This window comes from Artemia sp. Qi Xiang Cuo, chromosome 3 (genome assembly GCF_049724085.1).
Source record: "Artemia sp. Qi Xiang Cuo chromosome 3, ASM4972408v1, whole genome shotgun sequence".
In the NCBI taxonomy this organism is placed as follows: Eukaryota; Metazoa; Arthropoda; class Branchiopoda; order Anostraca; family Artemiidae; genus Artemia; species Artemia sp. Qi Xiang Cuo.
In genome coordinates, this window is record NC_142796.1 from 47,566,045 (window position 1) to 47,680,532 (window position 114,488).

Consider the following 114,488-nt stretch of genomic DNA (forward strand, 5'->3'; position numbering starts at 1 on the left):
TTGAATTGAATTGAATTGACCTTTAGGCATAGCACAAACGATAGACAAACAAAATACTTGAGCAAATATTCATAAAAATATTATAATAAAATATTCTTATATCAATAAATATTCTTTTAACTAATATACTAATAAATACTAGTATACTAATATTGTTATAATATGCTAATAACATAACAATATACTAAAAAAATTATACTGATGTACTAAAAATATTCTTAGTTTGAGAGATGATTAATAATTTGAAACAAGTTTTTTTTTATTTTTATGGCGGTACGTGGTGACACGAGGAGGGTTGTGGAAACTTTGGGCAATTGGACTTATTTTGTTTCTGGTGACTCCACTATCAGCTTTGGGAGGAAAATATACATACTGACTTACTTTATCAGTATTAGCTGTATAGTTAATTCATGCGAACAACCAGCTTTTATTACTATTCTACTTTCAATTTCACTGCCTTTTTTTTTTAACTATATGAAGTAGGCTACCAAACAACTGTTCCCAAATTTGGCCAAGGTATCCCCCCCCCCCATAAAAACCGGCCTTTGGGCTTAAAGTAGTTCCTATGTACCAACTGAATTAAAAAATAAGAATGTAAAAAAAAATTAAAGATCCTCCAGTAGTTTTAAATATGAAAAAATGCGAAAAATATGGGAAACAAAGGTGACAATCTTGAGATCTCAGGGGGGGGGGAGCTAAGCTTCCTGCATATATGCGTGGATAGCAGGGCCATACAACTTTTTTTGATCAAAAAAAGGTTTATATTAAGAAAGAGAATCCTCGAAACTAAAACAAAGAAACGAAACTAAAAAAAAACAAAAAAAAACACCAAAATACTAAGTTAACTTTAATGACAAAACAAACAAGGGATATCTCTTGCTCAGAATGGGATCTCCAAAAAATCGAATTTCCACTTTACATCCTTTTTTCTTTTAATTCAGTTAGTTTATGTTTTATAAAAATAGTTTATTTTACGTACAATAGCTTACATCCAGAACTAACAAGTTGAGCAGCGAGCTCAACAGTCTGGTCACCTGGAGACTTCCATGTTAGGTTTTATATTATAAACAAAATAGAAGAGCTTGCTACTAGAACTAGCAAACTGAACAGTGAGCTCACAGCCTGGTCATGTGTAGTCTTCCAGGAAAGGTTTAAAATTATAGACAAAATACAAGAACTTGGTACTAGAACTAGCAAACTGAGCTCAACAGACTGGTCATCAGGAACCTGTCTCATAAGATTTGTTTGGTAAAGAAATATATAGAAATATACAATTTAAGCAACGATCGTAAGATAGACATTTGTATGACAGTCGCTAATATGACAGAGGTAATGGACAACCCCAACACCCCAACACTACCCTAAAGCCTAGATCTGACTTATGCGGTCTGCTAGTTCTCATGAAAGCCTGAAACGATATCATTTCAGAAGGATTGAATTACTTCCAGTGGCTTTGACGGGCTACTTTCGCAGCCTTAACGTCACCAAAATTTAGGGTACGCACGAAAACTGAAAGATGAAGAAGAAGAACTTGTTTTGATGGAGAAAGGTTATATTCTCCAAATTTCATTTACAGTTCATCTGTATCAAATTTCTTACAAAAAACAAATCAATTTTTATGGCTTCATTCCAGATACTTTGCTGGACCCACAATCCACTAAAATATATTTTAATGTACTATAAATTCGTTAATAAATTTACAATTGCACAAAAAATTAACTACAATTAAATATATCATAAGTAATAAAAGATTGACTTCTATCAAAGAAAGAAAGATCTTACTGGCTCTCCAATTAGTTCAAAAGCATGTGCCAAAATCTTGAACGCTTCTTCAGCGCCAGCTTGTCTGTTTTTATCTGGATGAACTAATATCGCTTGCTTCCTATAATATCGCTTGATCTCCTCATCAGAACAATCTCGTGAAACTCCCAAAATACTAAAAAAGATAAAGGTCATAAAAAGAACCTTGACATACTAACATCTATTATTATATGTAATTATAATTTTTCCTTTTCTGTAATTTTTATTTTCAATGCTGTATGTACAAAAGACTAGATTTGTAAAATAATTCGTCTTCAGTAAAGCGCAAATGACGCAGTAGGCTTTAGACTTTAATAGTTAGTGAAGGGGCAGCACCGAAACTCTTGTTTATAGTAATTTTTGATCGTTTGAAGCTGGATTTGCATATCTAAGTTTTACTCGTTTTGAAATTTATCTATTCATTTATATTAGTACCTGTTGCATGTTAGTTTGCTATGATTGTTTTTTTTTTATTACTGTTCATTTTGGGTTTCATTTAATTCTTTAATAATAACTCCTGATCGTTTTGAGTTTGAATTATCATAGGAATTTATTTTTGCTGATCCTAAGTTTAATATGGCCCATACTTTTCTTTAAAAATCATCTTTTTCGGTTAGTTCTTTGAAATTTATAATCGAAAAAATACAAGCAATCAAAAATTCTTGACAATACTACTTGATCTCCTCATCAGAACAATCTCATGAAACTCCCAAGATGAAAATATAGGGAACATAGAAAAAACCTTGTTGCATTGATATTGCTTGCTTTCTATAATATGGTTTAAACTACTCGACATCAGAACAATCTCGAGAAACTCTCAAGATGCCCGAAAAAATACAAACCATAAAGATTCTTGACGTGTTAACATCACTGACATTCTATAATACCACTTAGTCTCCAGATCAGAGCGATCTCGTGAAATTACCAAGATAATAGAGGAGATAGAAACAATAAAAAAGTCTAACTGGATGCACTAACATGGTTTGCTTTCTATCATATCACTTAATTTCTTCATCAGAACGATCTCGATAAGTCCCAAGACGCTAGAAAAGATAGGGGACATACAATAAAGCCTTGTTGGACTAATATCGATTGCTTCCTATAATATGGCTTAAATTATACATCAGGACGATCTCAATGCATCCTCTAGATACTAGAGAACGATAAAAACAGCCTTTGAAACAAAACGCCAACCTTTCAGGAAGGTAGACAGTGGAATAACTCTCGGCCCGTCTCCTCTATCACAAGAAAGAAACCAACGACGACAAAAATACACACTTCTCAAAACGAGAAAGAAGAAGAAAGAGAGGGAAAGAAGTGATTGGAGATAGGGAGGGAATCGCCAAAAAAATTATAATATTCAAATGACAGCTACTGTAATCTGAAACAACCATCTTCTTGAAAATCTTTATATACATGAATAACGACAGTGAGTCACTTATTAAATCAGACAACTTGCAAGATTGAGGAAGTCGAAGAAGATGAAGCTGACGAATGAGAGGAAGTTAATGCTTTACAATTAATTTCAGTCTCTAATTCTTAAAAAAGGAAAAGATAAACATGTTCCTAGCTCTTGATATACGACAATGGTGATTTTAATCAAGAGTTTCAGTCCATTCAAAAATAATCTTTTGTTGGATTTTTTCCCAACATCTTTCATCCTGGAAAAAACCACATCCCTATACTAAAATAAAAAATCCATCTCAAATCCAGACTATCAAGAAATAAAAAAAGTGTTTTAGTTTAGTTAATATGTTGATAATATATTTAAAAAAAAACATTGGGGAGCCATAAACTCCAAAGGTACTAGCAAAGATACAGGCCATATAAAAGCCCAAACAGGCCAAAAAATTAGGAAATGAGCCTGCACGTTTACGCCTGTATCTCTTTGACCCACAACACAGCTACTCATACAGTAATGCCTACTCGTTTCGAGAATGTCAGTTTATATAATTAGTAACGTCAACAACTCCCAGCCAATTAGTATTGAAAACGTTGCAGGGTATTATACAACGAACGTTTATGGCACCTCCGAACATAATATCTAACACGATAGTATGTTTCTGATAATTACTAGAGAGTGCGAGTGTTTTTTCTCTTTTATGTCCGATGACAATTGAGGATGTCGAGGCTTACAAGATTAAAAAGGATTTAAAAGCACATCAACGCGATTTATGAACAGTAAAAAAATATAAAAAATAAAAGAGGTTAAAACCAAGAAAAAACTCAATCACTTATCCTTTCAATTGAAGCAAAACACAATTTGAGAAACCTTTCGGACCGAAGAAACTCGAAAAAGCAACTGAATCAAACAGAAAATAAAACTATGATATCGTTTTTCTTATGACTCTACAAGCAATATTTCGATTTTACCTTATTTTCTTGGACTTGATTCAAAATTAATCAGAATAAGAGGGGATGAGGGCTGTCAACCGAAAAAAGGTCATGTACAATACAGTTATGAATCAGTTATGAATCAGCTATCAGCCGAGTAACATCGTTTGGCTAGTGCTTTTAACCTAGGTTGATGTGAGATAAAATGAATTGAAATAGCAAAGTAGGTGGATTCTTGTTCTGTGAATGCAAACAAGTTCTTTTTATGTAAGGAGACTGCTAATTAATGATTACGTATAAATGAAAGCCAATTTATTAGCTGAGGGTTCTAATGCGAAGATTTGAGGAGTTCCTGTTGGGCAATTTATGTGTTAGCCGTGCATTAACGGCTTAGCGAACTGCACGACGGTACTTACGTGGATAAATAAGAAGTACTTTTTCCGGTAAGAATATTCTAATTTTTTATTTACTGGTTTGTGATGATGAGGAATAAGCGTAAATGTAAAACAGAGGACCAATTTGGATCGGTTTCGCATGACGAATCTGGGGATTCATCTTCAACGCAAAAGTCAATAAATCGTGCTTCGATCCAGTCATTAGCGGACGATTTCTCGAAAATTCTTGAACGGAGTCTCAAAGTACATTAAAATCAATTGACACGAGATTGGCTAATCTAGAAAATCGAGTAATTTCTGTGGAAAATGCTCAAGCTATCTTACAATCCAATGTTGCTCAAGTTGGTAAAAATTGCGATGCAGTAAATGAAGAAGTAATTTCACTAAAAACGCAAATGAATATTGTATCCACCGAAGCAAAATATTACCGTGAAATGACGTCTTCGTTGTCAGCAAAATTAATGTAAGTGGAATATTTATCTACAGAAAATAACATTATTGTGTGGAATACGGTTTGTGATGATGTAGCCACTGCTAAAAGTTTATTTCAAGAAATATGTACCAGTGGTTTAGAATTAACAAGGGTTCCAGAATTTACAATTGTTACGAATAAAAAAGAGCAAAAGTTTTTCAAAGTGAATGTTAAATCACGCGAGGCGAAGTTAATGATTTTACGTAATGGGAAAAAACTTAAGAATAAGACTATCAGTTCAAATACAGCTATGAATAATGTTTACGTCAGCGATGATGCTCCATTGTGTGTTCGTGAAGCGCGGAAGAGACTTTACGAGACTAAATCTAAATTGAGAAGAAAGAGTATTCCAGCTTGGGTGTCTAATACTGTTCCTCCCTTCATTCAGATTGAGAGAGAAGGTGTTGAAAAAGAGAAATATATGTATAATGAGCCAATTACCAGAGCTACTTGATTGTTGATTCTAGCATTTCATTTTGTTTTGTTTTGATGTTTAGAGTCATTTTTTGCTATTATAAGATGAATTTTGTATTCGTGGTTAGCGGCACTAGCACAAGTGTGTGCCTGATGAAGAAAACCAATTATATTTTTCCTCGATTGCATTATCCTGTATTTTTTAATTTGAGTGAGATTTTTCCCTTTTTATTTTCCATGAGTTTTATTTTTTTGTTATATTGTATGGGCAGTGGGTGCAGCGGCGGGGAGTTTCTTTTGTACGAGACGGTGGAACGTGTTCTACTGTCTTGTATGTAGGGTTCCATGTTGTTGTACTTATTGTTTATGATGAAATGGCAGGGTGGTTTTCGTCGTTATTTATGTTATGTTGTATCTTTTTATTTTGTATTTTATTTATGATAAATTTTATTTTTAATTTATTTTCTCTTTTTTTCAGTTTTTTTTCTTTTGTTATTGATTGCGGCCCTCCTGGATACTGGAGATCACTTGTGGTTGTTGTAAGTAGAGTTAATTTTTCTATGAGTTTCCTTGTTTGCCTCCTAAGCTTCTGTCTTGAAAAAATGAGTTGGATTATGACAATAATAGATTGAAAAAACTTGAGAGAAATTCGTTGAGTTGGGATGTTCTGGGGAGTGGGGTCTTAAATCCGGATTATGATGAAGGAACGATGGAGGATTTTCCAGTGGTTAAATATAAATTTCCAGTTGATATTGAAAATAAATCTACTATGGGTCAGCAAAGTTTGAGCATTTTCCATTTGAATTGTCAAGGTCTTTCTAGTTCATTTAATTTTTTAACCGAACTATGTAAGTTTTCTGAGTTGGATGTGCTTGCATTGAATGAAACTTGGCTTCGTAATCATACAATTAGTCTACTTGAAATTGATAGTTATGACTGTGTGATGCAGAATAGGGAATCACGATTGCATGGTGGATTGGCTTTATATTGCAGGAAGAATATTACAATGAAAATACGGAATGATCTACGTGTAAATAAAGAGATGGTTTTTGAATCAATGGTGGTTGAACTTTGTAAGTCAGGAAAAGTTTTCTTTGTGGTGGTTGTTTATCGACCTCCATCTGGAAATGTGCGGGAATTTAATGATTTGCTGGAGCGGCAAATGGATAAGTTGTCAGGTTTAAATCGCCCATGCTTTGTTTGTGGAGACTTTAATCTTGATCTATTTTCAGTAAATGTAAACCCGAGAGTTCGTGATTTTTTAAATGTTATGTTGGGTTACGGTTTAAGACCGACAGTTAATATATGTAGTCGAGTGACTTTGCGCTCAGAATCACTTTTGGATAATATATTTGTTAATGTGAAGTATGATTTTGCTGATGTTATTTTGAATGATGTTTCTGATTATTTTGGTGTTCTTGTTGTTATTAGAGAGTTTGGTGTCACTACAGCTATGAATATACCACTACAAATTTCTGCATTGAAAATGGATGCTGAGGCTCTTAACATATTCAGAAGAAAATTAAAGAACACTCAATTTGACTTTTTAGAAAGTAGTGATCTGCAAGTGAATGAAAAGTTTTCATTGTAGTATTCAGAAATAACTAAATTACTAAAAGAAAGTTGTACAGTTATTAAAAAGCCAGCGTTTAATGTTACCCCTAGTAAACCCTGGGTTACTAGAGGACTGATGAAGGCCATATCAAATCGAAGACTGCTATATAAATATTCTGTAGTGTATCCTGAGGCGAAAGTGAGATACAATAAATATAATTGTGAACTCAATAACCTATTACGAGAAGCGAGAATTAATTATTATCGAAATGAGTTTAAAAAAGTGCAGGTAATCCCAGGCAAACGTGGAGAGTAATTCACTCTGTTCTCATCCCTTCCAAAAGTTCAAATTTACATGAAAATTTCAACACTGATGCTTAGATTGTACATAATATGTGTGATCATTTTTCTATTGTTGGTAAAAGGATAGCGGACTCTACGAGAAAATTTTTGGAGGTTGGAATATACTACCAGTTTTTACATAAGGAAAGTGATGCATCTGCATATCTGAAAGCAGTAACTGCTAGTGAATTACGTACCACATTGTGGAAAATGAGAAATAATGCTTCGGGTGCTGACTTCCTTTCATTGCGTGTACTTAAGTATGTTTTCTCAGAAATATGCGACCAGGTTTTTGTTCTATTTAATATGTGCCTAAAAGTTGGTGTTTTCCCCGATCTCATTAAAATTGCTAGAGTGGTTCCACTTTTTAAGGGCAGAGAAAAAAATTCGCCGAATGATTATAGGCTTATGTAATTGCTGCCATTTTTACAGAGAGTTTTTGAAAAATTGATTAGTAGCAAGATGGTTGATTTTCTTGAGAATAAAAAGTGTTTCAGTAAAACTCAGTTTGGAGTCCGTAAAACAATGTCGACAGATCCAGCTCTTCTTTTTCTCACGACTTTTGTAAACGATGCTCTGGACCAAGGGTAGAAAGTTGTATCTGTTTTTTTTGGACATTGTGAAAGCCTTTGATGCAGTGGACCATGGAATTTTTCTGGTGAAGCTGAGGAATCGTGGTTTTCGAGGTATTTTTTATCGTCTATTGGAATCTTTTCTCCAGGATAGAAAGCAGTTTGTTCGTGCTAGTGAAATTAAATCGCAAGTTAAAAGTGTTGAATTCGGTGTCCCTCAAGGGTTTGTTCTGGGGCCACTACTGTTTCTTATATATATTGATGACCTGTGAAATGCTATCAATGGACTGTCTTTTGATTTAAAATGTCGTGATACTGGAGCATCAAAATCTATTTTGCCTTATTTTGCTGATGGCACGCATCTAACTGTTGCTGCAAAAACCAGGGAAATGCTTATACAGAATCTTCAGACTGGCATGTTAAACATTGAGAAATGGATGAGGGTTAACAGACTTCAGCCAAACCATGCAAAATCCCATTTTGTAATGTATGGGAGAAGTAGCAATTACTACCCTTGGATTGAAAAAATATAGTTAGGTGAAAATATTCTGCCTCGGGAAGTTTCGACAAAGTATCTAGGGGTGATTGTTGATGAGTGCCTGAACTTCAAAGAACACATTTCATGTGTTAGTGGCAAAGTCGCCAGAAATGTCGGGATGATGAGGAAACTGAAGCACTTTTTTCCGAAAGACATTATGAGATTGCTTTATTTTTCTTTTGGTCACCCATACCTTCTATATGGTTGTCTTGTGTGGTCAAGCACGTTTTTAATTCACCTTCGTCCCCTTAGAAGTTTACAAAATAATGCCCTACGTGTTTTAACTGGAGATAATCATAATATGTCTGTTAGACATAGATATAATCAAGTAAATATATTGCCGATGGCTGGATTATTCCGTTTTTATAATACTCTTTTCATGTTTAAATATACACACGCGTTATTACCTGAGTGTTTTAGGGAAATGTTTACAAGTGGTGTTAATTTTCATAATTACTCGACTAGAACATCAACACTAGTTCGGCGACCTCAGGTTATTACAAAGCAATCCGTTTTTTCCATAAGACATGTTGGCCCTCGGGTATGGGAACCATTAACGCAGGCAATTTCAACAATTGATGAGCTAAATGAATTTCGCAGTAAATTAAAAGGACAGTGTTTGTCTACATGTGAGTTTTAATCCTTGCTGGGCGAATTTTCTCTCAAGGGATTGTGACACTTTTTTTTGGGAGGGCGACGAGGAGGTAGAATAGAATGAATGATTTTTAGTTTTGTGTCTTCGGTATCCAATTAGGTCGTGAAAATATTAGAAATTAATTTATTTCGTTTATTTTTATTTATTTATTTTCTTATTATTATTTTTTGTCCTTTTTTTTTGGGGGGGGGGGTCTAAGGCTGGCTGGTAGTAATTGTGTATGTAGGGTTTTGTAAAGGGTGATGTGTACCCATACAAGTTTAATAAACTTCGGGTTTTGTTGTTAATGTGTTATAATTTTTTTTAATAAAACCTTTTTCTCTCTCTAAAAATACTTACTTAATTATATATTTTTTCTCTAATAATTTTTCCCAGCGGTTTTATTCAGTTCATAATTAATTTTCCAACTGATAGGTCAGTTCCAGTTCAAAAAAATAGGAAACAACATGCTAGTCAACCCACAGGATGAGGATTACCTCAGTCCACTACTATTTCGAGTCCACTACTACTAGTTCGATCCTCAGTCCACTACTATTCCTCCTGTTTGTTTCTCAATTGAGTGTCCTTAACACGTCTTTTGGTCTATATGCAGATGATTTTTACAGAATACTAGAATACGCAACTTTACTACTCACTGTAAAGAAGCAAAGTGTATAGTGGAACCTCGATATAACGAATAGATATGTCTAATTCCCAGATATATCGAAGTTTTCAATCCCCCTTGAAATTCCCCATCTCTACAATGTTAATTTTACCTAGATATTGAAGAAATTATGATAAAAACCTCAATATAACAAAATTTGATGGCCTTTAAACCGGTCAAATCACCTCTATATATCGAAGTTTCGCATGAACACCTCTGTATGGTAAAAAAGGTAAAGAATAGGGCATTCGATTTTACAGTCCCTACCAGCAGTGCTTGATCTCCGTTTCATGGCCCTTCAGCCGGGAAGCACAATCGCGGGTTGAGGGGCCGCCATCCTGAGCTTTCGCATATCCTTCTTGTTAACCTTCCCCCGATTTCTCCAGGTACTCATTAGGAGCTGCATCGACTCTGGCTGAGCTTTGGTTTGAACCAAATAACCTGCAATACCGGGATTTGAACCACTGTCCTCACGGACAAAGCATTTCAGGTCTAGCGTGAAGACCAACCTCTGCATACTGAAGAATATTTTTCTGTGAAGAATATTCATCTGTGAAAAGGTAACTCCATCGACCTTTGTACTGAACGATGACTGGAAGTCCCATTAAGAGGTAGATGAACCACTTTCGAATCTTTTAAACCAGTAGTGTTTAGTTTTTTGTATTTTGGTTAGTGGACTAGTATAACTTAACTAAGTAAAATAAAAAGTATTTACCGTAGGCATACATAGTCTATAAATTTGTCTTAGATCTTACGATAAGACTTTGAAACATAAAACTACAGTAATATTACAACAGTAATATTTTATTTGGGGTAATCCTTATGTTCACAAAGAAAGTTTTTGTTTGTTTTCTATAAAAGGGACTTTTGGTTTTTGCTTGACTCATTGAACTATTGAGTTTGAAGTAATTCACTTGTTCAGAAAGAGGATTTTGTGTTTAATTATAAGTCGTTGAAATTATTTTACTCTAAATGATTATTTTAATTAAAAAATAAATACTGTCTGCTTGTTATGTGTTTGTTTAAGTTCGTGATACCTATAGCAGGTCGTGGAAACTAACAAATTTTGGTTTTCGTCATTTATTGATGCTGTTGTGCACCTCTTGTATTGATGTCAGTCAATAATCACCTTGATATTTTGAAATTTATCGAAATCCTCGATACAACGAATGCCCCCCATCAGATTCGATGCATCGTGGTTCCACTGCATTTATTTTGCAAAAAAAAAAAAAAAAAAAAACAACAAAAAAAAAACAACAAACAAATAAAAATAATAATTAGTAAAAATACCCAGCCATTTTTAGTATTTTGAATATAAAAAAAAAACAAACAAATAAAACAACAAACATTTTTTGAATATGAAAAACAAAAAACAAATAAAACGAATAATTAGCAAAAATAGCAAGGTTTTTTTTAGTATTTTGAATATAATCTGTCAACACTAAGGCTTATGGGAGAGGAAGCTTAAATACTCTATCGAGCAATATAAGTATCTTGTCCTTTCTATGCAAATTACACATACAGGCCTGTCGCAGAACTGAAGGTTTTAAAATAAGCTTATCATTTAGTAACGTTTATTAAATTATAAAATGATAATAGACTATGTAAATAAATTCATTAATAACTTTGTAAAATTATACATTAATAATCAAATTATAATATAAAGGGGAACATAAGTAGGAAATCAGTCACAGCCACGGGAACCAACGAAAAATCACAGTTTTCCCCCAAGGGGCAGGCTTAGGAGCAATCTAGTAAAGAATAAGCTCTAGCCCACAGTAACCAAAAATTTATAAAACGTGCTTTGAAAAAAAAAGAAGAAAAAGTAAGGAAGAATCGTCATTTGAAGCTGGTTCAAGAATTTTAACTATTATTTCGATTAATCTTAATGACAAAAGTTTATTACAAAACCAAATTTATAGAAATTTTGAAAAGAGCCTGAAACACGACAAAACTTTGTCAGATCGAAAGGAAAACTGCACCATTGCAATCTCCATAGCGAAAAAGCCATATAGGACAATTACAATCCCCATCTTGAGCAACGAAGAATGCCATTTTTTAGCGTGTCTCCTTTTTTTATTTTCCACCTTCTTTTTTATTAGTTGCCGCTAGTGGGGCACTGAAACATCCTAGAGAGATATTTCAGGGCTCATTTGAAAAAATAGCTATATCTAGCACCTTTTGTAAGTAATATTACCTATAAGGATCCTTTCCTCTACATGCAAGCAATCTACGCATGGCCTCCTCACCAGTAGATGGCAGTGATATACTGGACGAAATAGCATTCTTCTTGGTCGCGTTATTTCGTCGTGGGAACAGATTTAGGATGCGTATAACATACAAGTCATATACACGCTGGAACCCTTTCTTCAATGCCGCTATTATGACAGTAGTTACAGATCTTCCAATATTGCTAAACCAGCCGGTAAAATTTGACACCCTGAAAAAGCAGCGTCATAAAATTACAGAAGAAAAAGAAGCGCTTTGCTTTTTGTTGTAAATTTTTGTCTTTCAACTGGGGAACAGAAATGTTTCTCACCTCCCTTGTGAGAGCTCTTAGAAAGGCAAGTTTGTAATATTTATATTGGATTGTCACTGTTAATTCTCATTTATCTAGGATCCGTCACCTTAAATAATAGAAAAGAAAGAAAAATAAGTGGGATTTTGGTTTGGGGGGGGGGGCAGCATAAAAAAAAATATCAAAATTGGAGAAATATATGAGAAATGAAAATCATAATAGGAAAAACTTTGATTTCCAATTATATAGGTCTGAAGCCATTCCCCCCTCCCACGCGTAATGACCTGCTTAGGAATAAAGGATTCAACGGGGATTTCAATGAAGAACGGCCTGTTTCTTTTCGGCGGATGGAAGTATTACTAGGGGACTGGGGGAAATAAAATCCTATGTAGTCATGATATAAAAGTGTTTAGTTCCAGGGAGTACCGGCCTAATACCGAATCGAATTGTGGCTTGAAAGTCGAAATTTAAACAGCTTTTACCACAACCGCAATATCTTCCACCTTTGGCAGGAAAGACGGAGTGATATACTCAGCTCCAATGAAATGAATCCCAATTTTGCCCCATCTTTGGTCAGCCACACAAGAGGCCGCATCCATTCAACCCTGTATTTCCAATAACAAGGGCCTGAAGCCGCCCTCCCCGAAGATTCTAGGCGGTTTCATTGAAGTTTTGGCCTGCTTCTTTTGGGACGATTGAGTACTAGTAGCAGTAATCGAATCCTATATCGTCGTGATATGAAAGTAGTTAATTTCAGGGAGTACCAGCCTAATACCGTATCGAATTGTGGCGTGAAAGGTCGAAGTTTAAACAACTTTTGAACCCAACCCCAATTATCTTCCACATTTGCCAGAAAGAACGAAGTGAAATACTCAACTCCAATGAAATGAATCCTACTTTTTCCCCATCTGTGGCCAGCCAAACAAGAAGCCACATCCAGAAGCCGTCTTCCCCGGTGTCAGCAGAGGAAGCAAAAAACTTATTTGCTATCCATGTTGCCTCCTCTGGACCTGACTTTTTTAGGCAACATCCATTCAGAAACCTTCAAGGCAGATATTATGAAGGAATGGTAAGAAGCAAAGTGCAGGCTGGACTGAATGTCATTCAAAAGCGCTGCCGCACCACCAGCAAAATGGCTACAGGATATTTCTACCACCATATTTGCTGACAAGTATGAACTAAGATAATGAATTAATCGAAAGAAAATCGTCTTCAATGCTGCAAAACAGGAAATGCAATATAACTAGGACTTGCAATAACGTACTAGTACAGATATACGGAATGGATATAGTGAAGATGTCTTCATATTTATATATATATATATATATATATATATATATATATATATATATATATATATATATATATATATATATATATATATATATATATATATATATATATATATATATATATATATATATATATATATATATTCAAAGATAATTGATTATTGAAGCAAGTGCGATTCCTAACAACGATATCTACTAAGCTTCAAACGTTTGGTTTTCTTTTTTAAGGTTTTTGAATTGTTATAATCCCTTGTTAAAATATATAAAAATATTGTTGCAACTGCCAGTTTTTGCTCTTTACGCATTTTAATGTCTCTTCATACTGATCTTTTCAAAGATATTTGATTATAAAAGAAAGTCCAATTTTTAACAACGATTTCTACTAAGTTTCAAACTTTTAGTTGTCCTTTTTAAGGTTTTTCAAATTGTTGTAATCCCTTGTTAAAATATATACAAATATTTTGCAATTACCGGTTTTTTGCTCTTTGCGCAGATTAATGTCTTTTCATACTCCAGTCAGTTCAAAGATGTTTGATTATTGAAGCTAGTCCGATTTCTAACAACGATATGTACTAAGCTTCAAACTTTTGGTTTCTTTTTATAAGGTTTCTGAATTGTTGTAATCCCCTGTCAAAATAGAGAATCATCATTTGTAATAATTGCAAATTTTCGTTTTTGGGGCGTTTCTACCGACATTATATAACTGGTTGCGTTCAAAAAGGTTTTGTTTTTTGAGGTTTTTGAGTTGCTGCAATCTATTATTAAAATATATACAAATATTTTTGCACTTACCATTTTTTGCTCTTTACACAATTTAATGTATTTTCATACAGAAGTCTTTTCAAAAATATTTGATTATTGAATCTTCCCGATTTCTAACGGTGATTTCTACTAAGCTTCAAACTTTTAGTTTCCTTTTTAAAATTTTTCAATTGTTGTAATCCCTTGTTAAAATGTATTCGCTTATTTCTCCAGCTACCTGTTTTTTTCTCTTTACGCAATTTAATGTCTTTTCATACTGGGGCTATTCAAAGATATTTGATTATTCCCGAAATCCGATTTCTAACAACGATTTCTACTAAGCTTCAAACTTTTTTTTCTTTTGTATGGTTTTTGAATTGTTGTAATCCCTTGTCAAAATATATGCAAATATTTTTGCAATTAACAGTTTTTTGCTCTTTAAGCAATTTAATACGAACTTCTCCATACATGAAAACCTTCAATTTTTCCACATAAGTGTGACAAGTGTCATGACGTTATTGCATTTTTTACAACATAGCGTCATTTGCAAAACCAAAATTGAGGCTCTTAACGAATTTTCTCCAACTTCTGACCTAGCTAAATCGTTTTTTGGGCCAGAATATACCAGGATGCCAGTTTTCCCGAAAAAATATGGAATCGTTTTCGAGAAAAAATATATACATACATACATACACAATTATTGCTCATTTATAAAGGTAAATACGGTTGAAGGTGACTCAAGTGTTTTTTATCTATACGCGTCCCCTTTGAAATTAAGCTGTATTTTCTGCTCTAAAACGTCGAAATAATTGTCTTGTTGAAACGAAAAAAAAATCCTCAAACTGTGTAATTATTGCAACATTGACAAAATTGAGTTAATGGTCCAATATTATTTATTAATGCATTGGATTTATTTGATATTTTGAGTGTTGACTTTGTAGTGCCAAATTCCCATTTGTATTATTTTGAAACTGACGTAGTTTCATTCAAAGCCCAAAATTTTATAGAGTATCACATGTATATGTGCGGTGGATTAACTAAACTTTAACTAAACAACAACGACTAAATAGCCATAGGCGCGTATAGGTTTGCCCGAAGACATAATATCTCCGGCTTGCATTTTTAGGGAAGCACTCTTCTTTTCTTTTCTTCTTTTAGAATTCAAATAAGAAAAATTCAAAAGCAATGAAAATGGGGTTTTATTGTTATATTTTAATGTAGTTGTAGAACCAAATAGAGCATTTACTGATAAAAATTGAGTTTGTGTTGCCTGAGTCCGAAGTACTGAAAATTCTGTTTGTTGTGTTATGGTATGTTTACCAACCGTTTCTGAAGAAATGAATGAAATGACGCTTAAAATAAAGTAGACTTTAAATTTTGTGAAAAATCTGCTTTCCTTTATTCGTCGTTTAAGTTTTTCGGGTTTTGCTTAGCCTAACGTTTTTAATTTAGCTGAGTAAAAATTTGCATTCAATAAATAACATAAAGTTACGAAAAAATCGCTTAATAATGGATCTACGTTTATACGGACACCATGGGTGGTTTCATATAGTTTTTATAAGATTCAGATCAGATTCATTATATTGGCTTGTGCAATTTCATTGCTTATTTTTTAACAATTTTTTTAAAGCGTGAATAGAAATGTGACGAAGCGTTGTGGTTTCTTAGAATAAGGAAAAATACGTTTACGTACTTTTGTCTTTGGATGGCATTGTAAATCCCCAACCGTCGATCTTTTTCCTTTTTTTTTTAATTCCCGGTAAATAATCTGAACGTTTTAAATGTGTCTTGTGCAAAGGGCTTCAATGCTAGTTTCCAGTATGTACGTTCGACGTAAAGCCTAAACAGAAAGCGATGAAGAATCTTATCAAAAAAAATGTATTTTTACCCAAGACTGTATTATTTTTTTGGCGGAAACCTGACAACACGGATACGATGGTAGTTTTTTTATGTACTCGTGGAAGGTCCCCTCTCAAGAAATTTAAGATTACTAGACATAAAATTTATGTAATGAAAAATTGATTTTGTTTGCTCTTTATTTCTTTCTTCTTCATTTAGACATTTCCCTGGAATACTCTATAATTTTGTAATGAGCTCTTTGGAGAACGAGTTCTAGAGAAATAAGATGTGCTAAAAGCAATAAAATGTTGAGAAAAAAAATAGTAAAAAATCTGTAAGGAACCCATAAATTACTATATACTTCCCTCTTTATTTGGATACGAATAATTTTATCCACAGCAACATTGTTAGTACTCGACAAGCTTTAATATAATTAACAAGATTTAATATAAAAAACTATCAGAAATTAAATAAAAAAAAAGTTTATTTCAGCTGAAAGTACTTAAGTACTTAACTTAAGTATACTTAAGTTATTAAGAAAGTACATAATGACCGTTACTTAAGTTATTCCTCCAATCATTCTCCTGCTGTGAAAAGAGGAGTTGTCACTTCTCTAGTTGATAGAGCATTGAAAGTTTGTTCAACACGTTTCTTGGATTTAGAACTCAACCACCTTAGAGATATTTTATTTGGGAATGGTTATCCAATTAGTTTAATAAATTCTGTAATTGCAAAACGCATTAAAAGATTATCAGATAGTTCCACAGAAAGCACAAATCAAAGGGAAAATTCAGTTTATCTTGGTCTCCCATACATTAAAGGGATTTCAGACCACATTTCAAAAAATCTAAGGAAAAATAACATTTACACTTATTATAGACCCATAAAAACTATCAGGTCCCAAATTTATCAAGGAAAAGACCCTATCCCGATAGGTGAAAACTCCGGTGTCTACAGAATTCCTTGTTCGTGTGGTCTTTGGTATATTGGAAGAACTAATCAGCGACTTACAGATAGATTAACTCAGCACTCTAGTTCAATTAATAATACACTTAAAAAGCGGAAAAAAACAGAAAATTTTGACTCTGCCCTTGCAGAGCACATTTTTGAAAAACCAGACTATACTATTTTGTTTAATCAAGCTAGTCTTATTTCGAATGATAAAGGTATTGTCCAGCACTACAGAGAAGCTGTTGAAATTTATAAATACCAACATTTAGGTCTAGCTTTAAACAGAGATTCTGGTGATTTAAGAATAAACGAGTCATATTTCGGTTTTCTCAAAAGAGAAGCCGATACTTTAGTGATCCCTGAAATAAACCTTGAACCACTTTCCCAATCATCTAATCAAACACGTGAACAACCCCTTAGGTCTCAAAGGGTGTCTGCAAGAAATGCCTTAATTAAAATCCGAAATCAAATGACATAGTTTTCCAACTTATTTAATAGCTGGTTCGTTTTGTTTTTCGAGTGAATGAATTGAGTCCTTTCCTTGTTCAGTTGTTCGCTAGTATCCGTCGATGGCAGGGCATATTTTTTGTATTTTGTGCAAATTGCGGATATTGGCAAATAACTCGATTTTATGGTTGTTAGGTAGTTGGTTTTAATTCTTTTAATTTTTTGGCTTTTATTGATACATCGTTTCGTTTCGCACTGAAGAAGAGAGGCGTTTGTCCTCTCGAAATATTCGCTTCGTTTTTTCAGTATCTTCATTTGGCCTATAAAAACCCCATTTTTGCTCGTTTTTCTTTCTTTATGAGAAAACAAAAAGTTTCAAAGTCAGTACATATTGTTGTTAGAAATCGTACTAGTTTCAATAATCAAATATTTTTTGTAAAAACAGCACTGTGAAAAGACATTAAATTGCGTAATGAGCAAAAAACTGATAATTGCAAATACATTTACATATATTTTAACAAGGGATAACAACAATTCAAAAACCTTAAAAGAGAAAACCTTTTTGAACGCAGTAGGTCAGTAGGAAGGCCCAAAAAACGAAAATTTGCAATTGCTACAAATGATGATTCTCTATTTTAACAAGGGATTACAACAATTCAAAAAGCTTAAAAAGAAAACTAAACGTCTGAAGCCAAGTACATATCTGTGAAAAGACGTTAAATTGTGTAAAGACTAAAAAACTAGGAATTACAAAAATGTTTTGTATATATTTTGACAAGGTATTACAACAATTCAAAAACCTAAAAAAAAGAAAACCAAAAGTTTGAAGCTTAGAAGATATCGTTGATAAAATTTTGACTTGATTTAAAAATCAAATATCTTTGAAAAGACACAGTATGAAAAGACATTCAATTGCGGAAAGAGCAAAAAACCAGTAGTTGCAAAAATATTTGTATATATTCTATCAAGGGATTACATCAATTCAAAAACCTAAAAAAGAAAACCAAAAGCTTGAAGCTTAGTAGGTATCGTTGATAGAAATCGGCTTTAATAATCAAATATCATTGAAAATTTCTTTATGAAAGGACAGAAATTGTCTGCGGTTAGAAGACAAGCGACAATGAGAACCCATGTATAAAAGCCAGCCGCGTGCCAAGTGTCGGGGCCCGGCGGCTGGTAATTGCGAAAATATTCGTATATTTTTAACAAGGGATTACAGCAATTCAAAACCACAAAAAAAAGAAAACCAACAATTTGAAGCTTAGTAGATATAGTTGTTAGAAATCGGACTTTCTTTAATAATAAAATATCTTTGAAAAGACCGCAATATATATAGTACCGGGAGCTCGGAAGCTTCACCGCCGGGCCCCGACACTCGACACGCGGCAGGCTTCTATATATAGATTTTCAAAATGATAGAAGGCATTGACGACCACCAGTGTATCCTGCGATGGTTCAGGGTGTGGGGATATAACTTCTTCTTTTGTATTTGCTTGTATTTTGTTGATATGAAAGACACGTTATCAAGACAAATTTTCGTTTATTCATGCAATCGAAGAGATGAAAATTTCTTCTTCTTCTAACGATTTATCTAGTCCATTTTTTTATTTTCAAAGGTATGATAGGCATTGACGACCTTATCCATGTCAAAATCCAAAACCCAATCATCATCGCTATACCATTTTTTTGTTCTTTAGGCAATTTAATGTCTTTTCATACTGAATCTATTCAAAGATATTTGACTATTACTGCAAGTTTATTTATTAACAACAATGGTCACTAAGCTTCAAACTTTTGGTTTTCTTTTTTAAGGTTTTAAAATAGTTGTAATTCATTTTAAAAATATATACAAGTATTTTTGCAATTACCAAATCTTTGCTCTTTAATGCAATTTAATGTACTTCTCTATACCTGAAAATCTTCCATTTTTCCTCATAAGTGTGACAAGTGTGACACCGTCAATGCAATACTGATTTATATAAAAATGATATGACTCACATAAATAGTTTTTTTTTTCCAAAATTAAGGCTCTTAACGAATTTTCTCAAACTTCTGACCTATCTAAACTGTCTTTTTAGGCCAGAATATACCAGGATGCCGATTTATAGTTTTTTTTAGTTCCAATAGGTTTTTTAACCACATCAACTTCATTTAAAATGAGCCATTAAACAGCTCTCTACGATGTTCCAGTGCCAAGCTATCTGAGGAGAAGGAGAAAGAAAAATAAAATGTCGTATACGCAGAATATCGTGGTTGCAACCACTATTTTTTATTTTCAAGCCAATATATCTTTCTCTTTGTTCAAGCCAAGAGACGGTAAGTTTCCTATATAGGGGTAAGTTTCCTAGGTTGCTATCTACCGCTGCAACCCAGATATAAATGACATCATATGATGTCATGAAGTATTTTTATTACATGACGTCCTTTGCAATACATGACGTCATAATATGATGTCATGAAGTGCATTAGGTGCGTAACGTCATGGTATTTTGTACTACATGACGTAATTTTCTAAACCAAGATCAACGCTCTTAACGAATTTTCCCAGACTTCTGACCTATCCAGATCGTTTTTTGTGCGAGAATATCGTAAGATACCAACTTTCCAAAAAAAAATATGGAGCCGTTTTCGAGAACTGAAACACACAATTATTACTCACAGCACCAAGCTATCTGAGGAGAAAAAAAAAAAAAAAAAGATGTCTTATGCGAAGAATATCGTGGTTGTAGCCACTTTTTTATTGTCAAGCCAATATACTTTTCTCTTTGTTCAAGCCAAGAGACGGTATGTTCCCTATATAGGGGTAAGTTGTCTAGGTTGCCAGCTACCGCTGCAACATATACATAAACATACCAGAGAAGCTCAACGTGAGGATGAGGAGAAGAAATAAATGATAAGATTCCTTTAGCTTGAACTAGAATTTTTTTAAGCCGGATTCTTTAAACCTTAAGCTGACGTTTGAAAAAAAGAACTTTAATGAGGATAAAAGCCAACTGCGAGATTCTTTGAGCTGGGACAACTAACTCCTTAAACTTGATCCTTTCACCTTTAGTCTGGCACGTTGAGAAACCTAATGCCAGAGAACTTCAAAGCGGGAACGAGGAGAAAAAAAAATTAGGAAGATCCTTTAAGATGGAACTAGGACTTCCTCAAACTGAATTCTTTCAACTTTAATCGGGCATTTGAAATAACCAAATGCCGGAAACCTTTGAAGCGAGGATCAGGATAAAACGCCGGGATTTACTAAGTAGGAACTAGAACGTTTTGAAAGCTTTAGGAGCTAGGATGTCTTTCAATTTGAAGCTAGCATTTGGATTACCAGAGAAGTTCAACGTGAGGAAGAGGAGATAAGCCAATAACAAGATTCTTTAAGCTGAAACTAGGACTACTTTAAGCTGGTATTGGGAACAACTATATGCCAGGGAAATTTAAAGTGGGGATTAGGGAAAGAGTGAAAGCAGAGATTATTTAAGCTAGAACTACCTTAGACTTCCATAAACTGGATCCTTTCACATTTAATCTGGCATTTGGAACGAAGATAGTGTTGTTAGTGAAGACGGTGGGTGCAGTAAATACGTTAAAAGTAGAATAGCCAAGGTCCAATGTGTTTTATCAGAGTTGAAAAAAGTTTGGAAGAATAGGAAGATAATTCTGAAAACCAAGAGTAGAATATTGGAAGCTACAGTTATGGCAGCGGTCAAATATGGTTCTGAAGCATTGGCACTGCGAAAAACGGAAGGAAATTTCATAGAAGTTTCCCAGAGAAACTGCCAACGGATTGTTTTGGGTACCCGACTGAAGACCGTATTTCAAACAGAAGGCTGTACGAAAAGAGTGGTTCAATCCTGCTTTATAGGGCTATAATGAGAGAAAGGTTGACATAACTAGGGCAGTTTCTGCGGATTAAGGGTGACAGATTGCAGAAGATTGACCTTTCCGGCCAAACGTCTAGGGCTAAACGGAAAGCAGGTCGTTCTCGGTTGGGGCGGGAAGACGTCGTAAGGAAAGATTTTTGTGATATGGGAACTTCCCAGGAGGGTGTAAAGAGGGAGGCTTTGAATAGATTGGGATAGAGGAGCGTCCGTAGCCGTCGGCCTCAGGCGGCTTGGTGCTGCGGTGAGTTGTTAGGTAGTAGTATTTGGAAGAACCAAGCGCCGGAATTTTTGAAGTGGGGATGAGGAGAAAAAACTAATAGGAATATTATTTAATCTAACTAGTCTGACTAATCTTAATCTGGCATTTGGAACGATCAAACGCCGGAGAACTTTATCGCTGAGAAGAGGAGAAAAAAGCTAACGGTAATATTCTTTAAGCTGGAACTATGACTTCGTTAAATCGGATTCTTTCAACTTGAATCAGGTATATGGAACAGCTAAATGCCAGATAACTCTGAAGTGGGGATGAGGATAAAAAGCCAATGGCAAGATTTGCTAAGCAGGAACTAGGACGTCTTAAAAGCTTTAGGAGCTCAGATATCGTTTAAAGTGAAGCTGGAGTTTGGAACAACCAAATGTCAAGAAAGTTCAAAGTGAGGAGGAAGAGATAAGGTAATGAAAAGATTCTTTAAGCTAAAACTAGGCCTCCTTTAAGCTGGCGTTTGGAACAGCCATAATCCAGAGAACTTTAAAGTGAGGATAAGGAAAAAAAGCGAAAGGTGAAATTCTTTAAACTGGAAAGAAACTGGATTTTTTCAACTTTAATCTGTCGTTTGGAACAGTCAAACGACAAAGAACTTTAGAGTGGGGACGAGGAGAAAAAAAAACTAATAAGAAGATTCTTTGATCTAACCAGAACTTTCTTAAACTGGATTCTTTCACCTTTAATCTGGCAATTGGAATAACCAAACGCCGGAGAGCTTTAACGCGGGGATGAGGAGATAAAGCTAACGGTGAGATTTTTTAAACTAGGACTTCCTTAAACTGGATTTTTTCAGCTTTAATCAGGTATTTAGAACAACCAAATACTGAACACTTTAACATAGGATGAGGATAAAATGTCAATGGCGAGATTTAAGCTTGAAGGTTCTTTAAGCTTTGATATAATTTCGATATTTTTTATCCAGACATTTATAGTGACGAATGCCTTTTCTTGATGTTTGGTGAACATTACTATAACTTTTCATCATTGTTTTACTTGCAAGAGACATTCTTGTTCCCAAGACGAAAGCACGTATCCCACGCCCTTTTTTCAAAGAGCTGCAAACTGACAGACTTTCGTCTATTGGAACTTTAGCAATGTTTAGTAATTTCTTGTATGCTCTGCTATATTTGAAAATTTTTATTGATGATTTCCTCAACTTGAGCATCGGTAAACCTCGTTACAGCAGTTTTTCAACTCTAATTGTTCATTCACAAGAAGAAAGGACGTATCGGACGTCATTTTTTTCGACGAGCTGCATATCTAGAAACACTCGTCTAGTTAAACTTTATTCATTTTTTCTTATTGAATATAAGGACATTTAATATCAAACACAAAAATTAGAAAAATTAAGAAACTAGCAGTATATTTTCATAGAAAAAATAAGTTTTAGATGTTCCAGAGCAACATAAAATGATGTTACCGTGAATGCTCGAAATTGGTGAATGTCGACATTTATCGGTAAACCTCCGAAATACATTTTTTTTTCTCCTTGTATTTAGTCAGCGTTGCCAGTCAACTTTTTGTTTTAATGCAAGGTTTGATGATAACAGGTTATGTTAGGTTAGATTACGTTTGGTTAGGTTAGGTAAGCTTATGTTTTTAACCAATTTTTGGTCTTTATAACCAAACTTAACATAACATAATCTAACTTAACTTTAACTTTTACCATCATAGCTTGCATAAGACTGAAAAAGCCGAGTCCCTAAGCTAATTGAATCGAAGCAGAGAAAAAGGAATTTCGGACATTCACCGGTGAATGTCGACGTTCAACAGATTTAGGATATTCACGGTAACATATACATCGTGAAAGCTACTACAGTCTGATAACGTGACATCCAAAATCCTTGATTTTGGATGATTTTGGACACCCTATAGTTGTTGATTTTACAATCCAAATAAGAATCTGATTGCTAGATCTGTTACCCAAGTTCAAAATCGACGGTCAGGTTGCTGACTAAAATGAAACTTGACAATAAGATCCTCAATTTGAGAATCCAGATCAATCGAAAATGCCTTAAAACACTATAATCACAGTATAAAAAAGGTATGAGAAATAATTTTCCGTTTTGTGCATGATGATATGGCTTATTTTTGACTGGCCTACTGGATAACTGCCTTATTTTAGATAAACTTTCATTACTATTGTACCACCAAATCCCAGATTCAGAGTTATATTTTTTCTCAGAGGGGAGGGGGCAAACATAGACTTTCACGCCCCCTGCTAAACCATCGATACTGTAAATATTACAAATTTTGCCCATAAATATTACAATTTTAGCTTGTTTTGCCGCCCTCCGGGCCTGCCACCCGGGGCGACTGCCCCCTCCCCTATATCTGGCTCTGCCAAATCCAGTAGTCCTAGCTAGTCCTAGGAAAGTCCTAGCTAGATTACACTGAATCTTGTAACCAAAAACCAAGTCCTTTGCTATTGTACCATTCAATTAACCAAGATTCGCATACAGTTAGGATGTGCCAGTCAAATTTTCTTTTAAAGGTAGAAACAGATGGCTTTGACAGATCGGTTTCCATAAGGAAACATTTCAAAAAATATGCAGGAACTTCATAATCTACATTTTTCTGGCATATAATTGGACTGAATATGCTAAAATGTTGGCATCCTCAGCTCAATTAACAACAGAAAGAGAGGAGAGGTCACTCCTCAGGAAGGGAACTCAAAATTTTAATTTCGAAGTTTTAATTTTAGAATTTGTTAGTTCATACTTGCGAGTTCACATTATTTGCCTTTAAAAAGCTGCTGATTAAAATAGAAGAATAAATAGATACGCCTTGCTTTTTTTAGACCCGTGTCAACGTGTTAAGAACGGTTGTAAGAGGGTGAAAAACTGAATAACACTTGTTTAGGGTGTTTACACCATCCCCTCACAAATTTTACTCTGTTGTGAAATTTGTATCTTTCCACTACTCAATGGAAAATGTCAAGTATTATCTTTGCCTCTCTCAACCCTATTTCTTATTAAAATAGCTTAAAAAATTATAAAGACGAATAAATAGATATGCCTTACCCCTCTTTAGACACCACGATTCCCAATGAAGCCACGTCAATCACAAGACGAACGAGCCATAATGCCAACACAACCAGAGTGGAGAGCCATTTCAGTGAGAGTTCCTTCGCCAACTTGGCCAACTGGTTCTCTATAATTTAAAAATATTAACAACTAACAAAATTGGAAAATAGGAGTTGGAACAAAAAATAACTGCATAGCAGCAACTCCGCTGATGCAATAAAGTTCACAGCAAAAGAATTATTTTTTTGGGTTATTTAGCTGTTAATGATGATTAGTAATATGAGCAAAGAAGGCCTTCAAGAACATGGCAAATGATTTTGGTCAAATCCAGAACATAGAGAAGAGAGTTTCTTGTAGAGAAGAAACACAAATCTTTTAATATCTTCAGAATTAAATAATATACAAGAAAACCAAGTCGATCAGCTTGGCCCGACCCTGTAGCCTCAGTTTATAAGAAAGCAGTACACCAATCTGATTGCCAAAAAAGTGTCATACGTTCTATAGTTTCAGCATAACAGTAGTTTCACATTGGCTAAGTAGGTCCATCATACTGGTTTACTTGATTGCCACTAATCACAACTCACTATAGCACCAAGCCACTTGAGGCGAACATAAATACGCACGCTCCTCCTCCATTCCAATCAATTTAAAACCACCCTCTTTACATCCTCTCAAGAAGTTGAAATTTCTATTAAATCTGTCCTTATGACCTCCTCCCATCTCCGTCGGAGACGACCGTCAGTTCTTTTATTTTTAAAAAGGACAATATTTGGCAAACTATCATACTTCATCTACAGAATGTGTCCTAGCCATCCCAATCTTTCTCTCATTGCAGCCCTAGAAAGCTGAATAGAGCTTAAGCCCTGTAAAAATGTAAACTTGTTTCTGATTGGTGGATTACTTTTAGCTAACCAATCAAAGATCGGTTTTCAATCTTACATTAAAACGCTTATGTTAGGAAATGGCAATGCAAAACCGCTATAACGACTCTTTCACACTACGTCATAGAACCTTTCACACTAGCACAACTAAGACTTTGCGTTACCTTATTTAATCTTACGAAACAAATTTCGTCCGTAACCTATGCAGTGCTAAGTAGATTTAAACTCTGCATAGAAAATTATGTTACGTAGGTTACGGAAGTCGATATAGAAGCAACAGAACGACATTTTGAGATAAGCTATTCACAAATTTGGAAAATTAATTGGTAAAATTTTGCTGGAAAAGTCGGTCATGCTTGACAAGAGCTTGAATCTCCATATCCATTCCATATTTAAAATTTCTGAATAATTATCTAATTATCAATTTTTATATAAGCTTCGTGTGAAAGGGCTTGTTTACGAATGAAAGGCCATACTTAACATAACGTAACTTACGCCCTTAGCAAAAACGATTATTAAAAAGACGTGACATTTTTTACAAACTAGGACTCATATATAACGCTACTAAACTGATCATGATAACCTTATTTGATCAAGTCGCGTTATCAACATTTTATCTGGCTCTTAAGGTAAGTGGAATATTTTTTTAGTTGGACGGGTTGATTTCGGTTTCCTATTTTCAGAGAATGAATCTCTCAGCATATAAATGTTAAAAAATAATATACTGTAGGACAGCCACGTAAGCAGGACTCTTCGAATAAGAATTGCCTACAAATTAGGGGAAATTTAGGATTTCTAGTGAGGGCGGGGGGGGCAACCCCCGAGGCATCCTACCCTCAATAGTCCATGTCATTGGACAGAAATTCTTAATTGTCAATGAAACATTCCATAGAAGCTAATTGGGCCAAGTAATCTTACCTAGATCAATGCCATTTAAAAATACTCAGTCCATCAACTAAAACCTGTACACATAAGAACCCTTCCCCTCAGAAAATTTGAAAATAGTTGGCAATTATTCTTTTTTCCAATTCCCCTCCTCCATAAGGAAGTGGTCTACGAAGTTTTAAGATGGTAAAGGTTTAAAAAAAAGTTGTGTAACAGTTTATGCTTTTTTTTAATCAAAATACTGGTCACAGCAATGCCTAACATCTACAAAAATGACTTCTTTTCGCAACTGAATGTGGCCAAAAAGGAGTACATTACCCCTGATTATGTACTTACCACAGAATATAATTCTGGTGATCCCAAAGAGCATAAATTGCGGCGATAAGGGAGCGTATTTCAGAGAAGAGAAGCCAAATAAAAAAAATAATATTAAAATACGGGCGAAGTAAAAAATAAATATCTCAAATTGTGAGAAAATCAAAAGAATAACCAAATGTTTGGAGGGGACACGGAATCAAAGACTTCATTAGGCCGCGTTTGTGCATCGGTTAACCTATATTCTTTCTTTCGAATATTATACATTTAGAAATTTAAATATCCAATTTTTGACACAATTCATAACCCAGTACAAAAACCTGTTTTGGACAATAAAGCATTCCCAAAGAGGGGGGATCAGATTTGCAAATGACCATACCTGAAAATAGTGGGGAGGTGGGGACAAGTTAAGCCTCGTCCCTAAGAAAAATTTAATAATAAAAGCTTACTTTTCCGTGCTTTTAACAAAACCCCTTCCTTCACAGAGGCCGGACCTCTATACATCTATTACCAAATTACAAATTCGGTCACATGAACAATTTCCACAGTTATGTTGTGAGTCACTGCACCTATTTATTAGATACCATATAATGAAACGGCTACATACCAGAAAAACAGTAGCGTTTTAAGAAAGCGTCGGAGAGAGTATGAAAGTGTGAGCAGGTACAATTTTGGTAAGGTATTGTTCAGGAAGACATTAAATTGGCAACAAAGGAGAGAGGCCAAAAGGTCAATGATAACGATGGAGATGCCAACTCAGTACTTAATGACGCAATGCTAACGATGATAACAACCATGGCGTGATTATTGATTTCAGTATTTGCCAATAAACATCGTCTTTATGGTCAAAAATTTAACTTATGGTTAACACGAGCATGCTCTCAAAACACCCGAATACAATATTAGGTGTATTCAATCCTTAAACCCCTATTCTACAAAAGCGGTTTGCAGTATGGAGAAGGGTAGCCTTTAAGAAACATGGCTATGCTGCTGTCTTGAACACTTGAGAAGTACCCTAGGTTTAGATAGAGGAATTACTGCAATTACTGCTTTGCCAGAAGTTGTGTTTTACAAAATTTCAATATTTGCCCATAGTCATTACTGTGAAAAAGCCAGCTTATCGTTAACACGAATACGCCCTCAAAATAGCGGAAGACAATATATATAGATTGTGTATTTCCAAAGCCCAAGAGCCATTTACACACACAAATTTATGAAAAATAAAGAAATCACAACAGAACAAATTACGAAACACAAATTAACATGATACATAGCAAAAAATACCTTATGGTAATTTATCGAGAAAATAAATGTAAATCCAAATAATTAATAATAATTAATTGTAAAAACTTTTAATTGTAAGTATTACGTCTGTCCAGTCTCTAAACCACTATTTAAAAAAAGTGGCATGCAGGACGGAGAGATATGACCTTCATGAAACAGGGCTATATCACCCTCAGACGCTTAAGAAGTACCGTTACCCTAAGCTCAGATAGAAAAAAATTTTATGACCGAAAAAATTCGTAAATTTGTAGCAAAGAGTTTTATTCAAGCAAATTTGTTTGAAGTAGAATCACAGAAAAACACAGTTTACTTACAAAAAATATTGCGACTATAAAACTTTTGGTTATTTTACTGGCTTTTAAATTTCATACAAAAGAGCCAATCAAGTTTCGGATAGTATACGGTCACAGAGGTAAATCAAATTCAGGGGATGCATGGTTCCAGTTTGACATGGTTTTAAACCAATCAAGTTTTAACAAGAAGGGCTATTTAAGAAGACCACTCTCCAGAAAGAAGGATTAATGTGATTTGCTTACGAAAACACGTCACAAAAATAAGTCAATGGAATTCTAGCATATTCTCTGACACCAAAATGTAGGAAATATTCTCTTTTTTTCTTTGGTTGAATTTTCCCAACTCAATAAAAGGCTTGACAAAACAACTTAAATTGCACAAATTGGCATTTCAGTTGACATAACAAGCAAATATTAATTTTCTGCGTATATCTATATGAACATGAAGCTACCAACTTCTTGCACGCAGCTGATAAGTCTGGCCTAAAGCCAACAAGTAGGCATACTTGACCTAGAATAAAAGAAAATGATAAAACTAACCGCTACTATCCACTTCCCGTCGTCTCTTGGAGCCGAATTTTGATGATAATTTTATGGAATTTTTTTCATTTTCATCCCTTTTTCGGCTAAAATCCTTTTGCCTTTGCTTCTTCGGCAAATTGACTACTTCACTTTTTGACGAGCTTCCATCTATAACCGAGATATTTTAAATAATTAAAACCAGAAATAAAACCAAACCATTCCCAGGAATAACTGGTTTTGTAAATATACGGAAACAATACATATTAGTACTGTAGCTAAAACAAAAGGTAATAACTTGCATTTTCACAATATAACAGGAGAGCAAAAGTAGAATGATGAAGTTTTTTGCGAGAGCACTTTTTTCTTTGAAGATTTAAACAAGTCAAATGTATAAAAATACTCACGCCACAACTAATTTTTTGCACTTGTCTCAGGACACAAATTCTAAAGCTGTTCCTGGCAATCGCTCCGGTTTTGATTCATTTATAGAAAGAGCTACAAATGCCCTTTCCTTTTATGCATGGCGCAAGAAAAAGAAAACATAATATTAATATTGTTAATGATTATTGTATAGAATAATCATATAATAAAATGTATACTATTTTCTAAAAATATAATTACTGATATCATAAATTATTAAGATCGTTTTACGCATGGTGGTATTGGGTACAGAAGCTTTATTTTTCAAAAATGGCACGAATTTATTATCAAACTTCACTATTGATATTATTATTTCATTATTAATATTAAAACCAATTTAACAATTTAAAAGACACTTTGCCATAGGTTCGGAAGTGCTATCATCTCCCTTTAAAGTTATTTCTATGATACCGGTTGAATTTGTTATTTCATTACCTGAATTTATACCAAGCAGAGGAAGGGCATCACATGCAGCGCCGAAAAGTTTTTGTTTTCTAAATTCTAAAGAAATTGAAGCTTTAGCTTAATATTTTTAATTACTGGCTTCAAAACCAATACATACCAACTTTAGTGAGATTTGAAAATTATTCAACCTGTATTCACGTACATATTTTGTTGACGGAATTTTGAATCGAGATTTTAGTTTATTATTAAACTCAGCAAGTCAGAATGGCAGGAATGATTTAAGTATAAGAGATATTTTACCTATGATTTTCATTCAATCTGCCCATGTTTTGAGTTTAAGACTTTGGAATATCCCCCCCCCACCCCCAACAAAAGAACCATGTAAAGTTGTAAATACGAAATTTCCTACTTAACTTTGGCAGTTTTCCACTCATAAGGTATCATGAATTGCCCCTCCCCCTCCCCAGGAAAATGAATAAAGACACACTATGCAAAACCCAGAAAGGAAAAGAGCGTTCATTTGGACCATCTAGCCTTGATGATCCATATAAATGCATTTAAAAACGATACCTGAAAATTCTTCTACCACAGATTTAGGTTCTTTCTGTTTCCTATTTGCATTTGCAGCTTTCTTATCAGTAATCACTTCTTGGTTTGCCAAAGTTCCGTTGCACTGTTTCCTGTCTTTTGAATGAGTTTTAGTACGTAATCCTGTTGCTAAATCTGTAAAACACAAAATTGCAATATTCTGCATAATATTAAAACGTAGGCATAAAGAAAAACCCAAAATTCTCATTTGTTTTGAAATACGCTTCCGTTTTTTAATGGTAAGCTCTAGGGGGGGAGAGAGGAATCAAAATTTATTTAAGCAATACAAGTTACCTTTTGGAGCAACGATTTGAACTTCTTTGAACAGTTTTTTTTTACCGTATGTGTAAACAGTTGAAGCCTGTAAGTGAATATTCTTCCAGGCGAGGAGGTGGGAGTGAGTATTTATGGAAAGTGCAAATCCATGCCAAAACTTGCATATTGTCATTTATCTCTACACCATTTTCAAATGCTTTAACGGGGGGGGGGAGGGTGTCTTTGAAACAAATTTGAGTGTGATTGTATCACCCCAGTCCATGAACAAAATTTCAATTTCTTAATACGTTATATCAGTCTTTTACCCTTCTGTAGCTCTTCAAAAAAATATGTACCTCAAGGAGTTCCTGTGCAATATAGCCTACACGAACAGTAGGTTATCTCACTTAGATTCTCAAGGTAAGAAGAACTTCTAAAAATAAATTCCGCCGTAAATACAAAATTAAACCACAACACTGTTCATATCACTACAACCGGAGTGGGAAGACATCACCGCAAGTTCAATCTTAAGAGATGACTAGAAACTCTTTCTGGATGCCCTTTGTTAGCTTTGCAGCCACGGGAGAATTTAAGGTATAATGTAAAAGTGCAGTAAACATAAATCGTGAACAAATGTTAACGTGTGCAAAACTTTCATGACCTAAAGGGGGGGGGTATTTATGACTGTTAACCTCTTCAAACACTTTAAAGCTGAATTCTTTGCTGCGAAAATATTTAATTCCGCAACCTTGAAATATCAGCAAGAATGTTTTTCTAAAGGCCAGTTCCTACATGTGCTTAGCTAGACATCAATTTTTTGACACTACTTGGGACAATCGGGACTTCTTATAAAAGAAGAAGCAAATTATGATCGGTCAATAATGATTAAGCCTAAACATTAAAGTCTAGATAGACTTGCGTGTGAACCCGACTTAAGGCAATTCTGACAAGATTAACTACCATGCTTTACATTGTTTTCTTTCATTGAAGTTATTTTCTTCACTTCTTCCGTAAAAGAAAAAGAATATTTCATTATTCCAATTATTGATTTCATTTTTTTTTCCTTCGTTTTGCTCTAGAGCTTAACTATCTATTCACAAAGAAAAGCTAAGTTTATTAGCCATCAGAAGACAGAGGCTGTTTCCTCTCCGAGTGGCTAGACTTTGTTTGGAAAGAAAAGAGCTTTGATAGAGAGCCATTCCGGGACAGAGAAGCAAATATATATATATATATATATATATATATATATATATATATATATATATATATATATATATATATATATATATATATATATATATATATATATATATATATATATATATATATATATATATATATATATATATATATATATATATCTTTATAAGTGAGCAATAATTGTGTATTTATTTATTTGTGTATTTTTTCTTCAAAATGGCTACACATTTTTCTCGGGAAAACTGGTATCTTGGGATATTTTCGCATAAAAAAAACGATCTATATAGGTCAGAAGTCAGAAAAATTCGTTAAGAGCCTTAATTTTGGTCTTTGCAAATGACGTCATGTACTATGTTAGTAGATCATATAATCATTTCTTATGACATCATAAAAGCATTTTCTTATATGATGTCATGCATAGCATATATAAGATTTTTGAGTTTCCAACGCATAAATTATTTATATAACACAATGTACGTTGAAAGGCCCAAAAAACGAAAATTTTTAGTTGCAGTTACTATAAATGATTATTCTTCGGAACCAACCCCTGCACTATCAAACATGATAAGATTTGAAAATTGACTCCTGGACAATCGATTGCGACAACACCAATACGGGCATCTAAAGCAAAAGTCAATGCTAAATTGTCTAAAGTAATCAAAATCCAAAAACGTGTAAAAAATGAAAATGAAGAGATAAGATACGGGCGGTCGGAAGATATGCGAAAACGACAATCAGAGCGTGTCCAAAATGAAATAAAGAGGAATGACACACGCGGTTAGAAGAACAGCGGTGGCATATTAAAATTGAGAATAAAGAACCAGGACACACGTAGTTAGATAAATTGCGACGCCAAAATTGGGAGCATGTCGAAAATGAAAATGAAGAGAAAAGAAACGCTTAGTTAGAACACTGATCACACCAAACATGTCAGCGAATAAATGAGACAACCTGAACAATAATAATCAAAACATTTTAAAATTTAAAATCATAGAGATGGTGATTGGGTTTGGGATTTTGAAATGCATAAGCTCATCAATGCCTACCATGCCTTTGTTAAAAAAAAACAAAGGTTCGACGATATGCATTTCATAATGACGAAAGACAAGCCGAGGTAAAACGAAAATACAAATTTATTTCAAAAATCGTTTGACACATTTTGTTAAAAATTTTAAAACATTGACCAAAACTGAGACATTCTGTCCAAAAACATAAGATTCTTATATCTTATTTCCTAATTAGGGCCTACCAGTATTCTATAACACAAATCAAATTTTTATAAATCAGAAACACAAAACACACCGCTTTAAACGCCAATATATTCAGACATATAGCCAGGAAAAATAAATACGTGGTCAGACGGTCAATCCTTTCCATTCTAAACAAACTACAACCCCTTCCTAAGGATCAGACCTGTGCGTCCCTGTGTTTGCTTGAAAAGATATTTAGGTGGTTTTGATAGAACAAAATCTACCTCATGTATATGGTTGCAAATAGTTGTACAATACCAAACAGAGCAGCTTCTCAATACTTCAATCCTGGATGGTTCGTTCTGCAAGTAATAGCACTGAGCTGTGTGCTTATGTGTATATCTTGTTAACTAAATAAACAGTGACACCTTTCGGGGTCGACACTTAAGTCTTCAGTTGGTATCTAGACTTTTTTGTATTCTCATCAATCTTGTGGTATCATTACACCTGAACAGAATGCAGACGTGATGGTGGACAGTGCACAAATTGCAAGGGTAGTGTTAACCCTCTCCCCTCCTCCACCCCCCCCCCCCAAGATTAAGGTGGAGGCATAACCTAAAATATTGAAAAAGCGACCTAACATACACTTTTCCCATGTTAGCCACCAATGCCCCAGCTAAATGCCAGGTCTGTATGTATCAACTATTATCTAATTTCTTTGCAGACTGAAATATTTTTTTTGTTTTTTTTTATCAAAAAAAAAATCGCCAAAAAAAAACAGAAAAAATCTGATAATCTAGTTTATTAGTGATGGATCTTTCCAAAACAACAACAAAATATTGCTAGAACAGAATGGGAAAAAAACCGAATATACAAAATATAAACATGTTAAAGTCAAGCCTGCAGGTGTCACTGTTTTCAAAACTGTTAAACTAATTTGCAGCTAGACCCCGGCGCCGCACCGATAAGGGAAGACCGGCGGCGGCGGGGCGAAAAATAGCAGCAGCGGCGCGCCACAGATGAATTTTTCGCGCCACCGCCGGTGAGTTGTCGGCGGCGCACCAACGGTACGATCAATGTTGACCGCAAACATTAATGTTTTCTTTCTCAAATCCCAGCCTGTGTTTACAAAAGATTCGGCCCTATTCATGAATAAAAACCTTCGCAAGTCGCTGACTGAACGCTGGTCTTCTTCGTTATTCATCAAGAGAAGTAGAAATCTGGAAGAAACGAAATGGTTGTGGCGTTTCAGAGCCCTTGCATAATAGGTGAAATAATACATAGATTCACCGTGGCATTCAATAAGATCCAAAGAATCTAGTTAAAAGGAGCACACAAATCGGATCGGATTTTTATGCTGATTTCAAATATATAAATTTCATCAAGTTTAGTCTTACCCATCAAAAGTTACGAGCCTGAGAATATTAGCCTTATTTTCAAAACAGAGGGAAAGCACCCCCGAAAGTCATAGAATCTTAATGAAAATCACACCATCAGATTCAGCGTATCAGTTAACCCTATTATAGAGATTCAAAGCTCCTATATACAGAAGTGTGGAATTTTGTAAAAAAAAAAAAATTCTGCCATAAGAAAGATCACGGATGCGTTTTTTTTTAACCAGGGGTGATCGTATCGACTCAGTGGTCCTAAAATATCGCAAGAGGGCTCATTCGAACGGAAATCAAAAGTTCTAGTGCCGTTTTTAAGTGACCAAACAAAATTGGAGGGCAACTAGGCCCCCTCCCACGCTCTTTTTTTACCAAAGTCACCGGATCGAAATTTTGAGATATTCATTTTGTCCAGCATAGTCGAAAAATCTAATAACTATGTCTTTAAGTGCAAATGACACGCCACAGTCCCCGGGGGAAGCGCTGCAAGTTGTGAACTTTGTCCATTGTTTACATATAGTATTTGTTATTGGGAAGCATACAGCCTTTTTTTTTGGGGGGGGGGGGTTGTGCTTAGGGGAGACTCTTCCTTTGGGATGGAAATCCCTGATGAGTAAATATTCTAGGGGAAATGTTACACTGAGGGGTTTTGACAGAATTACTATACGAAATTCTTTTTAATTGTCTCACATTCTCTTTGCCAAATTTTTTATATGGAGATGTTCCGGGGGGGAAATCTCAGGGCTTTTTTCCGTGCGTTTTGTTTTCTGGGAAAAAAATTCCACGGAAGGGGCCATTTCTGGAGTGACCGAGAAACCGATTTAACTGGATAACAAAATATTTTTTTTTTAATCGTCCAGGGTTTTCCAGCTGAATTAGACTAATTTTGATGCTATGAGTCTGAAAATGACCTTGGTTTCGCTCAATCAGGTCAGGATTTTTTGCTACAGAAATTTTTAACTAAAATCTATTTTGCGAAAAAAAAAATTTCTGCAGATCATCAGCTGAGAAACCCCTGGAGATTTTTTTCCGTTTTCTTCAAGAAATAACAGTCAATGTATCCAAACTCATAATTTTAGAGTTCACGGCAAAGTCGGCGTTTCTTTGATTCCCGTGTGTGAGTAGCTGCCGGGTTGTCTTTTCAGCAACCAGCAGTATTCCGAGATCATGACTGCGTCCCACCTTCCCTGGTACCTCTCCTTCATTTGGCACATGCTCTGATGGAACCTTTTTCCCTGCTCGTCACTCATCGCCCTAAGGTTTTCAGGAAACTTATCCATGTATGAGAACAGGAAGTACATCTTTATACTCATCAAACACCCGAGTCTTTGGAATGCCTCTATCCTGTTGCTGAAAAGTATGGCGTGGTTTGCTGCCTTCGTGTTCCCCAGGAAGTTGTCCACCACCAGCACAACCGATTTCCACGTGGAGTACTCTACCGTATTCATTGACTTTTCGAACTCTGTATCCATTATGAGCTGTCGTATGTGTGGGTCTTCGAAAATGCCGACCTTCAACTTCTCAATGGTCTGTCGAGGAAAGGCTCGGCACAGGTAGTTGAAGCACTTCCCATCCTTGTCCAGAGCGTGCGTGAACTACTTCATTAATCCAAGCTTCATGTGTAGGGGTGGGATCAATATTTTCTCTCAGTCAACAAGAGGTTCGTTTATAATGTTCTCGCCCCAAGTACTAACTGCTCTGGCACCACCCACTCTTTCTTTACATAGTGCTGTGATCTTTCTTGACTGTCCCACATACATATAAAGCATGGGTTCTTCGTGAAACCGGACTGCTGACCAAGTAGAAAGTTTGCCGTTTTGAAGTCGACACAGATGATCCACTGATGCTGCTCATATTGGATTTTGTCGAGCACGTACTTCACTGCTTTAAATTTTTCTCTAAGAGTCGTGGAGTGCACAAGAGGGATTGAAGCGAACTGGTTCCCGTTATGGAGGAGCACACTCTTTAAAAGGCACTTGTTGCTGTTAATGGAGAGCTGCCAATCTCTCGGATCGTATTGAGAAGCTTCAAGTTTACCAAGAAGATCGGCGACATCTCGGCAGTACACGTGGTCTTCCTCCTGCCAGAAGTAGCCCATATAGTCCTCATGCCTTCTACGAAAGAAAGTGATACGCATGTCCTCACCAAGTAGATCTTTCTCTTCGAGTCTGGAGGCTAACAGCTGGGAGGAAGTCTTCGACAAGCTGACATCTCAAACCAGATCATCAAGCTCAAATTGTGAAACGGGATGCAGACCATTTTGTGCTTTATACTCCTCTTCTGTATGTCCTGCCTCGTCTGCACTGGTGGCCTTGTCGTCACTGTCGGGAAGCTCTGTGAACGCTGATACAGGAATTTCTTCACAGTGAGAAACTGGACGGCTGGCATATGGAAGGTTGGGGTACTGAAGTTTGTTTTGATTCTTCCAGTTGATGCCAGTAATATTGATGGCGCAGAAGTAACAATCCGATGTTTGGTCTAACGACTCCCTCCAAACCATCGGAATCCCAACCATCCGTGAGATTTCCGCACCCTCTGTCCACCGCCGGAGGTATTCCATGTTCGTCTTGCACACCGTATGCGGTGCCCAAGACTTATCTTGGTCACCCAGTTTGAACTTCAAAGAAAGGCTTGTAGGTTCGCTTTGCAAATCCTGCGATGTTCCTCATGTCCACTGACAGCGTGTAAGCTCCGCAGATGTTGCAAAAAACGTCGGGATCATTCCTGCATGACCGTCGCACCGAAGCAATATCAATAAAGTGAAAGAAATAGAAAAATGCACAAAAATGTCAGGCAATGAAATTTAGAATCAATTTGATTGGCTAAGGGTCAATTAAATAACTTTACAATCATGCATATACGTATGCAGCTACTTTAGAGAAATGACATAATGTTGTAATCGATATATTCTTCAAGAAAAATTGGATTGAACTAAAAATCCCCTGATATTAGCATATGTATAGCTCGTCAGGTAGGCCTAGGGCTGTATCTCAAAAAGTTGATCTGATAGAGCAAAATGAATTCGATATTCGGACTCAGAACACCAAAATTAGTCTAAATCAAATGAGAAACCTCTAGTGATTTTTTGGCTGTTACCCAATGTTATAGATTAAGGTCTTACTCCAATGAAAAAAATGCTAAGGAGAATTTTTCAGGGTGAATCGTCCACAAGCAATCTTACAGAGAGGTGGGGGGGGGATTCTCAGCGAGGAAGGAACTGTCTGGAGGGAACTTGACGGGGGGGGGTTGCACTTTACGTTGGATGAAATTTCCACGGAGGAGTTCCGTGAGGAGGAGGGGTATATTTCATAAAGGGTGAGCCAGATTTGCCCCCTCCTCAATACCTTATTCTTTACGCTAAAGTTTGACTGTTTACTAAAATTGAAACACAGGGGCTCTTTAATTAGAATAGGAGGCTTTTTTAAAAGTGCTAACAGCTTTAGCGTAAAGAGCAAGGTATTGAGGAGGGCCCTTCATATCCGGAATAAATGTGCCAAAACTTATATGCAAATTGTGTTTTAATTTTTCATGCACGGTGAGCCAAAGTCGAACCTGCATTAATTGAAAAACGTTCAAAAATTAAATAAAAACAAGTTTTTTTAACTGAAAGTAACGATCGACATTAAAACTTAAAACTAACAGCAATTATTCAGTATATAAAAGGGGCTGTCCCCTCCTCAGCGCCTCGCTCTTTGCGCTAAAGTATGACTCTTTTTCACCACTCTACTTTTTAAAACAATAAAACACTTTAGCGTAAACTGCGAGGCGTTGAGGAGGGGACAGTCCCTTTCATATACGGAATAATTGCTGTTCGTTTTAAGTCTTAACGTCGCTCCCTACTTTCAGTAAAAAAAAACTCGTTTTTATTATTTAATTTCATAAACACGATACTTTTGTCAACATATGACGAACCGTGTATATTGCATTGTATGAGTCTGGTTTATATGCAAAGTAGAACAAGAGACGAAAATTACTAAACATAAGATTATTAAATAATTATTATGATTTACAAAGTAACATTCGGAAGGGATAGTCACTAGTGATAAATCACTAGGGGTGGCACCGTGATTGGGTGATTTTTCGGGATTTGGGGAACCAAATTTTTTTCGGGGTGGCACATAAGATTTTTGGGAAAATCCCCAAAAATTCGGGGATAGTGCAAGCCCTGCTTGATTTCTAATCAGAAAAATCAAAATACTTAACCACACAAGAAAAGAAAAGCTCCGACTTTGCGGTTGATGCAATAAAGAATTGCCGCAAAGTTAATTCAAAGTCAACCGAACGCCGCCGACGCCTCTGCCGGTTGCAGCGCGCGTGCGGCACGCTGGTAGCGTTGTGACACTTCGGCGGTGGTCAACCAGGCCTCTCGTTGGTGGCGTTCAGTCAATGCGCCGGCGTGGCGCCGGGGTCTATTTGCAGCTTTTGCAGACTATACAAAGGAGAATTATTTTTTTTAGTTTTGAAAAGACTCCAAGTAATAAATCTTTGAGTGTCAAAGCATAAATGTACCGTAAAGAATATAAACTCAAGAAGATAACGTTTTAAAGAGCATAAACCTAACATCAGCAAACGGAAATAGGTAATAAGGGAAACATATAAATAAGAAAAAAATAATAAACGTATTATGGTGGCAAACTTGATTGGGGATCTGTGCAAGAATTGCATTTCAGGGGGGAGGGGAATAATCACAACCAAATGTTATTCCATAATTTGAAGATGGAACACCCAAAAATTTGGAAATTTTTGAAGTTCGGAAGGAGCCCAACACCAAACACCCCGATACCAAAGACGTCCCAACCCCAGGTAATAGTAGTTGAATGTCCAAAAACTACAGGTAAGGATCCTTACCTCCTGAAGTCACATCAAAATGTTTAAATTTTTTCTTTCCAGAGTCAACATTTGCAGATAGTCCATTTGAAGTAACAAAATTGTCCTTCAGGATTACAAATTCATCGTCAACATCTTGTAAGCTTCTTTTCTCAGTTGAGCGACTGAGACTATGAGTTGGTGTTGAAGGAAGAGAATTCCTTTGAGATACTCTATGCTTACTCTGCTCAGGAACTTTAGGAATAGGAGTGCTCCCAGGTTTGATAGTTTCATACTGAACTATGAATGGTGCTGGTGAAATATGTCCAATTTTATTTAATGATGCTGATTTGCTAAGAATATCTTTATAAGATGGTTTACATCCAACAGTCTTTTCTGGTGAAGGTGGATAGGGAGTAGGCTCCTCATTTTCTTTTTCTATTGACGATGATTTAACTGCAGGATGAGGAGGCAGAGAAAAAGAGTTCTCTGTATGTACACCTAAATTGTGAAGATCCCATCTTCCTCCATTAAATAGATCGTATGTTTTGTCACATCCAGCAGAAGAGGCAGCAGCTCCTTGTTGAAATAACCCTACAGGCGACTGGGAAGGATTACTAGAGAATACAGATGCTCCTCCTCTGTATGAATAGTCATTATTTACTGATTTTTGATCTTTCCATGAGCCCGATGTTAAAGGACTGCTGTAAAACTGAGGATAAATTGAATTTGAAAGGGACCCCCTTTGCTGAGATGATGTTATTATGTCAGTGGGGAATACGCAGGGAGATTGGAAGAGAAACTGAGCTGGGCTTAGTCGAATTCCATCTTGGTCTCCCCAATAGTTGTTGCTCCCATATTCTTCTGACTTATCTTTACTCCCTTCTGATGCCATTGATCCAACCTGTAAGAAAAAAAATTGTATAGTTTTTCTTGAACTCGAGATAAATATTGAAAACTGACAGACTCTTCCTGCTCGATAAGGAAAACAGATACCAAGAGGAAATCTTCACTTGAATCGCTGCCATCACCCTTAATGGTTGTATTTGACATTTTAAAATTTCTTAAACAATTGCCAAAAATAGTTTCCTATGTGGTGCTTAAAGAGAATATCAGCAGGATACTGCAGATAAGAAACACCTACGTGAACTGGACATATATATTCCTGAAACATTTTCCAAAAATAGCTTCCAAAGTTGTTCTCAAAAAGAAGATCAATAGGATACCATAGATCAGGAATACAAAAGTGCAACTGAGCATACATATTTCCGAAACAATTGCCAAAAACAGTTTCCTAAGTTGTCCTTAAAGAGAAGATCAGCAGGATACTGCAGATCAGGAATACCAAAGTGCAACTGAACATACCTTGGTAATTCTCATTTCGAGAATAATTCAGAAAATGAGTTATGTTAATCATCTCATTGCAACAGAGATCAATTTAAATGAACTGACTCCCTCGACTCCCACGGGGGCATTGATTTAAATGAACTGAACAAAAACAATGAAATAAGAGTCAGACAGGCTCGTTTTGGTAATTCAATCATATGCTCCCTTTCAAAAGAAAACTTGTTCTTTTTTATTTAAATTTCATAAAACGTTTAATTTATCCATGCTCCAAAGAATCTGAAGCAAACAAATTTAACTCTATAAATCACACCCCCTGCCCCGCAAAGAAACACTAACATCAACACACAATTCATGAACAACAATAAAAACTTCCATATTGTTCAAATCTGTTTCTACTTGTTACTAAATAATAAAAAAAAAGGTTTTTCCAACTCAAATTAAGGACCAACATTAAAACAAACATAAATTTTTCTTATATGAGAGGGTCTATCCCCTTCATCTGCCCTCGCTCTTTACGCTAAAGTCTTAATGTTATTTAAAAATACTTCTCTTCAAAACAAACAGGTCCTTGTGTTTGAGCCGTCTTTGCTAAAGAATTGTGACACAAAGTTAAACTGCAGCTTAAAGAGTGATGGTTGAGCAAGGGACAGCTCCCTAATCTGTCCATAATTACTTACCATTATACATTATACATTTTTACACATACAATTACGTACATATATATTACACAGTTATATATCACAAATTACAGTTATGCATAATTACAGTTATGCATCAATACCTAGCCTACAACTCGTTGCCATAAACTCTTGGATTTTTCAGTTAGGTAAAATATGGGCTCTTCATTGAAGACTATTTAACCCTCTCCCTCTGCAGGTCTTGAAGCTCCACTTACACACTTGGTTAACCTTTCACTAGCAACCGGAGTTTATCCTAATGTGTTCAAAACTGCCCAAGTCCTTCCCCTTCTACAAAAAAGGAGACAAGAGTCTTGTCTCTAATTATCGACCCATATCAATTCTACCGGTTATATCAAAAGTCCTTGAGTAAGTGGTTTATAAAAGAGTATACAGAGTCCTCAATGTTAAGTAGCTAGTCTCTCCCTGTCAACGTGGGTTTCAGGATAATCATTCCAATTTGCGTGCCAGAGTGATTCAGTTGAATACATATTAAATAGCCAGGATGCTGGAGAAAAGGTACTAGGGATTTTTCTGGATTTCACTAAAGCTTTCGACACGGTATGCCATTCAATCCTCCTCACAAAATTACATTCATTTGGAATATATGGTGTTGCTCACGAGTGGTTTTCACCGTACCTGACTGATCATAAGCAGTGTGTAATTGTGGAGGGTAGTGTGTCGCCAGAATTACCGGTAAAATCTGGTGTACCTCAGGGGTTGGTACTTAGACCACTCTTGTTTATTTTGTATATCAATGACCTGAAAACATGTCTTTCTACAAATACACACCCAGTGCTATTTGCTGATGACTCAAATTTCTTCATTGCTACTGAATCATCCGAGTCTGCTGCAAAAAAGGCCCAGAAAACTCTTGACAAAATATCTGGCTGGTGTTTTCGTAACAAAATGCAGGTAAATGCTACAAAAAGCTGCATCGTAGTGTTCACTTCTGCTCCTTAAACTCCTCATTGTCTCACAATGTCGAACTGTCAATCAATGGAAATCCCATTCCTCAGACCACAGTCAAAAAGTTCCTTGGCGTATTTGTAGATTCCTTTTTTTCGTTCAAATATCACATATCCCAGCTGTCTTCAACAGTCTCACGGCAAACATCAATGTTGCATAGAGCTAGCCTGCTTAAGTGCTGACATGATGAAAATGCTTTATAATGCTTTTATCTTCCCCTACTTGAACTACTGCTGTTCTGTCTGGGGCAATACATTCAAATCTCATCTAAAATCATTAAAGAGATCACAAAACCGTGCAGTTAAGGTCACATATTGCCTCCCCAGACTATACCCCTCAACAGACCTATACAGAGACACTGGATTAATAGATATAACAGAGATAATCAACGTTAGTAATCTGCGTTTAGCATACTCGGCAATATCGAATAGAATTCCTCAACGTTTATAGACGTTTTTTTTGGGTAAGCGGACTATTCTTCGGCACCCCCCCCCTGGTAGACCAAAATATAATTATATGCCCTTAAAGTAAGGTGTGCAGGGTTTTCTAGTAAAAACTGTAACAATAAAAATAAATAAACTTTTATTGTGTAGTGTAATTCTAATTTAAATATTAGAATGGAATATGTCAATAAACAACACGGTGATTTATTAAAAATGAGAAGTTAAAATATGATTCACAATTTATTGATTGAACATACTACTTATAAAAACATTCAACATACGACTTTTTATAATGAAAAATAAGTTTTACTAGCTATTTGAAATATCACCGTAAATAAATGAAAATCCATTTGCGTTCCATTTACCTTACGCACTCCATTTCATTCCCTCAAACTAAAATGCTTCTTTTCAAAGGCAAAAACTGTTCCAAACCGCAAGAACTGTGATCAAACTGTTTGATCAGCCCATCTTAAAAGAAGCAGCTAATTATATGTCCTGCAGTATAGTTCAGTAAAAGTACGGTTTGACCAGGAAAAATTGCAACAAAAGGGTTTTTTTACACCAAAATGTTCAGAAAAAATCGCTGAACAACATATCCAAAATCCGCTAAAATCACCAACCGGGAAAACCTTCTGGGGCTGCTTAAAGGGGGTGGAAGGGGGCGAAAAAATAGGTTTTCATTTTTGACATTTAGGAAGCTTTTTTTACACTAAAATATTCAGAAAAAGTAGCTGAACAACATATCGCCCGTCGGAAAAATCTTCTACGGCTGCTTAAAGGGAGTGGAAGGGATAAAAAAATCGGTTTTTTTCTTTTTTGACAATTAGGAAGCTTTTTTACACTAAATGTTCATAAAAAATCACTGAACAACATATCCAAAATCCGCGAAAATCGCCCGCCGGGAAAACCTTCTGGGGCTGCTTAAAGGGGGTGAAAGGGGTGAATTTTTTTTCGATTTTTGTTATTTCTGTACGTTCGGGGACTCGATTTAAATAAACTCGCTGAAACCGAAAATGATGTTAAATTTATTGTAACACGTCTGTAACTTATACTAAACTATAAATAAGATTTTAATAACTCCATAGCAAAAGTAAAGGAAATAGCTTTTCTTCCGAAGTGTCAGAAAGATCAGATCAATGGAAGCCTGAAATACTTCAAACAGCAACACAGGGAAATCTCGAACGGTAATTTAAAGGAGCAGAGAAGTATCCCACTCTTTGTTGCTTCGCTAATCGTTGGAAACCTGGTTACCCGATGAGAATCAACCGTGTGAAGACCAGACTGCAGGAAAAGGAAAACTATAGGCATAGACGCATAGAAACTTGAAAAATCATTCTTATTATCGGCTTCTTTTACAGTTGGAACACAAAAACATTAACACGTCTATATATAAATCACAGTTTTGCTAATCATCATTTTTAGATCACATAATATTGAAAATCATCAGTTCATTAATGAGCACTACAAAAGAGCACAACCACCGTTATTGCAAAACACTAAAATTCTTCTTCTTCAAGAGATGTTGATTCAGAGTTATTACAGCTTGTTCCCATGCACTCTCCGCAAGCAAGTGTGCAGGGCATGCCATTCTTACGGCAAGTGCATCTGGCCGTAGCGCAACCTGATTTTCATTTGCAGCGGATAATTTGAAGAAGACTTTTGGGAGCTGGTTTCTTCTCCGTCATTACTGGGATGTAACTATCAGTAGAGTGTCGCCATCCCCAGTTCTCCGGTTTCATCGTAACAGCCTCACTTTTCGATTCCATTACCTGCAAATACACGCGAAAAGAATGAAACTTCGCAGCTGAGGGTGTGGGAGGCATCCAATTAGGGCAGACAAATGCGGAAGAGGAAGCGAGCTTGGCCAAGAACAGATTATGTCTCAGGGACACGAGAGCTTGTTCACCAGCTACAATGAGTGCGTCTTTCGTAGCCTTCGAGTCCATAGAGACCTTAGCGGCCTCACGGAAAGACGGATCGGACCGGTACAATGACAGTCCGACAGATTTACCAATTCTTTGTAATTTCGAAGTGGTGTCACAGCCAGTGATGCCAAACGTGGTACAATTGTATCATTTTGGTACATTTCACCTCTGCTGGTACAATGTAGTACAATCCCACAAAATATGGTACATTTTACAAAATTATGGTACAATTCAGTATTTTTGTACCTATGTTTGTATTCTTTCATCTACAAATATTTTATTTCACCCTGATTTGTTCAGCATAGTCGAGATAAGAGACAGATAAGCAATCACCTATTTCCCTTTTTTTGTAAACAGACACTTCACTTCCGGCGTCCAAAGGTCGCAAAAACATATTTCTGTGTATCAAGCAAGGCTTCCACTCTCGAATCTTAAAATTCGGGGACATGCCTTAAAAACTCGGGGAGTTTTCGGTGACAAGTCTTCAAGATTCGGGGAATTTTGAGGGAAAAAAACAAGATGGAATTTCGTTGCAAAAATTCAGGAGTCAAAATTTGTTTTAGCTTCGGTTTCAGGCTCAAATAGGGCTTGGATCCGCGTAGTAAATCAAACCTTTTACAGAGTAGGTTTTAGAGCCAGAGCACGGGATTGGAAACCATAGCTGAAAACACTTATTGCTGATATTGCGGCAAAAACTTCAAAATTGTAAAAAAAAAATAGTGAACACATGTGAACTGTAAATACCAGTAGCATTTTTTCATAAAGTCATTAATCTCAGCAATTCATTAATAATATTTAAAAACAAATATTGTTTGCGGTTTCTAGATATGTAAATTAAATAGAAAAAATTCAACCTATAAATATGGGGCAGCATTAAAACTTAAAACAAACAAGAACTAAATTAAACAAGCAAATTTAAACTTAAATTAAAAAGGAATTTCGACTACAATTGACACATTATTGGTTTTTCATGCTGATTCTAAGGTTTACCACCCGGAAAATTCCCCCGCGGAAAAAACCGGAAAGTACTCTACCGCTGAAAATACTTACGCGAAAAATACCCCCGCGGAAAATACCCTCTGCAGAAAGTACCCCCGCTGAAAATACCATCGGAAAATACCCCCTCCCCCCCCGGCGGAAAATAACCCCTCAACACATACATTTTTCTTCATTGTTTGCTTCTACTATAGGCCCGTTTTTTAGCACTAATATCTTACATCTTTCTGCAAAGATTATCGTTTTTTAACTCATCTTTGTTCTAAGATCTTACAGCTCACTGATGTTAGCAAAAAGTCTGAAGACCGCCACTGTTCTGCCATATAGAACAATGATGAGCAAAGTATAATCACCTACGGAACAAGTACTGACAAAACCTATCCTCTCCACACAAAAAAAGTGACCCTTTGTATACCTATGCGAACCTGGCAACTAAAAACCGTAGTTACACAATTCATCCCGGTCACTCGTCACCTGAATCACGCTTTATTGGCTCGGAGCAAAGTATTTTGGCTCGGAGCGATTAAGTAGTGCAGCACTTTGCGTCTAGAGGCGCTGAGGTACGCGGGGTCACTTTTGGAGAGTTTTGTCAGTACTTGTTCCGTAGGTGATTATACTTTGATGATGAGAGAACTTTGATGCTATACTCATCATTGTTCTCAGACTACTTATTAGAGCAGAATGATGAAAGATATTTGCATAAAACAACAAAAGATGTAAGATCTTTGTTCAGAGATTTCACTTTAAAACGTTTACTGACAAAAGATGTAAGATCTTAGTACATTCATGCATGAAAAAACGGCCCTAATACTTTCCTTTCTTTTGGTTACCTCATAATTACTATATAGTCACCGATTAACCCCCCACCCCTCCCACCATCCCTGCATCCATCCATGTTTCAAATATAGTACTTATTGCTGTCTCACTTTTATAACCATTGTACTAGACCAGGGCACTTTGTATCGAAAGAATTGTCGTAGAAACTTGAAAAATGGCTCATTTGATAGGATATTGGAATGGTTAATGCCCTTTTTAACAGTGGAAAGTGATGGGAGGGCAACTAGTCCTCCTCCTAACCCCACCCACCCAATTGCCCAATGTTTTTAAAAAATAAAATTTTCCCTAAGATTAAAACAAGATGAACTGTGTTAATGCTAATTCACAATAAGGCATCTCAGCAGTATCCCAAGAACGACTGAGGGTATTATGTTATAACTTACGTGGCTACTTCTGCTCTTAAAATTTAACCAAATCAAAATAGTGTAAATGTACCCAAGCTATCAAAGAAAGTAAACAGATTTTTTTGCGAATGGTATCAAGTTTTCTATTTCAGGTCAACTAGAGGAGGTATGAAACTAAATTAAAAACTAATATTTTTATCAAGATTTTTAAAAGGGTGTATGTTGTTAAAAATTGCTGAAAATTTATCTCCAGCATACAAAGAGCAAGCCAAACCATAAAGTCTTTAAAAAAACTAAAAGATTTAAATTATTATTTTTTTTTCCTGAAAAGACTATGTCAATATAAAACGAACATAAATTAATTAAAAAAAAATTTCCACAAAATAAATAGTTCAAAGAAAAGTAAAGAACTCCATTAAACCAAAAATGAGCAAAAATAAAATAATCTACCAAGCGTGAAACTACCACAAATCAGCATCGATAAATAAATGAAACCCAAAAAGAACAAAACTTACAATAAATAAGCGAGTCAAACTCAAAGCGAGCAGAAATTAACATGAGCAGGGCTCAAAGCCCTTATGCTTTCCCAAGGCCAGAACATAATTTACACTTACTTAAAAAAATACAAATGAATGTGCATTGTCAGTTTAATATACATATACTGATGTTTAGTAATCAAAATGTTAATATTATTTGATTTATTAAAGCTATTAAAGCAAAAACGTTTATACTTTTTCAGTAGAGTGCAAGTTATGTTCTGGCCTTGGGAAGGCATAGGGGCTTTGAGCCCTACTCATGTTAATTTCTGCTCGTTTTGAGTTTGAAAAAGTTTGCTAAAGTTTGCCAAGTTTATAAATGGTCGAAAAACAGCGACTTTTGTTGGCCTATAGTAAAATGTTTCTGTTGTAATTTATGTTACTCCGAACAATTTCTTCAAGTACTGTCAGGAATAATGTACTGTATTAGAAGAGAAAGAAAAAATAAAGGAATGGAGAAAGAAAGTGAACGAAAATGTCTTATGCAAAATTTTCATAGATAGTACTTTACGTCACCGACGATCCGCGTGTTACGCGAAGCGTAAGATGCGGAAAAAAATTCAGGATATGGTACATTTTTTCTTGTCTTTGGTACATTTTTCATGCAATTTGTGGTACATTTTGTTTTGAGCTGTTGGTAACACTGGTCACAGCCTAGGAACGCGTGCAGAAATAGAATTACACCACGATAAATAAAAGTTCAAATAGGGATAAAATCCTTTTAATAGACAGTGATGATAGAAATTCACAAAAATACCAGATAGTTCGGTCACATATACAGTGACCGTCATCAGTAGTAAAACTTATGTTTTACTACTGATGTCGGTCACTGTATATGTGACCGAAATATCTGGTATTTTTGTGAATTTCTATCATCACTGTCTATTAAAAGGATTTTATCCCTATTTGAACTTTTATTTATCGTCATGGAAAGGCAGTGTGGTCTCCGAAATTATCTAAGAATTACACCACACATGTCCTACCTGTCGACGACGGCTAGTAGTCATATCACATCTAATGACTGATCTGCGCCGGGGACGTTTTTCAAGGAACCGACAGATGGCTCTGATCTCAAAAATAAATTGAGGAGGTTCAACCCCTCCTCCCTCAAACAATAACTTCTGTTTCAATATTGATTGACTATGCCTCATCCGTAGCTAGCTATGGCTTAGCTTGCTACGGATGAGGCAACATATCAAGTCTATCAAGTCTACTTACTCATAATAATGTGTCTGCCAAACTAGCTGATACAACAGTCAGGTACTTTTGAAGATAGATGGCGATCCTGTTGTGTGCGCTCTGCAGTCTTTGTTTTCGAAACCTAACTGTACCTAGTCTTTGATGGGCCGTATAGACTAGAATATTCAATCAATCAATCAATCAATCAACCTTTTATTTTTAAATAAATGAACAAACGAAACAATTAACATGAACAATTCGACTCAAAGCAATGCTTGTACGAGTCCCACCCGATATTGGTAAACAAATTTATATCACACTATGAAATGAAAAGAGAAGAGCTGATAACATAAGAGAATGGTATAGAACTAGAAAGGAAAGAATTGGGAAGAGGTGGAGTAAAAGAAGGAGAGTGAGAGGATAAGATACAAGAGAAAAATTGAGACATTCACTCATGCTGTATCCAATACTGTGTAAGAGAGGTATCGTTTTTGGAATGTGGCAAAGGATTTATGGATTTAATTGATTAATTATCCGAATTTCATACCGAAATATTTCTTTGAACTGGAAAGTGTTGGGACCTTGTAAGCCTGTTTTTTGGTATCATAAAATTGCAGTGTATGCTGCAGATAGCTCTTCCTCGATGAATTGTGCTTTAAAGTTCGAAGTACCTGGAAAGACCTTGAGGAATTCTATTCGATATTGCCGAGTATACTAAACGCAGATTACTAACGTTGATTATCTCTGTTATATCTATTGTTCCAGTGTCTCTGCATAGGTCTGTTGAGGGTTAAAGCCTGAAGAGGCAATATGTGACCTTGGCTGCACGGTTTTGTGATCTCTTTAATGATTTTAGATGAGATTTGAATGTATTGCCCCAGACAGAACAGCAGTAGTTCAAGTAGGGGAAGAAAAAAGCATTATAAAGCATTTTCATCATGTCAGCACTTAGAAGCAGGCTATCTCTATGTAACATTGATGTTTGCCGTGAGACTGTTGAAGACAGCTGGGATATGTGATATTTGAACGAAAGAGAGGAATCTACAAATACGCCGAGGAACTTTGTGACTGTGGTCTGAGGAATGGGATTTCCATTGATTGACAGTGCGAGACAATGAGGAGTTTGAAGGAGCGGAAGTGAAGACTACAATGCACCTTTTTGTAGCATTTACCTGCATTTTGTTACGAAAACACCAGTCAGATATTTCGTCAAGTGTTTTCTGGGCCTTTTTTGCAGCAGACTCGGATGATTCAGCAGCAATGAAGAAATTTGAGTCATCAGCGAATAGTACTGGGTGTGCATTTGTAGTAAGACATGTTATCAAGTCATTGATATACAAAATAAACAAGAGCGGTCCAAGTACCGACCTCGGAGGTATACCAGATTTTACCGGTAATTCTGGAGACACACTACCCTCCACAATTACACACTGCTTACGATCAGTCAGGTACGATGAAAACCACTCGTGAGCAACACCATATATTCCAAATGAATGTAATTTTGTGAGGAGGATTGAATGGCATAGCGTGTCGAAAGCTTTAGTGAAATCCAGAAAAATCCCTAGTACCTTTTCTCCAGCATCCTGGCTATTTAATATGTATTCAACTGAATCAACTCTGGCACGCAAATTGGAGTGATTATCATGAAACCCACGTTGACAGGGAGAGACTAGCTACTTAACATTGAGGAATCTGTAAGCTCTTTTATAAACCACTCGCTCAAGAACTTTTATTGTAACTATTAGAATTGATATGGACCGATATTTAGAGGTAGGACTCTTGTCTCCTTTTTTGTGGAGGGAAAGGGCTTGGGAAGTTTTGAACACATTAGGATAAACTTCGGTTTCTAGTGAAAGGTTGACCAAGTGTGTAAGTGGAGCTACAAGACCTGCAGAGGGCTTCTTCAAGATATAGTTGCACAGCCCAAAGGTGTCTTGGGTTTTGCCATTAGGCAGCTTACTGATAATCACTAGTAATTCCTCTTTCGTACATGGTGCTGGAAAAAGACATGATATTGTTCTACTGTGGATTTGTTCAGGAGATGGGGCAGAAGCATATAGAGATGTCTGATTAACGAAAAATTGATTAAAAGCATCAGCACGAGATTCGCTTGCTACTGCCTCACCACGCATATTTTTTATTTCTCTAGGCATAGCCACCTTCTTCCTTTTTTGAAATACTATTTCATGAACCTCCCATAATTTTTTCAAGTTACTCTTACATTAATTTATTTTCTCTGCATAATACTGCATATTTGCATTACGTACAAACCCGTTTAATGTCTTTGTGTACTTTCTGTATGTCTCTCTCGCTTCAGGAGTTGTAGATTTACAAGCTTTCAGGTACATTCTATTTCTGTGTTCGGTAGACTGAACGAGACCTTTCGTCATCCAAGGAGTCTTGGGAACACTTTTGATCTGACTTGTTCGTAGAGGAAAACACCGTTCTGTTAACTGTTTAAGCTGGCTCGTGAGTGCATTTGCAGCCATATCTGCCGAAGACGCATTGGTTACTGCAGACTAGTCACTTTATTTCAGAGTTTCAGTGAAGTAATCAATGATTTTTTGGGAAAAACATCGACACGTGAAAACACGAGTAGACGCTGGCTTAGTGGACCGGCCTGCCCTTTTTGGCACCATTTTGATGATAGGGTGGTGATCAGAAACATCAGATGTTATAATATGCGAGGTAAAAGATGTGTGAGGGTTAACGGAAAGGAATATATTGTCAATCAGTGTTGCAGTATTTCTAGCTGAACCATACCGCGTGGGAAAGAATACAGTGGGGAGAAGACCAGATGATACAGTTGTATCAAGGAACGAGCGCAAATTGGCGCCACTGTCAATCGTCAGCAAGTTGGTGTTAAAGTCGCCCATAAGACGTATCTTTTTACCTCGACCACATTCATTAATCTGCGACATAAGCTGCTCAACTTGCGAACAGAAAATGTCACTTAGAAATGGCGGTGGCTTATAAAAAAGGCACACGAAATCTACTGGAGATGACTTTCCAAAAATTTCAATGACTATTGAGTAGACAGATCGACGAAGTTCGTCCACACCATTAAAAATTGATTCCAAGTCATTGCAGCGCTTGTAAGAGATAGAATCATTTACAAATAATGTAATGCCACCGGAGCATTTTTTAACGTGCCGTGAAAGATGTATGGCTTCAAAACCGGGCAAACAGTATGGCAACATGTCCTCTTGAGAAGACAGCCAAGTTTCAGTTAAACCAACTAAACTAAAAGAAGTTTTCTTTTCAGCAGTGAATGTAAGAATATCATCCCATTTGTGTTTAATTCCTTGAACATTATGGCAGAAAAGATTAAATTTATCATTAGTAGAAATTGCAGGAAGTATTTCATTAAGACATTCTTGGGGTGTTGAATATGAGCAGGACGAGACATTCACCCTGTCTATCACGGGATTAGTAGCTGAATCGTCATCGCATCCTGGCAGATTGAAAAATGCGGTTTTTAGCAGGGACTGTTCAGTTAAGAATGATAAATCATTCATCATCGAGATCAACGATGTTTTTTATTTTCATCAATTAGACTAAATAATGATAGTAGAGGAAAAAAGTAATAACAGGAGTGTTCCGGTGTTTGAAGTATTTCGTGATGATGTGTGCTGATGATGACTTAGCCAAAAATTGGCAACCCTTATGTGAAAAAAATCTCTGTTCCTTCTCCCCCCCTCCTTTTTTTTGAGTCTGAGAAATCCGACCGTCTATCACAACAAGAAGAGAGGCATAATCAGGAAATAGAGCAGGAAAAGCATAAGCATGATAAGAAGTAGAAATAGAAATGAGAAAGAGAAGTAGAAAAAGAAAAGAAATGGTCGCACTAAGGTAGAAAAGCAATAGTGTTACAAATTAATTACATCCATGAACATTATTATCAATACGCTTTCTTAGTTTTAAATGCCCCCGATCGAAGTATCAAGATACCTTTTCAAAATGAGAATCTCAACCTTATTTGACACTTTATGGGCACTTGTGGGTCCGGTTTTAACCATAACATTTCCATCAGTGGTCCAGACATTTTTCAGTCCAAATTCAGTTTTTGCGTATGCAAATAACTCACGTTTAGTTTTTGTTAGGCATTCAGTGACAGACATTCTAGACCCCTTGAGTTACTTCCAGTTTTTTAAAATCTGCGCCCGAACTCTAAGGTTTGAAAGTGTCACTACAGTCGGTCTTGGCAGGTTTGACAACTTGCGCCCTTTTCTTCGGGCAAAGACAATATCAGAGGCATCTAAAGGTATGCCCGGAAATTTCTGCGCACATAGTTCCATAAGTTTGTTTTCTACGTTCTCCTTGATAACAGTGTTCGTTGTGACGTCTTCTTCGAGGCCGAAAAATATCAGTTGGTTAACTAGCGGCGCTTGTGCAAGGGTCTCATTGTGATTGTCTATTGTCCCGTTAATTTCACTGACTGACGCTTTCACAGCCTTAGTAGCTAGATCGATATCGGAAACGGACTTCTCAAGGGATTTTAAATTATTTGACACTTTAAGGGCACTTGTGGGTCCGGTTTTAACCATAAAATTTCCGTCAGTGGTCCAGACATTTTACAGTCCAAATTCAGTTTTCGTGTGTAACTCACGTTTAGCTTTTGTTAGGTATTCAGAGACAGACATTCTAGACCCCTTGAGTTGCTTCCAGTTTTTTAAAATCTGCGACCGAACTCTAAGGTTTGAAAGTGTCACTACAGTCGGTCTTGGCAGATTTGACACTTTGCGCCCTATTCTTCGGGCAAAGACAATATCAGAGGCATCTAAAGGTATGCCCGGAAATTTCTGCGCACATAGTTCCATAAATTAGTTTTCTACGTTCTCCTTGATAACAGTGTTCGTTGTGACGTCTTCTTCGAGGCCGAAAAATATCAGTTGGCTACCTAGCGAGGCTTGTGCAAGGGTCTCATTGTGATTGTCTATTGTCCCTTTAATTTCACTCACTGACGCTTTCACAGCCTTAGTAGCTAGATCGATATCGAAAACGGACTTTTCAAGGGAGTTTAAACGCCGGTCAAGTTCACAGAGCTTGTCTTTCACCATTTTCTCAAGATCGAGCGACAGACTATTGTAAATCTCCGTTTTGATATTTTCGATGGTGGACTCACTCGGTTCTAGTCTCTGATTTACAGCACCCAGTTTGCTGACAGCTGTATCAACTTCTTGGCTGATTTTTAAGTCCAACTCCTTTTCGATTTTGTCAGTCCACTGTTTTGCTTTAACCTTCAGTCGGTTTATTTGGTTTGTCAGTATGATTAATTGTTCTTCCGTACTTTCGTTGCCTGAGAACTTCACTTCTGAATCAGAGCGCATTGTTCCATCCCCTGCCGTTAAGAATCTGCAACTTCAAGTTTCTATGCGTCTATGCTTAGTCTCTCTTTTTCTAAAGTCTAGTTTTCTCAAGTTTGATTCTCATCAGATAACCAGGTTCCCGACGACTAGCAAAGCAAAAACGAGTGAGGTACTTCTCTGCTCCTTTAAGTTCGAGATTTTTCTGTATTGCTTTTCGCAGGCTGTTCGAAGTATTTCAGGCGTCCATTGATCTGATCTTTCTGTAAAACTTTGGAAGAAAAGCTACTTCCTTTATTTTGGCAATGGAGTTATTAAAATCTTATTTTTTGTAGTTTAATATAAGTTAGAGAAGTGTTACAATAAATGTGATATCATTTTCGGTTTCAGCGAGTTGATTTGTACCAGAATCGAGTCTCTGAACATACCGAAATAACAAAATCGAAAAAAGAATTTTTCACCCCTTTCACCCCCTTTAAGCAGCCCCAGAAGGTTTTCCCGGCAGGCAATTTTAGCAGATTTTGAATATGTTGTTCAGCAATTTTTCTGAACATTTTAGTGTATAAAAAACTTCCTAAATGTCAAAACTGAAAAAAAACAATTTTTTTGCCCCCTTCCACCCCCTTTAAGCAGCCCCAGAAGGTTTTCCCGGCGGCAATTTTGGCGGATTTTGGATATGTTGTCCAGTGATTTTAGTGTAAAAAAAGCTTCCTAAATGTCAAAAATGAAAAAACCTATTTTTTCGTCCCCTTCCACCCCCTTTAGGCAGCCCCAGAAGGTTTTCCCGGCGAGAGATTTTGGCGAATTTTGGATAAGTTGTCCATAGATTTTTTCTGAACATTTTAGTGTAAGAAAAGCTTCCTAAATGTCAAAAATGAAAAAAACTATTTTTTTGCCCCCTTGCACCCCCTTTCAGCAGCCCCAGTAGGTTTTCCCAGCGGGCGATTTTAGCGGATTTTGGATATGGTGTTCAGCAATTTTTTCTGAACATTTTTGTGTAAAAAAACCTATAGTTGCAATTTTGTCCCGGTCGACCCCCTTTTCTCCGTACTTTTACTGGAATAGTAGCTCTTTGGATTCCAGGAACTGAATCTAGGTGTACATTTCGAGTGTATCACCCTTTGTGCAGGTTAGGTCAGCCAGACTTTTAACTGATGGATGTAATTTTAGGCTTTTGAAGCTCTTTAACAGTTTACTTTGAAGGGTATCTTATACAGGCGTTAGCACATTACATTTGAAGACATATAGTCAATAGTTCAATGTTACATTTCTTATATTGCAGGATCTGCAAAATGAAGATGAACGAGCTCCTTATTTATGAACAGTTCCATATGTGCGAGGTACACAGTAGTATTATTGTAATTGTAGATGGTCATGCTGTAAGTTCAACTCATTCTCTGAAGTACCTTGGTGTAACATATGGAACTAATATAAAAAATAATCAAACTGATAGTTAATAGCGTTGTAACGAATTCGAGGATAAGTTATGTAAGAGTGGCCTCAATGAAATTCAGCCTAAATAAAAATTTTTTCCCATCTTTATTCAGCAGTTGCTTAACCAGTTATTCAATCATTATTTTTTGCATATGTGGAGTAGGGTGTCTCTTTCTACCTGAAATACATACCTGGAGACTGAGTATAAGCTATTCAATATTTTATTTCAGTTGCCCAAGCTCAAAGATCATGATCCCGTAAAAGCTCTAAATGGTATTTCTGATTGTGTATGTATATACTTGACCTACAATGCCATTTACTGAATGATCGATTTTTGTGCTTTATATATATGTGAATGTGAAGCTTTCTTACAAGTTGATTTTTTGTTGTTGTTAATCCGCCATTTCTTTTATTCTATGGTGTGTTATAAATAAAATTGATTCATAAATTCATATGAGAAAGCCTACAGGTTAAACCTATTTGACTCTGCACAGGTTCTATGGTACATTTTGGGATAATGCTTATTGGGAAATGGAGATAAACTTAGGTTATAATTTGCCAAAGGGGCATCTGAGAATGTTCATATAAATATATCTCTGAGGAGGATGGGGTTTCTAGCTCAGGTCAATATTTAGGAATTTGCTTAAGCAATTTTCATCTGTATAATGATTACCCATAACGCCTGAGTGGCTTGGAATATATTGGAAATGAGTCATTATACCCCTAAAGCAAATGCATTTATGACAGCAAGACAATGAAAAGCATCTATATCCAACTCTCATGGCTTGACATGGAATCTGACTATATTGAATGCTTTTTTATGTTAGAACTAGATGGGTAATTATTTGAAACATATTCCGGGGTCATAATAGTGACATTTAAGTAAACTGACATAACAGATAAACTATCAAATATTTCTCATTCATTGTAATATCAAGAAAGGGAAGATATTTAATTTGGTTTAATTATTAAATTAAAACAAAAAAGGGCGCATATTCCCTAAATTACAGAGTACAACGTAAAGGGAAAAAAGAGAAAAGAAAAGAAAATTTATACACTGAACAAAAATGAAGTGTTTTTACAATCATAATAACATAATCATAAGACCCATAATGTAACACAATCATAATAGAAAAAACACAAGACATAAATCATAAGACATAAAAATCACAACCCAATCATAAAAATAAATAAGACCAATCATGATTAGGTTTTATAGCGGAAGATTTAAAATCCATCACTCTTTTATCAATAATTGTAGATGGAAAGATGAGTTTAAATTTTTGGGACAAAAAAGAGCTACTAGTCCAAGGGGGCATATGCAGAAGTAATTTAGCAAATTTAAAATAAATCTGGTGAACAAGTTTCTTTTGAAGCAGGAAATAGGAGACAAAGCAAGAAGATGAGGCACAGTTAGACTATTGTAAAGTTTAAAAAGATTTAAATGAATAAGTTGTGCAACATTAGAGACAAGTGACGCATAAGCTATCTTTGTCTTTTTTTCAAGATGTTTGATGGCAAGCTTAATAGTTTCCTTAATTGAATTTCCAATGGGCAATCCCAGGTAAATAAGGCTTTTAGAGAGGGAGGTATACGTTTCAGTAGGTTGGAGGGATTTATCAGAGTATCCTTTGAGGTTGAGACCAACAGCTACAGTGACCAACCAATCTGTTAATATTCTAGTTTTAACTTCGAGAAAGTTGTCTCACAACCAGAGAAAGTGCAACTCAAATTCAGGATATCATCAGCGTAAATAATAGTAAACACAGGTCTAAACACCGTAAATACAGGTGGACTCAATAGAACTTTGGGCTGGAATGACTGAATTATTAAAAACCGCAGGGGAGTGAGACCTCCTTGTCTAACACCCTTTAGCACATTAAAAAACTCTAAACTTCACTTCATTTTGGCACGAAGATGTTTAATACATGTATCAAAGACGCTTTAAAACTGAGGAGTCAACCCCACTCTTTAGAGCTTCTACCAAAATCTGGGCAAAGATACACGATTCAAATACTCTTTTATTTTCTGTAGGGGGAAGGAATTTTGGTACTTGTGTATAATACGCCACTCATTCAAGTTTACGTTCAGTAAAACTCGAGAACAAACTGGTTTCTTTGTTAGTTTCCTTCAGCTTAGTGGGAGATGAGACAAAGACAAGTGACAGAATAGATGGAAAATATATAATTTAGGCTATATATTTGCACATAGGGGAGGGTAAAGTATTTGGACTGTTTGAAGTCAGAAAACAATTCTTAGTTCGCAATATGCAGATTACCTAACACATTTAGCATGCAGACCCACTATACTTAACCCCGCATTGGTCCTCCCAAGGGAAAATATATAATTTGAGCTATATATTTGCACATAGGGGAGGGTAAAGTATTTGGACTGTTTGAAGTCAGAAAACAATTCTTACTTCATAATATGCAGAATAATTGTACCTTAATCTGCACCTTACCAATGGTCCTGACCATTGGTAAGCATGGGAAAAGCTGTTTTCCCATTATCATTGTAAGGTGGCAACTGCACTTACTTTCTGCTAGTCTTTGTAGTATGTAATGTCTCTAAGCAATACCAGGCATCAAAGATCTGATCTGTTCAACCATAGTAATTTGGAAAGAATCCTTTTGCCAGAGCCTGGGATCTTACTCAAGAATATTGCCATGGATAATATGCATAATTGCTATGGAGAGACCTTTTCTACAATTAGTATTGTAGAGCAAGAGAGTTGATGGATGTCAGATACCATTTTAGTAAAATGTTTGCATGTCTTGCAGAATCTTAATGCATTTCTTAAAATATGGGGAGACTAATGATATTCAACCTCCCATCTGCAAAACGCGAAATTTTGAATTTCCTTTTTTTCAGATGATCACACAATCCAGTTTTTTTTTCCAGGGTGATTGTATTACCTTAATTTTCCACTTTAGAACCAATTATTATTTGGAACCTACTAGAATATTGAACCAATTGTTCTAGAAGAATGGGACAGGCTCAAATGAAAGGAAATTAGAAGATCTAGTGTGCTTTATAAATGACCAAAGAGATCAAGATTTGAGGATAACTAGCCCCCCTCCCACTCTCTTTTTTCTCCAAATTCATCCAATCAAAATTTGAGTTAACCATTTTGTTCAGCTCTTTGAAGGTCAAATAAACATGCCTCTGAGATGACATGTACCCCACAGCCCCTTGGAAAGGGGATGTAAGTAATGAAAAATTCCTACTGTTTACATATAGTATTTGTTATTGAGAAGTAAACAGACAGTTTGGCAATGGGGAATCTTCTGCAGGGAAAACGAGGTGGAGATTTAAGGACACAAATTGGTATTATCATGGATTAAAAAGGTTATTTATTGTAATTTCTGTTTGTTTTGGGTTTCATTTATTTATTGATGCTGATTTGTGGTAGTTTCATGCTTATTAGATTATTTGATTTTATTTTTGCTCATTTTTGGTCTAATGGAGTTTTTTACTTTTCTTTGAAAAACTTATTTTGTGGAACAAGTTTTTTTTAATTAATCTTCTAAACATGGACAGCAGGTTCCTAATATTAGGAATGATGTAGCCTAGTAGTTGGGATTGGCTGACTAAAATCTTGGAAAACTCTGTTTTTAATTATTTAAAATCAGAAGAAAGTTACTCCAAGAGCCTAGCCTATTTAAATACAAGTATTTTACTTTACAGTACTTCTCCTGGATTAAATCTCTTCCAAATTCAGTCTGGCAGTGATTTAGAAACCTCTCCAAACTGTGCAGGCTTTCTTCGTAAATGGAATGTCACAACAGCTGCAAGATCCCCCCTGCCATGATTGTAGGCCTAGAAACAGCTTTATTGAATCCTTGTTGCCCATCTAAGATTACAATACCCTCTGACTCCATTTCTGCATTGCAGCTATTAAAACAACTTGAAACCAATAGAGGACAATGACACATACAAGGAATGGTACATTGCTTCTTAAGTAGACCAATAAAACAGCTCTACAGTAAAATTTTAATTCTTTTCCACTGTCTTAGAATCAAAGAAAATGGTAGAGTTGATGAGGCACCCAAGAATGTATCCTCCCTTGCCTACTTATGTTACAGACCAATTTCCTACAGCGGCATTCTTCAACTCCGACTTAAAAGCATTCCTGGTATCTAGTAGCAAATTTCTATGTCTTGCTTTAAGACAAGGAACAAAACCATCCAGTCCTATTGAACAAAAAGAAGTGCAATAGGCCCTAACTGCCATGCTTTAACCTGCAAGATCAGAGGCAACACTATAGCGTTGCCTATAGTAGAGGCCATACGGCTCCAATGTTTTATTTTATTTTCCCAGGCACTTCATATGGAAGGGGTTGTTGTATAAACTTCAAAGGGGGTTCATTCGATTGAAATCGAGAGTTCTAGTACCCTTTTTAAGAGTCAAAAGTGATTGGAAGGCAACTAACACCCCTTCCACAACCACCATTTCCCCAAACACATCCCATCAAAATTTTGAGATAGCCATTTTGTTCAAATTAGTGGAAAATTCTGGAAATTATATCTTTGAGCAGGAGACTCCCCCCACAGTCTTCAGGGCAAGGGTTAAAAGTTATGCCCTGGTGGCATACATGGTTCTTATGGAAGGAATACTCGTATAAACTTCAGAGAGGGCTCATTTAATTGGAATTTGAAAGATCTAGTTCACTTTTTAAGTGTCAAAAAATATCGGAGGGTAACCAGCCCCCCCCACACCCTTTTTCCCCAAATACATCTGATAAAAATTTTGAGATGGCATTTTTGTTAATAATAATTCTAAGATCATATAACAAAACTCCAGTGTCAACACAACACTCCAGGGGCAGGCGTTGTGAGTTATGCCCTGGGGGCATATATAGTTCTTATGGAAGGGATGATCGTATAAACTTCAAAGAGGGCTCATTTTACTGGAAATTGAAAGTTCTAGTTCACTTTTTAAGGGTAAAAAGAGGTCGGAGGGCATCTAGCCCCCCCCCTCTACACCCTTTTTCCTCAAACCCATCTGATATAAACTTTGAGATAGTCATTTTTAAAAAAAATAGTTCAAAGACTATATAACAAAAACTCTGGGGTCAGCATAGCCCCCCAGGGCCCAAGGGCAGGCGTTGTAAGTTATGCCCTGGGGGAATATATAGTTCTTATGGAAAAGATGCACGTAAAAACTTCCGAGAGGGCTCATTTGATTGGAAATTGAAAGTTCTAGTTCAGTTTCTGAGATTCAAAAGAGATCAGAGGGGAAATATCCCCCACCCCTATGCCTTATTTTTCTAAAGTCATCTGCCGAAAATTTTTAGATAGCCATTTTGTTAAAAATAGATCGGAGATCGGGCAATGAAAACTCCGGTGTTGACACAACTCCCATGGGCCCAGCAGCATGTGGTCTAGGTTATGCACTGAAGGAATATATGGTTCTTCTGAAAGGGGTGCTCGTATAAACTTCATATAGGGCTCATTTGATTGGAAATTGAAAGCTCTAGTTCACTTTTTAATAGTCAAGAGATTTAAGGGCAACAAGCCCCCCCCACACCCTTTTTCCCCCAAACCCATCCTCTACAATTTTGAGAAAGCCAGTTTTTTGAAAATTGTTCAAAAATTAGATAACAAAACCTCTGGTGTCAACAAAACCGCCAGGGCCTGGGGGGTAGGCGTTGTAAGTGTTGTCCTGGGAGTATATATGGTTCTTATGAAAGGGATGCTTGTATAAAATTCAGAGAGGGCTCATTTGACTGGAAATTGAAAGTCCTAGTTCACTTTTTAAGAGTCAAAATATAACCAAGGGCAACTAGCCCCCCCCCAAACACCCTTTTTCCCCCAAGCCAATCCAATAGATTTTTAAAAATAGCCACTTCATTAAAAATAGTTCAAAGGTGAGATAAGAAAAACTCCTGTGTCTAAGTAACCCCCCAGGGTCCAGAGGCAGGCGTTGTAAGTAATGTTCTATATGGGTCATATATAGTTCTTATGGAAGGGATGCTCGTATAAACTTCGGAGAGGGCTCATATGATTGGAAATTGAAAGTTCTTGTTTACTTTTTAAGATTCAAAAGAGACCGGAGGGCAACTAGCCCGCCCCCATCCACGCCCTAAATGCATCAGAGAAAAATTTTGAGATAGACATTCTGTTAATAATAGTTCAAAGTTCAGATAACAAAAACTCTGGTGTCAACACAGCATCCCAGGGCCGAGGGGTAAAAATTGTAAGTTATGCCCTGGGGGCATATATGGTTGTTATGGAAGGGATGATCGTATAAACTTCATAGAGGGCTCATTTTATTGGAAATTGAAAGTTGTAATTCACTTTTTAAGAGTCAAAAGTAATTGGAGGGCAGCTAGCCTCCCCCACACTCGATTTATTTTTTTTCCCAGAGGCACTTCATATAGAAGGGGTTGTCGTATTAACTTCAAAGGGGGCTCATTCAATTGGAAATCAAGAGTTCTAGTGCCCTTTTTAAGAGTCAAAAGTAATCGGAGGGCAACTAGCCCTCCCCCCCCCCATGCCCCTCTTCCTCAAATAAATCTGATAAAATTTGAGGTAGCCATTTTGTTAAAAATAGTTCAAAGATCTTATAACAAAAACTCCTTTACGTATGGCCATTTCGTTAAAAATAGTTCAAAGGTCAGATAAGAAAAACTCCAGTGTCAACGCAACCCCCCAGGGCCCAGGGCAGGCATTGTAAGTATTGCTCTGGGAGCATATATGGTTCTTATGGAAGGTATGCTCGTATAAACTTCAGAGAAGGCTCATTTGATTGGAAATTGAAAGTTCTAGTTTGCTTTGATTGGAAATAGAAAGTTCATATAGAAGGGGTTGTTGTATAAACTTCAAAGGGGGCTCATTCAATTGGATATCGAGAGTTCTAGAGCTCTTTTTAAGAGTCAAAAGACATCGGAGGGCAAGTACCCCCCCCCCCCCTCCATGCCCTTTTTTCCTCAAACGCATCTGATAAGAACTTTGAGATAGCCATTTTTTCAAAAAAAATAGTGCAAAGGTCATATAATGAAAACTCTGGGGTCAACACAACCCCCCAGGACCCAGAAGCAGGCATTGTAAGTAATGCTCTGGGGGCATATATAGTTCTTATGGAAGGGATGCTTGTATAAATTTTGGAGAGGGCTCATATGATTGGAGGGCAACTAGCCCCCCCCTCTCCATTTCCTATTTTCCTCAAACCCATCGAATAAGAACTTTGAAGTCATTTTTTCAAAATGGTTCAAAGATCATACAACAAAAACTCCAAGGTAGACATAATCCTTCAGGGCCTGGGGTAAGCATTGTAAGTTATGCCTGGAGGGCATATACAGCTGTTGTGGAAGGGACATTCTTCAACTCAGACTCAATAGCATTCCTGGTATCTAGCAGCAAATTTCTATGTCTTGCTTTAAGACAAGGAGCAAAACCGTAGAGTCCCATTGAACAAAAAGCAGTGCAATAGGCCTTAACTACCATGCTTTAACCTGCAAGATACACAAAATATCTGGATGCCCCCCTAAATACCTGTTCTGCAAATTTATCTGAAAATATGATGAGACTCTGGACAACTGTAGGAACTAGCACCAGCATTAATACTAAGAGATAAAATCCAAAATAACTATCTACAACTGCTGGGTACATTTTCAGGTCTAATAATTACATCAGCAGCATAATCCATAATGTAAATAGAATTGAACCAGCAAACCTAAGGGTGATCTACTTGCCTTCTTTGAGTTTCTGTATCTTATAAACTGCTAGACATATTGTATAAACAATGTCACTGCTTGGACCTCCATGAAGTCACCATCTGTTAACCCGTTATGGCCCACTGTCCTATTTATAGGACAGCTGGTTTAAAAATTTTGTGGCTAAATTTACACTGAGAACAATTTACTTTTAGTGATAAAGGCTTCCAACTGGTGACAAAGCTACATATGTTAATTTTTCCAGGTCAATTGATCATTCATTATCAGATCAGCAATGTTATTTAGGTCACAATTAGCATAATTGCACAATGGTTGTTTTCAAAATTCAGTAAAAATAGTGAGGGTTCACCTAGACAGTAGTGGCTTTAAAAGCAGTTGGACAACTGTATATTTAACCTTATTCCTGAATAAAAACAGACCTGACAAGTAAGTTCAAAGTTTTACAGCTTTTTATGTTGATGTCATATTTATAGGACAGTGGGCTGTAAGGGTTGCTTTTTGTACGTTAAATTTCAAGGATTACGTTTTTATTGCTAATTTCACTTGAGATTTTTCAATTTTTTTTTTTTTAATGAAATTCTTAGTTGTGACAAATTGGGGAAAACTTTATCTATGCTTTTTCTTGTTTTGGTCATAATTCTCTCTGCAATTTTCTTCCAAGTGTTCACCTATTCATTTAGTTTACTTGTAGTATACATGTGTGTTTTTTTTTGTTTTCTCTTATTTTTAATCCATTTTTTTCCCTATTTTTGTTAAGGTATATGTAAAATAACAATAATAATCTGGGTTCTTTATCATCCTTCAGCTTTAGCCTATCAGTCACCATGGAAAAAATATCTTTAAATTTTTCTATACATTTTTCTTTGTCTTCCAGATTTCTCAAAATGAAGACAAGAAACCCCTGCATTTCACTTAGCAAAGCTCTAGACATCCTAGAAGATAAATAATTCGCATGTGAAGATATTCAGGTTGTTGTCCTGCCTCCTGATCCCAATCAAGCATCTGATGAAGACGAAGGAAATGACGACAACATGGCAGCACCGATTGTAAATGATGTCCTGGGAACTGTTGAAGTAGATTTCAGACCAGGTCCTCTTGAAGAAGAACAATTTGAAGACATCGACATATCATCACAGAAGAAGAGGGTGCATCATCTTCAAGAGGTGGGCCACAGAGGAGGCAGTTCAAAACTGCAAACCGGAAATGGAGGAAGCAAAAAGGAACCTTTCCTTGGCGGAACTTGGGCTAGGGAGCAGCTCAGGTGCTTGAGAAAGCCCAAGAAGCAATAGAAGGAAAAACACCAGTAGAGGTATTGGCTTTGTTTTTACACAATAAATTCTTTGACCTCATTTCTTGTGAAATGGTTAGATATGCAACGTCTAAGGGAAACTTTGACTTCACTACATCAGCTAACAAAATCCGTGTGTTTGTGAGAATATCGATTTTTTGGGGCTATAATAGATTGTACTCCCAAAGAGCTTACTGGTCAGTTGATGAAGATCTTGGAAGTGACATGGTCAAGCAAGCAATGTCCAGAAATCAATTCATTAAGATAAAAGAGAATATCCACTTTGTGGACAACAATACAGTTCAAAGCTTCAAAGACCAGTGGGATTTCAAAGTGAAGCCCCTCTTTGACATAATCAATGCAAACTTTAAGCAGTTTGGAATTTTCTCTCAGCATCTATCCATTGACAAAATAATTGTGAAGTATTACAGGAAAAATAGCCTGAAGCAGTTCATCCAAGGCAAGCCCATTTGATTTGGATATAAACTTTGGGCTATATGTACTTTGGATGGCTATTGCCTTCAGTTTCATCTGTACTTGGGGAAGGAGCCTAGTGCCCCATGTCAGACTGCTAAAGAAGGCCTAGGGTCTTGAGTTGTGAAAAGACTTCCGGAAATTGTTGAAGATGGCAACAGCCACAAGGTATATTTTGACAATTTCTTTACAAGTCATCAGCTTTTTTGTGATCTGAAAGGAGCTGGATTTTGAGCAACTGGAACGGTTAGAGAAAACCAATTGGCAAGGTGCCCTCTCCCTTCCAACAAGGATTTTAAGAAGGAGCAACGTGGAGCATTTGATTATCAGTTTGATGCAGCCAACAATATATTGGTTGTAAAATGGCAGGACAATAATGTTGTCTCTTGCATCCAACCATCTCAGCCTAGATCCACTAAGGCCAGTTGAACAAACAGTTAAGGGACAGATGGGAAAGATGGCAGTGTAGCAGCCACATCCACTCAGGCAATACAACCAGTACATGGGTGGAGTTGATTTACACGACTAGCTTGTCAGCAAGTATGCTGTGTCTATTATAGGAAAGAAATGGTATTGGGCTCTATTTGTGTGCCTGTTGTCAATGCTTGCACACTATTCAATATGATGGTTGACAAAGAAAAGGAAATGACTCTTGTAGATTTTAGATGGGAGGTCACACAAGCCCTTTTGAAAACAAATTATGGAAGAGCGGAACCAAGGCCTTCAATGTTAGAAGGAAGACCAGTTTCTGTGCCAGAAGTCAGCGCCCAATATGATAGAATAGGAAACTTCCTAGTGAAGCGCAAAAAGCATCAAAAATACCAAGGCATAAACTGCAAGAAAAAAACACTGAGCTACTGTGAGAAATGTGATGTCACCCTGTGCACTGGCTGTTTTGCGTCTTACCACACTAAGTTTTGATTTGTTTTGGTTTTGTGTTGCATTTAATTCAGTCTTTTGCATTAAAAATATACTTGATGAAATCGTGTATACTTTGATACCACTAGAGCCCACTGTCCTATAAATAGGACAGCTTGTATCTCAGAAACTGGAAACAGGAAAAATTTATAAATGCATTTTTGGCTTACTTATGTGATAAAAAGAAACTGGTGAAAAGGAAAACTAGAATCTCTGACATTTTTTTCTCTGGCCTTAATAGGTTAATGCTACAAAATATTTGTGTTAATAGGATTTAATAACCCAGGCTAGACACAAAATAAGGCAACACATAAGCAAGGCACAAGCATGAAGTAAACACAAGCATTATACAAGCATAAGCATGGTACAGAAGTACAAGCATAGAGCAGAAGTACTGCATCTTCTTTCTTTTATCCTTTGAAAAACACCCACACTAACTTTGAGGCAATCACTAGAACCAAGCTCAGCTGGCTTACACACTATTATTCACTACCTTCAAAAAGGTATACATAAGAAGGCACAAGCCTTGCTACTTTTATGCACTACTACTCACATAACTACTACTTCTATACATCTTCTTGTAAATTAACTACATACATAAGGTATATATACAAAGGCGCTATGCTTGCTTCTTGTATGCACTACTACTCACTAACTATTTTCACTAATAATTCATGTCTCTCTTGTGCCAACTCTGCTTATTGATTGGACCTTTTATGTTGCCTGATAGCTCTTTTGTGTTTTGCTGGTTCAGGAAAACCATTATCCATAGTACAAGTCCTGCCACTAGGTCCCCTCTCTGAGTCCACCACCCTGAGATATTTGCTGGGTGTTATATTTGTTGCTATTGGCACTAATGACGTTTGGGATAAGGGGAGCTGCACCATTCATGATGTAATTCTGCTGGAGACATGGAGCCTGTTCCAGCAGGCTTAGTGGAAGATTTGTTTTGTGGCAAAGCTGTCCTGGGTGTGCATTAGTGATCATCAGGACTATATTATGAATGACCAGAAATGTGTTTTCCATTCCTTCAAATCACTGACCCCTCTTCTGTTTTCACTGCACATGATCTTAGCTGTGCTGGATGAACAACAATCATTGCTGTATTCCTAACACCTTGTGGGGAAGTTTGAACACAGACACCAGCTTTACCTTAAATTACCTTAAATCGCATTATCCAGCAAAATAAGGAAAGATCCTGTAGAGTCGCTGGTCAGTGATGATGGGGAGTCACTGGTTCGGCGGCGTCCCACTCTGTTTTCCATGGTTTGGTGGACCAATTTTTATCAATGGCGATCTTGAATGCATTGACAGAGGGAGCGGTGACAGCTGCATTGGAAAGACTATTCCAGGGGCCCACCACTCTATTGGAGAAGTAGTGGTTGCAGAGTCTGTTGTGAGCTCTCTTCCTGAGTAGCTTCTTACTATGCCCTCTTATCCTGGATGATTCGTCAAGTTGTAAAGGACTCTGAGATAAAGTTTCAGCAGGTTCATTTAGGGAGCAAACTATAGCAAAGTGGTCAGTACATATACTCTCTATTTTATTTATGAAAATTTTATTCAAAAAATTTAATGACACAATTTGTAGGTCAAGTGTGGAGAATCTGCCACTTTTGGGGTTGAAATAAGTATTCAGGTTTGGAGGGGTAACAACAGCTAATTCATTATTATTTGAAGTCATATGCTCAATGAATTTACCAGCTTTATTTGCTGGTTTATTCCCCCACAAAAGGCTGTGGGCATTGAAATCTCCACAAATAATTATATTTTATAACATATTAGAATTATTTATATAATTAAAGAAGTCCTTGGCATCTGTGGTTTGGCCATTAGGGTTATAAAAGCTTATTATGTAGGTTTTTAAATTATTCAGCCAAACACTGATACCAATTGCATCAACATCATTTGCATAATCTGGAAAATTGATGCCACAGAATTTTATATTATTTTTAACTAATAAAGCTACCCCACCTCCTTTTCTCTCTGCAGATCTATCCTTTCTGAGGATAGTATATCCCAGAGACCTAATCTGTTGATTTTGGGTTAAATGAGTTTCCTGGAAGCAAGCAATATTAATGGAATTATTATTCATAAAAGATATTAGTTCATTTAACTTATTTTCTGTGAGTGATCTTACATTCCAATGGAGTATTGATATATGTTGTGTTGTTGATTTATTCTTCATATGACTGTGTATCAATGTTCAGCTTTGTTAAAAGTAAAGCAAGATCTTTTTTTGTTTGAATGAGCATATCATCTGGGATGTAGATTTTCACAAATTCTGCAATGAGTTTTGTTTTTTGTAGTTGCTATATGTTCATGGCCTGAACTGCATTACAGTTTAGAATGAATAAGCATATATTTGGGGATTTCATTTTTGGTTGTACATCCTGTTTTTTTGGTTAAGGGATTAATTCCTGGTAGCGTTTCTTCTTGGGAGGGGGGGGCTAGGCTGACCTCATCTCACCGGACAAGGAGGCTTGTTGACTTGGTGATTCCTTCTGATAGGGATGTGAGCTAGGGGGCTTAGAAGACGGTGTTTTATATGGGGTACATGATGCATGGGTGGCATTAGACTTGGGGGTTTTGGTTGGTTTCATTACAGGCTTTATTTGGTATTGTTGGGCAGCATTTGCTTCCATTGCTGCAAAGGGGTATGGGATGGCCTTCTCCGTTGCTATTTGGAGGGTTAGAGCTCTTTTCTTGTATGCAGGGCATAATGATTTATTTGTAGATTCATGTGGGCCTTTGCAATTGATGCATGTAGGCTGAGTGTTGCTGCAAGTTGTCAACTCTTTAGGATGGAAAGCTTTACAATTACTACACTCTTGTAGAATTTCATTGCATTTGTTTGTTGTGTGTCCCAGTTTGAGACACTTCTGACATTGGATAGGCTTAGGTTTGTATTCCTTGTGTGGTTTGATTTGCCCAAATAGGAATAATTTTTCTGGGATATTAATTTTTTCCTTCAGTGTGAATAAGAAGGATCTACTAGTTTTTAGGCCATTAGAGTTAGGTTTGCCAAGTTGGGTAACATCCTCAACTGGGATTGTGTTTCCAGCCCTTCTTTTAACTCCTGAGTGGATATCTCTGGGGGAACAATATAAACTACTATTTTTGTTGGTGATTGTTTTGGGTTCCAATTAGATGCAATAATTGGGGTATTCAGAAGGGATTTTAAATTAATTATTGTATCTGCTGATTTCTGATCTTCTACAGCTATTAGCAGAGATCCATCACAGTTAATATTAAGAGAGAACATTGATTTTAGCAATTTAAAAATTGCAACTCTTATTGCAGTGATCATTTTTATTTCAAAGGGGGTGGTAGGAGTAATTTTAAGGTAAATTCTTTGGAGGGAGGATCTTGGGCAGGGAGAGGGGAAATGCTTTTGATTGGGGAGATTTTAGATTTTAGGAGGGTGGGGGTAAATTTTGGTAAATATATACCAAATCATATTATTGAGTTAGGAATAAAGTGAATACACCATTTGATGCCTTTTTTACTCTGATTACAAATACAATAATCATTTCTATTGGAAATGAATTTTAGCCCCCCTATATATGCCAATTCAGGGTATACATTTCTACATTAGGGTGGGGGGGGGGGGGGGTAAAGTTTAAACTTACCTCCCATTTACATCAGAAACAAAATTTGCCCCCACCCCCCTAATGTAGAAATATATACCCTGAATTGGCATATATAGGGGGGGCTGAAATTCATTTCCGATAGAAATGATTATTATATTTGCAATCAGCATAAAAAAAGGCGGTAAAATTCTACTTTAGTTACTTTTTCCTATCTTGGAAAGAGGTGAGGCTAGGAAAATGAAACTTTCAGGGATGGGTCTACAGGCTGAAGTATGTGATGAATAGGCATTTTTCATTGAACGCAAATAACTCTTCTCTAACTCCATAGTCCTAAGTAGTTACTACAGGATAAGTCTATATCTAGTTAAGATTAGACAAAACAGCATTTTAAATATATATCTAAGTGCCATATGCCTTCCCCTACGCCGCATTACTGCAATTACACTTTCTGTGTATGAAATTAAATTATTAGTCATGGTACTGTTAATTTTCAAAATTTAGGAAATGTATTTGCATATCTTTAAAACTCTATAAATCAGGATTGAGCAAAGTTGTGAAGCTGAAAACAATTTTCTTGGACTTCATTTTAAGCAGAAGATCTATATTACAAGGTTTCACTTTTATAACACACAGATTTTTAAAGGTCATCAAAGGTCAGGACCCTCTAGAGGGAGAGGGAGTAGAGGTAGGTACTTCAAAATACCTTCCCAGGACATACTTTAGGCTGTAGACCCATCCCTGAAAGTTTCATTTTCCTAGCCCAACCCCTTTCCAAGATAGCCAAAAGTAGCTAAAGTAGAATTTTACCAAAAAGGCATTGAATGGTGTATTCACTTTATTCCTAACTCAATAATATGATTTGGTATATATTTACCTAAATTTTATTTCTGAAGTAAATGAGAGGCAAGTTTTGCCTCTCAGGCAAACTTTTGCCCACCCCTCTAATGTGCAAATATATACCCTGAATTGGTATATATAGGGGTGGGGGGTAGAATTTGTTTCTGAAAAAAATGATTATTGTATTTGGAAAGATCATAAAAAAGGCATTGAGTGGTAGGCTATGTTTACTTTATTCATAAGTCAATAATATGAATAACAAAAATTTACCAAAAATCCTTAGTAAATATATAGGCTAATTTGGGCTCCATAGGCCTATTAACACACTAGGTGGGGGAGGAAGTACAATAGAATTGCAGCCAAATGCACTAATTAGCCTACAATTATTCTGTGGGCTATAATATAGCTAGAATTAGTCAACGTGTTTGTAACTGTCCTAATTCTATTCTTATACCATATGTAACTTTTTACCCTAGGATGTCTCCTTCTACAGAGCCAATATTCTAGGCTAGATTCATTGATAGCCTAGGCCCTTTTAAGCTCCACTCAGCTGGGTTGAACATTCTCCTTAAATTTTGTCAAGAAAGTAATCTGGCTGATTCTCACCTCCAGTAAAAAACAAACTGTATACACCAGAGTCATGAATGGCTATGACTTCAGATATTCATGAACAAGTGAATACACTAATAGACTTATTCTTATTTATATCTTCGACATTTCTTCTGTTCTGTAATCAGGCATCAACATGATATCAGCGGTATCTTTATCGTAACTAAAATAAATTGGAAGATAGCTCGACAAAACAACTGAAGTTTTTGATCTATGAGTCAAATTACGAAATACGAATTGCTATGGACATTCTAAGAAGTATTTTGAATCTTCTAGTTAAATACGCCTGTCTTTCTTCTGTAAAACTAACGGATTTTAATATAATGCTCTGTATCCTGTGTTTTCTTTTTTCTAATCATCCCTTTCCAATCCTAAGAAAATTTTTCAAAAATCTAATAACAAACCAAAAGCTTTTGAATGAGCAATCGCAGGGCGTAAGCTGATTTTCTAAGTAAAGAGCAATGTGGATACAATGTACTATTTATTTATTTTACTATTTTTTCACCTACGCACTTTATATAGAATGAATTGTCTCAGAAACTTTGGAGAGAGCTCATTCAAATGAAAGTTGAAAGTTCTTGTGCACTTTTGAAGGGTCAAATGTGATAAAAGAGTAAGCAGCCCTCCTCCCACGCCCGTTAGTTTCCGAAGCATGACCAATCAAAATTTTGTGATAGCCATTTTATTTACGATAGTTTAAACGTCCAGTAGCTATAAATTTAGGGATGTCAACCCCTTTCCCCACACTCACACTGCCCTCAGGGCAAGATCTGTAAATTAAGCAAATCATCCATTGCTTACATATAGTTTATTTTCCCGAGAAGGCTGGGTATATTAGACATTTACTTTTCCAAGAGAAGGAGAGTATTCAGTTGAACCTTTCAAAAGTACGTAGAGAAGACTTTTTAACTAAATTAAAACACGTAATATGCATAAGGGTTTTCAAAAGGGTGTAACTCAAGAATGACAGAGTATATTCATTTGCAACTTTCAATAAATGCTAAGGGCGATCATCATTTGACCGAAAAGGTAGTATTTGCACGGTACTACTACAACTAACACTGCTGCCACTATCACTATTATTATTAATGCTAATACCACTACTATTACTAAAACTACTGCTTCTGTTTGAAATAACATTATTCTAGTCACTGTAATATTTTTCTTAATTGTTTAATTTCTATTTGTCTATATTTTGTCGGTTTATATTCCTTAATGTTTTGTTGTCCGTAAACCTAGTTTCATTGAAGTGCTTGTGATGGTTGTTGTTTACTTCATTTTTTTGACACGAACTTATATTCGGCGATATATCGCTTGTGAAAAGTTTTAAAATAAAGCAATATTCTATTCTATTCTAAATGCTGTAAAGGTTGAGGATATTGAAATGAACATCAGAGGTAATATTGAGGGGAAGTTGAACTAAATCAAAATATCATATGTGCATACAGGTTGCCAGAAAGGCGTATCAGCTGTGCTTTTGGAACGGCTGAACGCATCAAGATGACACTTCCAGGGCATCATAAGGGGGATGTTCAACAGACCAAAAGGTAACATGTACCAGTGGTGGATTCAGAAGGGGGGCGAGGGGGGTAAGTGCCCCCCCTAGCATAGTCTGAAGTTGTTTAAATTACTTAATTAACGCAAGTTTGCGTTTATTAAACTTGCTCCTACCGCAACTTTATCACATCAACCTATTTTGTGACCCCCCCACTTCCCAAAAAAAAAGAAATCCTGGATCCGCCCTGACATATACATACTACTACTGCTGTTAATATTACTTTTACCACTGTTAGTGTTACCGGTTTGGCTTGTTTACCGCCCCGTGGGCTTGTTTTAGCCGTCAGGGTGGATTAATTTTGAGTGGGCGTGGGGTGGGAATGTGAGCATTTTTTTTTTAAATTGGCTTATTTTAGGCTTATTTTGACTAAAAGTTGTGAACCGCAATTTTATTTGAATATCTCCGTGGCTAAGCCATGGCGGTATACCAAAGTGATAAGAGCTCCTCAAAATAAAATGTTTATTCCCTGCAATTCACATGTCTCAATTGCTATCCTTATTGAGAGACTTACCATTGAGAATGGTTGCTAACCCTGATCAGAGTACTTTGGAGAACCAGTGAAGGAAAAGTTTGGATGTTTACTAGTTATTTGTCTTTGGAGGAACAATTCACAAATACTCCTCGCCGTTCTGGATAGCTGTCCTGTGTTACCTTATTGCCGTTGGGGCATCTCCTTTTCGTGAGTTAGCCAGGTGGGCAATGACCCTGTTGAACCTACCAATTAGTAATACGATAGTGGACAATCCTTTTCTATTATGAATTTTTTTAAAAGCGAGCCTGGAAACTATATGCTGTGGCCCAAGTAAAACTTACTATTTATTTTGTGTTCAAGCTGTGGTTGTCAGCATATATCTCTTGTTGCTCAACGTTACAGCCTACAAAGCATATTCTGCTTTTCAATAGTGCTATTCATAAAGGCTGTAAGTTCGATGAAACAGGTGACCAAACAACTGATCCAGATGATATCCTAACCTCCTTAAAGTCTTAAGCCCCCTCCTTTTCAATGTAGCCTAACTTTCTATTTTAAACTTGAGTTTATTTGTCAGTTTATTTTTCCCCAAGAACAAGGACTATACATGATAAATAAGTATAAGTTCAATAGTCTAGATAACTTCAATTATCAAACGAAGAAGTACTCTACAATTGGACCAAAAAACAACTAAAAAAGACATACAACAAATAAAAATAACAAAACCATTTTTTTATTGATGAAAAAGGGAATATTTTCAGATTTACGGTAAATGTTGTTTATTTTTACCTTAGCCATTTCCAATGCTTCTTAAATTTTAAATTTTGAAACTAATTCAGTATTACTAAAACAAATTGGAATACCACGTAAAAATTATAATATTTAAAGTAACAAGTGCTAATTGCTGAATAATCATAAATTCTTTAATCTTGAAGAAGAGGCAAAGGATAAATAACATGTGGGAGGCTTACAACATTAATAAGAGAACCTAAATTATCACGATAAATTTTCTTTAGCCGTATTATGTGTCCAAGTGTCTTCCGTTCCTGTTTTTTTTTACTTGAAAAATAATAGCCTAATAATAATAATAATTAAAAAAAATTTGTTGTTGTGTCGCAGACATTCTCTCAATTAGCCTTGCACTTTTATTTATAATCGGTTTTTAGCGGCACGCATCAATTCATCTTGGGATTACGAAGGCTTTTGTATGCATTTGAAGGCTCATGTATGCTTTGTAGACACAGGCACTTAGCTAAACATGATTTGCCCCCGTGCATGTTGAGTTCAAATCTCTAGAAACTCGCCGTACATGCGAAATCCTGCGCTTTGTCTGTCATATGAATGCTGTTTTTGAGCTACACCGTGACTTGCATGGAATGGCTCGTGGCTAGATAAGCGACTGTGTATACCAAAGCATGCGTTAGAAAGCCAAGCCGACTTGTAATTTTAGCGAGATTAAAGTTTTGACGTCCGTGGTTATGTCAACACCATATGAACCGTGCCGAGTTAAAATTGACATAGTAACTAAAATAACAAAAGGAAGCGGCTCGGGTGCCGTTTATATTCTATGAGTATGTTCCATGTAAAAGCTGCAATTTAATTCGTATTTACTTCAAATTTAATACGAATTAACTGCAATCCCGGAAAGATTTATTACCTGTTGCTTCCAGCCTCCATTGTTTTTCCTATCTAATGAGGATTGCGTAGAACTTAATACGCTTAAAAAGCTCGTGAACCGTATTCAGAAAAATTTAATACAAAATGTAATAATAATTCTATTTTTGATCGTTCCAGCTGTTAGTTCGCTCTCATCTGGAGCAAAATATTTAGTGTTTTTCTAAATACTATTAACTTTTTGTTGGACCAGGAACACGCTCTTAATTTCATTTGGATACAGTTGCCTGTGACTTATTTCCGGCGCACTCTTTAAGAGAACTTGCGAAAGACGTTTTCCAGGTATCTCTGAGTGACATACGGTAGAAAAATATAGGAAGGAGAAGGAACTGCAACGGATATTGAGATAAAAATCGGACTTGTCTTCTATTGAGTGTTAAAATCCTTATGAATTTTACTTACGCAGCGGTGCTTCTCCTTGTCGTAAAGCACTTCTACTCTATGACCCTTATGATAAGCTTAAGGCCTTCAACACGTGCTAAGATACAAATGGCTAATATTTACCGTATAATATCAGGGTTGCTAACTTCTTGGTCTATGAATAAGTCTCCTGAGCATCCAAAAAAGTGTCATTTTTTGCCAAATTATGTCCATATTTAGTCCAAAATGTGTCCCTAATATGTCCATTTTGAAGTGTCAATAACAATTTTTTTTTACGACTTTTGTTATTGACCAGAAGATGCTTTATAAACCTCTTTCGAAGTGGCCAGTTAACATCAAATATAATGAGAACCAAAAACATTTTTTTAATACGTTAATACAGAGTAAGTTAGTATGAAAGCACAAAACCCATAGAAATATGTGAACAGTAAAAAACTTTTTGTGGGAGCTTAAGGCTCCTCTTCCAACGAGAATTTCTCTTGACAGGTGTGGTTGGCATAGGGGTAAGCATTTTTACTTCCTATGGTAGATTTTTACCAATCAGAGTAGTTCCTGCGTATTTCGTAAGGTACAATCTAGGAGTCAAGTGACGCTCCAGAATACTAGATAAGCTGGGTTGCCCACCAAATACTTTTGGCTCTTAAAATCAGCACAGGAACTTTCAATTTACAATCTAATGAGCTCCTTTCAAAGTTTCTGCGACAAGTCCATCTGCACGAGATGCTTCGGTCGAAAAAAAACAAGAAAAATAAATAAATGAATAATACATTTTGCCCACACCGCTCTTTGCTTCTGCCTAGGATTTCTGGTTGTTTTTAGTATTAATTATTACATGAACTTATGTCTGGTGAATTTATTTCTGGATTCTTTGGAATATTTTGAAAAAATGGCTATCTTACGATTTCGACCAGATACGTTTGAACAAAATAGGGCTGGTTGCCCTCTTATCGCTTTTGACTCTTAAAAGAGAACTAGAGCTTTTAATTTCAAATCAAATGTGCCTCCTCTAAAGATTACACGACCAGTCTTTCCATAATAGTCTTATGTGCCCCCAGAGCATAACTTACAATCCTTAACCCCAGACTCTTGGGGGCTGTGTCAACCCTGAAGGTCTTGTTATATAATTTTGCGATTTTTTTTTTGAAAATGGCTATCTCAAAATTTTTATCGGGTGTATATGCCGAAAAGAGGTCGAGAGGGGTGGCTAGTTGCCTTCCAATCACATATGACCTTTAAAAAGGGCACTAAAACTTCTGATTTTTAATCCAATGAACCCCCTCTGAAGTTTATACCATACTCCTTCCATAAGAACCTTATATGTTAATAATTGACAACTAAAATAACAAATAGCCCTTGCCCTGGGGCTTTTGGGGGAAGCACCCAAAAAGACCTAATTACTGTACCATTCACCTATGCTGAACAAAATGGTAATATTAAAATTTTGATTGGATGCATGCTTGGATTTTGCTTTGATTCCAGACCATCAAGAATCCAAATTTTTATTTTGTATACTATTGATTTTCAGCTGGTAACACTTGATAAATAGAAAGATTTTTTTTGCTTGATTATTGAAAGCTGGAAGCGAGGGTCAACGAAAAAGGAGCCTGCTTGGCTGCTATCTTGAACGTAACGCAAAAGTAAGGAGAGATAAAATCGTTTATGGAAGAAAGAATACGAACTTGCACAGAATTTCAAGAGTGTTTACAGATAGTTATCTTCGGAAAAAAGCAACCAACTCTGATAAATACAGTTTAAAATGTAAAAAATTAATAGAAAGTAAGCAATTGAGTAGATTTAGTGCTAGATAAGATGTTTGTTAGATAAGTAGTCACTTAGGTGAAAAATTTAATTTTTTTTTTTACAAAAACAAATATCCAGCAGGGAACTATTTGTTTTATGTCCGGAATTTGCGGTGCATAAAAAGACTTGTTTGAAGGTGGAAGACAATGCTTAACTACTAAGCTACTAGGAATTATGTGTACGTAGTCTGAAAAATAAAACTGGAACAAGTAGTTTGTCTTTTATTTTAGTTTAAATTGGGCAAAATACAAAGTAACGGGATTTTCAACGAAAAAGTACGTGTCTTTGTATACATTAATTAAAAAAAAACAGTTTTTCCGAGGGAAGTAAAGAGCGAAGTTGAAACTTAAAACAAACAAAAATTGTTACTTCACAGCCTATATAACATATATCAATAAAAGTAGTACAGATAAACCAACTAATTATGTTTCCCTATGTTTCCAGGATTATAGAAAACTAGTGCTTTACTGAAAACACAAAATAATATAGGAGTTTTGGTGCAGTAAACGCAAACCAATTAAGGACACTTTTTACGGAATAAAAACAGTATTTTAGGATGGTTGCTTTATTTTACTTTCGTTTAATTTGGTATTATGTCTGCATAATGGCTCAATCCAGTGACAGGCTTTTGTTTTGGCTCTGAAAGGAAATGTCATAACTATTTTGTTGACAAGTTCCGAGTAAAGCTATCTTGATAGTGTTAGGACTATAGAATAGCTTTAGAATTTGTATCATAGCTTGAAATTCACTGTTGTATAGAAAGAAATAACCGGATTTCCAGAGTTCATATTATATCTTGTTTGATCTTCATTTGAGGTAATACTTAAGCATATTTCTTACAATTTAAGATTGTATATTACTCACTATTGGTATTATAGCTAGCGAGACCAAAATGCTACCTGATAATCAGTCCAATATTTCGGTATACTGAAAGTTACTGATGACACAACTGGCGTAAGACTATAAAAAACTTTAATATTAACTTATGTTGTTAGGCTACATACTCACTTTTGACTCCCAAATCAATATTCCTGTTTATTATGCTTGACTTTTGTGTTTTCAGTAAAGTGCTAGTTTTCTATAATCCTTGAAACATAAGGAAACACAATCAGTTGGTTTATTTGTACTAGTTTTATTGATAGTTTTATTGATATTCTTTTACTTTTAAGATGAGTAGGCGATTAATGAAGCTTACTAAGAGGGTCTGGAGGGGAAATATATGTGAGGGGTGTAATAAACCTTCAGTTAAGGGCTTTGGACCATAATTATTGTAATGGTACCGTTTTATGCTTCATTCTCTTCCACTTAAGAAGTGGTACCAAAAGTGCCGTTTTTAGTGCTATATGGCACGTTTGGATGGTAAAATTGATAAAAAGCACGTAGCTCTGAGTGATAGGTTTAAAATTAATGTAGAAACAACGCTGCTATTATCTTTTCTATTCATACGGAATAATGTATGTTCGTTTTAAGTTTTAATGGGACTCCTTAGTTTCAGCTGAAAACATTTTTTTAATATAGTTTCTAATCATCACCGATCTAGGGGAGCGTTTGTTTTTCGGTGAGTAAAAAGCTGTTTTTACTCGGCCGACTTCGCCTGAAAAAGCCATAATGAAGACAGGGCTTTATAAATCACCTACTGACTAGCAGAAACTAGAAGGCTACTGTAACAAAAGAGAGCTGTTTAAGGGTTCATTTAAAAGCTTATGTTTATACCTAATCGCTTTTTATAAATTTGACTTGGTAGCACATTCTCATAAAGTGTACTTTCGGTTGTTTCCCCCATTTTTTTAAATGAAAAAAGTAGCTTTTCCAACGAAATGACCAAAAAAAGGTGTTTTTCAAAACCTAGGCAGGAGCAAAAAAGTAAAGGGGCAAGAACGTCCTTTCCCCTCAATTACCGCCGTTAGAACTAGTACACAGGCTTCATCGCAGAGTGAAGTTTAAAGGTTCAATTCAAAACTGTTGATCATTCATGCTTAATTTTTGGTAGATTTTCAGTTGAAAAGTTTTTAGTTTTAGTTGATTTTTTTTCACTTCTTTTACTTTTAAGATGAGTAGGCGATTAATGAAGCTTACTAAGAGGGTCTGGAGGGGAAATATATGTGAGGGGTGTAATAAACCTTCAGTTAAGGGCTTTGGACCATAATTATTGTAATGGTACCGTTTTATGCTTCATTCTCTTCCACTTAAGAAGTGGTACCAAAAGTGCCGTTTTTAGTGCTATATGGCACGTTTGGATGGTAAAATTGATAAAAAGCACGTAGCTCTGAGTGATAGGTTTAAAATTAGCTTCGTGGGATATGTTTTAAAAATGAGTGCATCATATTTGCAAAAATAATGGATTATCTGGAAAGTAATCGTAAATAAAAAAAAGATATAGATCTGTAATTCTTTGTTTTAATATTGAAATAGATTTCCTTTGTTTAAAAAAAAAAAAATTAGTAGCAATTAAGAATCACTAAAACAAAAGATATTGGACCTTTGAACTATGTTGAACAAAATGGCTATCTCAAAATTTTGATTGGATGACTTTGGGGGGAGGGGGCCTGTAGGGAAAGGGTGCTAGTTGCCCTCCAATCTCTTTGGCCACTTAAAAAGGGCACTTACAAATGTATATCCCTTTCGAATAAGCTATTACACATCTCTCTATGATGCACTGGTGTAGCGATGGAAGAAATATTGAAGATAATATTTGTTATGGTTTGTGATAGAAAAATTAGTATTTGAATCAAACGTATTCTTATTAATCAAAAACAAAACCCGGCTTTCTCAATAAATCAGATATGAATGGCATAGGTTTACTTCCCTATTTCTTATTTCTTATATTTGAACCGGATGCCGTAATTTCTCTAATATACTTATTAATCGAATTGTATTTTAATGCTGATATTGAATATCTTTGAATTATTTCATTTAATTTAATCCATTAAAAGTTACGAGGAATTAAGAATTATTGAACTAGAAATACTGACGTCTCAGAGCTTTGTTTCCGCGGTGCAATTAGATCTTGCTTAAGAGATACGAATTCTTATAGGCTAGCAGGGGTTAGAAACTCTTTCTAAGCTGTGGCGATGACAACTTTTGGTGCTTGTAGGGATGAAAAAGCGTGACCTCTTCTTCTCGGGCTATCTGGAGATCAGATTCCTTTGGGAGCATTTGTCTTGGGGACTTACGAACTAGTTACCTATTATTGGACTAGACGCAGACATATAAATGAAATAAACACAGATAAAAAGACAATAGATTTATTGAACTTACATACTTAGTCGCACAGGAACGTGTTACTTCTATGACAATAACGGTGACCAAAATAATTTCGTACTAATCGTTTCAGATCTGACTTCCTATTGATTGTTTCAGATCTCACTTGAGATTAAAATTAAAAAGGCACATTTACCCCACTCCCAAACGCAGTTCTTTTGTCCTGCGCTGTAAGGACTGCCCGCCATTGGCCCATGTGACCCAAGGACGCAAATCCTCGTCCAATAATCTCTTTAAGATTTTTCAGATGATTCAGGAGTTCACACAGTTTTTTTGCCGTTTAAACTTCCTTAGAAATATCGTACGTAGCATTTTTCTTGCTACTAATTATGTTAGCGAAATTCGAACGACTAGCGCCGCTTTCTGACTGAAGCTAGAAATGCAATTTCTCTTTTTGCTGATTAAAAATTTAGACTCTTGGAAGCTGTATTTGAAGTCAATTAGGGGACGTTTAATTTCTGCCCGAATCATCTTTAGAAGGAAAGAATCTTGTATTTTAAATATATGGTATTCTAATACTGGTGCAAATCACCCTTCCCATCAAATAATGACGTCCCGTCATTAGTAACTGCTCATTAGGAGTGCTTAAAAATTTTTCAAATATTTTTCTTATTTTATTCTACGTCCGTATCTAAAATTCATCTACCGGACTAAGATTATTTTTGGTTCTAGGATAGATACTATACTAAAGATTTTTTTTTTCTATATCTAACACTGACTACTTTTACATTTCCAACAAGGTTGGGACTATTCTACTTTTACATTAGTTTTTTTTTTGATTTTGCTGTCTATATGACGTACTACGTATTATCTACACAACGTTAAATGAATAACGTGACAATATTACACCTAATTCTACTTGTGGTACATACATGAATGATTTATAACATACAACATTGGGTTCATCATATTCACTGATAACATTAAAACACTTTCACTATTGGGATTTTTGAATTGTCAAAGCTATTAGGAAGTGACACATGTAGCTTCACATCTATTCATCACCTTTCGTGTCCTTAGTGTACTACACCCTTCCATTGTAAATAACTGTCCTTCATTCCTTTTGTCGTGGCAAAAAATTTCGAAGCATTTATGTTATTGTTTCTTCGTGGAACAGTTCGAGTCTAGTTGTCTTCACACGGTAAGTTTTCCCTAATAGTCAACTGGGAAATGACCGTTAAATATCGTTCTGATAATCAACTGGGAAATGATTCTTCCCACTACAGGTGTTGGTGTTTTTTTTCTCAGCATATAATTTTTTTGGATTTTTGAGGCACATAGAGAATGTATTCTCGCGTAAAATTGTTCATTTGTGCCTTTTGGAACGGGTTGTCGTCATACTATGGTGACTCTTTTAATAAATTGTATTTAAGTTCAACTTCAAACATCTTCAAATATCGTTCAACTTCAAATGTCGTTAAATATCGTTTATCTTGTATTGATCGATGGTGTTCTCAGAATAAAACTTCAAATTGTCTTTAATATCGGCTTCAAATCTTCAAATGTCTTTAAATGTCATTTAACTTCAAATATCGTTTATCGTGAGCTGATCGATGGGGTTCTCAGAATTAAACTTAAAATTGTCTTTAATTTCGGCTTCAAATATCTTCAAATGTCTTTAAGTGTCATTTAACTTCAAATATCGTTTAATATCGTTTAGCTTCAAATATCATCACTATACTGTCAAATTATTCTGGGGTCCATAGTGAGTATCAACAGCGATATCTACGTATTTATATCTTGTACTGACCAATGGGTTTCTCAGCATTTATGCGATTATATAGTTCGTTAAAGCACTTTATACTGAGGTTAAAATATAGTGTTACCTGATACATAATATGGTTCATGGTCGAAGAAACGACGATCGAAGGTAACTGTTGTTTTCGTAGACGAAGCTGGGATGGAAATTGCCTGGAGTTATGGTGAGTACTCTTCGTTGGTTGAGATATGATGAAAATAGATGCTACTGGGTCATATCTGTACTGGGCAGCTCATTGTAATGCTCAATAACCAATTTGCCATTTACTTCCTGTAATAAAAATAGCGAGGCAGAATCACACGTTCTTTAAAGTAAACACTCATAGTACAAATAAGTCACGTATTAATTGGGTATATTAATTTCTAAGCTATGAGACAGGATTAGATAAATACACTAATATTAGTACTTACAATGAAAACTTACTTACTTACTTAAGTCCCATCCGTCCTTGAAGGTCGTCTTGGGGCCTCTTTCTTTGTAACGGCGTGGATGTGCCTTCTGTATGCTTCACGGTCTTTTGCTAGGCGAAGAAGGTCCGAGAGGCGGTGAGGTGCAAATTTTTCCTTCCACCTTTTTGGGTGACGACCACGAGGACGAGAACCGTGAATTTGGCCTTCGAAGGTGATTTTTGGGAGACGGGACCGACTCATCCGTTGTACGTGACCGAGCCATCGAAGTTGCTGGAGCTGGATCTTCATGAGAATTGTTTGTTGTACTTTAAGGCGCTCGAGAAGTTAGAAATTTGAGATTCTATCAAGGTAAGTGATCCCGCCGATGCGGCGGAGGCACTTAGTTTCAAATGCTGCAAGTCGACGGTTGTTATTTACCTTCAGTGTCCATGTTTCACATGAGTAGATTGCAATAGGGACGATCAGGGTATCAAAAAGTCGTGTCTTATGCCGCAGAGACAAATCCTTGCTTCGCCATATGGGCATAAAGACCTTGAAACTGGAACTCGCGAGAGTGAGACGTCTTTTGATGTCTTTTGATGGACTGTTGTCGCTGGTGATCAGACTGCCGAGGTAAGGGAACTCGTCAACCCACTGGATACTCTCGCCATTAATTTTCAGGTCTGGCTTAACTGTATCCTTTGGCTTTCGTGAGCAGCACATAGCCTTTGTTTTTGATACATTTATGATCATTCCAAAAGAACTAGTGGCTTCGAAGACGTCGTTAAGAACGGCTTGTAGATCCTCGGGTGTTTCAGCCATTTCGTTGATATCTTCGGCGTAGGCTAGCTTATCTATCTGAACACCCCCTATATGTGCGCCACAAGTTGTCTCCACCAGGGATAAGACTGCTGTGAGGAAAAGGTTGAACAGCTCTGGAGACAAAAGGCATCCTTGAAGGACACCTGCGGAAGTCTGGAAACTGTCAATGAGACCTTCACTAGTCATCACACGACTCCCAAATTTTGAGTACATATCCTTGATAAGATCTACTAGGTTTCGTGGGATTCCGTAATGGAGGAGGATATGCCATAGGCCATTTCTCCAAATAAGGTCAAATGCTTGCCTAAAGTCGATGAAGAGCTGATACAGGCCGCGACCGAATTCCAGATATTCCTCTAAAATTTGGCGAACAGTGAAAATTTGATCAACGGTCGATCTCCCAGGGCGAAAACTTGCTTGGTATTCTCGGATGACTAAGGATGACACGGCTCTGATCCGTTGGAGTATAATTCGGGTGAAGATCTTGGCAGTTTGACTTGTTAGGCTAATAGGACGGTAATTATCACATATTGCCTTTGACCCCTTCTTGTGTAGTGGAACAATTGTGGCTTCGCACCAAGAAGTTGGGAAATGACTCTTTTGCCAGGCACCGGATACAATCTTGTGGAAAAGATCTATAAGTGGTTCACACCGGACTTTCAGCAGTTCTGCCTGTATCCCGTCCGGGCCAGGGGCTTGTTAGTCTTCAGCGCTTGGATGGCATCTTCGACCTCAGAACGGAGAGGAGGTGGGCTGGGATCTGAGACAGTAACGGGCAAGAGGTCCAGGACAGCAGAGTTTGGAAAGATATCAGGATTAAGCTTTTCTTTGAAATGCTCCATCCATCTCGATCGGATACCTTCTGTGCTTTGTATCTGAGAGCCATTTTTATCTAGCAGTGTACAAGAACTGAGGCTTTTCTAGCTTGTTAACTCACGAACTCTGTTATACATGAAGTATGAATCGCCTCTCTTAAAATCAGCCTCACACTGTTCACATTTGTCTTTAATGTAGGTGCGATGGGCTCTACGGGTGGCTTTTTCTACAGCACGCTTCAACTGCTTATATCTGTCCCTGCTCTCTCTTTCTGACCTGTTATTGTGTTTTCGTTTCTCAGTACATAATAAAATAATTTCATTTGTTATCCAAGGCTTTTTATCACCCTTTTTGGTTCCTAGGGTGGACATCGCTACTTTGCTGATGATCTTAGAGGAGTCCGTGACCAGTTTATCGATATCCTCTTTAGATAGAGTTACAGGAATATTAGAAAGAAGGTCCGATATTTGAGTAGACAGTTCATCGATGTAGGTTTGGCGAATTTGAGGGTCTTTGAGAAGATGTGTGTTGAAACGAGCGGGTCTATTATTCAGCTTTGAGGAAGATTTCAGGTGTATCTTTAGTGCAGACATGACCAGGGAATAGTCGCTTTCGAAATTGCCACCTGCGAGGGTGACAGTATCTAGCACAGATGATTTCCACCGCCTAGAGACGAGCACGTAATCAATAAGATTACGGGTTTTTCCATCCGGCGAAGTCCATGTCGCCTTACGACGTTCTCTATGTTTGAAGAGAGTATTGGTAATGGCTAGATCACTGTCTCTGCAAAATTCAATGAGGCGTTCGCCCCTCTTGTTAAGTCGTCCAAGGCCAAATTTACCCATAACATCTTCATTTCGAGCAGAATCATTACCAACAATAGCATTGAAGTCGCCAATGACAACAATAAGGTCTTTTTTAGGAACTGCGTCAATTAAGCTTTGCAGTTGAAGGTAGAAATTGTCCGACTCTTCATCTGGTTTGCTGCAGTCAGGAGCGTAGACTTGTATGATCGTGATGTTGATCGGGGATCCCTTCATTCGTATCATAATCAACCGTTCTGACACAGGCGTTACGGAAATCAGGGATCTTCGTGCCTTAGTCGACATCAAAAAGCCAACACCTTGGTGATGGACGCCATCGGTTCTCCCAGACACTATCAGACTAGTGTTGCCGATCCTTTCTTCGCCGGTGCTAGGGAGATGTGTTTCTGAAAGTCCCACAATATCCCATTTATATCGGTTTAGTTCATTTAGGACAAGATCTATTTTGTCTTGTTTAGCAAGCGTCCTAACGTTCAGGGTTCCAACAGATAAAATAAATTTAGGAGAAAGCATAGCCTCCGGGTTTGGAGTTGTCAACACTGTTAAAGGGAGATTCTGGGTCGTCAGTTCGTCGGTTGTCCCGGACGCGGTAACTTCGTCGGTTGCCCCGGACGCGGTAGTATTGGTTCTCGTTCTTGATCGTTTGTACTTCATATTTTATAGGAAAAGAGGTTTCTTGGCTAATTTCAGGACGGCGGTAAGCAACTCCTCTCCATCCCTAGCAGGGGCCGGCTATATCTACTACCGATAATGCGCCCTTCTGGCGTCCTGCATCACCTGCAATTTTCTCATGGCTGGGAGAACGTTTTCAACTGGTGGGATGCATCCATACGCCGATGGGCCACACCCAGTACACATCAGAGGAGCCTTCCACCTCCTCCGCCTGAATTTATGGCCCCCAGACGTGGGTGCTCCAGCTATATTTCAAGACCCCCAGAGACCGGGTCCTCCCTTGGTCCGCGCCTCCCTACCGGGAGGTGCCCGGCATATCTACAGGACGTTCCCCTATCCGCCACCTGGGGACGCGCTAAGTGGCCTGGGAAAGGCCCCACTGATAACTCTGAAGTTCTCAGTAGTTCTCAGTGAAATCTAACTACAATGAAAATCTAAGACAGAAATGTCTTCAAATTTGTTTTAAGAACGGAAATATCGATATTAAATAAACATACTTTACCCTACATTATTGAGTTTGAGGTCTACTTTTACAATATTTTTCATGCCTGCATTGTTCACGCAAGTCCGTGCTGTATAAGAAACGCATGTTGCAGCGTCGTAACCACACGGTTTTACGCAAACGATACTACAATGGGGGAACAAGACATACAAGGACGAGTGGAGACCTCTACCCACTCGTTTTCTAATGTCTTCCCTATTTCTTGGCTTAGACGTTCTGATGGGGCTCCGGGTTTAACGGCTGAAATGCAGAGGTGTTCTTCTTTGTTTCCCCGTGTTCTTTTCTTGGATTATCCGTAATTACAAGTCAAAATTGGTTCCTCATTTTCGCCTTTTAAATAAGGTCATTAGATTAAGGATTCCAAGCTTGCCCGTGTATATTCAAGTTGATGCTTGGCAACGAATAAAAGCATGAGGAAGAACTGAATTCAATATCTTTTTTTTTAGAACGCTATTGTTTAAGCAAATCCTTCAGCACTCTATAAATAAATTGATATTAAAGTCTTATTAGAATCCGTTAAGCGAGAAACACCTTCCATTAAAAGGGAATTCCTTGTGGGTTTTACTTAGTCGCCATTGGACATACACAGGGTTTCAATCTATGTATCTTAACCGATCAAATGGTTTTGAAATTTTACGTATTATTATTGAGATATAATTTCACATCCGCCGTGAAATTCTACATATAAACGTACCAATAGGTTGTTTGGTTATAGTTACCAATAGTTGGCTATTGGTACATATATTACTCGAGTAAGAAACATTATATTTCTCGAGTAAGAAGTACACGAATAAGCGAGCGTGCAGCACGTAATTACTCTGGTATCATATTTCTTATGTGTAGGCCTAAAATAATTATAATCTGCACTAACACAAAATATTTCATATAATTAGACGCTTCTGTACTGGTAGTTTTTTTTGATTTTATAAAGCTGCCAGATATAAGGGTATAGCCTACTGAATTGCATAGTTTAAAAACTAAACTTCTTTTCAAAATACCCGACGCTCCGAATTAGTCGTGTTTACTTCAGCTAATAAAAACAAATTCGCTCTATCAAAATATACTGAAAACTGGCTGAAATTTGTACGGGTATGATGGGGATGAAGAAATATAGGTTTCAAGAGGAAATCTTTTTAGTAGTCACTATATCAGAATTGGATAATTTAATATACATGTTGCTCAAATAAATTTCGCATAAACTAAAAATAGGGAGAAACAGGAAAAAATTGACAAAAATAAACGTTTTTCACTAAATGACGCACAGTCTTTTTAAGTTAAACATAAACCTTAGTCTAACTTAAATAAATTATCAGGTTCTAATTAGTTTAATTGAGATAATTGAATTTTAATTAATAACTTATTGAGAGATTATATTTTAATAAATAATTAAAGTAAAAATTGAGTACGAATTGATTATTAGAATAGTTAAATAAGAATTTGACTGATATTTTAAGCAAGAAAAATGAACAAAACGGCAAGTAAAAAGGATGACTAAACACTAAAAAACTTAAAAATAGAGCAAAACACGATTCAGATCAAGCTCTAGCTAAGAATAGTGTCAGATTATCGAATTTTTAAGTCAAGTTAGGCATATTTGATTTATTTTTGATTAAATTTTTTTTTCAATCTTCACGTGGAAGGCGATTTCAGTAGGGATTCTACATCTTAGAAAACTCTTATGCCCATTGTAGAGAGGAGATTTCGCCTCGACTTAATCCATGTATAAGACCATTAGTAAAGATATCACCGTCATCACCTTGCAGTCTTCTTATTGGTAGAAATTAAACGATAAGTAAATAATTTGTTTTTTGTTTTTGATGACATCAATTTTTGTTTGGACCTGGGTCGATTTTTCATAGAAAATTCGAGGGGACCTTAGTCAGTATAGGTAAGATATAACGTGACTGACTTGCGGAAATATGTCACAAAAATTAGAGCAGAGTATATTTCATAGATAAACCAATGAAATTAAAGAACATTTTTGTCACAAAACTATAGAACGGTGATCTCTCTGTTATTGTATACGTCATAGATATAAACCAATGAAATTAAATTTTTTCGTCAAGGAGCTAAAGACGTTAATGTCTCTGTTTCTCTTTGGAAGTAATGTTTAACGCAGAGCTGTAGGACAGCATACGTCATAGATATAATATAATGAAATTTAAAAACTTTTCTCTTTTTTTTTGCCTCGGAGCGATATGAAGGGAAACTCTCTGTTTCTCTTTCAAAGCATTCTGGTCCAAAAAACGAAAACTTAGCTCACTGAAGTTTCTATTCAACCTTAAGTATTGTTTTTACTGGCCCTAATTGGCGTAAAAATACTAATTTCTTACACTTGAAGGACTGAGAAATATCCCTTCCTACGATCGTTTACAAAAAAATTACAAAAAACCAATCATTGGCCTTGAGTTCCTCCCCAGGCTTCCCACAAGACGTGGTCCAACGCCTGTTGTCGTTCTCAGTAGACTACTAGCTTCCTACCTTTGGTTATTTTCTGTTTCAACCTTTCTATTATCCTTTGAAAGGGCATAGGAATAACACTAACGAAAATAAGACATCTAAAACTTAATCAAATCCTTAGTAACATAGACTAATTTAGTCTAAGGTGCGCAAAGTATAGCAATCGAGGATGCTTGTTGTAACAAAACATTGAACGTAGATTTAATTAAACTGAAGTACTAAGGTATGTCTTATGTCTAGCTACAAAAATAAAACCTACATATGCCCATCCTCTCTCGCTCTTAAATAAATAGAACAACATAAAAAGAAAATTGACATTTTCAAATAAGCAGTTTTTAAGAGCAAAATACAGACTTTTGAAGACCTTTCTTAATTGTGTTGAATAGTATCTGTTTATAAAAAAAGCAATAAGTTAAGTCTGATATTTGCCATCATTACAAATAACCCATAAAATTAATAAGCACAAATAACGCGGAAATTTATCCACTAGGGGACCTAACGTGTGCGAGGGGAGCCGACCCCAGCAATACAAATGACACTCGACCCAAAAAAATACATTCATGTATTTTTAATTATTCTTTGTAAACAAGCATGAACACTGGCTTGTTTTACATCTACTTGGCTCTAAGGCGGCCATGGTTCAAAATTCAAATTTTCTTGTTCACTCATTTTGCGGAGCTACTTCAGAATTTGAATTTTTTTCTATCACCATTATTCAGATGAAGGTCATCTGTGTAGGTAAAGGTGACCCTTTTAAGACCTATCCCCCTGCCTCCATTTTCTGTGATTAACGGTTTCTTTCGCCGAATTTTTCGCCTCATTCAGAGTTCCAGTCACAGCTGGGTAACAACTCTTCTTTTTTTTTTTGCTTCCTTCGGTGACTTTTGTTAAGCTTCCTAGGATGTGTGCTTATGCCACTGCCGCCAATGTTCGTAGTGCTAGCTACCGCTGGCACCACTTATTGGGGTGTATGTGCGGGGTCACCACTTTTAAAGGCAAAAAATGACGCAAAAAGATTGCTATGCCACTTATTCGAATGACGAAAAAAGATTGCTATGCCACTTACTCGAATGACGCAAAAAGATTACTATGCCACTTACTCTAATGACGCAAAAAGATTGCTATGCCACTTACTCGAATCACGCGAAAAGATTGCTATGCCACTTACTCGAAGGGGAGAATCCCTTTTCGGCACAAATGTTAGTTGAATTCCCGCTCTTACCCCAACGTTTCTGCAAATATCGGATTTGGTACTACCGTATTTACAGTATACCCTGTCCCAGGATATGGTTACAAGATCGAGTGGTCAAATGGCCACTTTCTAAAGCCAAATGTACCCGCCTTGAGTTACGGCTCGAAAATTTCTACTCTCTCCTTGGAGGTAATAATCCTCCCTGTCAATATAATAATGACAGTGCCTTGTAGCTCTATTCCTACCCTGCCTGGGTTACGGAAAATACTACACAGCTTGTAGAAAATACCTTACTTGTACTTTTCCAAAAGGGTCACAAATGTAATTAAAGAAACGAAAATAGGTCATTTATCTGAAAGGAAAAGAAACGGGGGGGGGGGGAATATAACAGACCCCATTTGCTACTATTATGCCTAAAATTCTTCTGTTTCTACCAACGTTCATCGGTCCAGCTAGATTTTGTTTTTCTTTACGTATTATCTTTTATTTAATTCTTTCAATTCACGGTACAAATACTTTATTATTTAGTAATATACGGCACTACTACATTGCATTTATTACTAACACTAAAAAAACTACTAATTATACACTTGCTTCTACTTGTTAAAAACTGAATACTATTTTTTTTTTCTCATCTTACAATTCTATACTTCGCATTTTCATTATTTTTTCCATTGTACCCAACTCTTTCAGAGAATACAAATTTACTTCTAACAGCTAGAGTTAAATCAAAGCTGCTCAAAGTTTTGCTGATTTGAGTGACGCGATAAAAAACGTACATGTTCCTCTCTCTTTTGACAAAGCCATTTCTGTTTCAATATACAATATTTCAATATTTTTTTTGCGTTTATATCAACTTAAAATAAATTTATTATTTTACTTAACCTATTTTGGGGGACTCTATTATCTCCTATGAGATATAAGGGGTTTCCTATCGTAGAATAGCGGTTATAGGCCTAATCAATTTACTTATATGTCTGTATCTATCCAACAATTAAATTCAAATTACAAAGTTTAAATAGCCTAACTAGTTCGCAATTTTCCTCCAATTTCCAAAACGTGCCATTTGTAGCGATGGAAGAAATATTGAAGAAAATATTTGTTATGGGTTGTGATAGAAAAGTTAGTATTTGAATTAAACGTATTCTTATTAATCAAAAACAAAACCCGGCTTTCTCAATAAGTCAGATATGAAGGGCATAGGTTGATTTCCCTATTTCTTATTTCTTACATTTGAACGGATGCCGTAATTCCTCTAATATACATATTAATCGAATTGTATTTTAATGCTGATATTGAATATCTTTGAATTATTTCATTTAATTTAATCCGTTAAAAGTTACGAGGAATTAAGAATTATTGAACTAGAAATACTGACGTCTCAGAGCTTTGTTTCCACGGCGCAATTAGATCTTGCTTAAGAGATATGAATTTTTATAGGCTAGCAGGGGTTAGAAACTCTTTCTAAGCTGTGGTGATGACAACTTTTGGTGCTTGTAAGGATGAAAAAGCGTGGCCTCTTCTTCCTGAGCTATCTGGAGATCTTATTCTTTCAGGAGTGTTTGTCTTGGGGACTTAGGAACTAGTTATCTATTCTTAGACTGTAAGTAGACATATAAATGAAATAACACAGATAAAAAGACAAAATATTTATTGAACTTACATAATTAGTTGCATAGGAATGGGTCACTTCTATGACAGTAACGGTGACCGAAATAATTTCGTACTAATCGTTTCAGATCTGACTTCCTATTGATTGTTTTAGATCTCACTTGAGATTAAAATTAAAAAGGCACATTTACCCCACTCCCAAACACAGTTCTTTTGTCCTGCGCTGTAAGAACTGCCTGCCATTGGCCCATTTGACCCAAGGACGCAAATCTTCGTCCAATAATCTCTTTAAGATTTTTCAGATGATTCAGGAGTTCACACAATTTTTTTTTGCCGTTTAAACTTCCTTAGAAATATCGTACGTAGCAATTTTTTGCTACTAATTATCTTAGCGAAATTCGAACGACTAGCGCCGTTGTCTGACTGAAGCTAGAAATGCAATTTCTCTTTTTGCTGATTAAGAATTTAGACTCTTGGAAGCGGTATTTGAACTCAATTAGGGGACGTTTAATTTCTGCCCGAATCATCTTTAGAAAGAAAGAATCTTGTATTTTAAATATATGGTATTCTACTGCTGGTGCACTGGCCAATCCTAGCCCTGCTAGAAAAAAGAGAATAAAAAACGGAGACAGATCAGTGCTACCGATGCGAAAAAGCTATTTTCTTTGTTTTTCAATGAAGGGGACTGTAGTTTCCATGTTTAAGGTTTTCGACCATGCTGATTCCAATGGTACATTTTTTATTTTGATCTGACGCCATTATCAAGGGGTTCAAACTTTTTTTCGAAATAACCATAAATTTCTTTTCGCAATAAACTTGTATTTTCCAGACAAACCGAAATAATAGTCATCATTCCTCACTCAGTGTCAGATGGCAATTTTTTTTCACTAGATAGTTTTTTTCTAAACACGGTTTTTAACTTTTGGCTACTATGGGATGTTGTTCGCTCTTTACTAGGTTGCAGCTGCCGCTGCAACCATGATATTTAATTTCTCCAAAAATGTTGTCAAAACTAAGATAGGCCTACATAATTCAAGCCTCCACTGAAACAGGTCAGTTCTTTTAGTACAAATTATTTGAAAAAAACTACGTTTTCTAAAGATTTAAAGAGGCTGAGCTACAAGGTCGAACCTTAAAACGTACAGGTATTAGGTGGCACTGTTGGGGGGGCGGCCGCCCCCCACACGCCCCGCTTTCGCAGCCTTTAAATAAAAAAAAAAATTTAAACTGAAAGTAAGGAGCGACATTAAATCTTAAAACGAACAGAAATTATTCCGTATATGAAAGAGGCTGTGCCCTCCTCAACGCCTCGCTCTTTACGCTAAAGTTTGACTATCTCAAAACTCTTTTTTTAAACATTTTTTGCGGGGGGTTTGGGGGGCGACAGCCCCCATCTGTGCCTCCTAATCCCTGTACGTTTTAAGGTTCGACCTTGTAACTCAGCCTCTTTAACTCTTTAGAAAACGTAGTTTTTTTCAAATAATTTCTGCACGTTTTTGTACAGTTTATTACTTATTATTGCTTGACTAACTGTTAGCTGATCGTGTCAGGAGTTAAAGTTGGGGGGCTGCTACCCCCCCAAACCCCCCGCTCTTGAACATTCTTGTGTTAAGGCTTTTAATTCCTGAATACTCAAATCACGTCGTACAGGGTGCCTCCTAATCCCTGTACGTTTTAAGGTCCGAACTTGTGACTCAGCCTCTTTAACAGCCCCCCCCCCCAACTGTGCCTCCTAATCCCTGTACGTTTTAAGGGTTGACCTTGTAACTCAGCCTCTTTAACTCTGTAGAAAATGTAGTTTTTTTCAAATAATACACATAAACAGGTTAGACATGCTTTGTTATGAAAATTGACGCGCAGATATTTTCATAACAAAGCATGTCTAACCTGTTTATCTGTATTATTTGAAAAAAACTAAGGTTTTTCGTAAATGTAAATTCGGGGGATAATTTTTTCGGTCTGAAAATATCAAAAGGCCCTAACAGGTCGAATTCTGCTTCGAATGATTCCTCATTCAACCGGATCCGTTGCCAACTGTGGCCTGTAGGCGTGGCTAAGAAAAAAAAAAGAAATGATGATGAATTTTAAGTGGCTATATTTGGTTTTTTGAAAACAGGGAAGGAGTGATCGGATTGAGCTGAAATTTCGAGGATAAGATCCCGCGTCCTAGGAAAGCTCAACCTCTAAATTTCAGCCCAATCGGACAACGTTAAAGGGGGGCTGTGGTGGGAGGGTCCAAACTTCCGGCCCAGTTTACCCCATGAAGATAAAGTCGGAGGAGGATGAAATTTTGCAAGTTTCTTAGTTTGAGCTTGGACTACAAAATGCGATTACCGCCGTCTCTCTGCGACCTCTAGGACCTGAAATCGCTTAACATTGTGGTGGGTCGCCTCTTTATAGAGGCACAAGTGTGCCTCCTTGATTCAATTCTTTTCCACTAATTGGTTCAAGTCGTCTTTTATTTTGTATCACATGTGTTCTTCTTCATTAACTTTGAGAGTCGAATAAAAATTTAATGTTCAGATAATTATCTGCTTTGGGGACTTCCTGGTAGAGTGTAAAGAGGAGGCTTTGAATAGATTAAGATTGAGGGGGAGCGCGCGTAGCTGTGCTGTGCCTCCTAATCCCTGTACGTTTTAAGGTTCGACCTTGTAACTCAGCCTCTTTAACTCTTTAGAAAACGTAGTTTTTTTCAAATAATAGCAATACAGGGTACATATTTTACTATATTCTGTTTTCGGGAGAATAGAGTAATTCAGTAATTCTCACAACTCTTTTTTTAAACAATAAAAACTTTAGCGTAAAGAGCGAGGCGTTGAGGAGGGCACAGCCTCTTTCATATACGGAATAATTTCTGTTCGTTTTAAGATTTAATGTCGCTCCTTACTTTCAGTTTAAAAAACTTTTTTTAAAGGCTGCGAAAGCGGAGGGTTTGGGGGCGGCAGCCCCCAACTGTGCCTCCTAATCCCTGTACGTTTTAAGGTTTGACCTTGTAACTCAGCCTCTTTAACTCTTTAGAAAACGTAGTTTTTTTTCAAATAATTTCTGCACGTTTTTGTACAGTTTATTACTTATTATTGCTTGACTAACTGTTTGCTGATCGTGTCAGGAGTTGAAGTTGGGGGGCTGCCGCCCCCAAACCCCCGCTCTTGAACATTCTTGTGTTAAGGCTTTTAATTCCTGAATACTCAAATCACGTCGTACAGGGTGCCTCCTAATCCCTGTACGTTTTAAGGTTCGAACTTGTGACTCAGCCTCTTTAACAGCCCCCCCCCAACTGTGCCTCCTAATCCCTGTACGTTTTAAGAGTTGACCTTGTAACTAAGCCTCTTTAACTCTTTAGAAAACGTAGTTTTTTTCAAATAATACACATAAACAGGTTAGACATGCTTTGTTATGAAAATTGAAGCGCAGATATTTTCATAACAAAGCATGTCTAAACTGTTTATATGTATTATTTGAAAAAAACTAAGGTTTTTCGTAAATGTAAATTTGGGGGATAATTTTTTCGATCTGAAAATATCAAAAGGCCCTAACAGGTCGAATTCTGCTTCGAATGAGTCCTCATTCAACCGGATCCGTTGCCAACAGTGGCCTGTAGGCGTGGCTAAGAAAAAAAAAGAAATGATGATGAATTTTAAGTGGCTATATTTGGTTTTTTGAAAACAGCTGAAATTTCGAGGATAAGCTCCCGGGCCCTAGGAAAGCTTAACCTCTAAATTTCAGCCCAATCGGACAACGTTAAAGGGGGGCCTGTGGTGGGAGGGTCGAAACTTCCGGCCCAGTTTACCCCATGAAGATAAAGTCGGAGGAGGATGAAATTTTGCAAGTTTCTTAGTTTGAGCTTGGGCTACAAAATGCGATTACCGCCGTCTCTCTGCGACTTCTAGGACCTGAAATCGCTTAACATTGTGGTGGGTCGCCTCTTTATAGAGGCACAAGTGTGCCTCCTTGATCTTTACCTTTTTAATTACTATATGGCTCGTTTTTCAGTCTTCTCCGTCATTTTCACTTTACTTGGAAAAATTGGCCCAAGCTTTGATCCCACCCCATAGGATTTTAAAAAAATTACGTCATTCGTTGGCACCAAAAGTGCCATGTTTGGTGCAATTTGGAACTTGATGGTGGAATTTATAGGAAGGACGTAAATATGAGCAATATCTTTTCCATGAGCTACTGAAAATCTGTCTAAGATACCGGCGACACCAATACGCCCAATAGTAATACGTCCAAAAAAAGGGATTTTCCTTGTTGTTACCGAAACGTGTGACATCCATACGCCTGATACCACATACAGCCCTTCCCCAGGGAATATGGAGGGCCATATCATCATCAAAACCATACATATTGGACCTTTGAACTATGTTAAACAAAATGGCTATCTCAAAATTTTTATAGGACTACTTTGGGGGGAACGGGCCTGTAGGGAGGGGGCGCTATTTACCCTCCAATCTTTTTGGTCCCTTAAAAAGGTCAGTAGCAAATTTAATTTCTATTCTAATGACCAATTAAACATCTCTATGATGTTCTGGTCATTCGTTAGACCTGGTGAAAAAAAAGGGATGCATCAGTGCTACCCATGCAAAAAAGTGATTTTCCTTGGTGTTCAATGTGGGAGACTGCAATCATCCTACAAAAGCCTTTGGACCATTCTTATTGCAATGGTATACTTTTCATTTTGATCTGACGCCATTTTCAAGGGTTTTCACGCTCTTTTTCGAAATCACTATAAATTTCTTTTCGCAATAAACTTTTACTTTTAACATTAACCGAAACAATAGTTACCATTCCTGATTCAATGTCAGATAACAATTTTTTTTCAGAAGGCAGTTGTTTTCAAAACACTTTTTTATTCAAAACGTGTTTTCTAAATTTTGGTTACTATGGGCTTTTGTTCACTCTTTACTAGGCTGCAGCTGCTGCTGCAACCTAGACAACTAAAAATTTGACAACTAAAAATTTGTCTTAGATACAGGCGATACAAAAACACCCAATAAAATTACGCCCATACCGATATGAGTAGATATGCCATAATAACTCGTGACGGGAGTCCATATATGGGCATAGAGTCATTAGGGAGAACACGTGGTTAATGGGGTCAATGACCTCTTTTTCCAAGTGTGTCAACAACAACAACATCGACCTTGACATTCGCTGAGAGCGTGCACTTACAACAACAACAACATCGAGCTTGGAACACCTGTGCTGTCGACCTCAATTCACCTATCGTGAATCAATAATTCCCCTTAGAAACAACAAATTAATTCTCCTTTCTTGACAGATCAATCAACCAATGACATTATCTGTCAGACTTTAAAAATTTTCGCCTAGAAACGATTCTCCAGGAATAGATCCAAGTCATTAATGTCATTGCCTCGGAAACAACTCTTTTGGTCGAACTCCAAAGGATATTAATAACCAAAGGCCATGGAAACGATTCTACAAGAAACATCTTAGCGATGAATTATTTTAGCGCGGGAATCAGGTTTCTTATTAATTTGAAATGCATTAGCGCAGAGATGCCAAAAACAAAAGGAACACGCTGAAATTACGTTTAGGGATTATTTGGGCGAAACCGTTTTAGACAGGCTATGGAACTATTTCGGCGAAACAGTTAGAGACATTTTGAAAGAAGATTTTAGGAAAGGTTTTAGAAGAGAATTTGAGGGTGAAACTCTGTGGTCGTTATAATACACAAGTTCCATTTGAACAGTGTTGTGAGGTCCTCTACCCCAACCCCAAAGGGTTCCGATCCCCCACCCAACCCCGAAGGAAGCCCCCGGTCCTCAAAGGTCCCCCAAGCTCCCAAAGAGAAACCAGCCCCCCCCCAAAGGCCCTCCTCAGACCCTCAACGGCCCTCCCCTGGTCCTCAAAGGGCCCCCGGACCCCCAAAGGGCACCCCGCACCCCAGAGGCCCTCCCCAAGCTCCCAAAGAGCCCCAGCCCCCCCAAACGCCCTCCTCAGACCCTCAAAGGCCCTCCTCTGGTCCTCAAAGGGCCCCCGGACCCCAAAAGGGCACCCCGGACCCCAGAGGCCCTCCCCCAAGCTCCCAAAGGACCACCGGCGCCCCCAAAGGCCCACCCAGACCCCCAAAGGCCATGTCCGGGCCCCCCAAAGGCCCATCGAGCTCCCAAAGGACCAACGGGGTCACAAAGGCCCTCCACCGGTCCCCAAATGTCCCCCAGGCCCCCAACTGTCCCCTCGGACCCCCAAAGGCCCTCACTGTGCCCCAAAGGCCCTCACTGTGCCTCAAAGGCCCTCCCCCGGCCCCCAACGGTCCCCCGGACCAGAGAAGCGCTGCCGGGATGCGCCGTGGGCCAGGAAAGCGCCGCAGGATGTGCCGCAGGGATGCGCCGCAGGGATGCGCCGCAGGGTCCCCCAAAGAGTCCCCTCTCCATTTTTTTTAATACTTTTTTATGGCTTTATTATATCTTTTCTGAACAAGTTCCATTCATAATGTCATTCCTAAACCCATTTTCCAACCTTAAAGAGTCCCCTCCCCAATTCAAAAATACTTTCTTGAATTTTTTAACATGGTATTTTTTTAACTTTTTACGTATCTTGAAATGATATGGAATATGCTTACGACTCTACCAATCGTACTCTGTGCTTGTTCATGGACACGATACGGCTTTTCCACTGGTACTCTATGGCAGGTAATTGACACTACCGAGTTTATTGCATGCATTAAATCAGTATATTGTACTAAAGTTCAAGTTCTCTTCTGAATTTTACCAAAGAACACAATTCAATTCTGATTTCACCAGAGAAAATAAAAAGCTTACTCTTCACTTTTAAGTTCACCGAGACATAAAAAATTTAAAGTTCACTTCTAAATTTTTCCGTAGAAGATAGGAAAAGTTATACTATGATAGTGATTATTTTCCATGAAGATAAAAAGTTTCACTTTAATTCTAAATTTTCTTAAATTCAATTCCGACCTTCCCCAAAGAGTCAAATTTAAAGTTCTATTCCAAATATTTTCTAGGAACAAGAAAAGTCCCAAGACATAAAAAATTTAAAGTTCACTTCTAAATTTTTCCGTAGAAGATAGGAAAAGTTATAGTATGATTGTGATTATTTTCTATGAAGAAAAAAAATTTCACTTTAATTCTAAATTTTCTTAAATTCAGTTCTGACCATTCTCAAAGAGATGAAAAAATTTAAAGTTCTGTTCCAAATATTTCCCCGGAAGAAGAAAAGTTCAACTTCAATTCTGAATTTTCTCAGTGAAAATGAAATAAGTTATTGATCAATTCTATTTTCCCAAAATAATATAAAATTTTCCACTTCATTTCAGATTTTTCTCACAGAGATGAAAAAATTTAAAATATTGTTCCAAATTTTTCTTAGAAGATAGAAAAGATCAAGTTCTAATCTGAATTTTACCAAAGAACACAATTCAATTCTAATTTCTCCAGAGAAAATAAAAAGCTTCCACTTCAGTTTTAAGTTTACCAAGACAAAAAAAATTTTAAGTTCAGTTCTAAATTTTTCCTTAGAAGATAGGAAAAGTTTTACTTTGATTGTGATTATTTTCTATGAAGATAAAAAGTTTCACTTTAATTCTAAATTTTCTTAAATTCAGTTTCGACCTTTCTCAAAGAGATGAAAAAATTTAAAGTTCTGTTCAATATATTTTCTCGGAAGAAGAAAAGTTCAACTTCGATTCTGAATTTTCTCATTGAAAATGAAATAAGTTATTGATCAATTCTATTTTCCCAAAATAATATAAAAATTTTCTACTTCAGTTCAGATTTTTCTCAAAGAGATGAAAAATTTAAAATACTATTCCAAATTTTACATAAAAGATAGAAAAGTTCAAGTTCTCTTCTGAATTTTACCAACAAACACAATTCAATTCTAATTTCTCTAGAGAAAATAAAAAGCTTCCACTTCAGTTTTAATTTCACCAAGACATAAAAAATTTAAAGTTCTGTTCTAAATTTTTCGGTAGAAGATAGGAAAAGTTATACTATGATAGTGATTATTTTCCATGAAGATAAAAAGTTTCACTTTAATTCTAAATTTTCTTAAATTCAGTTCCAACTTTTCAGATAGAGATGAAAAAATTTAAAGTTCTGTTCAATATATTTTCTCGGAAGAAGAAAAGTTCAACTTCGATTCTGAATTTTCTCATTGAAAATGTAATAAGTTATTGACCAATTCTATTTTCCCAAAATAATATAAAAATTTTCCACTTCAGTTCAGATTTTTCTCAAAGAGATGAAAAATTTAAAATACTATTCCAAATTTAACATAGAAGATAGAAAAGTTCAAGTTCTCTTCTGAATTTTACCAACAAACACAATTCAATTCTAATTTACCCAGAGAAAACAAAAATCTTACACTTCAGTTCTTTATTTCACAAAGAAATAAAGAAATTTAGAGTTCAATTCTAAATTTTTTGGTGGAAGATAGAAAAAGTAATACCATACCTGTGAATATTTTCCCGGAAGATAAAAAGTTCTAGTTCAATTTTAAATTTTCTCAACGAAGTGAAGAAAAATTCAAGTTCTCTTCTGAATTTTACCAAAGAACACAATTCAATTCTAATTTCACCAGAGAAAATCAAAATCTTCCACTTTAGTTCTTTATTTCACAAAGACATAAAGAAATTTAAAGTTCATTTCTAAATTTTTCGGTGGAAACAAGAAAAAGTAATACCATACTTGTGAATATTTTCCCGGAAGATAAAAATTTCTAGTTCAATTTAAAATTTTCTCAATGAAGTGAAGAAAAATTCAAGTTCTCTTCTGAATTTTACCAGAGAACACAATTCAATTCTAATTTTCACCAGAGAAAATAAAAATCTTCCACTTCAGTTCTATATTTTACAATGACATAAAGAAATTTAAAGTTCAATTCTAAATTTTTCGGTGGAAGATAGAAAAAGTAATACCATACCTGTGAATATTTTCCCGGAAAATAAAAATTTCTAGTTCAATTTAAAATTTTCTCAACGAAGTCAAGGAAAGTTCAAGTTCTCTTCTGAATTTTCTCAATGAAAATGAAATAAGTTATTGATCATTTCTATTCACACAAAATAATATAAAAATTTCCACTTCAGTTCAGATTTTTCTCAAAGAGATGAAAAAATTTTAAGTTCTGTTCCAAATATTTTCCCGGAAGAAGAAAAGTTCAACTTCGATTCTAAATTTTCTCAATGAAAATGAAATAAGTTATTGATCAATTCTATTTCCCAAAACAATATAAAAATTTTCCACTTCAGTTCAGATTTTTCTCAAACAGATGAAAAAATTTAAAATACTGTTCCAAATTTTTCATAGAAGTTAAAAAAGTTCAAGTTCTCTTCTTAATTTTACCAAAGAACACAATTCAAATCTAATTTCACCAGAGAAAATAAAAAGCTTCCGCGTCAGTTTTAAGTTCACCAAGGCATAAAAATTTAAAGTTCACTTCTAAATTTTTCCGTAGAAGATAGGAAAAGTTATCCTATTATTGTGATTATTTTCCATGAAGATAAAAAGTTTCACTGTAATTCTAAATTTTCTTTAATTCAATTCAAATCTGTCTCAATGAGATCAAAAAATTTAAAGTTCTATTCTAATATTTTCCCGAGAGAAGAAAACTTCCAGTCTAGTTCTTAATTTCCTCAATGAAAATGAAATAAGTTATTATCATTTATATTTTCCCAAAATAAATATATAAATTTTTCACTTCAGTTCAGATTCTTCTCAAAGCGATGAAGAAATACAAAATACTGTTCCAAATTTTTCATAGCAGTTAAAAAAGTTCAAGTTCTCTTCAGAATTTTACCAAAGAACACAATTCAATTTTAATTTCACCAGAGAAAACAAAATCTTCCACTTCAGTTCTTTATATCACAATGACATAAAGAAATTTAAAGTTCAATTCTAAATTTTTCGGTGAGAGATAGAAAAATTAATACCATACTTGTGAATATTTTCAAAGAAGATAAATACCATACATGTGAATATTTTCCCGGAAGATAAAAAAGTTCTAGTTCAATTTAAAATTTTCACAATGAAGTGAAGAAAAGTTCAAGTTCTCTTCAGAATTTTACCAAAGAACACAATTTAATTCTAATTTCACCAGAGAAAACAAAATCTTCCACTTCAGTTCCTTATTTCACAAAGACATAAAGAAATTTAAAGTTTATATCTAAATTTTTCGCTGAGACATAGAAAAATTAATACCATAATTTTGAATATTTTCAAAGAAGATAAATACCATACATGTGAATATTTTCCCGGAAGATAAAAAGTTCTAGTTCTATTTAAAATTTTCACAACGAAGTGAAGAAAAGTTCAAGTTCTCTTCTGAATTTTCTTAAAGAAGTGAAAAAAGTTAGCTCAATTCTGAATTTTACCTATGAAAATGAAAAGCTCCCACTTCAGTTCTTAGTTTCTCAAAGACATAAAACAATCAAAGTTCTCTTCTAATTTTTCCAAGAAAATAAAAAGGTTCCATTTCAGTTCAGGTTTTTTCTCAAAGAGATGAAAAATTTAAAGTTCTATTCTAATTTTAAATTAAATTTTAGCTCCTTTGTCTTATGGATTTACCCCTCAAATTTCTAAATTAGAAAATGAAGGGCTCGTTCTATTATTAAGGACAATCATTCAAACTCATTCATCTAACCTCCAAAACAATAGGTTAGGTTAGGTATAAATAAATATTAATAAATAAATAGAAACATTTCTACATGTTTAAGTTAGGTTAGGTTCACTTGTCATGAGCGCTCATGATAAGTTAACCTAACCTTTCCCGGCGAATATGGTTAGGTTAGGCTAGATTAAGTTAGGTTAGATTAGGTTAGGTTAGGTTAGCCCACGTACGCTTCACTTAGGTTAGCTTAGGTTAGGTGAGAGACAGGCAAAAAGTTAGGTGTATGATTAGGTTAGGTTAGATTAAGTTAGGTTAGGTTAAGTTAGGTTAGGTTAAGTTAGGTTAGGCTAGGTTAGCTACGTACGCGCGCGTACGTAGGCTAATCTAGCCTAACCTAACTTAACCTAACCTAACTTAATCTAACATAACCTAACCTAATCTTATACCTAACTTTTTGCCTGTCTCTCACCTAACCTAAGCTAACCTAAGTGAAGCGTACGTGGGCTAACCTAACTTAACCTAATCTAACCTAACTTAATCTAGCCTAACCTAACCTAACCATACTCGCCGGGAAAGGTTAGGTTAACTTATCATGAGCGCTCATGACAAGTTAAACTAACCTAACTTAAAAATGTAGAAATGTTTCTATTTATTTATTAATATTTATTTATACCTAACCTAACCTATTGTTTTGGAGGTTAGATGAATGAGTTTGAATGATTGTCTTTAATAATAGAACGAGTCCTTCATTTTCTAATTTAGAAATTTGAGGGGTAAATCCATAAGACAAAGGAGCTAAAATTGAATTTAAAATTAGAATAGAACTTTAAATTTTTCATCTCTTTGAGAAAAAACCTGAACTGAAATGGAACCTTTTTATTTTCTTGGAAAAATTAGAAGATAACTTTGATTGTTTTATGTCTTTGAGAAATTAAGAACTGAAGTGGGAGCTTTTCATTTTCATTGGTAAAATTCAGAATTGAGCTAACTTTTTTCACTTCTTTAAGAAAATTCCGAAGAGAACTTGAACTTTTCTTCACTTCGTTGTGAAAATTTTAAATTGAACTAGAACTTTTTATCTTCCAGGAAAATATTCACATGTATGGTATTTATCTTTTGTGAAAATATTCACAAGTATTGTATTAATTTTTCTATCTCTCACCGAAAAATTTAGAATTGAACTTTAGATTTCTTTATGTCTTTGTGAAATATAGAACTGAAGTGGAAGATTTTGTTTTCTCTGGTGAAATTAGAATTGAATTGTGTTCTTTGGTAAAATTCTGAAGAGAACTTTAACTTCTATGAAAAATTTGGAACAGTATTTTGTATTTCTTCATCTCTTTGAGAAAAATCTGAACTGAAGTGGAAAATTTTATATTTATTTTGGGAAAATCAAAATGATCAAAAACTTATTTCATTTTCATTGAGAAAATTCAGAATTGAAGTTGAACTTTTCTTCTCTCGGGAAAATATTTAGAACAGAACTTTAAATTTTTTCATCTCTTTCAGAAAGGTCTGAATTGAATTTAAGAAAATTTAGAATCAAAGTGAAACTTTTTATCTTCATCGAAAATAATCACAATCATAGGATAACTTTTCCTATCTTCTACGGAAAAATTTAGAAGTGAACTTTAAATTTTTATGCCTTGGTGAACTTAAAACTGACGCGGAAGCTTTTCATTTTCTCTGGTGAAATTAGATTTGAATTGTGTTCTTTGGTAAAATTCAGAAGAGAACTTGAATTTTTTAACTTCTATGAAAAATTTGGAACAGTATTTTAAATTTTTTCATCTGTTTGAGAAAAATCTGAACTGAAGTGGAAAATTTTTATATTATTTTGGGAAAATAGAATTGATCAGTAACTTATTTCATTTTCATTGAGAAAATTTAGAATCGAAGTTGAACTTTTCTTCTCGCGTGAAAATATTTGGAACAGAACTTTAAATTTTTTCATCTCTTTGAGAAAAATCTGAACTGAAGTGGAAATTTTTATATTATTTTGTGTGAATAGAAATGATCAATAACTTATTTCTTTTTCATCGAGAAAATTCAGAAGAGAACTTGAACTTTCCTTGACTTCGTTGAGAAAATTTTAAATTGAACAAGAAATTGTTATTTTCCGGGAAAATATGCACTTTTCTATATCGAAAAAATATTACTTTTTCTATCTTCCACCGAAAAATTTAGAATTGAACTTTAAATTTCTTTATGTCATTGTGAAATATAGAACTGAAGTGGAAGATTTTTATTTTCTCTGTTGAAAATTAGAATTGAATTGTGTTCTCTGGTAAAATTAAGAAGAGAACTTGAATTTTTCTTCACTTCATTGAGAAAATTTTAAATTGAACTAGAACTTTTTATCTTCCGGGAAAATATTCACAAGTATGGTATTACTTTTTCTTGTTTCCACCGAAAAATTTAGAAATGAACTTTAAATTTCTTTATGTCTTTGTGAAATAAAGAACTTAAGTGGAAGATTTTGATTTTCTCTGGTGAAATTAGAATTGAATTGTGTTCTTTGGTAAAATTCAGAAGAGAACTTGAATTTTTCTTCACTTCGTTGAGAAAATTTAAATTGAACTAGAACTTTTTATCTTCCGGGAAAATATTCACAGGTATGGTATTACTTTTTCTATCTTCCACTGAAAAATTTAGAATTGAACTCTAAATTTCTTTATTTCTTTGTGAAATAAAGAACTGAAGTGTAAGATTTTTGTTTTCTCTAGAGAAATTAGAATTGAATTGTGTTTGTTGGTAAAATTCAGAAGAGAACTTGAACTTTTCTATCTTCTATGTAAAATTTGGAATAGTATTTTAAATTTTTCATCTCTTTGAGAAAAATCTGAACTGAAGTGGAAAATTTTTATATTTATTTTGGGAAAATAGAATTGGTCAATAACTTATTACATTTTCAATGAGAAAATTCAGAATCGAAGTTGAACTTTTCTTCTTCCGAGAAAATATATTGAACAGAACTTTAAATTTTTTCATCTCCTTACTGAAAAGTCGGAACTGAATTTAAGAAAATTTAGAATTAAAGTGAAACTTTTTATCTTCACGGAAAATAATCACTATCATAGTATAACTTTTCCTATCTTCTACAGAAAAATTTAGAATAGAATTTTAAATTTTTTATGTCTTGGTGAACTTAAAACTGAAGTGGAAGCTTTTTATTTTCTCTGGAGAAATTAGAATTGAAATGTGTTTGTTGGTAAAATTCAGAAGAGAACTTGAACTTTTCTATCTTCTATGTAAAATTTGTAATAGTATTTTAAATTTTTCATCACTTTGAGAAAAATCTGAACTAAAGTGGAAAATTTTTATATTATTTTGGGAAAATAGAATTGATCAATAACCTATTTCATTTTAACTGAGAAAATTCAGAATCGAAGTTGAACTTTTCTTCTTCCGAGAAAATATATTGAACATAACTTTAAATTTTTTCATCTCTTTGATAAAGGTCGGAACTGAATTTAATAAAATTTATAATTAAAGTGAAACTTTTTATCTTCATAGAAAATAATCACAATCCAAGTAAAACTTTTCCTATCTTCTAAGGAAAAATTTAGAACTGAAATTTAAATTCTTTTTGTGTTGGTAAACTTAAAACTTAAGTGGAAGCTTTTTATTTTCTCTGGAGAAATTAGAATTGAATTGTGTTCTTAGGTAAAATTCAGATTAGAACTTGATCTTTTCTATCTTCTAAGAAAAATTTGGAACAATATTTTAAATTTTTTCATCTCTTTGAGAAAAATCTGAATTGAAGCGGAAAATTTTATATTATTTTGGGAAAATAGAATTGATCAATAACTTATTTCATTTTCATTGAGAAAATTCAGAATCGAAGTTGAACTTTTCTTCTTCCGGGGAAATATTTGGAACAGATCTTGAAATTTTTTTTCATCTCTTCTAGAAAAATCTGAATTGAAGTTGAAAATTTTATATTATTTTGGAAAAATAGAATTGATCAATAACTTATTTCATTTTCATTGAGAAAATTCGGAATCGAAGTTGAACTTTTCTTCTTTCGGGGAAATATTTGGAACAGAACTTTAAATTTTTTCATCTCTTTGAGAATGGTCAGAACTGAATTTAAGAAAATTTAGAATTAAAGTGAAATTTTTTATCTTCATAGAAAATAATCACAATCATAGTATAACTTTTCCTATCTTCTACGGAAAAATTTAGAAGTGAACTTTCAATTTTTTATGTCTTGGGACTTTTGTTGTCCCGGGAAAATATTTGGAATAGAACTTTAAATTTGACTCTTTGAGAAAGGTCTGAATTTAATTTAAGAAAATTTAGAATTAAAGTGAAAATTTTTATCTTCATTGAAAATAATCACTATCATAGTATAACTTTTCCTATCTTCTACGGAAAAATTTAGAAGTGAACTTTAAATTTTTTATGTCTTGGTGAACTTAAAAGTGAAGAGTAAGCTTTTTATTTTCTCTGATGAAATTAGAATTGAATTGCGTTCTTTGGTAAAATTCAGATTAGAACTTTATCTTTTCTATCTTCTAAGAAAAATTTGGAACAATATTTTAAATTTTTTCATCTCTTTGAGAAAAATCTGAATTGAAGTGGAAAATTTTATTTTATTTTGGGAAAATAGAATTGTTCAATAGCTTATGTCATTTTCATTGAGAAAATTCAGAATCGAAGTTGATCTTTTCTTCTTCCGTGGAAATATTTGGAACAAAACTTTAAATTTTTTCATCTCTTTGAGAAAAATCTGAATTGAAGTGGAAAATTTTATATTATTTTGTGAAAATAGAATTGATCAATAACTTATTTCATTTTCATTGAGAAAATTCAGAATCGAAGTTGAACTTTTCTTCTTCCGGGGAAATATTTCGAACAGAACTTTAAATTTTTTCATCTCTTTGAGAATGGTCAGAACTGAATTTAAGAAAATTTAGAATTAAAGTGAATTTTTTTATCTTCATAGAAAATAATCACAATCATAGTATAACTTTTCCTATCTTCTACGGAAAAATTTTGAAGTGAACTTTAAATTTTTTATGTCTTGGGACTTTTCTTGTTCCGGGAAAATATTTGGAATAGAACTTTAAATTTGACTCTTTGAGAAAGGTCGGAATTGAATTTAAGAAAATTTAGAATTAAAGTGAAACTTTTTATCTTCATGGAAAATAATCACTATCATAGTATAACTTTTCCTATCTTCTACGGAAAAATTTAGAAGTGAACTTTAAATTTTTTATGTCTCGGTGAACTTAAAAGTAAAGAGTAAGCTTTTTATTTTCTCTGGTGAAAGTAGAATTGAATTGTGTTCTTTGGTAAAATTCAGAAGAGAACTTGAACTTTAGTACAATATACTGATTTAATGCATGCAATAAACTCGGTAGTGTCGATTACCTGCCATAGAGTACCAGTGGAAAAGCCGCATCGTGTCCATGAACAAGCACAGAGTACGATTGGTAGAGCCGTAAGCATATTCCACATCATTTCAAGATACGTAAAAAGTTAAAAAATACCATGTTAAAAAATTCAAGAAAGTATTTATGAATTGGGGAGGGGACTCTTTGAGGTTGGAAAATGGGTTTAGGAATGACATTATGAATGGAACTTGTTTAGAAAAGATATAATAAAGCCATAAAAAAGTATTAAAAAAAATGGAGAGGGGACTCTTTGGGGGGCCCTGCGGTGCATCCCTGCGGCGTATCCCTGCGGCACATCCTGCGGCGCTTTCCTGGCCCACGGCGCATCCCGGCAGCGCTTCTCTGGTCCGGGAGACCTTTGGGGGCCGGGGGAGGGCCTTTGGGGCACAGGGAGGGCCTTTGGGGCACAGTGAGGGCCTTTGGGGGTCCGGGGGGATAGTTGGGGGCCTGGGGGACATTTGGGGACCGGTGGAGGGCCTTTGGGACCCCGTTGGTCCTTTGGGAGCTCGATGGGCCTTTGGGGGGCCCGGGGATGGCCTTTGGGGGTCTGGGTGGGCGTTTGGTGGGCTGGGGCTCTTTGGGAGCTTGGGGAGGGCCTCTGGGGTCCGGGGTGCCCTTTGGGGGTCCGGGGGCCCTTTGAGGACCAGAGGAGGTCCTTTGAGGGTCTGAGGAGGGCGTTTGGGGGGGGGGCTGGGGCTCTTTGGGAGCTTGGGGGACCTTTGAGGACCGGGGGCTTCCTTTGGGGTTGGGTGGGGGATCGGAACCCTTTGGGGTTGGGGTAGAGGACCTCACAACACTGTTCAAATGGAACTTGTGTATTATAACGACCACAGAGTTTCACCCTCAAATTCTCTTCTAAAACCTTTCCTAAAATCTTCCTTCAAAATGTCTCTAACTGTTTCGCCGAAATAGTTCCATAACCTGTCTAAAACAGTTACGCCCAAATAATCCCTAAACGTAATTTCAGTGTGTTCCTTTTGTTTTTGGCATCTCTGCGCTAATGCATTTCAAATTAATAAGAAACCTGATTCCCGCGCTAAAATAATTCATCGCTAAGATGTTTCTTGGAGAATTGTTTCCATGGCCTTTGGTTATTAATATCCTTTGGAGTTCGACCAAAAGAGTTGTTTCCGAGGCAATGACATTAATGACTTGGATCTATTCCTGCAGAATCGTTTCTAGGCAAAAATTTTTAAAGTCTGACAGATGATGTCATTGGTTGATTGATCTGTCAAGAAAGGGGAATTAATTTGTTGTTTCTAAAGGGAATTATTGATTCACGATAGGGGAATTGAGGTCGACAGCACAGGTGTTCCAAGCTCGATGTTGTTGTTGTTGTAAGTGCACGCTCTCAGCGAATGTCAAGGTCGATGTTGTTGTTGTTGACACACTTGGAAAAAGAGGTCATTGACCCCATTAACCACGTGTTCTCCCTAATGACTCTATGCCCATATATGGACTCCCGTCACGAGTTATTATGGCATATCTACTGATATGCGTGATATTGATACGTCTGATACCAATACAGCGTACAGCCCTTTCCCCAGGGACTATGGTGGGTCATATCATCACTAACACCATAGATATTGGCCTTTGAACTATATTGAACAAAATGGCTATCTCAAACTTTTGATTCAATGACTTTGGGGGAGGGGGCTGTAGTGAGGGAGGCTAGTTACCCTCCAATCTTTTTGTTCACTTAAAAAGAGCACTTACAAATTTAATTCTCTTTAGAATGAGCTAATATACATCTCTCTATGATGTTCTGGTCATTCTCTAGCGCTGGTGAAAAAGAAAAAAAGAAAGAAAAAAAGGAGACAGATCAGTGCTACCGATGCAAAAAAGCGACTTTCTTTGTTGTTCAAGGACGAGGACTTTAATTTCCCTGTAAACAGTTTTCGACCATGCTGGTTTCAATGGTACAATTTTTATTTTGATCTGACGCCATTTTAGAGGGGTTTCAGGCTCTTTTTCGAAATCACCATACATTTCTTTGTGTAATAAACTTTTACTTTTAAGATTAACTGGAATAATAGTTACCAATCCTAATTCAGTGGCAGATGAAAATTTTTTTCACTAGGCAGTTTTTTTCAAAACGCGTTTTTTAACTTTTGGTTACTATGGCCTGTTGTTCGCTCTTTACTAGGTTGCAGCTGCCGCTACAACCATGATTTGGATACTTTTTTCGGTCTTAAGCATTTTATGATCATTGATTAGAGCAAATGGTTCCAAATTATTTTAGAGAAAATATGACTTTATCTGGAAGATTTAAAAAAAAAAAATTCTGATGAAGTAATATGAATTTCTATTTGAATACGTTAATTTCTGTAGATTAATTATGTAGTGCCAGTAGAAATTTTCAGCCCCAAAAGCCCTTGATCTAAAGATTTGAAATTTTTCTTCTTAAGAGTTTCCCGTTCTCTTGGATTTCATTATATCTCATTTTCGTGGCACCATTCTTCGTGTCTTCCGTACTTCAACCAAGCTTTTTCTTCTACTATTTATTCATAAATGTAGTGCATAAAGGTTCAGCAGTTATTTCTGGAACTTATAAATATAAATAAAGAAAATGTCAAGCGGAAAAAATATCTTTAATAAGTCACACAAATCAATGCTGGTTTGTAGTTTCAACAGAGTTTTAAAGCACAAATAGAAGTTACATATAGAGACAACTCCTGGCTGTTAAGTCACACAAATCAGTGCTAGTTTGTAGTTTCAACAGAGTTTTAAGGCACAAATATCAGTTACGTATAGAGACAACCCCTGGTTGTTAAGTCACATAAATCAGGGCTTGTTTGTAGCTTCAACAGAGTTTTAAGGCAGAAATAAAAGTTACGTATAGAGACAACTCCTGATTTTTAAGTCACACAAATCAGGGCTGGTTTGTAGCTTCAACAGAGTTTTAAGGCAAAAATAGAAGTTACGCATAGAGACAACTCCTGTTTTTTAAGTCACACAAATCAGTGCTGGTTTGTAGTTTCAACAGAGTTTTAAGGCACAAATAGAAGTTACATATAGAGCCAGCTCCTGGTTGTTAAGTCACACAAATCAGTGCTGGTTTGTAGTTTCAACAGAGTTTTAAGGCACAAATAGAAGTTACGTAAAGAGACAACTCCTGGTTATTAAGTTACACAAATCAGTGCTGGTTTGTAGTTTCAACAGAGTTTTAAGGCACAAATAGAAGTTACGTATAGAGACAATTCCTGGTTGTTAAGTCTCACAAATCAGTGCTGGTTTGTAGTTTCAACAGAGTTTTAAGGCACAAATAGAAGTTACGTAAAGAGACAACTCCTGGTTGTTAAGTCACACAAATCAGTGCTGGTTTATAGTTTCAACAGAGTTTTAAGGCACAAATAAAAGTTACGTATAGAGACAACTCCTGGTTGTTAAGTCACACATATCAGTGCTGGTTTGTAGTTTCAATAGAGTTTGAAGGCGCAAATAGAAGTTACGTATAGAGCCAACTCCTGGTTGTTAAGTCACACAAATCATTGCTGGTTTGTAGTTTCAACAGAGTTTTAAGGCACAAATAGAATTTACGTATAGAGACAACTCCTGGCTGTTAAGTCACACAAATCAGGGCTGGTTTGTAGCTTCAACAGTGTTTTAAGGCAAAAATAGAAGTAACGTATAGAGACAACTCCTGGTTGTTAAGTCACACACATCAGTGCTGGTTTGTAGTTTCAAGAGAGTTTTAAGGCACAAATAAAAGTTACGTATAGAGACAACTCCTGGTTTTTTGTATTTGGCGAGGTTTTCTTTAACATCAGGGCATTATAACTCAATGAAATTTATATTTCTTGCCATTTCTGTCAAAATGTCTAGTTCTAATAGTGATTTTTTGTATAGCACACCACAAAAGTCACTGCTCATTTTTCTAAAAAAAAGAAACTTTTCAAGTAACGATCACCCTGAGGTGCATCCACAACCCATAGTTTTTTCAATAATTTTTTTAAATCCTTGTAATTGTTGTGGAAGTTTCAATCTCTTTAGCACAGCTTTCACATCATGGCATGAAAATCCATTTGAATCAATCATTCCAGCTATTTCTAATCCTGGAATTGATCTTATCTCGGAATCTCTGTTTAGCCACTTGTATAATGTTTCCAAAAATCCTTTAAATCTGGATATGTCACATCCATTTAAGGCTTGGCAGCATAATCGGGATAGTTCAAAGAAATCTGGGACACTAAAATCACCAACAAAGTTAGGCCCTTCGTTCCCTTTTATTATCACAAGAGCAAGCTCTTGCATAGCTTTGGCTTTTTGATTATGGCCACTGTAAGTAAAAAAAATAGATTCAAGAATTTCAATATCTTGTTTTTCAAAATATTTGTCCAGCACATTTTCCGCAATCTCTTCCTTAATGCCAATAAACTTGTATTTCTCAACTATGTGTACAAACATATCCCTATTTAAAGCTTCATAGTTGGAAACATTTCCTTCTTTATAATAATCCATAATACTTTTCATTGTATCAAAATCTACATCATCTGCCTCAATAAGATTTGTGTGTTTTCCTAGCTTCTTGGAGTTGAACATTTTCTTGAATACCTCACTGATTGCAGCTAAATGGATCTTCTTGGCTTCGACATAGCCACCGTTGCACCGAATTGTCATTACCGGACTTTCCTGTTCATTCAGAACGGACAATACTCTCATAAATGCCGAGGGTTTATACATTGCTATGGGGATACCAATATAATATAATAGCCAATATCTATGAAGGATTTTTTCCTTGATTCCAGCGTTTTATGTAGACCTAAGAGAAGAGAAAAAGAAAAATTTACACTTCTATATTTTAGTGTTAAAAAAAGTCCTTAGAATCAATTTTTTCATTTTTGTCACATATTTTGACAAAGCAACGATAGTGTTCCTTTTCATTGAAGAGGGAAATATGTTTTATTTTTTTATTGTGATTTTGTTGTTCTTTTCAATGAAAATACTACAAAATTTGTCAAATCTAATCACAGAAGAAAATGAAATATAGAGAGCCAATTCACCCATATTCTAAATCACCCATTCTCTGATTGACACCTGTAGCAGGGTGGTAGTACTATAATAATCGTTCAGATTGCAAAGATCCACGCTTTTAAATTTCAAGAAAATATGCTCTAAATCTTCATTTTATTGATCAAACTTAAATTTTGCTCCTAGAAGTTGGTTATTGCTCGAAACGAAAAAAAATCACTTATTTTGTTTTATAATAAAAAACATTATTGAACTTATCACTCCCATGATTTTGGTTCTATCTACAGTTATGACTATAAGTCAGCTTCGGATCACTAGAGGTTTTTTATCTTAATGTGCTATTCATTTTGACCATCACAGGATAGTATCCAAATCTGGTCAAATTATCCTCTCTGCTGTGGTGTAAAAAAGTTATGAATAGGAGTGTTACGGTTTTGAACCAATCAATAAATTCATATTAGATTAATAAACAAATTGATTAATCAATTAAAGTAAAAATAAATCAATTAAAGTGAAAGATTTTAGCTCTGTTCCTGTATGTAACAAAATAAATCAGCTTCAAACTATTTAGTTTAAATTATTGTTATCCAGTCATATGATAACTTAGAGAGGAAAACCACACGAGTCCAACATATGCAACAAAGTGTTTTTCTCGTAAGGTTTTTCCTTCTTTATCAAGCCATATGAAAATTCAAACCGGATGCCAACCTGATAAATTTGGCATATGCAGAAATTATGAAGCACACTTTCTGTTAGAATTATTGAGTGTAATGGACAAATTGGACAAATAAGTGACTAGCCTGGGTTGGAAACGTTTGTTGTGAGGGGTACTGAATTTGTCTATTATTTTTGTTGCTTGGTTTCAATTATATTTGTGGAATTTGGTTTAATTTATAGGATTGTCCTACATCTTTTTTTTTGTTCGGGGGTGGGGTCTCATAAAAATCACTTTTTGTTTGGGTCTTTTAATTATTGCTTTTTTTCTCTTTTTTGTTTTGTTGTGTGTGTGTGTGTGTGTGTGTGTGTGTGTGTGTGTGTGTGTGTTGAGTCTTTGAAAGGTTGAAATGCATTATGTTGAAATTACCTTTTTTTTTTTTTTTTTTTTTTTTTTTTGTGGATATGCCACAAACCTACCTTCTGTGGAAATTTCACCAAGGTTATGAAACTTCATACAGAAGGAACGGGGCTATTAAAAAAAAAATGATTTCTCACCTTTTTCATTCACCCACTCATAAGGAAGTTCACACGAGAGGAAAACTATATAAATGCGATATATAAAATAAAGTGTTTTTATTAGATTTTAATTTATCTAGACATATGAAGGCTCATACAGGAAACAAGACACCTAAATATGCCCAAAATGAGTCACTATAGACCTAGCCCTCTTGACCAGAAAATGAATGCTTCAAATTGACCTAGTTAGAGGAAAGGGATGATCTTTTTTATACCCTAATTTTATAATAAGTTTGTTTTTATCCACTTTTTCAATTTCTAAAATAAAATTTGTCCATTACACTCAATAATTCAAACAGAAAGTATGCTTCATAATTTTTTTTTATTCTAAGAGCCTGAGAGATACATTCTATTTACATTTCCTACCTTCTGTTAGTACCTTTATTTTTCTTTTTAACTCTATTTTTAAATAATACTAATAGTTATAACGATAACAATAATGTATCTTAATGAGTACTCTTAATGTAAAGATACACCATCCTCTACCAACTCTATCTCAGTTTTCCTAAATTTTAAATAGTATTTATGCTTCTTCCCTTTAATAGGCAGACAAGATAAGCTGACACCCTCCCCCTCAAAAAGGCCAATTTTGCTCAATTTTTGCTTTCGAGGGAAATTTTAAATAATAATTCTGTTTCGTACTCCAAGATCCCTAGTAGCCTCTACATGCGAGAATTGATTTTAAATACATATTTTTGTCTTTTTTTCTCTTTAAAATCCTAATAAGAAGTAATCACATCAACAATGGTGAAATATATACGTAAATTTCGGTTGCCTAATTCACTCCTATGGATTTTGTATCTTCTTTAAGGTCTAGTTTTCATCTTTGGAATCGTAACGATAAAGAGTTACAGTAGTAACACTGAGGCATGTAAACTCTTAAAAATTAAGAAAGAAACCAGAATCCAGCAAATAGTCTCAATAAATTTCACATGTCAATATTCTGCACATGCCCCGGCTACACTCTTGTCAGCTCCTGCTTATGTTGTATTTTCTTTGCATTTTTATTTTTGAAAAAAAATTATGCATCATTTTAGATCTACTCACAAATATTGCTCCCAAACTCTCTATTCACCATTGTGAATTCTTATTTTTTGTTAATTTTAGCAATATATGATCTTTGGGCTTTTTGTGGAAGTTAGTATTAATGTTTTAATTAGATACTGTTCATATTTTAAATGTTTAAAAAATTTGACGTAAGTAAAATATGGGGGGGGGGATGCTTGGTGAGTTAAGAGACCTCAGTAGGATTAGATGCCATTAGTTCTTTGAAGTTGGAGCAAAAGAGACTTATGGGTTCTGTATTTTGTTATGACAAGTTTGTAGGGGGAAGGGTTTGGGTAAGGGTTTCAGTCTTGTTCCTATTACTACCTTTAATTATTAGGCAATTTCTGGCGAGGTAAAAGAAGGACCTGTTGACCTGCCATTTAATCGATAATTTTCTTTCAGTTCTTTTTATAATTATTAAGTAGCTACTGAGTTGTATCAAATCGAAGTAGTTCCGAGTCAGATTGATTCTGAACGATTTTTTTTTTTGACGTTTGCTAGGCTTTAAGGTTTTAAAACAAACTGATTAAGCGCACTTCTTACAATATAAAAATAAAGTGTTT

At 35.8% G+C, this 114,488-nt stretch overlaps 2 protein-coding genes across 2 annotated transcripts; both read right to left on the reverse strand.

Annotated features, from left to right (window-relative positions):
• Window positions 1-1,670: 1,670 nt before the first annotated feature.
• LOC148954198 (uncharacterized) lies at window positions 1,671-70,596 on the reverse strand. Its single transcript, XM_089086976.1, has 7 exons — window positions 70,490-70,596; window positions 39,148-40,009; window positions 30,249-30,401; window positions 28,872-29,021; window positions 24,671-24,800; window positions 11,917-12,159; window positions 1,671-1,936 (listed from the first exon to the last, which is right to left on the reverse strand). The coding sequence occupies exons 1-7, from the start codon at window positions 70,523-70,525 to the stop codon at window positions 1,762-1,764; spliced, it is 1,749 nt and encodes a 582-aa protein (XP_088943102.1). The 5' UTR covers window positions 70,526-70,596; the 3' UTR covers window positions 1,671-1,761.
• Window positions 70,597-109,624: 39,028 nt separating this feature from the next.
• LOC148954199 (uncharacterized) lies at window positions 109,625-111,404 on the reverse strand. The gene has a single exon (XM_089086977.1). It carries the CDS (start codon window positions 111,355-111,357, stop codon window positions 110,581-110,583), a length of 777 nt encoding a protein of 258 aa, XP_088943103.1. The 5' UTR covers window positions 111,358-111,404; the 3' UTR covers window positions 109,625-110,580.
• Between the last annotated feature and the right edge of the window lie 3,084 nt (window positions 111,405-114,488).

Bases quoted from the DNA above. Each gene is read 5' to 3' on its own strand.
- LOC148954199 (XM_089086977.1), bottom strand. From the start codon at position 111,357: ATGTATAAACCCTCGGCATTTATGAGAGTATTGTCCGTTCTGAATGAA.
- LOC148954198 (XM_089086976.1), bottom strand. From the start codon at position 70,525: ATGACTCTGGTGTATACAGTTTGTTTTTTACTGGAG. The intron at 40,010-70,489 runs GTGAGAATCAGC...TTTTTCTTACAG, and splicing joins CAGTTTGTTTTTTACTGGAG to GTTGGATCAATGGCATCAGA. The intron at 1,937-11,916 runs GTAATATTACTT...TATCTTTTTTAG, and splicing joins AGAGGAAAGGATCCTTATAG to TATTTTGGGAGTTTCACGAG.